This window comes from Ammodytes marinus (assembly GCF_949987685.1).
Source record: "Ammodytes marinus genome assembly, chromosome: 14".
NCBI classification, from domain to species: domain Eukaryota; kingdom Metazoa; phylum Chordata; class Actinopteri; order Uranoscopiformes; family Ammodytidae; genus Ammodytes; species Ammodytes marinus.
In genome coordinates this window covers 21683230-21790633 of record NC_137218.1, presented here as the reverse complement: position 1 = coordinate 21790633, position 107404 = coordinate 21683230, and the positions used below count along the sequence as shown (strand labels likewise).

The 107404-nt window shown below is 40.4% G+C and overlaps 7 protein-coding genes across 9 annotated transcripts; 2 read left to right on the top strand and 5 right to left on the bottom strand.

Moving 5' to 3' along the window:
* Positions 1-22689: 22689 nt before the first annotated feature.
* Positions 22690-26746, top strand: LOC307261046 (uncharacterized protein; the record flags this gene model as incomplete). Its single annotated transcript, XM_080041483.1, has 3 exons — positions 22690-24820; positions 25443-25745; positions 26481-26746. The coding sequence occupies 3 exons, from the start codon at positions 22690-22692 to the stop codon at positions 26744-26746; spliced, it is 2700 nt and encodes an 899-aa protein (XP_079897609.1).
* Positions 26747-38342: 11596 nt separating this feature from the next.
* On the top strand, positions 38343-40989 carry gng3 (guanine nucleotide binding protein (G protein), gamma 3; the record flags this gene model as incomplete). The annotated part of the gene is made up of 2 exons (XM_080040554.1): positions 38343-38441; positions 40861-40989. 2 exons carry the CDS (start codon positions 38343-38345, stop codon positions 40987-40989), a joined length of 228 nt encoding a protein of 75 aa, XP_079896680.1.
* A 1699-nt stretch (positions 40990-42688) lies between these two features.
* Positions 42689-46617, bottom strand: banf1 (barrier to autointegration nuclear assembly factor 1). Its single transcript, XM_080041680.1, has 3 exons — positions 46496-46617; positions 45321-45485; positions 42689-44241 (listed from the first exon to the last, which is right to left on the bottom strand). Exons 2-3 carry the CDS (start codon positions 45444-45446, stop codon positions 44095-44097), a joined length of 273 nt encoding a protein of 90 aa, XP_079897806.1. The 5' UTR covers positions 45447-45485; positions 46496-46617; the 3' UTR covers positions 42689-44094.
* Positions 46618-47778: 1161 nt separating this feature from the next.
* prdx5 (peroxiredoxin 5) lies at positions 47779-50892 on the bottom strand. Its single transcript, XM_080040644.1, has 6 exons — positions 50578-50892; positions 49473-49607; positions 49239-49370; positions 48726-48764; positions 48580-48644; positions 47779-48143 (listed from the first exon to the last, which is right to left on the bottom strand). The coding sequence occupies exons 1-6, from the start codon at positions 50671-50673 to the stop codon at positions 48038-48040; spliced, it is 573 nt and encodes a 190-aa protein (XP_079896770.1). The 5' UTR covers positions 50674-50892; the 3' UTR covers positions 47779-48037.
* Positions 50893-51708: 816 nt separating this feature from the next.
* On the bottom strand, positions 51709-67477 carry esrra (estrogen-related receptor alpha). 3 transcript variants are annotated; one of them, XM_080041391.1, is made up of 8 exons: positions 67272-67477; positions 65442-65553; positions 60350-60733; positions 59350-59466; positions 59108-59221; positions 57994-58161; positions 57276-57545; positions 51709-54826 (listed from the first exon to the last, which is right to left on the bottom strand). In XM_080041391.1, exons 3-8 carry the CDS (start codon positions 60726-60728, stop codon positions 54573-54575), a joined length of 1302 nt encoding a protein of 433 aa, XP_079897517.1. In that variant the 5' UTR covers positions 60729-60733; positions 65442-65553; positions 67272-67477; the 3' UTR covers positions 51709-54572. The 3 variants fall into 3 exon arrangements, with proteins under 3 accessions (XP_079897517.1, XP_079897518.1, XP_079897519.1); XM_080041392.1 differs by lacking the exons at positions 65442-65553; positions 67272-67477 and adding an exon at positions 64218-64344; XM_080041393.1 differs by lacking the exons at positions 65442-65553; positions 67272-67477 and adding an exon at positions 62246-62253.
* Positions 67478-72544: 5067 nt separating this feature from the next.
* kcnk4b (potassium channel, subfamily K, member 4b) lies at positions 72545-79488 on the bottom strand (the record flags this gene model as incomplete). The annotated part of the gene is made up of 6 exons (XM_080040701.1): positions 72545-73612; positions 74085-74227; positions 75406-75592; positions 75690-75850; positions 75994-76108; positions 79300-79488. 6 exons carry the CDS (start codon positions 79486-79488, stop codon positions 73007-73009), a joined length of 1401 nt encoding a protein of 466 aa, XP_079896827.1. The 3' UTR covers positions 72545-73006.
* Positions 79489-91817: 12329 nt separating this feature from the next.
* Positions 91818-102116, bottom strand: adssl (adenylosuccinate synthase, like). The gene is made up of 13 exons (XM_080040723.1): positions 101862-102116; positions 101180-101282; positions 100351-100419; positions 98314-98364; positions 98168-98234; positions 97951-98058; positions 97347-97428; positions 94846-94972; positions 94593-94747; positions 94248-94372; positions 93995-94092; positions 92856-93005; positions 91818-92725 (listed from the first exon to the last, which is right to left on the bottom strand). Exons 1-13 carry the CDS (start codon positions 102093-102095, stop codon positions 92673-92675), a joined length of 1422 nt encoding a protein of 473 aa, XP_079896849.1. The 5' UTR covers positions 102096-102116; the 3' UTR covers positions 91818-92672.
* Between the last annotated feature and the right edge of the window lie 5288 nt (positions 102117-107404).

Genomic DNA, 107404 nt, shown 5'->3' with positions numbered 1-107404 from the left:
CCTTGTATTTGGAAGAGTGTTTTGAAAGTGGAGAGTTAAAGATGCATGTGGCGACCTTATACTTAACAGTGACATAAAAGAGAAGGCATTGCTGACGCTACAGTGACCTGTCAGTAAACATATTTGTTTGTTGATATATATATCACTCAATCTTACCAATTATTCATTGTATATCATGTAAAATGAACATCGTGCGTGGGAGTTCTGTGAAGGAGTAGTTGTTTACTTTTGCACGTTTATTATTAAGAGTTTCTTGGTAACCTATTTTGAACTACTGTAGGTGATTTTTCAACATAGCTGTTGACGTGTTGATGTGTTCCTGTACATGTGAATCACAGCTGTATCATACTCTTTTCAATGCCTGGTGCCCGTTTCCCTCAAAGTTGAATTGATCAGTAGCATTTTAAACATGGCCAGGGTTTAAAATGCCTTTTTTAATTATATAAATTAACCTGGAGCAGAGTGACCGCTTTAAAATTCTATTGTGAAGTACAAATTGTATGAGCAAACGTGTGTGTGTGTGTGTGTGTGTGTGTGTGTGTGTGTGTGTGTGTGTGTGTGTGTGTGTGTGTGTGTGTGTGTGTGTGTGTGTGTGTGTGTGTGTGTGTGTGTGTGTGTGTGTGTGTGTTGCCTGTGTGACTGTGTGCGTGCGTGTGTGTGTGTGCGTTCTCCACTGCTCTCCGGCACAAATTGGCTAAAGGCATTCAAATAGTCATTGACTCCACAAATGTTAAGGGTGTCCGTCATGCTGACACTGTGAACAATTTGAAACAATGTCACTTTTACAAAAAAAAGCACATCATAGAGCAATGGGGCCACTTTTCGTGACTGTTAGAACAGTTATATAGTCCTAAACATAGCACAATCACCAAAAACAGGTCCATGGTTTTGGGATGAGAAATATGCTAAAAGTGAGGACATTTCCAACACTTCCGGAGAGTGTCTTCCTTGTGTCGCACAGCAGTTGATATTAAAGTTTGTTTTTATTTAATCAAAAAAATGTAGAGCCATATTTATTGTAACAGTATGTATAGGGTGTTTATATGATCAATTGTACTTTTATTGATATGCACGTTTAATGTATAAAAAATGGAAATAAATGGTTCCTGGATTTATGGTGATGGAATATGTCTTGTTATCTTATTTTGAAAAATTTCTGAGAAAAAATTGTTAAAATAACTTGAGCCAATTAGATGTGGGATTTATCAGAATATTACTTCTTATTAAAGTAAAGTATCACAAAACCAACTGGATGGTGAAAAACAGTGAGAACGTGAACAAACACCTTAATATTAATAACAGACAATATGATGCAAGCCAGTGCAGCAAAAAAGTAGAACCTTAAAAATACCAGTCAAAGCAGCACTCTGGTAGTGCTGGAAGAAGTACTACTACACCAATGTAAAAATGCTCCCTTAAAAGTAAATATGCTGCGTCCATAATCATACATTAATAATAGCACAGAAGCACTAGCAGGAAAATGTGGGCTGAGGGGGTTTCGGACGATATTTCATCATCTTGTCAGCAGGTGTACTGGCTAGCTGTTTCATTTTGCAGAAAATGTATTCCTGCATGATCAGACTGTAAATGCTGACGCTTCAAGTTATTAAGATGAATTTCACTAGTGAGGCTAGTCAAGGTGGAGCTAACTTAAACTACTTTGTATGCAATCATTTATTCAGTGGTTCTCAACCTTGGGGTCAGGCTCCCTTCAAAGTTTCCACAAGATACATTCGGGGGGCTTAGCAGGCTTAACAGCATAAGAAAAAGTGAATTGGAAATACTTGATATAATCTTTAACATTGCATTATATTTGATATGCTTATACAGTATCATGTTGATAATTGATACGTCTGATGATCAACAGCAGCAACAAATTACTAACAATTATTTGGAAGAGAGAGAGAAAATGGATTTTTTTTAATGTAATGTATGACAATGATTACCTCCCCTGCTGGAGCTTACACTAAGTTTTTATTGCAAGCATTAAGATTCATAATTCCAAACACATTAACTGGGAAATGAGCCTCTACTGAGGCAAAAGATAAATGTTTTTTTATTGAAGGCGTCATCTTTGGAAATTTGTGGACTGTGAGATTACTACTGTATATGCTTTAAATTATGATTTTGCAAACAATAATCTTTGTCAAGCCTTTCATTTGATCAAGGCTAACAAATACTGGATAATTTGTCATCCGTGTTATCCAGCTCTACCATTTTGTTGTACTGAGAGGGAAATGAGCCATGGACTTAATATGCATACACATGCTGAGTATGAATGCCTTTTGTTCAGGCTGCCAAAAGCATGCTGGGATATGCTCCAGCCCCCTGAGAAGGAACAAGCAGGTCAAGACGATAGCTGACAAAGAACTGCCTAATAACAATTATGTAACAGCAACATGTGTGACCAATACAAAAGAAGGTGCAACTGACACATTTTTGAGTTTGTTTAAGCAGTGGCGTTTCCAGGACATTTTGACTGGGGTGGCTAAGGTGGGACATAGACCTACAGTGGGGTGGCCATCGCGCAGCAAACCTGAACGAATGGCATGTGAAATGCATTATAACCAATGCAAATATGGTTAATAATTGTATTAGCCTTGAGACTTAAATAAAATAGGGAGATTTTGGAAAACCAAAGTGGGGGGTCTTTAAGATAAAGATATTGTTTCCTGCATTCTGGTGACTATAAAATAATGAAAATAACAAAACTAAAAAATAAGTAAATGTTATGTCTTATACTTTAATTATTCATTTAATTATGCTTATTGTAGTTGAAAGTGCAATGCCTTGCAGCCTGTAGCACCGTCCTATAGGTGTGTACTGTGAAATTCAATTTGCAGGAAAGGATTGAGCAAAGAGCTGTCCATCCTCATTTTAAACTCTGTCATTATCTTTCTGACCATACTGAAGGTGCATTGTATGGCTGGGTCTAATAGCCTACTGTCCAAGTCCCACACTGAAAACATGCTGTTGTCTAAAATAGTCTGTATATAAAAAGAGGCTGCTAGCAGTAAGCCAGCAGACACCCCACTGAACCCAATCATCTCTGAGCAACCCATCAGAAGATATAAAAAAAAAATATGGGGAAAAAAAATGATAATAATCTGATCTGATCTCAGGTGGCCAAAGGGGTGCCCTCGCTAAAATCTGACCAGAGATCAATTCTAGTGGCCACAGTCCGGCCATAACTGTAGTAGTTATGGTAGTTGAGAAATTGAAAACTAACTAACCTACCTATACCTAAAATTGCCACTGTGTTTAAGCTCAAATAAATATGTGTTATGTGAAAGATGCATCACCCAGTGAACCCACAGATGGCTCACTGTCACAGTTCTCATCATAGGTTTTTCTTGCAGTAGTCGGCACAGCCCAGCATCAACAGATAAAGTTTGCAAACAGCAGGAGAACAAAACGAAGCATTTAGCAGCTAACGAGCCAGACATTTCTCTCAGGAGTTAGTGGAGGCTATACAGAATTAGTGCTAAAAAGAGGCCCATATTTACAAGGAGGCGAAAAAACACGATGATGGTAATTATGCCAATGTTTGCTTGATGTAACAGCAGCTGGAGGCAACTGTTGGTGGAATATAGCCTACCAGTGTTATAGCTTGTTAAACTGCCCCCAAGTGGACAACTTGTGTCCACATAGGTAGCTTCGTCTCAAAGGCTGTCCCTTATTGAGCCACAGTCATCTTGACGCTCTGTTTGCTGCTTCGATGTCACTGCAGATAGCTCTCCTCCTCATCTTTCCTTTAATGTCCAAACAGCAAAAAGCTCTGGTTTGTGAGGGGGCTGCAACTCCCCTGTACCCCACCTCTACTGGGAGAAACCTTGCTGCCCAACCAGCCTGCAGCTGGCAGTCTCTAACAAGAGAGCTTCCTCTCAAAGGTCTTCCTCAGGGACTGTCTTCTCCAGCAGCACAATGTTCATGGTGGTCTTGGATAAGAGTCAGCAAGGTCAAAATCAATTTGTCAAAATCAGTGAATATCTCCTCACAGGCCTGGTACTGTGTGTGTGCTGTTGGAAAATATACAGTGTTAATACACAGCCTAGTGTATGTAAACGGGCATGATGCTTTAACTACGGCGGGCCCTTTGTTTACATACCAGATTGGTGTCACTGATTTTCACAACAAGCGTTCTTTCACAAACAATGATTTAAATAATCCCATGAAAAGGCCAGGGGACCTGCAGGTTTCTTTGTGGCAGGTTAAGTTGATGCCCAGTACTGACAAAGTCGAGTTTTCTTCTTGGAGGAACAGGTAGGAGCCCACTTGACGTGCTCCTTGGATCATCTCCTTGACAAAAATAGACATTATCTTAAATCAGCCTTTATATGCCCTGAGACCCCAGTGTTCTGGGCTGCTCATTATTTCACCTTCAGAGGTAGTGAGAGATTCTCGCTGTTGTTTCTCAAGTTATCTGTGTATCAACAAACACCAACTCAGTACTTTGTGTGAATTTGATATCTACTGCCTTTCATTTTGGGTTTTCTGGGTCTCCTGTATAATTTGGTTAATCCTTTTAGTGCTTTTCTCCCCTTTTCCATCTATCGCTTGCTATTTAGTGGTTATCCCTCTGAGATAACGTTGAGATACCCCTGGAACCGCACCTGCGTCCCAAACCCCCCTTCCCTGACACACTCCCACCTAACTCTGTATCGTAATTATAATGCTGCAGTTGTACAATTAACTGCCAGTTAGCATAAAGTTTAGGTTAGAATAGCATAAGAATGGAAACAGGCACTTGTTCAAAGATAACATTCGTAAAAACAGCACATTATGGTTTTAAGGCCACTTTACAGTAACAACAAATCTGCAGGGGGTAACTGGGGAAAATGCTAACTAAATCCCCAGAAAAAAAGACTAAATATGTTATTTGTACACTTTGTTTTCTTTTATTTTCTTTTTAAAGATTAGACAAATTAGTGAGCTTTAGAGGTGCTGCTGATAGAAAGATTTAGCTTTAGAAATCTTTAGAAAGAGCCAAGCAAGCTGTTTCCGGTCTTGTGCCAAACTAAGCTAAGCTAAGCAGCCTCTAATAGTAGCTAATTATGCCACCAATGTTCTCATCTAACTCATCAAGAAAGCGAATGAGCATATTACCCAAAATGTCAAACTATTCTCCCATGGTTAAGGTAAAGGTCGTTGTAGTTTCAGTATCACAAAGTCATGAAGACACATTGCATGGTCAGTCATCCACATCCTAATAGGCACAAACACAAAAAAGGAGGGTGATCAAGAAAAGGTCAGCCTGGTTGTATTAAGCAGGCCAACAAATGACTAATGCTGTTGTTTTCCTGCTGAGGATACTTTCCCCTACTGACCTACTGCAGCACAAATTTCATGGATCATTTGGCTTTTTCCTTCATAGGCCTGCACTTAGTAAATATATAGCACAGACACGATTTTTTAAAATCCTCTATGCAGTGTGTGTTATGCTCCTTCAACAGGCTCCACAGCCAGGAGGTGTCGCTTACATCTCCTGGGTCCAGATGAATCAATAGAACCCTTGGCCTCAGATCGTGAGGTAACCTCCTAAACAGATAGGGTATTAGGAGGTTAGAGAAGCATACTGAAATTCAACACTGTCCCTCCGTGCCTGCCGCATTGAAGTGAAGGAGCCCTATATGACGCAATATGAACCGCCGACAGATATGTAACCTCTGCTGTACAACACACAACAGGACAAGACCAAATTCTTGGGGAACCATTTCAGCAAGAGAGAATGGATCAATAAAACAGATTGCATATATTGACAATGCAAGCTCTTTGTGTAACCATACGTCATCTCAACTGGCTTAAGTCATTAATGCAGTGTTTAATTGTGACCCATTAAAGGTGGAGTCTGCGATTTCTCGAGAATCACTTGTTTCCAAAATCAGGGAATCTCTCCTCACAATCTGCTACCTGTCTCTGTATATAAGTAAATAAATCTGTTGGTAATACAAAGCCTAGGCTCTGTAAAATAGCATGTTGCTAGCAACGGTGCCCCCCCCCCCCTTTGTTAAAATACTCTTTGTTTGCATACCAGTTTACAGAGCCTAGGCTGTGTATTAACACCCCCAAAACAATTCAGCGCGCACACACAGTACGGACAGGTAGCAGATTGTGAGGATATATTCACTGAAATTGACAAAAGATGAGTTTGACAACATGTGTTCGCCAGATTTGCTAACTCTAACATACACTCACATTGTCTAATTAACAGTGCAAGGGTAAATATTCACATTCACACATTTACACATCATTAAATTAACACAAGAGCAGCAAGTAAGCATATTACTAAATTATCCACTTGGGTAATGGGAACTGTTATCTGGCACATGCTGTTAATTTGACATTTCTCTTACACATTACAGCTGTAAAGTGGATAAATGTTCTTATCTGTGTGGAGGCTGTGAAACATATTTCACAGTAGAAATACACAGCTCAGATGTTGCTACAACACATTCCAAGTAATTCCTTTACCAATGCTCAGTCACTTTTCTAATTATAAGCAAGCTTGGGTGATCAGAGGTGTTGATACCTAGGTTTGCATGGGGGAGGGCCAGCTTGAGAGACCCTCGGCCAGGGCATTTTGCCAAGGCGGCAAGTGGGCACGGGCCATCAAAGAGCCGGATGGTAAGCATACTGTTTGTGCCAAATTGCTGTTTGGCCACAATGTGTGATGTCTTTGTCGAACTGAAACTGCATCTATGGGAATCTTTTACAAAGCTTTTAAATAAGGACTCAAAAAATGATTCTGTAAAATGGGATTTCACTGGCACAGAGAGCAGATTGCAGGCCAATAGGCTTTGTAGACGTGGCTCCAAAGACAGCAGATAAAAACACACAAAACAAGAGACACACCATAGATATAGCGTGACCAAAGTTCTGAAAACGAGACTAACTGTTTCTGCACGCTGCCTTTCTCAGCAGCCATGACAGCTAAAATGTCTTATAATTAGTCATCTACTTTCACACAATGACAAGACCATTTCCTTGGTCAGCATGACATCCATGTCAATCATTTTTCCATTCAAGCTCAGACAGCTTAGCCAGAAATAAAGTACTGATGTGCGTGCGTGCACATTTCTGAATACTTAATATCATTGAAAAGACAGAGCCAACATGACAAAACTGATCCAACATGCATGTTTGGATAAATCATGTAGCTGCAACATTATAACCAGGAAAACAATACAATTGTAACTGTATCATATCATCATCAAAAACAATGTGTAACATTAAAATTCTTCTTACATATCCAAGTAATAATAAGAACTCATAAAGGGGCCACTCCTCTGCATCATACATGATTTTACTTCCAATACTTGAGGTACATTTTGATGATAGAATCTTTATATACATTTTACTTTTGAAAGCAGAACTTTTGGGAGCAATGAAATATTTACTAGGGGGTTTCTGTTTTAAAATCTTGAAATGAAATACTTTCCTCTACTAGTTAGCTGAAAACCTAAAGAGCAGATTCTCAGAAAGTAGTTTTGACTGCAGCCGGGCTGTATTCATAATGAGGACTGACAGTGTTCAGGTGCATTTCACTCCCATTTGATCAGTTGACACAACAGTATGTTCAAATTCAACATATTAAGCTACTTTGTCAAACATTTGAGATCTTTATTAAAGGCATATTAATTGAGTTTATGTTTCTGCAACAAGTAGCGCCCACTTCAATCTATTTAATTGAGTAAAAGCAGCAATAAGAATATAACATTACAAGTTAAAGTCCTGCATTAAACAAGTCACCTTATTAATAAGTATCACAAGCAACATTTACTCAAAGTAGTAAAAACTACTCACAGTGTAGAAAAAATAGGCATGTGAGTACTTTACTACACGCTTATACAGTATATTACATGTTATTGTGGAAATAGTATGTTGCTGTTGTAACTGTTTGACATGGAGCAAAACTGTAACTACTGATACACTGTTTGGTTGCCTGGTCCAACCAGACCATCGTACTTCATTTCACTACTGAAGGGAAAATGAAATTTGGCCGGAAGTAGGTAGCCGGGCGGAGCCAGGCTAACTGTTAGGTAGTTGAATCTATATTATCCAATGGGTCGCAAACACGTACTTACTATAACTGTTCAATAAATGTTGGCTGGTTGAATAAAATGTACAATATTTCTATTATAAAAAAGAGTGCAGTAGAAATATAAAGTAGGCTATAGTAGCAAATGGAAAGTACATCTAGGCCTATACTTGAGTAGCCTGCAGCACATAGGTAAATGTACCTAGTTAGTTGCATTTATAGCAAGCTGACCTTACAGCCACTTAAAAATATTTTTAAATTATTATTATTATTTAACAACATCTCGTGCAAACTAGTTTGTCTTTTTTCTGATGTTGCTCCTTCAGCATCTTCTCCCCCTCCTTCTCCTCCTCTTCCTCCTCCAGCAGCCTGCACGTGCTGCGTGCTCGCCCATCATCGCGTGTGCTACGCCATTGGTCTGGGATGATGTCATCCACAGAGGAGACAATAGAGCCCACCTCCCCCGTCAGTGTCTCCTCTCGCACACGCACCGCGGCTCACAGTGACACACGCTCAGGACGTGACGCCAGCTGAGTTAGCCAAGCACTCCTCCTCTCTCATCATCACCACATTTATTTATTTATCTATCTGTTCCATCTCCGGCAGAGCTGTGAGAGTCATCCTCTTTTCAGAATCTTCAGTCTTCCTCTTTTTTCCCCTTTCTCTCTCTTTTTTTTCCATCCTTTTGTTATTTAATGTTACATGAAGAAAGGAGCAGTGCAGGGAAGGTGTTACACATCTGGATCATACCAACGCGTCGGGTCGAGCTATACTCGGGGGCCACCACACATGAGGACACCGCATAAATGATGAACACACCACGGGGCTGCCTCTGCTGATGTAAGTGTTGTTTCCTCTTAAGTAGCGTTACTTAGGCTACCGTTGCGGTGTCTTGGGGTCGGCCTGCCCGCCAGTGTGCCCCTATCAAATCAGCAGCGGTTAGTGCCGAGGCTACGTGTTGGTCAGGGCTTATAATTAGCCTCTTCCTCTGTGTGTTGATGCTCCTCTTGTATTTTTTAATTGCACAGTCAAATTGATGCCACATATTAAAAAAACAATGCATTGCCGCCCCCCCCCCCCCCTCGTTGTATTCAGCGCAGCATCCTGGAGGAGGTCAGCAGATCTTATTATGTGCCATAATAATAAGGGTTTATTAGCTATTTATAGAGATGCACAACTGCGGCCATGTGACAAACAAACAAATGAGTCCCAATCATAGGCTACACATCCACACATGATCAGAGGGAGGAAAAGGATGGAGGGGGGGGGGGGGCACACAGGCCTGCTCGCTCGGGCCTGGCTGTCGCACACATCAGCTTCACTTCTCGTCATGGCAAAGGTTCAAAGAATGTGCGACGACTCGACTCGAGGATACGGCTATGCGATCAGAAATAGGCTACAGAGAAATTAGGCATTGCGCCATTCTGTGTGACAGAAACTGATAGATGTTCCATCACTGGAAAAAACAACAATAGGCCAATAGAGTAAGAACTATGTTAATATTAATATCTGGTTTATTTCTGCTGCTGGTGCTGATGAGATGACAGGCAGAACAAGAGAGATGTAGAGCACAAGAACACATGTTTGAAATAGCAACAGCAAGTGATTTATTGATTTGTTTCATAGTGAAGGCCTCTTGTCTGTGTCATTGTTGTCAGTTGTGCAAAAATACAAGGTATAGGGTAAAATAAGTGGTACAGAAATGAAGGGAGCAATACGAATAACTGACAGCTGAGTTATAACTCGAAGACTCCATTTAGAAAATCAATCATACCTGGTACTGGTAGGCCTACCAATTTATTTTCTCAGGAAATAGAAAAACTGAGAAATTAGCGGTTGACTGAGTGAGACAGTGGAGTGGCAGTGAAGTATGTCTCCAGTGCATTTACACACAGGAAGACCCAGCAATGTAGGAGAATCAGTGGCCTACACAGAGCAGTATGTTTGATGTCAAAGGGTCGCTTGTAGTGACCACCCCATTGAGACCAAAACTCCAACTCTGCAGCTCACAGTTTCAAACTGCATTTTGTTCATAATGCTGTTATCCGAGTAGGTTAAACCACACAGACTGTGGAGTGACCCAGTGATGTCATCAACTCTCCATATGAAAACCATGGGCAGCCATTGCCAGGGTAGTGTAATGTTTCAGTGGTAAATTTAATTCGATTCACTTTCAATCTCTCAGGAAAGATGCAGTGTTTCAATCGGATATTACATTTTAAAGGTCAAATTAAATTTAAGAAACAACTAATATTATCATGAAGATCAATGCAACAGTCTATTTACAATGGCTCATGCTCAGGAAGAGGAAGTGGTTAACCCAATCATGGAATAATCCATAAGGACAAGATATTGATGAAACATATTTACCAACACAACTTTGAGAGTTCACGATCAAACACAGTTCCTGGAGATTTTTAGTTTAAGTGTTAGACAAGGAGAAGCAGACAAACTTCACATTTTAGAACAATTTATACGTTTGGCATTGTTTGCTTGAAAATTGACTTAATACAGACACGGATTCATTTTCTGGCAATCAACAAATTGTTTCAGCTCCAGTTTGCTCCCAAAGTCTGCAGACACGGGTGAGAAAGACTAGAAACCCTAATGTCTTGTCTATGTGTTAACCACGTGATGGACTGGCCACCAATCAGCGATATCCTCCAATGACTCTAAATAGGAAGAAGCAGGTCCACAAGATGGATGACAATTATTTGTGAGTAATTATGGATCAATGTAGTGCTATTTAGAGGTAGAAGGCTATCATCAGTCATCCATACGCTAGACTTTACTATTTGAGTTTACCATGATTTAATGCAGTCTAAATGTATGTGTCTGCATAAGTGAATTGATAAAAATGTATGAAAAGGAAGGCAGGAGACGCTTTACAGCTGGTTGAATATCAGTTTATCTCCTACTTTCACCAGATACTTTGTCAGAAAAATTAAGAAAAATACACTGCTTTTAGTGAGTAGTAAAATACAGGTATCGCATGATGAAAACGTGCCATTAACAGGCTCTCCAATTATAACATTTATAATTAGACATTCAAACTTGGGTGAGTGTTTCTTACATAGCAAGGCTTTTGCTTATGGTGGCTTCAGAAAACACTTAACACTTAAACATTATCATTAAAATCACTCCAGCCTTATAATGTTACATTTCATTTAGTGTCCCTTCTTCTAAAGCAGCAGGTCCCACGTTGTTGTTTTCATGCTGACTCAGAGTTTCTTAAAGGTTTTCTTTGATGGTATGAGGATGGTCTGGCATGAATTCCAAAGGGGGAATGGAAGCAGGTCGTTGTTGTGGCACTGCAACTACAGTATGTTGCTATTGATTCATAATTTTCTTGTTCGAGTTAGGCAATCCCCTTTTTAATAGAGTAGTGTCAGATGTTTTTTGGTGGGAAAGGTCTGCAGGAGACAAAATGGACTGAGGACCCACTGGACCTGTAGCATTAGCAAAGCCAGGACCTGTGCATGCCTCAGTCAACAAGTTCCTGTATCTGAGGTCCTATCAAGGTTACCCGGTTCAGATCCAAATACACTCAAACATTGGATCAAATACTGCCATACGACACACTGTGGCTCCCAGTGTGTAATATCAGACCACGTTTGTGCAGCTCTTGCCTCCATCAATTAATCTCAATGGTTATGTCTTTATGTATGTTCTTTTTGACTGCGCCAGTGTGTCAGAAAGTAAGCCTTCGGAGTGAAGTTTGTAGGATAGAACTGTCTCGGCAAAAGCATCAGACTACATTTGGTTTGGCTGTTTTTAATGTCATTGCAATCACTAACCATGACAGAGTGCTATTTAAAGAGATAATCCTTCAAAGACTTGAAAAATATATTCAAAGTATAATACTCTCCTTCTTATCAGTGTGTGACAGAGGGCTCAAATCCCAACCAAGCACAAAAGCTTTCTTCTGAGTTGCTTTTGTCAGTTTCTATTCTCGGTATTCTATTTCAGGAAATTCCTTATATTGCATTTCCTTTTTTAAATCGCACACATCATTCCTGTCTAATGTTTGACATTAGAGTGTGACATGTGTTTAAATAGGATCATAAAAGGGAATAATTCTGAGTCTTGCTGAAAGAATTTGCCACAAATGCCATTTTCTATCCTAGAAAATATTGAAATAACAATTGCTCAGCCTTGGGTGTGGAGATCATACTATACTATGGGTCAGATCCACACGGAATGGATTAAGCGCGCTATTAGCTCCATGATTTGCAAAGAATTAGCAACTGCAATCTGCCCCTTTTTTAGCCCGATATCCACAAAATAATTTGCACTATTTATATGCCTGCGCCAACACACCCGCACAGTTTGGCCAAGCTTAAGGGGCCGCAAAAGCAGCACTATCCTTTGGTGGATTTGGCCGTTTATGTCCTGAAGTAAGGCCTTTGTGTCAGTATTAGATCAGTTGGGATGAATAGAGAAGGGAAAGAAGAGACGGCTCTATCACACCGCTCTCTGATTGGCCCATTTGTGCAGTCGCTTCCATCACTTTCTGTCCGCTGACAGTGAACATTGGGTGATGTAATTATTCTGACTTCCCCTCAGTAGCCTGTAGTGGCGTGAGCTCTGATGAGACAGTGAAACGAAGCAGATTACAGTGAAAAGCAAAGTTAGCAATGTGCTAACACGGATTAGCAGTAAACAGAAAGATGTGTTACTCTTTTTCAAGTCATTGAGGATGAATGCAGTGATGTGACGTTTCAGTGTTTTACACATGTAGCAAAGTCAGAATCAGAATGCTTACTAATCAACAAAAGGCTCATCCTTGGGTGGCTTCCAGTTGCAAGCCATTTTTCCAAATTGATATTACATCATTGTATGTGAGACTTAATCCTAATTAAAATGTGAGTTATTCTCTCTTGCAACTCGGACGTATCCTTTGCTCACCACCTTAACTGGATCATTTGTTTATGTTGTCAAACTCTCCTTGGTAGTCCAACTTCACATTCGTTTCACTTTATGTGGACGAACCACTACATTCAAATGATTTCAATTGTGTTCCTTAACACACCTACATTTCTTTTTACATGGAAACATAAAATTCAATTTGATACGATTCTGTTTATACAGCACCAGTCATACTATTTTAAAGCTTTAAATCACATATGTTAAACTAAAGGCCCGCTGGCCATATCTGGCCCCTTTCAATCTTTGATCTGGCTTGCATATCAATTTGGGTAATTCAAAAAGAAAAAGAAATATCCCTTTTTTTTCTGCATGCGGAGCCTGTGCCGTATCTGCAAATGGCACATGCTCCCAACGGTTAGTACACCGCGTAGCTTACCGATCCAAATGTCTGCTGAAAGTTCCAAACATCAGGATTTTAAGCCATGAATTAAAGAACTTTTGTTGAAGAAAAGATGTCAGTTTTCTAAGATCTGTAAATAGGCCAATCTATGTGGCTAGATAGCATGCCAATATTGATGATTGATTGTGTCAAGTGTCAAAGGATAAATGCTAACAAGCAAGCAAATTACAATTTAGCTAGAGCCTTACTGCATTGTATTCCAATATAGTTGTTTCACCAGGAACCAGAAAGTTGTCTTTACAGCCATTTACACCATAAATTGATGCAGAAAAGACACAGATTGGTGTATAAAAATCCACCAGAATGCAGGAAATTACGTTTTTGACGCTCAAACAATACTGGGGGAGCACCCCCATACCACCCACCTACTGTATAATGTGTCACCTGTTGAAACGAAACCAAGCCTATGCCCCTGTAGTCTTTGTACACAGTTTACATACAGTATATATATATATATATTTAGTTTTTACTTTTTGTGGCCCTTTGTGAATTTGACACCCCTGCTTTAAATGGTCTTTCAAAGCTTTGTGACCGCATTCGTTTTAGAGCTGCATTGTGAATTTAACTGATTCATTATCTAATCGGTGTATAGACAAAGTAGATCGTTCTCGAAACACTTGGCATTCTCAAAATGACACACAACAACATGTGCGCTGCTTATCAACATCTTGTAATTGTTAACTGATGTTTGGGGTTGGAGTTCTCATTAAAAAGTGATTCTGGCCCTGTTTGAAGAGAAGCCATCTGCACAGGGTGCTTTGATAGTCATTATCATTCACATCATATTTGCGCTAGGTAGGAGACGCTTCACTGTGTCTGCCCCCTGTTCCCATCTACAACCCATTCTGCCGCAGTTACAATTAACATTTACACCCAAGGGTTGTTATAAGAGACTCTACATGCTGCTGTGACACCAGAGTCAAGTTGCACTGCAATGCTTTGCACAGTGTGTATGTGTCTTAGTGGTAGAGTTTAACTTAATTTGTGAATTTGTTACTAAATGTGATGCTACCCACAAAGCTAACGTGGTTTGGCAGATGTATTTAGTTGGTTTAACAGTAGATCAGAGTCTGTTGTCTGGTGATTGGGTGGTTAAAACTGGATGCCAAATCATGCTCGAGTGGTTCAACCCTGATAAGCTTGATATTGTTCTGATGCTGTGCTGATTTGGCTTGTTTTTCTCAAATCAACATTAGGGCAGGCCAAGAAAGTGTTTTCCCTTTCATTCATGGGACCAACATTTGCCTATAGCTGAAGGCCCTTCTTTCTCCCATCACAACAAGTGCAATTATTACTGGAATTCTGGAAGTCTGTTGGCTGACTTTACAATCCGTGCACGATTGTGACAATTAACAAAACCACCACCATGTGGAAACACAAAGGGGGGAACCTTCCATTTTCCACTAAGTGGTCTTGCTGAATAACTGAGTTGAACTTCAGTATGCTAATACAGGCTATTTTCTATGTGACCAGCTGTTTCGCAGACAGGCAGCACACAAAATATACAGAAACAGAGGAAACCATCTAGACTAGAGATATATTTTATCATTAAAGTGAAATGACTCAATCAGTAAGGCTGCATATAGCTTGCGTACAATGATACATTTATTGCAGAGCTGATGTAGTTAATTACCGTTGTTCTTTTTGTACTAAACAAGACAAGGGAGTGTGGTCAACATTCACATTTTAAGGGTGAAACCTGAACAGGAAAGTTGCAGATTAGTAGGGATGCTCCGATCCAAATATTCAAAGTCATGTAGATCATTTTCAATAAGTAATGTAGAGATGAAGATTGAAGAAAAATCCAGACTGGTCTCTTAATATTTTCCGCAGCTGTAGGTTTATCTTCACAGCTTTGAACTGTTTGAATGCAGAACATCAGATCTCAGCTTTTGAATTGCTAATTCTAATATTAATGTGTGATATATCACATGTCTATGGTCTTACAATTTACAGATTACATCTTAATTATTTCCTTTCCATTATAGCAGTGACTTTCTGCGATGCAGCAATGTGTTTTTTTGGGGGGGACAAGCTGTTGAGGGGGGCAGGTGTTTTTGGGAACAGATGGCTGTCTAGCTGTGTAAGATCGATGGCAATCTCTGCTCAGCTATTTTAATAAAAAATAAAAAATAAAGTACCTGACAGCCAGACACCCATGCAGCAGAGTGGACAACACCAGAGCAATTTAAAAAAAATACAACTGGCAAGGTAATGTGAGGATGGGCTGCTCAATTAGTGGCAGTGACTTTCTAGAGTCACACTGGCTCACAAATAGCCCAGCACTTAAAAGCAATCGATCTCCTCATGTTACTCTCGACAGCAAAGCAATTGTGCGTATTTCACAAAATGTTAAACTGTTCCTTTGATCTCACAACAAGTTCTTTTGTAGCTTCATGTGTTAACATCAGGAGAACTGCGTTGTTGTTGTGGCCCTGTTTGGCTGCAGTGGTGTTTAGTGAGAACCTGGCCATTGATTTTCTGTCACACAAGCAGCTCCACAGCAGTGTGTGTGGATGTAGAACCTCCTGTATAGGATCTGTGACACCAACTGTAGGCGCTGTAAGGTATGTTATACTGGGAACATCCTTCTGCCTTTCTCCTTTTTGTGCTTAGCGCCCACAGCCCTCGCTGTCCATCTGTCAGTTTAGTTATCCATGAGGACGACCACATAAAGAGAGAAGTCATTTTGGGCCAAGTCAGAGATAACACGAGCAGAAAACTGTAGGGATGGATGCATGGGGGATTGTCCTCTTTTAGGAACTGCCTTCTCACCACCAGCCTCCCGAGACACGTGACTCCGATGACTAATTTTCCTGCCATCCACTATCTCCAGAAGCCCTTTTTAGTAGTAGTAGAGTTGTTCCTTTTTTTCCTTGCAGCAAAGCAAGCTATTCACTGACTCGAGCAGTTTTACAAGCCGCTAATTGAGCAGCCCATCCTCACATTATTGCCATTATTATTATTATTTAATTTGGATGGTGGTGTCAACTCTGCTGAGTGGGTGTTTGTCTGTCAGGTGCTTTTTTTTTAAATGTTGATATAGAAGCTGTATAAAAAGCCGCTGCGGGGGAGATCGCCGTCAATATTGCAATGCTAGACAGCCGTCTGTTCCTAAAAACACCTGCCCAACCTCAACAGCTTGCACCAACAAAAAAAAAAAAAACACATGGCTACATCAACTTTGCAGCTGGAGACGCCTGTACTGTTTGTAACATTATTTGGGAGTTTTGCTCTGATGCTTGGGAAAGAGTTGAATCATCTGGAAAACATTAGTATCTTTACCTCTCTCTCTCTGCAAAGCTGGTATCTCTTTTTGCTGCTTGTGGGGTGGCAGTGAGCCGAGGGAGGGCGTCATGATCCCCCCTGTAGGCTCATGCTGCTCTCACTAACAGGAAGTGAGTGGCCCTGTTCCTTGTTGCTGTCGACTTCTTCCTTAAATATTTATTTTCCTCCGTGTGACTTCTTATTTCAACTTCTTACATGCACGCCGAGGCTGTTATCGTGATCGCAAAAGCTTAGCATACGTTAGCTACTTCGTTTAAATATTAATACGTGCCTAATCATGCGAAATGCATTTGCGTCTGCCTCTCTCTGTTCCTTGATCCATCCCGCGACATGTGTTTTTTTCTGCCTAAGATAAGGAGCTTGCTGTGTCAAATACATTCCATATAGGATCCTGAGTGTCTGTTCACCCTCAGTTCTCCTGAAAGGGGCTCATAACTTATTCACACTTTACTGTCAGCTTCTGGAGAAATACAGTATATGCCTGGTACATACGCCGTGCAATCTCATACACTGATATGAAGCGTCTGCATATAATATTTTTGCAGTTATGCAATTGGTACTTAGCTCACGAGTGTGGGCTCAATTGTAGCAAGGCCATAGTCTGCAATATAACACATGTATTATTCATTACAGATGTTCTATATGTGGTGGCCCTGGACCCCACAAAACATTGCTTTTGGACATCTAATTGAGCAGTTCTTCTTTATGACAAATTCCTAGTCAGCATTGAGCTAGTTAATTTTGTCCCTGGTGTGTTTTTTTCCAGAGCTGTCACATTGGCTGCCACCTCAGATGTGGTATCTGCAAATTGAAGCTATTAACAAGGAGGCAATAATAAAAACTGTCAAATCACAAACTGAAAAGAACAAGTCTGTTTCTTCCCTTCGACAAGGAACAGTTTTCTCATTTAATAGGCATCAAACAAATCTTTGTGCCATTGGCTGCTACAACGTTTTAGTGAAGCGGATGGCGGAGGGAGGCGGCTCGTTTTTCTAAAGACAATCCTTACGAATACACACACAGCAGCACTCAGTATGTACTGTGTGTTGACAATGCAGGTAGCTTCAAGCCTTTCATCAGACTCTGCTGGTGTGTTTAGACATATGATTAAGGGCCAACCAACTGGAGGGATTTCACATAAACACAGTTAATTACACACAATCAGCGCACACCATTTTACAGTTTAATTCCCCTGTGTTAATGTCTGCCCATGGGGTCCATGGATGAAGCAAATGCACAGAAATGACAGTATATTTGAATATTTGCCTTGTTCTGTCAAACCAGTACCCAAACAATACAACAAAGTAAAACTCAAAAGTAAAAATGCATTAATATCAGCAAATGTTCCAAATTATCTAAAGTATAAGTCCTGTTTTTCCTCCGCTTTTTAAGACTCTTCTCTAATAAAGCCTTTTTTTGTGAAATATTGAATTAATTTAAATGTTATCTTAAAGACATTCCCTGTGAAAATAAGGAGTACAGCATTTTGAATTGCAATAGTACATACAATTCAAACAGTAGAACTTTTTATTTGATTACATTACAATACCTTTGTAAATGTAATGAGCTAACTTTCCACCTATACATTATAAGGAAGTGACCACATAGCGTCAGCAGGCATTTACATTTACCAATAACTCTCCCTTTTTATAATAAATGTGCTGCGATATCGCAGGCTACCGTTATAGATTAGCATTCAAAGCACAGGCACACAATTTATTTCCCTAACAATTGTGTGTGCACAACGTTTCTAAAATAACTTTTTCATACGCCTTTTTTAAATTGCTTTTGAATCAGCATTATTAAATGTACCACTACACATGAGATTAATTGAGAAGATGATTTGAATATTTGACTGTATGCAGTAAAGTGAATTTGTTGCCACTGAAAGTTTTTTGTCACTGCAGTTGATGCGATGCCGATGTTTCCCATTGTCTGTCTTCCATTGATGTATATTTAAGTCTTTTTTGTGAAGTATCACATCCACGTGGAGAAATATCAAGGGGCCATCAAATGCTGGTCTTTGTTTGAGTATTTTCCATCTCTGGCTGTGGCCCTTGCTGTCTGCTGAAGCTACATGAGTGTGAGTGAGTGAAAAGGCCACTAGCCAGCCTGCAGTTTACAGTGTGTGAGAGAAGTGATCAGAGCAATAGTGACTTCCACCATGATAAATCTGGGTCAATGTAACCCCCACCCCCTCCACCACAGGCAAGGCTGAATACGGAGGAAAAAAAATGATGAGGATACCATCAGCGGACTATAAGCATGGGGACACTGGAGCGTGCTTTGCTTTCTCTATGGGTCGGTATCTGTGTTGTGTTCTGGACCGAAGGCGTCCCCCAGATTATGGTGACATGTTCCTTCCTCCCCTGTAGTCTGTGCTTTGCAGTGTCACGTTATAATCTGTCCCCATGTGTTTCTGTCAGACATTGTTGTCCTCAGTATCTGTTCTTCGCTGTCTTCCTTTTAAATTATTTTGGTGTTCCCCATCCCGAGAGATTCTTGATAAATATGGATGGAAAGGGTTTAGGGTTCAAATAAAAGTCCACCTCAACAAACACTGTTCAAAAACAGCCACATGTGATGTGCAATGTGTTTACTGGCTTTGTTGTTTGGTGGCCCAAACTGAACAGTGTTATGTGAGGTTGGCGCATCTCCACCTCACCCACTGTGGAGTTGAAATGTTTGCTTTATCCAAATTCTTTCTAAATGTGTCTAAAACACATTGTTTCACCTACCCTAGTGGTATCTAGCCATGCAGATAGATTGTGTTTTACTTATTCAGGTTTTGAAATATCTTCATATCTCTGAATTTTCTGCATCTTTCCCAATTCAATAGAGATTGAGATATTGGAGAAAATGATGTCCACCACTTCCACTGGGACCATTTAGTCTGTAAAAGTAATTCCAATTGAAATTCTTTACTGTCAAGATCTGGAGATGTTCCTGTTGAATGGGTTAAAGGGTCAAGATTATAAATTGCTGAGCACAGTAAACTTTATTTTGGGTTGCAGCAGAAATTATCCTCTCTCAAATGTTGGGCAAATGAAAATTGTGTTTTTGTATTGTGAAATGACCATTTCATTTTAAAACAGTTAAGACTAGGGCTTTGCAGTCATGCTAGTGGATCACAATGCTGAAGTTAAGCAGTAATGATGTTTATCATGATCTAGTTTTGCGTGTTGACATGCTAACATTTGCACTTAACACAAGGTAGGGCCTACAGCTCAGGCTGAGGGTACCTTGAATGTCTGGCAATCCATCCAATCATTGTCAAGACAAAAATCAAAAATGGTGGCATTAGTCAGAGGATCACTCAGTCATTAGGAGTCATGCTCTAGGGCAGGGGTTTTCAAAGTGTGAGAGAGTGAGCCCCCCCCTCAGAGAACAAATTTCAGCGGAGCCCCTCCCCCAAATTTACAAATTTAAACATATTTTTGAAACATTCTAAAAAAATGTGTGCGTTTTTAAACACATTTTTTAATACATTTTAGCATCTCAATCCAGTGTTTTAATCCTGCTTCCTTTAAGCATGGATAGTAGTGACTGAGTGTGCAGCGGAGTGAGAAAGATAGGCAGACAAACTTGCCCAAATTATTGACTAGTGAAATGTCATTCACACACCCAGTGTTTTTTCGCTATAGCCTCCAATGTCCTGATGGAGGAAAAGGGGGGTCCGGGGGTATGCCCCCCCCGGGAGATTTTTTTTCACCTTTTTAAAGTGAAATGCATGAATCTGGTGCACTTTGAGAAGAAAATTAAGAGGCTAAATATGAGGAATTTTGTGTGAACAAATAATTTGGAGACACTGGGTCTGATGAATTAGAAGCTATTGAAGAAAGACATATGGATTTTCCATAAAAATATTAATTTAACATAAAAAAAATGTATGCAGGGTCCTCTGGGTTGGGCTTGGTGCTCTTTTTCTTTAACAAGACCTATTTCTCTGTAATATAATGAATGCATTTAAATGCAGTGAGAGGAACGAAGCAGAAGTGTGGGGCGCGCCCCACAGTTTGAAAACCACTGCTCTAGGGAACATGAAAGTATAAACAAAATTGCATGGCAATCCTTCAAATAGTTGTTTATGTACTCGGCATACTTACATACTGATAGACAACAATGGTCATCCCTAGAGCTAGCCAGCATGGCTAAAAAAAATTAAAAAAAATAGAAGACTTGTTTGCTATGTGAATAGCCCTTTAAATTTAGAAACATTTTAAGCGATCTAAAACATCAAAGGAAAACTTCAGCTAACACAAAACTTCCCACAGTCATAAGAAGATAAATCCCTCAAATCAAAATAGATACAAACAGCTTCAACTGAATATAATGCCAAAATAAAATGTGTACTTGTCATGTCTGCAGTTAAATACATCGCTTTTCTTTTCTCGACTTTCCTTTACACATAAATTTGTATTTCAGCCTCAGCCGTGCTTTAATGCTAACATTAGCATGCTCACATCTTCCCAGCTGACCCGTATAGCTGACCCCTATATAGCCATGCCACTAGTGTGTCACATCTCAGATTGATTGTAATTAACAGTGTGAATCAGAGGGCTGATTTCAACAACAACCTTTTTTTGCCAGTGAGTCGTAAAATGAATATACCCAATTATGTAAGATTATAGATTTTTAAGTGCTGTAGTAACTGAACCACACTGTTATTGATAACATTAATTATAAAGGCAATTTAATGATATGTATGTATATTATAAAAAAAATACATATCTATAAATCTGCAGCGAGTTAATCTCTTTTTGCTGTGTCATAGTGAGAAAGCTTTCTCTCCAGCTGAGTTATATTGTTGTGTACGTGTTGACCTGTTTATACCATGGCCCGGACACATGCTCATATCTAATTGGCCCGAAGGATTTGTTTTGTTGAGTTTTAGTTTTTGTTTTCCAGAGGCAGAATGAGCGGGCTAGGTGGCTGGGAGCAGGAACAGTTCATTTCAGATTATCACATGACTTTCAGCATTAAACCGTCTGTAAAGCAAAATATCCCCCGAGCTTAAAGCTAATTTTGACAGTGGTTTTCAAAGCAAAGATGCAATTTTTTTTATGTCATTTTGAAGTTGCACATAAAAAAAACTCCACATCACAGACACAGACACATAGGCTTCAAGGTCCTGTAGTCAAAGAAAAAATAGGCAATCACGGCTTAGCATCCATTGTTTGCACCATCAGCCAGGACTTATTTAATGTTCACTGAATTAGGACTCATCACATGGATGAAGGTAGTTGCAGTGCATTTAATGCAGCTTTTGTGAATGAGCTTTTAATAAGCCATCAGGATTACGTAGAGGGGATTATTTGCTGCAAACAGCTACACACTGTGGTACCTTTGCGTTTTGAATTCTATCACCTTATGTTAGCATTATTTACTGGGAAACAGTATAAATTTGAATGTCAAACTCACATTAGTATACAGGAGCATTAAATGCCCGGCAAGTGGCCCTGGCATAAGCAGGTAACAGACTGTGATGTGCATGTTTAAATGGATTTGGCAAAGGTTTTCCATTTAAATCAAAAATGCACCTCAGCGGGTATTCCCTTTGTGTAATTTTCTCCTTTCATTTGCAGCAAATGTGAAAGGAAATATGTTTGTTTTCATGTGTTCCTGGTCAAAATTGAGATGCCACTTTGTAGGACGTTGGTTTTGTATTTGTTTTTTTGGTATGTTTTTGTATGCAAAAGACACCTAGAGTTGACTTTCAAAAGTATGCAAAACATCTATATCTGTTGTTGGTGTCATTCTTGTGGTGTATTTAGGGTTTCACTTAACATTTCACAAACATCCTTTTTCAATTTAACTACACAATATTGTAACATACTACTTCAATAGAAAAGTTCAAACTGTGCTCATTATCATCTGTATCCACTGAATCATATAAATAATTCATAGCTGCCTGCTGTTTGTGATGAAATGTAAAGTGTGCCCCACATTTAGTGTTTGTGAAATTACAGTAATTATCCTGACTCCTCTTTTTGTCTCTCTCTCTCCCTCGTTGGATAGCTTCGCATATACCCAGATGCCTCCCCTGCCTCTTGATGAGCGCATAGTGGTCATTCAGCGCCCAAAAAAGTTAACCCTGTGCGAGGGGTCCCCACAGACCAACCCGCAGCACTCCTCTCATATATCAGCCACTTCCAATGGACAAATCGCCCACCCCCATCACCTTCACCCCTCTCAGGTCCATTTCTATCCACCCTCCTGTAAATCCCTGACACCGGAATGCAAGCGCAGATCCTCTCGTGTGCAGAAATTCAAGGGCGACCCGCCTGTCATTGCAGCGGCTGTCAGACCCATCCCTAGCCACTGCCATAGCAATGGCACAGTAACTCTGGGCCCACGGCTGCCCTCCCACACACACACTATTGATATCAGACTGTCGCTGGACAAAGCAGGGCGGGTAGGAGGCATCAGCAGCTCGTTAGGCCGCAGTGCGAGTCCAAAAGGTGGCGGCCGAGGGAAATGTGCCTCTTTGCAGGCGGATCAAGGACAATGTGAGAGAAAAACCGGAGCTGCAGGGAGGCCAGTTGTAGCCGAAAGCAAACCCCAGCGAAGTCGCCATAGTCAGCTATCCACTCACCCTGGAGGCATCCTAAAATTTGTCCCCGCTCAAGCGGCGCAGCAGCAGCAGCAGCAGCATAGATTCAGAAGTGAGAAGGAAAAGGAAAAGGAAAAGACGAGTTTTCTTAACAGGAGTGACCAGGAATTTCCCTCCCTGGGTCACAAGAAGAATTCCAAACTGGGAACTGTCCATCAAAGCCATAACAATCACAGTCAGCCCTACCACCACAACTCTGTCCCCGTGCCCCATGCCTCCATCCTAAACTCCAACTATCCTTTGGCCTCTCCCCCCCAACCCACCCATGTGCCCGTTTCCTTTCAGCAACACGGCCAGCCGCACCCGCCGTCCCGCAGCAGGGATCACCGCCCTCACATCCTCCATGGTTTACCCCTCTCCCCCTGCTCCTCCCAGGCCGGAGGCTTCCCCAGCCCCGACCATACCTGCACCATCGACTGTGCCCACCCGTTCAGTTGTAGCTGCTGGAGGTTGGTGAAATGCACAGGGTATAAGGGCCACTCTGCCAGCTGCCAAGGCGGCGGAGGAGGAAGCTCTTCCGCTTCTTTTTCCCGCGCTCACAATGTCGGGGCAGTGAAGAGAGGAGACAAAGACATGGTCCTAAAGAATCTGGGAGGGTGCCTCTCCACCGCCACCGCCTCCATCTCCAACACGTCCTCCTCCAACAGCACTGTATCCGACGGACGAGCGAGCCACTTCAAACCCCTCCGCTGTGCCTCCTGCTCCAATGATGCCGGGAACTTCGAGAGTCCCGCGATCCTTCGCAAAAGACTGGTTGGGGGCTGCCTGCCCTGCACCCCGCTGTCCTCCTCTGCGCCTCTCCGGGCCATACAGAGCTGCGTCACAGGCTGCAACCCCAAAGCCTCTCAAACGGGCAGCTCCACCTGCAGCTACTGCAGCAGTGACCCCATTGTGGTGACCTTCAACCCTCGCCGGGGCAAACCTCCTGGAAGAGCGGCCGGAGCAGCTCATCCAATGGGGAGGTTCCAAGCCGACAATGACGATGACTATAGTGTGCGCACCATCTGGCCCGAAGAACTGGCCAAGAAGATGACCCATTGTAAAGACCAAAGGAATCACTGTGCGGGGATGGGACTAGGAATAGGGAAGATGAGCGGAAGCCAAGCCCAAAATGGCGGTCACGGAACAGGCCTTCTCCTGGACTGCCAAAACCTCCAGGAATACCATCAGCCTCAGCTAACAGACCACGCTGGCCGACGGCGGCTCCAGCAAGGGAAAATGGCCGCCCTTGATTTTATCGGCCGCAGGTCGGGATCCGGGTACGACGAAGGCCAGAACTCGCTGAAGAGGCTCTTGAATAAAGCCGAAGACGAACGCGTTCAAGAACAAGACCTCGGGGATGCATCATATCCACATCATTCCCCCTCTCCACGCTCAGCCTCCCCACCATCGCCCGTGTCCTTCTCGCCTCCGCCTTCCGCCCCCACCACACTCATCAAACCCAAACCCTGGCAGAGAGACAGAGAGGGAGGACATTCTCTGCCGACGGCTCAGTCACTTCACCTGGCCCTCAACTCCCTGAACAGAGACCAAGATGAGGAGAACAGCCGAAGTAAGAGCAGCAAGAGTTATTATTTACCACTGCAATCACTGACAGAAATCTGGGTCATGTCGGGATGATTGTCACTAGGCATTATTTCTCAACCCATTGTATAGCTACCACATATGTCAATTTGAAAAATAACTATTGGGTAGTTTAAACGTGGGACTAGTGTTCCTTTTTTTCTGAATGCAACCTGTCTGCTTTTGGCATATGCTGTCACGACTCTGAGCTGGTTGCCCTTGACTTGCTAAATAATTTTGCATTGGTTTGAACAGATGCACCCACATTTGAGAACATCTCGCTTTCTTCAGATCTCAGCCTGTTGTTTCATTTAAGTTATAAAACAATCAAAGGCCTCATGGACAGACCTCTTTTATAGAAAACAGATACTGTTTTCAGACTAATATGACCCACTTTTACAACAGAGATTTCATTGGAGATTTAGTTTCTTCAACAGTCAGTTTTTTTTATTATTATCTTGTCACCCTGTTCATGTTTTAAAGCAGTCATCCTTGTCATGTCTAGCTCCGTTGCTGCAGTTTAAACTCAAACGTTGCCGTATTTATTCACACACTGCACAGACGACGTTATACTTTCTTTACACACTTTCTCTCGTTCCCATCTTTTCCAGTGCACCTCTATCTGCCGCTCTCCTCTTCGTTGCCGGCTTCTCTGTCCGAAGAAGGCGCCATGACCCCTGACGCAGAGAACGCCGTGGTCAGTCCCATCCTGCCCTTCCTGTTCCTTGGCAATGAGCGAGACGCCCAGGACCTGGAGCTGCTGATGCACTTCAACATCGGCTTCGTGGTCAACGTGACGACACACCTGCCCCTCTACCACGTCAACTCTGGAATGCGCTACAAAAGGCTGCCGGCCACGGATAACAGCAAGCAAAACCTTCGACAATACTTCGAGGAGGTTTTTGAGTTCATTGGTGAGAGTCCCATACCGCTGATATCTTTTTTTTTTGTATATATGAATGTATGTGCTATGTGGTAGAGAGTCAGACAGCTTTAAAAAACACTGTTGTTGAAAGCTAACTTTGAAAGAGTAATGTAACTTACTCTATTATGACTATTTCCAAGTATGAAGTAAGGTATTTGTATTCATTTTTTCAACCAGTAGCCTAATACCTAATGAGAAATTCACAACATTTTTAAAGTACCATGCCCAACTTGATTTGTGGAAAAGTAATAATTATGATTATGTGATTATTCTGGCCAATCGGACAAACTAACTGTTGGCTGCTAATTAGTTCATTTTAATTTAATTATTTTTTTTACCTGTAATGATTTTCACTCAAAATTTGGAAAGATTTATTAGCTTTTAATATTTAAACATTGTTATGTTTACTTGTAGCTTCTGTAGTAACTGGCAGAAATGTTGGTTTGTGTTTAAAAAAACTGGAATATTGATTGAAATGTTCAGAATAATTTGTTGAGAGGACTGTAACATCCTACATTTTGGTTGTAAAGCAGTTGCATTCTTTGTTGAGGATGTAATGATATCTGTCGTATACCTTGCTTAAGATACATCAGTTTTACAGTTGACAGTTTTAATACTTGTTTTATATTCACAGATGCTCTCAGCTGGCTAGCATGCTGCGTTAAGCCCTTTTTAAATTTTTAATCCAGCATATGCTGCTCATCTGTTTGGTTCTCATCCGCAGAGGAGGCATATCAGAGTGGACAGGGAGTGTTGGTACACTGCCAGGCTGGCGTGTCCCGATCTGCAACCATCGTCATTGCGTACCTCATGAAGCACACCATGATGACAATGACAGATGCATACAAATACGTGCGCAGCCGTCGTCCAGTGGTGTCCCCCAATCTAAACTTCATGGGCCAGCTTTTGGAGTTCGAAAGGGACCTCAACTCTGGGGTGACTCCTCGAATCCTGATGCCTAAACTTGACGGTGTGGAGACGCAGGTGTGACAAAGGTCAGCTGTCAGGACTAGAGTTGTCTCTAGAGATTAGAGTGGCATTAATGAGCATCTAAGAAAGAGGGACTTGATGAGAAATATAACAATTGGGAAAATGTTGGGCAATTAGTGCACTTTTAATACTGTGAAACATGAGACAAGAGACTGGATGCTTCATTTGTTGAAGTGGTAACTCTTAAACAACATGATCATCATTCGGTATACTGTTTATAAGATAATGTGCCATTTGTTTTTTTTATGCCCCCAACCTCTTTGTTCCCATCGTTTACAGTCGAAGCCACACACAGAAATACAGTGACTTTGTACCCATTCATCTTAAAGGCATGCAGAATGGGAACAAGAACGTGGAAGGGTTTCACTCACTGGGTTTTGTCCTACTTCATGTACAACACCACCATGATGTTTCAACCATATGTAGCAGCACACTGGTTGTTACGACGCACTTTACTTCCCATGCATTTCTTTCATTAGCACCAACTGAATTGTCAAAGGGATGAGCAGAATTCGTCACACCTCGATTTTGGTGTCTATTATCATGTCTAGAGTGGCATGGACCTAGCAGGTAGCATTGAGTAGCATTAACCAGGCACATGTATCACAAAAGGGACAAAGAGCTCATGGAAATGTGTAAGAATGGATTCCTTTCAGTGTATTGGCCTGTATAGTTTATTTTCTAAAATAAAATAAGTATTTCAAGGCTGAAATATTGCTGAAATAAAAGCTACACTAAATGCAGTGATACACTGAAAAGCTCATTTTAAACACATTTAATGCAGAGCGCCACAATACTTTCTATTTTCTTTTAGGCAAACTATGATTTACAGCGTATTTGACCAGAGGTGTGGGTCCCAGGTATCGTCCTGCTGTAATAATGTGCTTTAAAACAGACCTTCTCAAACAACAGTTCACTATTTATTTTGTGGTTTATTAGTAAGATAAGATGTATTATTTGTATTCCTTTTTTATGATGTAAAATGTGTTTGGTGTGTAGCATGAAATGGTGGGATATGTTCTTCAAATCAAAAGAGCACATGGTTTACTGGAGAGGACACTCAAAGTACAATCAAACAGGCAACATTTAACATGCATACCCAGCCTGTATGGTCGGAAACATATATCCACATCTATTCTCTGTGAAACACTGTGTGAAACAATGAGTTTGTATGCTGTTACCTCTTGATTTCTGCTTCCAATTACAAGTGTTATTTCACTTTACAGTAAAACCTAGTACCAATTTGAAAAATGGATAGTCTTACTAAACAGTGTCACTATCCTGTCTGAGTCTTGAACACTCTTGAAGCCAAATCAAATTTATATTTAAGAGTTAAAAAAAAACTACACTGATTTTTAAGAAATTATGATGTTTTAGCTGATGTGTACATTGTTACTTCCTAACTGTTCTTTTGCCTTATTGCCCTTACTGAACATCCTAACTGTGCCCCTCATAACTATGCATTATTTCTTATTATGAAGGCCTCGGTTTGACTGATTCACGTTGAATTCTTCCATTGTATCTTTAAGGTCAAGGCCTGAGACCAATTCAGTACACATGATATCACAGTAATAGGTCATCGCTGAACAAAGGAAGATATGGAAAAAAAAGTGTCTTCTTGTTAAGGAACACTTGGACAACGTCTTTCCCCACAAATGACTCATAAATCTGAATAATGAACACAGTCAGTGCAGATTTCCTTCTTTGTTAAATTTAGGGCTATAAACGGCGGGAAACAACGTGTTCGATACTGCGGTTTCAAAACATCGTAGCTTCCTGTTAAACCGTATTATATCAATTCATTCACTCTATGGGAAGAATCAGTGATTAGTGGAAAACTGATGTTTTTCTAATCAGTTAGCTAACAAGTCTTATTTTGCACATTTTCTAAACTCAACATTTAAACTAAATGTAAACTGCATTTTTGTACCATGCTGTCAATACAGTCATTTATGACTTAAGCATTTGCGAAATATATAAAGATAGAATATTTTGCTAGCGTCAATTGTTAAACAGTGCCAGAGATGGCATACTTGTAAAGAAAGATTCCGTTCCTATATGCAAGGGTGAAGGAAGACACTCAAATGGGCCTGTTGTTTTATTTATTTGTGTTCTCTTCTCTTATGAATAAATGTTTGAGCAGCCTGACAGAGAAAAAATACTATATGCCAACACGTTAGGTTAAAGAGGGAAGGTAGTTTGTGCGTCCATAAAAAACCTAACCAATTCAAAATCCGAGTGTTTGTGACTGAATATACAAGTTTACACCAGAGATGGGAGCTTTGTTAGAATTGTGTCTTTAATTCTTGTGATATTTCAGATGGCCCCTTTTTCCAGATATTAACCCGGCCTAACAAAATTCCCTGTTAAAGGTTTCTACAACCCCAATGCCTTCAGTTTAGTTCGGTATAACTTGACCCTACGGTCTTGTCATTATAAATATGACATTGTAAAATGATCCTGAATTCTGCTTCTTGGACTTATTTTCTGGCTAAGTGACTTTGATATAGGCTTTATATTTTTCTACAGTCTAGCGTTTTCATTGCGTAAGGGATGCACATATACTGTAACTGTGCATTTACAGTTTTTTACATGGACCTTTGTTTTGTATGAAAGGCCTTTCTGGGCAGAATGACATCTTCCAACTTCTGCAGTGACAATAAGGATCATTACAGTTCCACTGTTATCAGACCTCAGTACGCTTGTCAACATAAACCGTATTCCTGTTTTTACCTCTCGCCTTTATTTCAGCTGGAGAGACTTCAACCAAACACGCTTTTCACTCTGCCCTAGTCTCTCCGGCTCACCTCCCAGTAGGTGTAGTATTAACCTTTGAAGAAGAGGGCCCTGTTGCTGATCCTCCTTGATTTTTATACAGACTTTATATGCAAAATGGCTGTTGACGCAGTTTTCTTTAATTCCACACTGTGTGGACCTGTGTGCTGTGCAGTGGAGTCAACACTGACCTCCGTTGTTTGTACTCGAGAGACACTTCCAAGGAAGCAGAAACATTTTACTCTTTGTGTGTGTGTGTGTGTGTGTGTGTGTGTGTGTGTGTGTGTGTGTGTGTGTGTGTGTGTGTGTGTGTGTGTAGAATAAAAAAAGAAAAAAGAAACCTTCTCTTTATGTACGTATTGCCCTTATTGAAGAGTAAAAGTTGTCACTTTACGTGGGTCAACTTTTCTAGGGAAATTGTTTCTCCGTGCATTGCTTCTTTGTGGGAACTGAACTAATTCCTGTTTGTATTTGATTGCCCATTTAAAAAAAAAACATTGTATTATTTCCTGTACCAACATTTGAACTTAAGGATATTGATTCATAGAATAATGATGATGATGATGATGATGAGGAGGAGGATGAGGATGATGATGATGATGAAAGAAAAAGAAAAGGCAGATCCCCTCCTTCCCCCCTCTTCAGGTTTTGACTCTCCTAGTAGTGCTGTGCTGATCCACCCCCGCCTTTCCCCAGAGACCCAGAAAACTCATGTTATCTAAACCTGTGATGCTCTTCTGTCACCCTCTTCCCCTTTTCATAACGGATTGTTTCAAATGTGATATTTTCATATTGTAGTAACTGGTCCTTGTATGTAGACACTGTTTTTACCTTCATGCACTGTGACTGAATACAATGCTGCTATAATATCACAAAAGACTCTTATTTTGTACGTCACATTTGGCCGATGCATAGTGGTGAATATATCGCTGAAAGGTACAAAGTGGCTCTTGAAATACGGAGACTCATTTACGTACATTGTTCTAATTCAATGCGGGGCTTCATTGTACTGCCTTGGTGCAGTGTATTAATCTCAGTGTGTACACAACCATAGGATCTGTAGCTGTTTCCTGTTGGTCTTCTTCCTTTACGAGCACGATAGAGAGAAACAAAACGGTAAAATGTGGCAGTGTTTTTTTTCTTGAGCTCCTCTCATTGCTCACTGTGGTCCAATAAAACTGTGATGTTGCTTTTTCCGCGACGGTGTTTATTTTTTGGCAGAAATATCGCCAGCAGTTTTATGATTGACCTTAGTTACAGTATTATAAAAAAAAATAATAAATCGTATAAATCCCAAACACAGGAATATGTCACACCAATCCAAACAACCATACCCTGTCCTTCAATGATTGAAAAACCTCCGAGCTTCAATAAAACATTGAACCTGACGGATGCATATTTGTATATCACATGCTGATGTGTGAAATCCAAGTGCAGTGTGTGGATGCTGCGACGCTGACATGTGCAGCATAGTTCAGATATGCTTTTAGTAATCATTCACAATTTGAGTCAAATCAAACACATCTGTGAGAGGATTAAAAAGAGGTTTTTAAAATAATTCTGATTATTTTTGTAGCCTATTCATGCTGCGAAGCTCATCCCTCACTTTGGTCCTGAATAAAATATTTAAATTACAATCGGATGGTAATGAACTTTTGTAGACATCCACGTTCCCCCAGACAAAACGTATCCTACTGGCTTCAAGAGGTTGACATTTATTTTTCCTTTGAAAAGATCAACAACAATTAGATTTTTGGGTTGCCATGGAATTTAGCACAGACATTCATGGTCCCCAAAAAACGATTTGTGAAAACTTTAATCCCCTGACTTTTCATATAGCGTCATCTGCAGCATTTGTATTTATTGTTGAAAACTATTGAAATACTTCCGCAACGATACAGTACAATTTTCCTTCGGGGAGTAATAAAGTAAAGAATTATTATATCTATCAATTTCTATGAGGCTCGGCTGTACTTTGTGTTTCTTGCTGATGAGCAAATGTTAGCAATGCTTAAATGGCAAACAAAGATGTTAAACAGCAACTTGATCGCAGAAATTACTGGGACCATGTATGTTGGTATGCTGACATTTAGTCCTAACTAAAGTACCTCTGTGCTTATGCCTCCAACAGTTTGAGAATCAAGTGCATATTAACATTATTGTGATACAGATCAACAAATAATTTCACGCATTCTCATATGTTTCAGTTACCAGATTTCAGTTGATTTAACCTCAGTTCTAGAAAAAAAATGGGAGAGACAGATGTGTTAAGGGCCTTTTGGATTTTATATTGTTTGCTTTTGAGGCAAAGTTAAAGCAAATGAAACACATTTGGACCTGGTTTAATTTGCGTCCTTACACAAGGACTTGTGTAAGGTTGCGAGATTTGAGTAGATCTCAGACGTAAAAGTAGATCAATCATCTTGTGGCACAAAATAATTGGCAAAAAAGTGATGTAGAGTAACACTGAAATACGCTCCAGACAATAGCTAGAAAATTAGCCAGTGTCAAGATTATAATCTGAAATAGACACAGGCCTCCCATGCACCAATGACCTCTCAGATAGGCCTACAACATATCCCTACAACAGCAGTGATAGAGTTACAAGTCTAGTACAGTAGATGACATAACATCAAACTCCTGTTCAGGCAGACCAGTTGTGCAATAAGCACACTAGCTGAATAGAGAGGTTACTTTTCTTTGTAGTAGACAGTGCAGGCTGTACTTTTGCTTCCATTTCTTAGGGGTGACATGCTGGATTAGCAGTGGCTGGGATACATCGCCGTATTGTCTTCTCTTTTGTTTTTTAGTTATAGCGTAATATGATCAAATGTTACCTTTAATAGCATCCTAAAGTGTGTGCAGTACAAAACCTGATGGCTGGATTGTGACGGTGTTCTCCATGTTCATTTCTAGTAAACACACTGGAACTGGCTCTTTTCATAATAAAAAAAATTGAAGAATAAATAATCATCATTAGGAGTATTTGTTGTCTTAAATTCTTAATTCATTTGTCTGCACTGTGATAGGCTGAGGCTCACTATGCCGACTGTTAACCAGCACTGTCTGAATGAAGTCGGGAGAGTGTCTATTAGGAAAATATCGAGCCGTTACATTGCCGTCGATACAAACGGCCAATTGCAATAGAGGATTCAGATGATCACCCCACCCAGATCTGCTGTGCTCATCCTTACATAAGAGCCGGTTTGGGATTCACAGCTGTGTGATCGAGCACCCGGGGGCGGATCAATCAGAGAGAGAATTTAAAACAAACTGACTGTCTGCCTGGCAATAAGTACTGCAGTGTGGGCCAGCACTCTACTGTACTCTATTCAACTGTGAGAGGCCTTGTGTTTCATAATGCCTCCTCAATCTCTCACTTGTAATCTCAAACTTTCCTGTTAAAAACCAAAAACCCATTTTCATTTTTAGCCATGCTAGGGGCGATGCTCCTAAGGGTTGGCCTTTGACGCTCTTCCCATTGGTCTACCACTGTATTCCAGACTGCAATGTATCAACAATGAATGCTGTAAACACATAGAGGATGGATCCTAAGGACTTTTGGGGATCCCCTGACTTTTCCTCTAACGCCAACAAGAGCTTAAAATGTAGGCTTTTGGAGTTACTGTTACGGGCGAGGCAGACAGGCAGGCAAGCAGGACCCAAATGCAGGACGTTTCAAGTAAAGGTAATTTATTTTTTCCAGAAATGCAACTCCAAAAGGCAAAAAAAAGGTAAAAAGGCAAGGCACAGGGAACACAGGAACATACAGGGACAGACTCACCAACAGGTACAATGCAAAGACACGGAACAATGACACACAGGGAGTTAAATACACACACACAAGACAGGGTAGACAACAAGGGACAGGTGTAACACATTAGGGGAGGTAGCAGTAATCCAGGTAAAGGGTTTTGCTGGGAGTTTTTTCTCAGCCGAGCTAAGGGTGTAAGGGCAAGGTGTCATATTGTATCATATTGTATGGAATGTAAAGACCACTGAGGCAAATGTCAATTTGTGATATTGGGCTATACAAATAAAACTGATTTGATTTGAGCAGTAATAAAACAGGAGGGAAACTTGACAGGACATGGGGAGGAACAAGACAGACATACCAAAATAAAACAGGAAACACGGGGAACCACCAAAACAAAACAAGACAAGACAAAGACAGAACATGACAGTTACTGTCAATGTCTCAGCAACTATGGAATGGATTGTCATGGAATTAGGTTCAGACATGCATGTTCCCCATTGTAATATCTGGTGATTAACTAATGACATTCCCATCAGCCTCAGCAGTAAATCTAATTGCTAGTACTGCTTGTTAAAAAGATGAGCATGCTAACACGCTTAATCAAGATGGTAAATATTATTGAATGTGAGCATGCTGGCTTGAGCATTAATGAAAATAAGCTTGCTCAAATATCAAGTGATAACAGACACCACACTGTGACCATCTTTTATGTCAGATAGCAATATTATAAAGTGTACATATATATAAATATTTAAAAAAAAATATATATATATATACTGTATATATTGTATATACTGTATATAGTAAGTTCACTGGGGGAATCAATGTGCATTTTAAACAATAGCTCATCTGCCATTGCTGCATGATTGCATGTAGAAAACCACCCAATAGTTATTATAGTGGACGCTTTACTGTGGCCATGGCTGCAGCGGCCGTGTTCGATTCTGGGGAAGATTTAAATGCAGCAGCTGTGTTTAAAAGCCCCTAGTCATCGTACATTAACACTCACAGATAATGCATGGTGCATGTATTTCTTCAATATCAACCACATGCTGTTGAGCTTGAAACACTTTTCAGGGTCTGCTCACAATGGGGTCCAATCATGGAATCAATGGCCCAAATGGGTTGAAATGAAAATCATTTACAGACATTATTTCAATATCTATTGACATCATGCTCGAGGCAGAGCACTGCACTCTCTGCTGCATAGATTCAAATCAAAATGCCAACCGGGCATTCACAGAGGCACGCAAGTGTTATATGAAACAGCAAATAGTTTGAGAGGCCCATGACAATCTTACACAAATAAGTAAAATGGACGCCTGGCTGACGTCAAACTTTCTAGACACTAACATTTTATTTACATTGTTGTATTAATCTGTATCCGCAACACAGACCAAAACTCATGTTCTGAATCAAGTGAGAAATCTCAAGCCATTTCTCAGCTTTGAGGTCACCAGCCTGTAAGGCTCCAATGAGCCATGACAGTAATTAAGTTGAGCTTAATTAAGGATTTTTAATTAAGTAAAATGCTAGTATGCCAAGTTATTCATTTGTCATATTTATAGTAGAAAAGATAATTAAACATACAGGGTCAGGTAATACGTAAAATTCAAACTACAATCTTTGCTAGAAACATTACTCGATATACAGTATGTATTAAGCATTTTGTATTCTTATTTTGGAAAGACATTCAGAGTTCAAAGTTTACTTTTCTTGCATTAAATAATGAACAAGTTTTCCATTGCTTTACTGTGATATTATGGCAGCATATAATTTAATGACTTTTCTGCTGGATGCCATGCGCTCACAGTGATTACAACAGAGCCTCACCTGCAGAGATGAAAGAGGAGCTCTCGTGGACCATCTGCTGATCATTTTAGACACAGGCCCTTGCTGTCATGCACTGGCTTGCACCTGCTGTCACTGTTTGTCACAAGTTTGTGCCAGGACCCCAACAAATGGTTCATGATGAGGATGTAAACTGGTCGTCCAATTACAAGCAATGCTGCCAAGTCCCTGCTGAATTAAATGGTGGGTGTATTTGGGTAGGCTGAAGACCAGTTTAGAAATTGTACATTTACAAAATGGTGAACATTCACTTTTAATAATAATAATAATAATAATTGATAGGTTTTATATAGCGCTTTGTTGTAGGTCACTCAAAGACGCTTTACATTTCATAGAATATACATAAAAGAAAAGAAAAAGAAAAACACGAAAACAAATTCAAAAATAGAGTCAGGTGTGGTATGGGTGGAGTCAGGGGTCGTATGTTTTTCTTTTCTACTAGGAAGGTGTGTAACCATTTACACGTGGTTCATAACATATTTAAATGTACTTGTAAGCAGAATTAAAGACACTTCATTGGCTAATAATGTACATAGAGACGCTGAGGTTCGCTTGATTCACATTGTTTTTATAGGCTACCTGATCATTCTACTGTCATTTTTCATGGTCTACTGTTTCTGTAAAGCATCTTATTATAGAAGTCGGGTAATTTGGTTTTATATTTACCTCAAGTTGATGGTTCACACATCTGGCGACTGGTTCCCTAGCAGCAGGCTTGTTGTTTAATGTGGAATAGTGAGGCAGTCCAACCTGCATGCATCATCCAGCAGATGGAGTCCTTTAACTGCAGCTTTTCATCCCAATAAACTGCTGTGCACTCTTCAATCCCTGACAGGACAGGGTTAGAAATCAGTCATTGCGACACAATAAGCCAAAAGAGGACAGTTCATGCTCTCTTGTATTCATTTTAAATGCATAAAAGAAAGTCCTGAACAAATGAGATTTAAAAAAAAGTATTTATTTTTCTTGTTGGGCTATTTCTAACATATTTTAGTAGAATTCAGGAGGATCAATCAAATATAAATAAACACTAAAGGAATTTGCTTAGTTGACTCACCAAACATCTCGCCATGACTTTAGTAGGCATTGTGTTAAATTAAGCAAAAGAAAAAGAAAAGAAGAAATGTTGATTTGAGTGTAGGCCTAGTCTAAATATCCATTGTGTACACTCACGCATGTTCTTCCCACATACTGTAGGTTATTCAATCATATGTAGCCTGGTATTAGCCTACTAATATTATAGACATAGGCCTATTATATTAGGATAATTGTGTAGGCCTATGGCGTGCACCATAGGACAAAATAAGCAAGAACGCGAAACTGCCACTTCGCTACCAGAAATGGTAAAGGGAAAAGGTTGGTCACCGCCGGCAGAGAGAAGTGAGGGACGTCGTCATTAGCAAACACTAGCTTAGCAAAGATGGCGTCGGGTCGTTGTCGAGACTTCAGTTGATTTGTGCCTGTTTTCGATGGAGTCCAGTGAATCTCCACGATGTAGGAGACGTGTCGGGTTTAACTCCAGTACAAACAATATTTATATAAATACAACCCATTGCTAGGCTATTACGACTTGGAAAGAGCTGTTTTGACTCTGTGGCTCTCTCTTCTCCACTGGGTGTTTGGTACTTTGCTTTTCCTTCCAATAGGCCTATATTTCATTGTCCTTGTTCTGTTATTTTTTATTTTAATGTGTCCTTAACTAAGCACACACACACACACACACACACACAGCGACAGTCACATTTGAAAACCAGCTGACATTTCACAATTTAAACTGTGATGTGAACCACTCAACCATGACTGCAGCGGTTCTCATGGCAACAGAGGAGAGGGTGGGCATCATCACAGAAGGCACATAGACACGTAGCCGAATGATTCAAGCCTCTGGAGTTTACACCTTCTAAGCTGTTTATACGGTCCTCTTAGCCCTGACAACCCAAACCACATAACATGATACCATACCATGTCTGAGATTGAAAACTGAGATGCTTTTCAATTGCCCACAGTTTCCCCATGCACAGACATGGTACGATCCACCCTCATATGGAAACCTTCGCCAGCATCCTCCCTCCATCTGGCAGGTACCACTTACTGCCGAAGGGAGGGGGGTGATACCATCCATCCAACCACAAATCTAGTGCTCACTGTGGCAGAATAGCAGAGCACTGGACTACAGAGCAGGGTACCATCCAGGCTGTTGTCTGTGAGGGGTGGGGTCCGGCTGCACTGACTGACACCACCATAAGCTTATACAGAGGGACACAGGGAGGCAAAGAAAAACAGAGGAGAGGAAAAAACAAGAGAGAGAAGAGGGGGGAAGATTGCACCTGAAGAGGAATATAATACGGGTAAGGAGGAAATAGAGGGGATGTATGGAGGGAGGAAAAAGACAATGGGGAAAGGTCCAGAATGGTTCAGACACATTCGCTCCTTTGCTGCTCTGCTTTTTTTCCCCCCTATACCTCCCCCCTGTTGACAATCCATCCTTTTTTCCATATGCTACATATCTTTGTCAGGCATGTGTCCATATTTGTTTTAAATATGATTTCATAAAAATCTGTGTGTCTGCAGTTCTTATTTCCATGCTACATTTGATATTTCTGTGGGCATTCTTGCTCGTACAGTGGGGGGATCTGTGGGCCACGGTGAGTAGCATGACCATTTGGCCCAGTTTACACATCTGGTTTGCATTTGAATAAAATATATATGCTTTTTGTTGTCATTTAAGATGACATAATGAAGCAGCTTTTCCAGTTCTGTGCAAAGTATTGACTGATATCTAAACTTCAATATTGGAGACTGGCTGGTTTCATGCTTGCTTTGCTGCAAAAAAACAATTGATATGCAATATAAGACTAATGTTATAGCTTTAATCATAAATTACATAATAATGCTATGTCACATATACGTCTTAGAAATCTCAGTTGACACATGTAGTTCCATTGATAAACCAATTATGTGTATTTAAACCTAATTTCCCTATTCACACACCTGTATTGAATGTGCTGTGTGAACAGGACATTTCCTCAATAATGTATTGTAACTTATTAACATTATTTAAAAATAAAAAATATATATTGTGTAGAATCGACCATAGCAAAACTAATTCAAGCAAATATATAACAAAACAAATGCAAAAATGTACATAATATGTCAATTCTATTCCGATTCAAACCCATGAAGCCCTATTGTTGCTGTGTTTGTGTCTGAAGGATGAAAGCAGACACCCCAGTGAACAGCAGCATGAGTGTTGGTCAGGCCAGGAAGCTGGTGGAGCAGCTGAAGATAGAGGCCAGCTTTGGCAGGATAAAGGTAAAGAGCAGCTGGACGTCCTCAGAGTCACGAGTGAAGCATGATGGTGAAATGCACTGAAACGCATATGATGACGCAAAAGGGAAAAATTTGAAGTAAACCCAATACAAATGGATTAAAGGTGGAGTCAGTGATTCTAGAGAACGCTTATTGTCACTTTTTGTCAATATCAGTGAATATCTCCTCACGATCCCCTAAATGTCTAGCCTGGGTCCGCCCGCCTACCTACTTCCGCCCAAATTTCATTTTCCCTTCAGTAGTCAGTCTGGGGCATGGACATATAAAGGGGCTGGGGTGTATATGGGATCCTGCTCGAACAGATTTCTGAGTGTCCAATCAGCGAACAGAGCGAGTGGCTGAGAACGATGACGTCGAAGTCGCGCTCCAGTTTCAGTTGAATGCTGCGTTCCTTTATACTCGGAACTCGGAAATGTCCGACTTGGTAGTTCCGAGTTCCGACCTGTCTGTGCTCCAGTGCATCTGCTCGGGAAAGTATGGACGCCTACAACCTTTCTCATCCAAATAACTAAACGTTAGGCTCTAGCAAGTTACCGTTGCCGGGTACCGGTAGATCCATAGACTACAGTGAGATAAGTCGGACATTTCCGAGTTCCCAGTACAACTGGAACGCACCGTCAGAAGCCGGCTCATGACATACGTCACGACCAAACGTTATGCGATTGGTTGGCTGATCCAGAGTGGCACTGGGCAGGTCCAATAGTTTTAAACTTCAACAGACACCCGCCTCCAAGTGAGTGAACGTTTGCCAAATAGAGCAGTTCCAGACCTTCTGTACAAATTAAATGAAGTACGATGGTCTGGTAGCACCAGGCTACTAAATGTCCATACTGTGTCTGAAAAAGAATCTGGTGTTAAAAAACTGCCTAGGCTCTGTAAACAGGCATGTCGCTAGCTACGGTGGCCCCCTTTTGTTTACATACCCTTTTTAACATAGGCCTACCAGTTTACAGAGGCTGTGCATTAACACCAGATATTTCAGCACACAAACACAGTAAGGATAAGGTAACAGATCGTGAGGAGATATTACTGATTTTGAAAAAAAGTGATTTTGACAGCAAGCGATCTCCAGAATCGCTGACTCCACCTTTTCAATCAAAACTGTAATCTCATGTGATGTGTTCCAATGTTGCAGTAGGACAAGAACATCACCAAACAAATCATAAGGCTTCCACACTGGTATTAGATGATTAATAAAGATGCGCAAACTAAAAAAATATAAAGTTTGACCTTGCAGTGGGGTGATCTGTACAAAGAAAAGCTTAAATCAAGGTTGAAAACGCAGCAGTGATGGATTTTGACACAGGATGGTCATCCAAACTCTTTTGCAGATGAGTCAAGGCACCATGACCTTCACAAATGCACTTACATGTTTCCTATCAGAGTTTCCATATTCTGTCATGTTCCTCTACCTTGCCTCTTTAAAAGGAACGTGTCATCAGTGTTACAATTTAATTTGGGGACAAGCCCACGCTACAAGTGAAAGTAGTAATCTTTCAAAAATTAAATGAAAATATATGCAGCCAAAACATGTTTAGCTACCTAATGTGAACCTTTAAAAATCATGTAGATATAATTCTATTAAGAAAAATTAGGATTTTATTTAAAATCCAAATTTTTTGTTTTAACATTTATACATATTTACACATTTCTTAAATTTTTCATTTAATTGAGTAAATTAAAGATGTACCAATTAAAGTTAATATTATCTGTTTTCCAAGGCTATTGATTCTGTATTTCATATTTTTGTGCTCATGTTTTATTTCTCCTGTGTTATTTATAGTATACCCAATACAAAGCTATACCCATTTGTATTTTCTTCGACAAGACACTTTTTTTAAACGCCCAGCTTTACCTAAGGTTTGGATTTGATTGATATCGTTGAGTTTTTCAGAAAAACATGCTGAGAAAACGATATTCTGCAGAGCTGTCAGACAAGACACTGGAGGTCTTCATGTAACACTGTTGGTGTTTTCAGTCTGCAGCTAAATAAACAACTTTACCTTCAATGCATCCCACACCTAGGACAATAGAAATGAAAAAGTGGACAAAACTGAATGAAAAATACAAATCCAAACATTTTAAGTACATACTGAATTAAAAACAGCCTATCATATTCATAACCTAGTTATACTTCATGATACAAAAGCAGCCAAGTTGAGGGTTTCAAACATGCACATGTCTCCATAAAATGAGGAAAGAAACGGTTGACTTTATGAAATAGTACTTTAAGTAAATCTTTTTTAATGCATTTAAATTCAAACTTTAATTTCCTTTAGTCTCTAAATGCACCACAACCTCTGACTGATATGTTTGTGTAGTTTAAGGACAACCTTTAATTTTCACTTCAGTAGTGTAATTGACTGACTATAAGAGTATCATCTATTGTGTCCATCCCTAGGTATCAAAGGCAGCGGCTGACTTGATGGCATACTGCGACGCACACTCCTGTGACGACCCCCTGATCTCCCCCGTGCCCACCTCAGAGAACCCCTTCAGAGAGAAGAAGTTCTTCTGCGCTCTGCTTTGAGCACCGATCAGGGATGGTTGTGATTTAAAAGTACAACTGTACAGTATGTACAATCTATGTACAGTGTGTACATGTACTTCCAATCTTAATAAGACATCAATGTATTATAGTAACCTTGCATAAAAAGCTGCCGATGTACAGTACATAATTAACTACAAAAGAAATGCCTAGAACCTAATTCTTTAACTGCTAACGTCTGTCTCCGTGTTAGAGTAACAACTACATCTTGACATTCTATCAATAGTTATCAAAATCAAGACTAAAGAAGAGAAATACAACAGGTATCATGTGGTTGAAAAAAACATTTCATGCTCATATATAATATTACAGGTAACAGTAACTGCCATAAAAGAAACGGTGTGAGCATCATCACAAGGATTCTGCAGCATTTAAATACTATGAACTGGGAAATGCTATATTCCCACATAAGGTCTTTGTGTTGTGATGGTGCTACATGTCTCAGATGCTGCTCTGATAGGTCAGGGCTCCACATAGGAATGATCAATAACTTTTGAGATCTAGCAACTGAGAAAAAAAGACAAGCCTATGTTAGGTTATTCAGTGTGACATCTCCCATAACTGACAGCGTTTCCACTTGGTGACTGCTTGTGTGGATGGAGGGGAATAACAGCCTTTTTCAGATCCTCCAAGATTTAACGTTGTCCTTTTGGGCTGCATATCACCTAGTATCTTCTATTCCACGTTCACATGGGCGTTTCCTGTTTTGGCAGTTAATTGTATCAACAGAGGACATCGGCTGTTTATTAGTGGATTATAAATCACATTATAAAAATTATTTCAAAAGTTTTTATTAAGATTGTATCTTCTTGCTCATTTCTATAGTGCGTGTCTGCTGCTGTAGTGTGAATATGGACGTGTGTGTGTGTGCCTAGGTGCTACTGTGTAACTTAAGCAACAACTCTTGAGTATCTGATCAATAGCACTCTGAGTGAGAGAAGAGCACTATATAAATAAAAAATATTATTATTATTATTATTATTATTATTATTATTAATAGCAGACCCTCATATCCCTCCTCTCTTTAATTTTTTTAATCCAGGAGTTATGGACATTCAATATATAATCCAAGCCATGAAAGGAAATTAGCTACTTGATTAGGTGTGACACATTAACTTTTTTATATGGCAAAAACAAATACAGCCGTTCTATTGCGCTTTTAAAAAGACAGGTGTACATCGTCATTTTAACCAATCAGGTCCATGAGGTTACCCAGAGCAGAGGGGTCCTTCACAGGAAAAGGAACAGCTTTAGCACCTCCACTCATCCATGTGAGCAACCATGGGAATGACATGGGAATTCCAATTTCAGTAAAAGGCTTTCACTTTCACCATCTACATTTCAGGCAGCTGTTAAGCTCTGTTAACTAATAATATCCCTCAAGCTTGATCCCATCACATGAGCTCCTTCTTGGCCTATTTGACCTCCACCCCTCTCCCCTTGCTCTGGACCATTTCAACCGGTTTTGAATTAGTGTATTTTCAATATCTTGCAGACATCAAGTTTTGGGCTTTGGTGGAACAAGTTACCATGGAAATAAATAAGAAATAAAACCTCTTATGAAAAATTCTTTCACTTGTGATTTTATTTTATAAAGATTAAATGTTTAGTGAAAATGTAAAAAGAAAAACAGATATGTCCAAAAATTGTACTCGACTTTTATTTATCAATAATGACAGCAATAGAAAAGCTTAAGTTTTTAAGGTCAAATGCAAACATAGCCCCCCTAGTCAAACAGCCTGGACATGCACTACTGCAGAATGGTATAGCTCCTTTGAACTAGCATGCATTGAGGCATATCATGTTCAGAAAGACAGTCAAAGAAAAGGTCAAGCTCAGTTATGTAGATGTGACCTAAATCAGTCAGGTTGGTGTGGCCAAATACATAATAAAGGTGGTAATCCATCTTTATTTAAAGCTACTGTAAACTAAGATTAGTGTTAAACAAGTGCCGAGGCTATAACAAGACAAAGTCACGTACCCGGTTGTGACCTGTAGGCATGGTTTTGCCTATTGTTGGGTTTTTGATTCGTAGAATGAAGAAATAAGGTCATCTTCTATTGAGGCTTCCAATACATTCTACCATAGGAGTAAAGCATGTCAAATACTTAAGCCTCAACTATTGTTGAACAAACAAGGTATAAGTTAATTCATTAATGTAAAGGCTGAAGCCCACTCATGAGCAATAGACAGAGACATTTTAAACTGCGTTGAAGTTTTTTGCATCTGCATCTTTATTTACATACATATCCATCTTTGATTCAAACGAGCTTTGGGCAGAGCGAACATTGGGGGTCAGGCCCACGTTGCTTCCCCATTTGCACAATCAAAAGTTTAAAAGGTTTTGTTAAAAAAAGAAAATATAGAAAAAACTTCTCTGCTAAAACCAGTGTCACATTAGTTTTAAGGTTTAGTTTTTGTCTGTCACACAAAGTCATCTATATCATCTGCAAGACACTTCAAACAGACAAAGGACCTCTTTAAGAAATCGCTTACATATTGTTGGTAGACATACATAGCTACATGATGCTAAACTGTGACAGGATTAGCTTACATCAACTTTCCAATGTTTTTTTTTTAAATACGGCAAACGGGGCAAGATGTAAGTGAGTAAAAAATATTATTCTAGATTGTAAAGTGTAAATTGTCGCAAAGCACAATGAATTTTTTTTTGCTTAACTGCAGGCAAAAGGTTTGAACATAAAAACTACTTTGCCAAGTCAAAATGTCCACAATAAAAACAGCTGCTGACAGTGAGTAAACAACACAGGAAGTCAGAATTGTTGCATATTGTGATCATACACCCAATCTAGCCATTTAAAAGAATGACAAGTAGGTCTAGATGAATAGTCTCCAACTCTCTCCCAAGACCATGAGAAGGGCATGAGTGAATTCTATTTGGAACTTTAGGGGTTTCCGATATACACCAACAGCTTTAAGTATATAATTTAAAAACAAACCGACTACAATAAACTTCAGTGTGCTCAGTGACAGTTGATATATATGGTGTAGCTGAAATGTAGCCAGATCACCGAAGAGGTAATGTAAAGTTTGGACTTTAGAAGTAGAAAACGGTGAGCGAATGCTTTATAGGAAGGCGTCACACCATTCTTTAAGACAGCCGAAGCAGTCGCCTTGTTGCTTGACATTTGCCGAACAAGTGTCCTTCAGCCAGTCCCGGAAAAGCTCCTCGTCCTTCTTTAGCACTAAGAACTGCCCAAGGACAACGTATGCCTGTAGAGGTGGAGATGGACATACAACAGGACATCAGACAGGAATACAACCATCAAAAGGATTTCACACATCAACGACTCTGTTGTCAAATCAGCTGAAAAACAACACAGAAGGTTTGTCTGCCTTGATTTCCAACTGACAATTTTATATATATATATTTTTTTTGCTAGCATGCGCGATGTGTGCTTGTGTATGGTCATATCCGCGCGAAAGGCCACGATTTGCAGTAAATAAATGTCCACATGTGTCTTTGTAGGCTATTTAAAAAGAAATCAAGCAAGTAGACTAATAAAAACATTAATGAATTATTGGTTATCACATCACAGAAGGCCTTTTGGCATATAATAATAAAAAACACCACCTTAACTATGTTTACAGTTTAAAAAGGTTTTGAATGAAATGCAAACCTCAGTGAATCATTTGCTCTTGTTTCTCTGTCCTGAGATTCACACAGACTGAGCAGTCTTGTTTAAATGTTACAGATTGAGCTAATAAACTGCACTTTGAATTGTTTTGCTGCAGAAGTTATCTCAGCTCATTTTTGTTATCTAATTTGATAATAAGGTGATTGTATGCAGAATGCTCGTGCCAGAAACTTATACAGTGGTTTTGTACAGATAAATAAATAAATATTAGCAGGTTCTCAATAGTATTTCAATTTAGGGGAGGGGGCGCAAAAATTTCTGTCCCCTGGGGGGGGGGGGGGGGGGGGGGCGCGAACATTTCTGTCCCCTAGGGGGGGCATGACAGAAAATTATTGAGAACCACGGAACTAGGCCAACGTTAAAGTCACTGTAATTGCAGAAATGTCTGTCTTTCTGGTTTGTACTCAGAAACACAAACTTCTGTTTTTACACAATGTTTTGCAAGTGGAATTTTACAACATAAAACTAGATGTGACAGAGAGTAAGGTAACTATGATGAATGTGGCAATCCAAACACAAAACAATTACGTAACCACAATGACAATTTTATAAGCGGTTATCATCTAAAAGGAACTCTGAACTTTTTATATGTAGGGTGCATTCTGAACACGTAAATATTGCATTAAGGAGTTAAATAAATCTAATCTCTGGTACCTTGTCAAAACCCTTCTCCTCCAGTCTTTTGCCGAGGACCTCTCCAATGCCTGCCAGAGCATTCACAGGCTTCTCACCCATGGGCTCGGCCACAAAGTCCTTATGTTTTTGGGATGTCGACGACATAGCTGCTTTGTGGGTGGTAACAGATCACCAGCTACTGAACTGTAACGTAAAGACAAAAATGGACATTAAACTCGATTAAATACATGCAACAGAAGAGATCCAACAAACCTCTAAAATGTCCCTAATCTTACAACCATTTGTTTACCGCTTCCTTATTATTTTAGTACTTTTACTTGTTTCCTGAATATGGGGAAGATAGTACTAACAGTGCAGGGTTAAACTCCCCCAGTAGCTCTCAGTTGAAAGTATTTAAATACCACATCAGATTATTCATCATCAGACAGGCGATATAGTTCCTGCTAGTGGTCTGCCATATCCCTTCTGATGCCATCATGCCTTTAAAAAAAATAGTGGGTGTCCTGTGTTTATTCAGGAGCATTATACAAATACTGTACTAAGACTGCAAATTGATATAAGACCATATCAAAAGTAATGTGGTAACACAGATTGAAAAATACTTCAGTGTTGACTTAACATGCGTTGCTACCTACAAGTGGAAGTGTTATTTGCAGTGGTATCGAAGGCCTAGCTACTAGCGTGCTTTCCAAAGGTTCCACTAATAGGGCCATTATTTCGATAATGTTAGCTCAGTATTCAAACAGTCCGATATGTATGTTTACACTAACTGATATAATGTCCAACAACAATGCAGTGCAGTTCCTGTGTTGAATTGCGCGCGCAATACATCTCAGTGCTAACAGTTTTAGCACAACAAGCTAACTTTTACTAGGTTCAGACTCTGATAAGACTACATCCCATGGACCTAGCTCCATCCCACTCTACGACTCGCCAAAGCTTGTTGTTACCAGGGGGTGTTCTGTTTTTAAACATTACGTGATCCTCAAACTATCCTCGACGTACAACAGCAGACGATGAAGTTAGCGCGCGAGGCCAGGGGGTTGGTAGCTCAGAATTTACGCGCCTTCAAATCTGCTTCAAAGGGAGAAAGCTAATAACAAAAATGTATATTGTCCTATGCTACCTTTTTACTTACTGCTTATCTTAGCAACGGCGGGCACATACCATTATGGCTATGTATATTAACTTACATTTGAATGTCCTACCCAGGGGAATATCGCTGTAGTTTGATCGAGAGTCGTTTGGTTTCTGTTTCTATCTGCCCGGGCACCGGCGACCACAATGCAACGCGCTCGCCTCTTGCGCCTTTACGTCCATGGTGGAGTGTCGATTTATTTCCCCATGATCATTGACTTACAGGATAAAGACCAGCCCGTACAGTGCAATGTAACTTACTACTTTTCGACTTGACAGGCGCACATTATGACTTCTCCTGATAATGCATCCTAGTAATGATAGATAGCCTAGCTTTGATCCAGCCTTATGCTTATGTCATGAATGTGTTGCATGCAATACAAGTAACAAGTGAGTTCTTGACTAACAGTTAATGTGAGTCAATGTTTACTACTGTGATCATACACTGTATACTGTGATCATTGTCACATTTTTTATCATTCTGCCTACTCCTGCATAGTTGCTTTTCATCTTGAACAGATTGTTGCACATATTTTTTTAATCATATTTTTGTTGTTCATTTTATGTTACCAAGTTAAGAATATAAATAGAACTATTTATATTCTTAACTTGGTTTAACTTATCTGCTTATTGTGTGTACAAACAGGACAATGCAAATTGACTAACTTGGCAATAAACATAATTCTGATTCTGTGTTATATTGGGTAATTGAAAACAATGTTGATGAAATGTTATACAGTAGCAACCTATAACTATATTATACTAAGCAAAATAACAGCTTCCAACCCACATTGGCCATTTGAGTAAAGGTCAAATCTATAAAATGGTCCCATAACATACATATTTGCAGATATGTGTGAAAAGCAGCATCAGGAATTCTAAAAGGGGCCAAATCTTCATGTTCCTTTCTTAGCCACTGATCTTTCAAATGTCCGTGCAGATCTGTGACAAGATAAATAAAATGATCTTAACTATGTTGAAAAAGGCAACAAGACATAGATAGCCTTCTTTATACACTGCAGATTCACAAATAAGTGCATACTGATAGTTTGTATCAATCAAAACATTGACCCCTTCTGAAAGTTAAGGAGTTTGCATGCGTGTGTGTAAGATGGTTTTAAACTTGTCTGTCCGTTGTCACTTCATGTTCAAATGGATGCATACTCTGCATGCCTACCTTGAGTAGAAATGTTTTGTTAGTATTTTTAATCAGGAAATTATTATGAAATTGTGAATTTTGTCATCTAGCACCGTTTACTATACATAGCTGCAGGATTTTTTATTACACAAACAAAACAACTTGTATCATGAACAGACCAGGAAAACAGTGATTATTGCTCTGCGGGTGACTTTATTTATTCACAAGTGACAGTATACAGAGGATGATGCAGGTTCCTTTGGATTGCCAATGCCATTTCTATCATAGTTGTGCGCATTATTAACCTTCTGGCTTGGTTTTTGACATTGGCATCCATCTGACATAGGTATCAGTATTTGGGAAAAGGAACAAGTTTGAACAGGTTGGTACTGGGATTTGTTAGTGCAACTGTTACAGTAACTCAGTGTTTGCATTTTGGTTTCAGGAGCTCTACATAAGCCTACAGGTCAGACAGGACACTAGAGGCCAGGCTGCAGGTCAGACCGGTGCCATCTGGCTCCACGCTGATCTTCTTCACAACTCCATCATCTACCAACATAGCATATCTGAAACACAGGAGAAAATACAGGCAGATTTATAGCCAAGAACACACTGACTCGGCTGCACCTACTTTATATATTAGGTTAAGTAAGCACATTGAAAACATTTTTCAACAAACAAAAATACAGTGAATATGTTTGTACTGAAAAGAGTGAAATGTGTCATGAAAATGAAATCATGTCTAGTATTTGTGGTTTTCGGAGTATAATTCTATAAATTATGATGCAATCATCAAGCTCTGCTCCTTCAAGAAAGTTTAATGGCAGAGGTGTTTGCCTGTTAAATTGAAAGAAAAAACAAGACGTTCCATGTCTGCGACAATGTTTGAAATCCCTTGCTCTATAACTCATTAACTACTCTTTCAAGAAGTGTGATAACAAAAAAAAAAAGATCTTAACACATGATACCGATCTGGTATCATAAAACTGAAATGGGTCTTACCTCTTGGATCGCTTGTTCCCAAGTACCTGCACAATCTGATCACTGTCAAGTAACAGGTCAACTGCCTAAGAGGCGGACAGAAAAAAAAGACAGTTCAGAACACAGTCAAATTAAACTTAATTTAAATCCCGCAAATTTAGTTTTACCTTTGTAAACGCTCCAGTGGGATCAGCCAGCATTCGGACCTGCAGAAGATGATAACAGTAAGCTCAAGATTAAAAACATCACTGTGCATTTCGTTCATGTTTAAGTAAGTCTGCTGTGTCATCAACTGCTCTATTCTTAAGCAAGGCCACTCACTTTACAAGACACAAGAATATTATCAGTGACCAGACAACACATGAAGAGGGATCATCTTATCTTAACAGCTACTGGTTAGAGATGGACCAAAATGTTGCGAGTGCAGTTACTTAAGATTCCTAAAAGCCTATATTGTGCACCTTGCCCAGTGTAATATAGTCATGACAAGCATTTACTTTTACCAATAGAATCTATCTGACAGGATTGGCCACCACTTTTTAACATCTGAGATTAATAATATTGTAATCCTCTAAATGATGACATCATGATCTCAGCTTCTATCACAGTTTGTCTTGGTGCAGGTTGTCACAGAAATTGAAATTGCTCACAACACGCAGAAAAAAAAATTGAATTCAAACCTTGCCATCTGTTCCATGCTCCTTTCCCCATGCAGCCATGACAAACGCGTCATTGACTGAAATGCAAGCGACCTCCTGTATGCCTTTGCCCTTCAGGTCCGCTGCCTGCTGCACAAAACCTGGGAGATGGGTCTGAAAGCAACGAGAGAAATACAGTATGAGCTAATGCAAAGAGGATTGTGCACTAGATGCAGCAACAACAGCAAAAAAAAATATGAGATTGTTGACTCAAACCTTGGAACAACCGGGAGTAAAAGCTCCAGGTACAGCAAACAGGACTCCCTTCTTCCCCTTGAAGAGCTGATCCATAGACACCTTATTTCCTGGCTCTCCCTCCTGGACCTCCACTGCAGGGAGTTGTTGACCAACCTGGTGATTTGGGATTGAGAAGCCATTTTAACCAATGTTCATAGTTGTTAAATAAATAGGGACGATATGCACAACACATATATGTAATATAAAAAAGATGTAGGGGGTGTTCAAATAAACCAGTCTATAAGTAGGCCTCTGAGGAACCCCTGAATTGTAGCCTGGTGGTCTGGAGAATGATGAAGAGTAGATTATTTAAATAGTAATACACGCGCTCTTATGCTGGTGGCCACTGGGGGGCGACAAACCACCACATACAACTGTGGGACTCGTTAAAATGGCCGAATGCCTGAACTAAATATAACACTGACATTAATGACACACGTTATCTGAGTACTTCAGAATATTTTAGACAACCTCTCAAACATGATCATTAAACTATAACAATGCTATGCCGCCACATATATTTTAATATCGAAATATTTGTGCGCAGCTGTGAAATGCAGGCACAATGACATATCATTGGCTGTAACTTGACCTCATTCTGCAATGTACATAGTTATACGTTTATGCTTAGCTTACACATCTAGACTAAATTAACAGAACCTATGCAACAGAGAAACTAAGGCAGTTTAATTGTAACTACACAGGCTAGGCTACATATTATCAGTGTCCGAGTTGCCATAGTTAACGGGCACTGGGGCAGCCAGACCACAGTTGTGTAATCTTTGCCAAGTTTGCAGCATTGTGCTACATTCAAATGCAGCCCAGCAGGTGTCGAGGAAGCTGCAGGTACAGTATCCTACGGTACAGTAGTACCGAAAGGACAAACATCTCTACAAGCTGTCATGGCGACCCGACGCAGGGTTTACAGAGGGACAGTTAGCACGGTGAGCTCCAGAGAAAATGATGTTGCCTAGCCAGGGGTCAATAGGACTTAATTCACAGCAAAATACACGGCCAACCGTATTTTAGCATGAACCAGTGTAGCACAAACAGCTAAAGTCAGCTAAACGCACGCGAGTCTCACCTGAATCGGCATTTTAGCGACAGAAGAAGAGTGTATCAGCCTCACGCGCTGGACGACACGGCTGCTCCGGTTGACAGTGGCTGTGATAGAGTGCATTGTTGCCCCGCTGTTTAACTGGCTAGCTTTAAGTAACGGGTCACGGTAGCTCTGGGACACGGTGCGCTGTGTACTGCGTTCCTGCTCTCTCGGACACACCTCTACCTGACTTTAGCGGTACTGTCACTCTAACTTAACTACAATGCTAGTCCCACTTTGAGTTTGGCTGTGGGGACTTAACCTTACCTAGGTTCCAGATTTGGGCCTGCTAAATCTTTTTTTACTGCGCCATCTGCTAGCTAGAAGCCATATGTCTACTGCCTACTGTAGTACTTGCCAAGACTGATTGAAACACCGAAGCTAATACGTTTATTTTATTGTATTTGAAAGCAGCAGGTTGACGAGAGTTATGTTAAAGAAAATTAACTTTTCATGGCTCCTATATCTATTAAGCTAATATTTTATTTATTTATTAAGTATAAAGCAATGGTAAGCTACTCAAAGGTGGAGTAAATGAAAAATAGAAACCTATTGTTTATATTACTGTCTAGCTATTTTAAAGCTAGTGCTAGTTGCACGTCCTTTATTGGTTTATTTCGAGCATGTTTAATACCTAAGCCCAATCTCATTCATTAGTAATACTACACAGATTTGGCAGGATAATGTCACCAGAGGGGAAAGCTTCCAAATCTGTATTCACTAAACAGAGGTTAACACACAAACGCATGGAGGGAAGGAACATGTCTACATGGTGATGGAAACCCAGCTAGTATGGTCAACAACCATATTAAGTTGTATTCTTTTAATAAGTATTTATTTCCCATGCTCAGTTACTGAATGATGTCCGTCAAAGCATTTACGTATACTGAATTGCTCAACCTTTGAAGGACTGTCTCTCATCATCAGTTGCACTGCATGGTCATAAATATTAATCAAGAAGGTGTCTTTATCACACTGTCCCCATCTAACTAGCACACACACACACACACACACACACACACAAATGCACATACATACATATACACAGGGAGAGATGAGGCCAATGATATGTGGTGGTGGTGGTGTGTCCATTTTATTACACAACACAAAGCACCTACAATATTCCACTCCCTGTTGCGTCAGACAGTGGAAGATCTCACTTTTTTCACAGTGATTGTTTGGACATGTTTAGACAAGGACTTCAAACTCTTCAATCTAAATGAAACAAAAACAAACAAAAAAGTAGCCTACACACAAAAATTCACAGCCAATATCACACACAAAAAATAAAGCAGTGTCAACAAACAACAGTAAATTGAGTAAAAAATAGAATTTAATCATTTAAATAGTCTTTCAAAATACAAACATTGATTTGAACTTCTAAATAATATAACGTTTAGTAACTATTCTTCATTATAACTGGCAATGTTAAATGTACACTGTGGCTATACAAGGAAATGTGTGAGGTTTGGTAATTTATTGTATTGCTCATTTATATTAATGCGCACATATTTAATAAAACTACAAATGATGACTGTATAATTTTAACAGTGACATTGCAAATGACCCTGCCTTCACCGTGCCCCACCGTACCTAAAGCATGTTTGCAAATTAAAATCTACCTTTGTGTAAATGAACAAGTTAATATGGAGGAACTTGAACAATTTAGAGAACTATTTGAGTAATTAGATTGGTAAACAAATCCATAGTCCTAACTGTTAACAAAATAAAAGCTGTGTGTTACAATACCTCCACTGTTGTCTAGCTGCATCATTTTCCCTGTTAAACCACACAGACTGTGACACACTTTGTACCATGGGGAATCGTCTAAAGAATGATTGTTGAGCCATATAAACCTTAACATTATGAAAACAAAGGAAGAAATGATCTCAGGTGTTTGCAAAACATTCAGAAAAACCAATATTCAAACTGATAAATCAAAAGATCAACAATTACTTTTGTCTCCACAGGTATTTGGCCATCTGGCTTAATCTGCCTCCTGAGGTAGCCCTCTGTAGCCTTACCAAGCTGCTTAATCTATATAGCAATGTAAATTGATCCCCTAAAATGACAATCGGCTTAAGAAAACACACTACTGCTTACATTTAAATAAAAATAAAAATAGTATTCATAATATCCTGAATGGAAAGCTTAATTTCATTACCAAACCCACAACAATGTCACAATGTTAATAAAATACCCTTAAATCCTAGAAAGGAAAATGTATGAAAAAGCAAGATTCAAGTCTTTACAAATGTCAGAACACTGTAAGCTGCACAAATATCCTAATGGGGAAGTTGTATCACATTTGCTGGCTTTATTATCTTCCACTATAAATTGCATGTTTCCGTTAATTTAAATGGGACTGTACATGGCTAAAAGATTAATGGCCCTTTGGCCACACAATATTTTTTTGGATCTGATTTTGAAATCAGATACCGTAGCCTTACACTGCATGTGAAGCTCACTATGATGACCATTTCTATCGTAAGTATACAAACCTGCTGAACAATGAGTAGGACTTTCAGAAAATTCTCAGAGAGGTTTTCAACATCTAAAAGAAAGAAGTTGCATATGTTGCATTTCTTGTTGTCCTGAGCCCATTGCGCGCACTCACATGTTCAAGTTCAACACAAAGGAGGGATCTAACATTGAAACAAATGAGAGCTTTTATAGAACGTACTTCACTGCTGCAAAAAATGCAGCAAACTCACCATTCACCTATCAATCATATAGGTTAGTGTTAGACATTATAGTCCATAAATCAAACAGGTCTGACCTTTATATTTGATCAACACAGCTGCTGAAGTCAAACAGTGGTGAGATCTAGTGAAGGAGGATAGTACAAAAAAGCAGATGAGGCATATGCATTTTCTTTTCTAACCGCTGTAGTTGCCACACTGGCTTTAATGTCAAAGAGTTGCGAACTTCCCTGATCTCAGTGCAGCTCATTGGTTCGGACTGCATTACGAACACACACGCTTGCATGTATGGAAGCCAGTTTTTTTCCGTCCCAATAAGATTTACATACAACACTGAATATATCAATTTCCAAGTAGAGCATTTCACGAGCACACACTCTTCATATGTGCTCCTGCTGGACTACAGATCGATTGCACAGCCTTTTATAAAGAATCCTGCACCTGCTGTGTACACCAGTGGTTACCAACTCCAGGATTTAACCCCAGAAGTGCTGGTAGTCAGCTCTCTTCGCAGATTTTTCAATTTACTCACTGGGCATCCGTGACCCAATCCAGTCTCTATTAGAAACTAGAATTCATTTTTTTTAAATCAACACTTCTGGGTCCTGAGAGCGGAGAACCACTGACAGACACATACAACTAGATGTCTCACCATTGTATCCACATTTTAAATGTGATGGACAATAATCGAGTCGTTATATTGCTTTTAACATATTGCAAGTAATTCCTATGAATTTGCCTACAACGGCACACTAAACTATAGAATACAAGCACTCCATGTGCATGTCAATCTGACCCTATACTGACTCAAGTCTTTGACCAGATATGTTATTATGGCTTTTATGAGTTGATCTTACATGATTTGAAACAGTTCAAAAGCCATATGATTAAAGTCTTTTCTTGGGTACCTAAATCTTCAGCGGTTATGCAACTGCAGATCAATGCTGTGATGGAACACGTCATGGAAAAAGTTGAAACAGAAGTTTTCTGGCATTCATGATACATATTTGCACTCTTGGATCTTGTAGCCTTTTAGTGAAGTTGGCAGTTACGTACTCTAAATAATCAATTCCCACTTAGGGACATGAATACAAGGTTCCTTTTCTCATAGTCTTTTCCTTTCTTTGTGTAGCTCAGGAAAAAAAGGAAAGGTCCATTCCCTCAATTTTGAATTATCTAATAAAATCTTTCATTCTCACAAACCACTCGTCCACTCTTGAAGACTACATCTCTGTTGGGTCATTCCCTGCATACTCTTTACATGGGCTGCTCTACACTCTAAGGCGAGTCCATCATGGCTTCCAGCATCTCCAGGAATAGTTTGTGCATGGGAACACCACCCCGGGTCTTGATGCTGTAGAAAGTGGTAAGAGCGCGGCCGGCAGTTTGTCGGAGGAGGGGCAATGTTAGAAGGAGGCGTCCAGCCCGCTGGGGGTCGTCCGGGCGCCGCTGACACTCCAGCTCCAGCAGGGCCTGGTGGAGAAGGTCTCGCAGCTTCTGCACCGCATCCATGTCCTCGATGTAAACAGAGTCTGAAGCAAACAGCAGGGGGCGCATGGTCAGGCAATGTGTCAGGGGGTTAACATTTGCTCAGCTTTTGCTACAGAAAGAAAGCCCGTTGCTCAGTAACCAACCACAAATAATAACTAGGGCTGTCAAACGATTACAGTTTTTAATCAGATTAATCACAGGATTCTGTGGATTAATCACGATTCATTTTACCATTCGAAATATGCCCGAAAAATTCGAATTTTCTCTGTATATTGTTGTATGAACGGAAAGATAAATGACAGAAGGTGGATATGTACATTTAAAATGAGTAAGTTTATTCATTGAAAATCCAAATGATGGTTTTAATATTGAAAATAAATTTAAATCAAACTAAAATATATACCTACCACACCATAATTCAATTTGTCTGTCTCTTTACTATGTCTTTGGGCAAATATAGGCTATATAATGGCATTTATTTGGTGAATCTATAGGTTGTGCATTCTTGAATACAACTTGATTACAGTCCGCGGTGTGTGTTTGTATGCGCGACCACGTCCTAGGGGACTGTTCATACAGTATGTGCCAGGAAGCCGACGTTATGTTGATGTCTAATCACACACACCTCTGAAGAGAGTGGACTATGGTTGCGTTCCAAATCGCATACTCTTTCTTTTTTCTATTCTACATACTACATCCAACGATAAAAATAATCTAGTTAGGATGCAGTAGGCATACTATTGGGACATACTTTTCTCTCTTATTTCATCATAACATTGCGCCTTGATCTTGCCTCTTGCTTTTATATCCGTCGCATCCCCGTTTGTTTTCATATGGAGGCTTCGTCGATGTTACGTCACATCATGTGCGCACTGGATTGTGGGTCAGAATCGCCCAAATAGGATGCACTTTTCAACACTAACAATCTTGGCCGCATGAAGTAGGACATCCGGGTACTTCTAACCATCCTAAATCTGGCCACAAGAATCGGGACATCCTAAATCTTTTTTCTGCGTAGAAAGTATGCGATTCGGAACGCAACCAATGTTTCTCCTCCTGTTGCTTCGACATCAACTGCCACCTGCGGCAGTTGATTTTATATACTATCTATGCCCGCAACACAGACGTGGCCTTTAGCGGTTTAAAACACGGCACAGGTTAACGTGCTGCTGTTTGGCTGCGCGCAGCGACTGATCCTGGGTCAGCCACAACGTTAGAGTGACTGTAGTGCAGAGCCGGTGGGATGTACGGGGCGGATCATTCTGCACGTGTTAATTGCGTTAAAAAAATGAACGTGTTAATTCCAGAAATTAATCACCCTGCGTTAACGCGTTAATTTTGACAGCCCTAATAATAACTAACGGCAGCCTTTGTTTACAAAACAATCAGTTCAAGCAGGACATGCTAGATGATCAGCTGTGGGCCGTTATCTTCAATATATCTTTGTGGGATGTCTTCTAAAAGTTATGACTGGCAAACCTGCCACAATTAATAAACTCATTTCTACTCTACATTGTGTGTCTGTAATGGTAGATCTGCTTGCAGAAGACTAGAAGCCATTTAGAAATCCAATTGTCTTGTATTTTGCAGGGGCAGTCACTGCACCTTACACTGGCAATACAAGATCTTTCTCCATGGGCTCTGTGTTGCAGACATACACCTAATCCCATCAAGCTATAAGGAAGGACAGGAGACACTTGTCTGCCCCCTTTCCGCTAATCTGCGGTTTTTGTTGTACCAATGCCACACTAAGCAGTAAGACCAGGACTGATTATAACCAGCTATCTAATGCTGCGACAATACGACTCGGAAGTAGAGGATTTCCTAGGTGTAATTTCCAATATCCGACCTAAAAGCATTCCAGACTACTGGGAAGTCGTATTTCTTTCAACCTACTACTAGGAAAATACGTCTGGAACACCGTTTAAAGTCGGAGTTCCTACTCGTGATCTGGGAGCATATCCATCTACCCCGACATTGAGGTCTGATGTTTAATTACAACGGACAATTTTCCACTTCCGAGACGTATAGACCGCAGCATATGTATGGGGAGACATAAAAACACAACTGTAGATTATACTAATACAATACATTGTATTGCACCAATCAAATAGTGGTTAAAAGTCTAAAATAATTGTGTTATTGTATTATTAAGATTTCCCCCAAAATTGTTAGTGGAGGTGGTAAGTCCTGCCCATTAAAACGTATTATGGTTAGGGTTTTCTCTGATGTCGGTGGAGACAATCTTAATTTCTTACAAGATGGGGTGACTACACTATAAAACGTTGAAGTAAACTGATGTGATCAGTACCACTTGAGAACACTTTTGGGCAATTTCATTATGGTCTAAAACAAAGCACACTACTGTTAATAGTGCTTTACTATTAGTTTGAAACTAGTTCTATGATATGCAAGTAAATGTTGGTTTGTCAAAATGCAGAGTACAATCTATATGTTTGCATAACGGTTTAAATACACCAGTGTAAGTACCTGAGTTAGTGAGTGCGATGGCTTTTAGCATGACAAATTCTTCCCGGTCCACGTTGAGTGATCGGAAACGGCGAGCGAGTTGACTGATTGCTGCGTTTAGCTCTGTCAGTCCAGCAACACGTGACATCTCCTCATCCAGGACGAAATCCTCTGCGAACACCACCTCGTCCTCACAGCTGAGCGAGCGGTAGGCTACACCCAGCACCAGCACCTCCAGCCACACCGACTGCAGCACGGACATCTGGTCTGCCAGGGACAGTGACAGGAAGCCTGCAGGGGAGTAGACAGACACACACAGAGGAATTTAAATGCAGATGAGGCAAATAGGTTGACATTTTGTGGTTTCAACTGACACAGCAAGCCCTGGTCCCATTTCTTTAGAGTAGCAAAATAATGGGCGACTTACTGTAAGCAGCTGGTGACCCAGCTCTGGATGTTATAATAATAATAAATCTGATTTATTTATATAGCGCCTTTCATTAAAACCAAGGATGCATATCAATTATAACAGCAAAGCACTGCAAAAGTTCAACATCTTTTTAATTTTGTTGTACCTATAAAATACGCAGTTCTGCCATCAGAGGTTGACGCAGGCCATTTATAATGATCAGTATTCTACTCCAGTAAAAATAAATCAAGTCTGTTGCTTGAAAGAAACAGTGGACCACAACATCTCTTCCACTGCTGCCAAGGCATCCCTGCATTCCCCATCTCTTACCAGGAATGTGTTTGGCCCAGCCGATGATGACGACCAGTTCTCGGTCGGCGAGGTCACAGAGGGTGGTGAGCGTGCGCTGGGCTGTGTCGGGCTGCAGAGGGTCAGGCATGGCAAATAACTTCTCTGGCTCGGCCACTAAGAGGTGGGACACGATGATGTTGGAGGAACCTGTAGACAGAAATCAAACCATGGATTAATATGATGCACAAATCGAACTTGCAGTGTACAGTACAGTGCACCTTAGACTGACTGATACCTAAATGATCAACTCTGTAATCACTCTTTTTACTGCACTGTATTCATGCTTTAAGTTCCCTTATCTCTATTTCAAATATAGGCTTTAAATCTGTCTCCTTATTAACAGACATTATTATAAAATTAAATAACCATTTTGGCTTCAAATAACTCCTCAGATAGATTAATGTGAGTCAAGAGCTCCGAGTAAGACTCCGACTAAATATTTGCACTTTAGCACAGTTCCAGTATTTCATTCGAGTATTGCTGACTCAATAAGTCAGACAAAATCAGACAACCACTTTTAGGCAGTAGAGGGTGCCGTTTTCTAATCAATTACAATAGATTGAAACATTCTATGTGTTTCTTGTGTCTTATGCTCTGGGCATCTCATTTTGCCCACCAAGCATATGTCTTATATTGTGAGGAACACTCAGCGTCTCAGGTTAAAAAGAGAGAAAGTGTTCAACTCCAAGCTGATAGACCTCCTTATCTCTACCTTTGATTCAGAAGTGCCCCGTGGTGGGCTCGCTAAGATTTGTTTGTCTGTGATGTTAATTGGCTGAACACAGCTGCTGTTCAGTTTTATGTAGATTGTCAGAACATAATCAATTGACGACTGATAATGTGTTGCCGGGCAACTTTCACTGCAGAAAAATCAAATAAATAAAAACCCATTTCCAGCTATGATAGGTCATTTTCATATACTGTATAGTTAATGTGTGGGTTGATTGCACCTTTCCAGATTGAAACAGTCTTTCAGCTCTGAGTGATAAGTTAAAATGTGTTATTGAGCCACTTTTCATCACATTAGCACACATTGGTTATGGAATGGTATTATACCAAGTGATGGATGATTAGACAGTAATGTAAATCCCACCTTTTTCACTCTCCTTTGTCAGTGGTAGAGGGGCACTCTGGTATGTTGCATTCTCCACTTCTGGGCGCCTTTTGTATTTCTGCCTTCCCCCTCTGACCCTGTCGAGACGAACTCCTGTATTGGGGGGAAAAATGCATCATTAAGATCAATGCCAGAAAAACAAATCTACCATATTGCAAAGAGTAGAATAAAGACTTTTCAGATATCACATCAAAGGGCTTCTGCACAGCATGAACACTCACCCTCTTTCAGCATGCCTACTTTGAGGCACTTGGTGAAGCGGCATGCCTGACAAGCCTTTCTGCGCCTCTTGGTGATCTCACACTCATTCGATGCTGGACAGCTATATTCAATGTTGCCTTTAAAGAGGAACAGAAAATATCGTTATAACCGTTCGGATTTTTCAGGTACAGTTACACCAATCTACTGATTGAAAACAACACAAGCTAACCTATCCACTAAGTTTCCCCACATACATACAGTATAATAACTGCAGAGTGGTCATGGTTTTAGTTTAACAGACCAGTATAAACCAGACAGGGTGGTTGTCGGGACAGTGTACCGAAGCGTGTTAAACAATAACACTGTTAGAATGTGATGTGGGCCCCTAGTCACTCAGTCATAATTTTCCCCTAATGAGAAGACTTGGGATGTTGGGACTCTTAACTGGTTCTGATTGGTAACAAATGGATATTTTATTTGGTTGGTACCAGTTACAATTAAATAAATAAACAATTAATAAAAAAAAAAACATTATTTGAGTGCCCTACATTACAACTATACCAGCCCTCACATAGGTGTAATACACTTCCTGTTTGTCAGCACTAAAATACATAAATGTTCATAATGAGTTCACAGAGGTCAGCAAGGCAAGAACACTACAATATAATTTAAAGGTATAAGGAGCATTTTAGACTTAATAAAAAATGTCTATGATAAAATCAAATTATATTCAACTTCTGTATACATTACTATATCTAATTGGTAATTTATAACTACCTTTACGTAGCTGTTAGGTCGGTCTGAGTTAAATAAAAGCCCTTAATGGAATACATAGTGTGCAGCTGTGTGTGAAAAAAAGAATTGCAGATAATCTGAAATATTATTTGATAATTTGTTGCTCAGACGTTGGTGGTCAATACTGGTCAGTGTCATACAAAAGGCTCCACATTTGACATGACAGTACTCCAACAAAATGTAATTTCAGAAGGCGTGAGAGGAAAACACTCAAACATCACACACCTTGGATGGTTCTCTTGAAGAATGCTTTGCAGGCCTCACATGACGCCACACCGTAGTGGTAACCCGAGGCCACGTCCCCACATACTAAGCACAGCCTCTTGGGGAGAGTGCTGAGAGCGTACTTGCATCGGCCTGCTCCATTTCCAGTGGAGCCCTCCTCCGCCCCATCACCGGCCTCGTCTTTGAAGTGGCAGCGCAGGGCCGGCGTGTAGAGTGGCGGGGAGTAACGTTTAACACCGTCCCCTCTGATTCCACCACCTCCACTCTGAGAGGAGTCAGAGGACGCTCCACCAGGGCTGGTCCGGCCTCCACCACCCCCCTCTGGACTGCTCGGTTCTGCCTTTATGTAGACGTCTGGCCGACGCTCCCTGGAAGACATGATGTCTGCAGGGGAAGGAATAAACAACAAAGAAAGGGGGAAAATAAATAAATAAAATCACACAACCTTTTACCTTACATCTTGAAGTAAACTAAGCCTTTAAACTATCTTCATGCTATCTGATAAAGAAAAAAAGGGCTTTTACTAACAGACATGGCACAGGTCAGATTACGTTCATGTATTAGAAAAAAAAAATGCAATGTGATATTTTCAGATTGTTGTATCTCTGCCTACTTGAAAAGAATCATAACTTTCATCTACGCAGATTGGCATTTCCATAATGACAATCACTGCAGTTCTCTGATGCTGTCAGAATGGACTGGATTTTGCATAATCAGCAGGCTAACATCACTAAAGGAATTGCATGTTCCCTCTCTAGTTTTGTCCCTGTGCTGTGTGTACAATTTTCCCCTCAGTTAGGCGTTTTGAGCCATCAGTAACAACTTAGATTCACCAAACCAGAAACTGTCACGTCTAAAATAAAACCATACCAGCCCCCACAGTGCAAAGTCTTTGTGTGCGACATTACTAAACATTAAAATAGTCAAGGTGACAGGATGAAGGTCGCTGTGCTCATGATGTACAGTGACCAGACACATAACTTGTAAGAGTACTGCAGCAACCTGCGTGTGTCTGCCAAAGGCTGTCTAGTCTGTAATTCTTTAATTTAATTACAGTGTGGTAAATACCTTGCAATGATGTGTGAAGTATGCATCGAAATACAAGGACACAAAAGGCTCATGAGTCCAAAATCATAGTTAATGTGTATTGCACCCATACAGAATCTGTGTGATAGCATGCAGCTCTGCAGAGGACAGAAGAAGTTTCAAAACGGCCACTTTTCAACCAATGTTTGTCTTTAAGTCCATAGGAAAATGTCTCCTCCATCACAATAAGAGTGACACAACATACAAATATTCCTCAGTTTCAGCATCATTCAGTCAGTATATAAGTGCAAGATTGCCACAAATGTGAAAATCAAACTGCAACAAGCTTCCGACAGTAAAATAAAAACACAATTTGTTTTCCTCCAGGGAGTTTTAATGCCAACTGTTATGGTTATTAATGTCAATAATACAGTGCAGCCGGTATAAGTAAGATAATTATCCAAAAGCAGTCTAATCTCTCTATATATCGAAAAAGGTATGAGTCAGGAGGTTTCTTGCATTCAAGTAACTTTCACTAACATACGTGGGTGAAAATGTACAACCACTTCTCTGCCTGCACAGTCCAAATGATGGTAATTATTAATTCAGAACGTAGGTGTATCACTCCTGTAATTACACCCCTATACAGACACCCAGTCAGTGTACTGTGTAGCCAAACAAAGGCAAATTATTCATGTTTGGTTACACTGTCAGTCTTAGCTAACGATGATAGACAAATAGGTTCTGCTGCTGTTAAGTTGACTTTATCATCAGCACTCCAAGGGACCAGACAAAAGGGTGAAAAGGGAACAACAGGGCAGAGTAATGGAGTGTTGTGTGTGACACGTCTGTGTGTCTGCAGAGCCTTACTTGCACAATTGTGCTCTTGTTCCAACCCAATAGTTGACTGAGAGAGGACGATGGGATGAGATCTCTGCAGCCTAAATAGCCTCAATCCAGTTAAGACCTGAAAGTGACTTGTCATTTCCTCGCGCACACACACACACTGGAAATCCTTTGCAATACCATCCCCTTTTTTCCCTCTCATTCACAGCTGGGTTAATATTCCAGTTTCAGTTATTTTCAGAGATGCATTGCTTAGGGCTGGTTCAAAATGCTGCAATCTCTCGCCCTGCCCACAATGACAACAATACAAAGTCATATGTTCTGTACACATTACTACGGGTCACTAACCTGATTAAATACATGTATGGGTGTTTAGTCTTATTAAAAGGTGGAGTCAGCGATTCTGGTGAAGGATTGTTGTCAAAATCGCTTTTTTGTCAAAAGCAGTAAATATCTCCTTACAATCATCTACCTGAATCTGTAAAAACAATACCGTGTTAATACACAGACTAAGCTCTGTAAATGGGCATGTTGCTAGCTACGGTGGGCCACTTTGTTTACATACCAGTTTAAAGAGCCTTGGCTGTGTATTAACATCAGATTTATTCAGCGCACAAACAGTACGGACAAGTGGAGGATTGTGATGAGTTATTCACTGATTTTGACAAAAGTGATTTTGACAACACCTGTTCTCCATAATCGCCGACTTTATTTGCCTTTTTGTATGTAATGTTAGAGTTAACATTAAATTACATTGAATTCGGTGCAATTGAGTAATATGGATAGATAATTATTTTTCCTGTTTTACCTTCATTTTCATTTTCACTCCAGGAAATAAAACACTGACATGCAAGTCTTTAAATACGAGCTCAGTCCTGTCCTTTGGTGTATGTCAATCTGCAGGACTGTGAATATATGTTATTACTTGTTTATCGCAACAAAGAAATGAGCAAGCCTCTACAGACAACTTAACACCCAGGTCCACTCTGTCCTTTTGAATGGATCCTCCTAAATGTGCATAGAAATCTGATTTGAAGGTACGTCATCAACGCTCTTCAATTCCGGGCTCAAGACCCAACAAGTCAAAATGAACAGGGAGGAGGATCTCATTGTGTTGACGTCAGTTCCTGGATGTGGCAATCTCACAGTGCATGTGCTGTAACATATACACAATACAATATGTATTATAGGGAAATAATATGGTTTATGGTATGTATAGTTTAGATTGAGACTTGTAGCTGTCAGCCTGAGTTCATCACACTAAGTGAAGAACTTCAAACGTGTGCCACGTATCACTTATTGCAAACCAATTATGCCATTATCATATTTATTGCTACTACAGATAATCAACATACAGTATATCAGGCCTAGCTGGCAGTTAACACGTTCCTTGGAGTTTGCCCCCCCTGGATTTGATGGTAGCTCTGTTTGGCATGCATCAAGGAGGAGGGGGGTACAAACCTAGCCTGTTTAAAGTTTAGTTTACTTGGACTGAGATTACAAGCTCTGGAAGTGGTTCAGCCAATAACATCAGTACTAGTAGCCTACATGAGATAATCAAAATTAATCCGTTTTTGCACAGATTTGTAGCAGACAATCAAGTATCCCTAATCCCTGTGCACCTCCACTGGTCAACTCCACATCTGCTTCAGGCAAATGAGGAACAAAAAAGGAGGCGATAATAGCTGTGTTGGTACTACTGGTTTAATTAAAACTGGTTGAACAGTTTATAAAAACAACTGAGGTTGTCCACAATGCTTTGTTATGTTATTCATTTGCCACATAAACGTGTCGTGTGTACAGTAAACTCATGTAGCCTATCAGCATGTTATGAGTAGTGTTAGCATTAGCCTCAACCGATTACGATAACTGTTGGTTAGCTGCCCCCGGCTAAGTGAGCTAGCAGTGGCTAGCGTTAATCCTGCCTGACCAGCTCTCTCCTCCTGGGCCCCATGTTTATTTTTGTCCCTCTAACCCGGGCGAGGCTGCATCTTACCTGAGAACGGAGACTAGTACGCACTTAAGCTTCTCCACGGGGCGATATCATGGCACAGGTTTTGGCCGAAACACTCGGGTTTCCACAGTGCCAGCGCCTGCTAGCTCGTGTCGTATGTGTGTTGTGTTGAGATGGGCCGGGCTACACTCGCCTTTACCTAACACTGTTATGCTAAGAGCTTCTAGGTGAGTATGGACGGCTATGCTGTGGCTTAAACACATTAGGTCACGGAGGACTGTGGCTCTGCAACACAGATAACAGAAACTGTTACCCAACCAAAGCAGCTTTCATCATTGCTTGACTGCCAAACTAACTGAATATTAGTAGCCTACACGTTAAATTATTTAATAAGCGTGTATGTCATACACTATCCTGCACTAATTTTAGAGTTTATAAGATAAAAAACCGTATCTGACATTTGGGAAATATGTCCAATCCTAATTGTACACTTGATATAGGCTAGGCCTATAATAAGCCGACTGGTAGGGTCATAAATGGACCTTCTATCAGTGTTATTAGCCACAAATCAAAAGTGTTCAATCATTATACATGACAGACTACAAAAGAGAGTTTGTGTTAGGCCTACCTATGGTGAGTGGTATTAATATAATTGGTGTTCCATGCATCCGGCATCCTGTTGTGTTGTGTGAGGCACAAGTTCAAATCTGTGCAGAAAGCTGCACACAGTCAGCCTCCCAAAAAACTAAGAACTTCACAGGTGGGGCATCATCATGGCCCCTCTGACTGAGACATGGACCACTCCTCTGTCATCACACTTGAGTTTGGACACTCTCACAATGGATGGTACTATTTAATGTGTGAGTAATCCTCTGACCCCTCTGTACAGTAGGTCTACTTATTCATCATTTATCCTTTTGGGACATGCAGGGCAATCACCTCCCACTATTTCAAAAGGTCTGTGATCTGCTCGATTGCAACAGAATGAAGCACACTGCGCTATCGCAAGCCACTTGTGACACTTTTTGGATAGTGAATTGATAAGCCTTTAGTTTTTTGCCGTTTCTCTCTTTGGCCCTCAGAATTTCCTTAGAGATAAATAAAGTATCACTCTATCTACGGGTATTTTCTGAAGACGTTAACGCTGCCAGATAAAACTGAATTGTGAGGTGGGTGGGCTTATGACACAAGTAACAGACACAATCCTAGAGGGAGAGCATAGCATAATATTTCATCAACATAAAAAGTGATGTGAAGACAGATTACCTGTTTTTGCTGGACAGGAGTTTGAAGCCTCTATATACAGTATTTGTGTGTGTGACTCCCGGTGGTGGCTCAGTGTATTGCTTTGGGATGAAGTCTGCAGTTCTCAGGACACCTGCAAAGTAAGCAAAAGGTGAGTGCCGCCGCCACATAACTTACAGCCAAAGTCCCTTTTCATGTTCCCACCGGCAGTTTGTCATTTTAATGGTTACATACTCTCCAGTCTCGTAATAACCACAGTGTCAGAGAGCTAGTATTAGTTCATATTACATTATTAAAAGCCTCCTAGCAGAAACAGCAGTGCCAATCTTCACGTGTACCGGAGAAAACCTTCCCCTATGGTACGTCTTATGTATAAACGGAACACTGACGTTTTTTCCTTTACAAAAGACATATTCCACTGTATCTATCCAGATTTCTCTGTGCTGCTCGAGTACCCTCCCCCCTTACGCTGCGTGACACACTCCAAAGGTCACAGTCACAGGAATGCTTGAAGGACAGACAGAGTAAAGCCAACACCTTGTCTCTCACTCATACAAAGTCATAAGCTGAAGTTTGGCGATAGATAGCTCCCTGTAAATAATTAAAGCGGCTGTGTATTAATAAACATTAATGAATTAAGCAGTCCAAAGGACACTTGAGTGTTAATAATATGACTGTAGATTTGTAGTTACTTTAAACTGTAATATGCAGAAACCAGCTGTCATGTTATTTGGAAGTGATCACAACTGACAACTTTATTTATTCATTTTGAGTAATATTTCAAAGAATATGCTTCTTTTAAATGAAAGAGGCATGGATATAGATTATTTTATTAGAGCAAACAATTAAACAAATTGGCATAAATCCCGAAATTCCCTGGAGCTGACAATTGTTATTCCTCAAAACACATACTGCCCATAAATGAAAAATCATAAGTCACAGCACATGAAGCATTCCTTCCTTTATCTTTAGAGGCTTTAAAGCTGTCTTATCATACTTTTGTTAGTGCGGTCTTTGACACTGATAGTGCATCACACTGACACACTGTACATAAAAACTCAGTTTGAGCCTTTTAAATGCGGCGCACTGTGGAGACGGCGAGAACGGCACCCAGGGGTGACCTTGCCTGCTGATTCTTGGACCGGTGAAAGGTTAATTGCCATAGTGGATTATGCCTTCAAATCAGTGACCTCAATCCTGGTCCAGCAGCAGGCTCGGTGACTTGCAGAGTTCAGTGTGTTAAAACCGGACAGAAGAATGACTCGGGGGCGCGGGGGTTGAAAATAAAGATAGCCTGCATATAGAAATGTAAAGTGTGTAGGGATGTTATATTTGCCCTAATAGGACTCGCCTTTTTTGAGTTTAGACGACATGCAGCGAGCCATAATGAGGACATTTATCAGCTGCATTGTATTCCACCACGGCTCAGCATTCTTGATGCACTCAAGAAGTGAACGTGCATCCCGTTTATGAAGACGTAGTGGGGGGTTTATCGACGTTTGAAGCATTAGCCCATTGCATGTAACGAGTTTAATAGCATTTATTTACGTGTGAATCAGACCTTAGTTGACGACCGGGGTGTTACCCGGGACACGAAGCTTGTGCTGCAAATTATTACACAATGTATTAAATATTTATTCAGCGGCTCGTGCCCCTTCCCCCGATAACGTGGCCACGCGAACTTAGCTCTGCCAGGCGAATCGTGCATGCACGTCAGGCTACCGTTAAGACAGCTGACATCTCCGCAGACAGAATAATAATAACACGATTTTTTAAAACGCTCGACAATAGCCCAAACCCCACTGAATGCTGCTCTGCATCTGCGTTGTACGGCAAAGAAAATGTACTTACTGAGAAATGTAAAAACATCGCAGGGTTGTTGTGTGTGTTTTTTAAATCTGAAGTCAGTCAAGTCTTTGCGACTGGCAAGTCCACCGTCGGTTTATCCGGCTCAACGGCGCTGTCCAAGCTGAGCAGGGGTCCTCACATCGCATCACTATCGTTACCGGATAATAAGGTGATAACAACAGTGTCTTATCCGCCAGCTCGGGCTCCGTACACTGGTGTTATAATTTGTCGTCTTCGGCTGCCACCACCGAGGTTGTAGTTGCACAGTAGCGTCAAGATTTACAAAAATGACACCGCACCATCCGGTCTGCTACAGGATTTCACAATAAAACTTCGTGTCGACTCAGATAATTTTAACTCTCCCCGAGGAAGGCATATTCTGATACAATCTGAGTGATTTAATTTCTTACTACCTGAATATGCAATATACTCCCCGTAATAACACAACTGCTAAATGTACCAAAGTGAACACGAATCGCTCAAACTAAATAACTTCCGGTGGTTGCCCCGCTAGCTTAACAGAGCTCGGTGACGTAGGCCCCTGTCCCGTGCCTTATCTCCTCCCTTTGCCCAGTTTGCGTCCGCTGTGTCTCCGTTACGTCCACACGCACCTTCCACCAGCGTCATCAGCATTATATTCAGGGCCCGCAACTCGTGAGGAAAAAAATACTCGTCATGACAGTGTATGTTAATCCCAGTGTAATATGTCTACAAATCATACCCAATATGGACATTTTCTTAAAAAAGCAACAAACAAAAAACACAAAAAAATTAAAAAATCACGAAATTCCCATAGAAACAAATACTATGGCTATTTCATGCGTTTAAACGTAAGATCCCTTTTTTACCTTGTCTTGTCTGAATTTTGTTTTTAGCATTAAAAACAAAAAAAATACAATAGGCAACATTGGGCTACAGTGATTGTTATGAAGATACTTTTTTATTACTGCTGCAGGAAGAATCAAAAGAGTATAGGCTGCATGGCTTCTGCAGCAGCACACCTCTATGGAAAATGTAGTCATGCTGTCGATCTTGTGACGCTGACCCGGCTCACTCCACCGGCTACACAGTTTGGACAGGAGCCAAGGAAGAGGAGATCAGGGGATCACTCCAATGGGATAATCAAGGGATAGTGGTTTAAGCGGGGGGGGGGGGTGGGGGGGGGGCATCCTACAATTGTGCCAGATGCGCTATCAAAAATAATATTCAGAGTAACTTTGTCATTAAACATCTCATGAGTAGCCTATAAATATAAATAGGCTATCACCAGAGATTTGTTTCATATGATAGCTAGGCCTACTGACTTCTTAACCTGCTTTTCCTCGAAATAGGCTGCCCAGCATGCCTGGCAACAGCTGGCACGGAGAGAAGAGAAGTTGTCACAGAAGAGTTGACAATCGCGTGCACTATGATTTAAAAAGGAAACAGAAAGAGCACATTGGATCTGGAATGAAAAAGAAACCTAGCCTAGTTGGCAACCGTTCGATGAAGCTAGACAGGAGCATAATCTGGCAGTAATTAGAGTCTGTTTAAACCTATAAGCGCTACACTAACACTTGCGTTCCCGCAGCCGTGTCAGGAGTGCAGGACAGCCGAGTGTGTCTGTGTCTTTGTGTGTGTGTTTGTCTTGATGTTGTCACATGTATGCTGCCGGCTGGGCTCGGGACAGGGTTTTTTTTTCGTGGTGCGCGCATGAGAGGAAAAACTGACGGCAGTGTCCTTGCGACCTTGAAGCAAGGTCATTCCGTCTCTGCTGCAGACACTGCAATTCTGCGGAGCTGCATCACACTGCTGCAGACTCTGCATTCACATCCTTTTTAGAGGCGAGACCCGGCCGTGCCACGTTCATTAGATTTGGGCAGAATCCGACAAATTGTAATTTTGATAGAAAGATTATGTTTGGGGGGGGGATTGACTGTATTATTAGAGCATCGTGAGCACAGCTGTCCTGCACATGACAGCTTGTAGTCGCTTATGGTTATGTGTACGAGCCATGTAGAGAGCTAAGGAGTGGAGTGGAGGAACACTCTGAATGCCAGTCGGGGTCCCTAGGGTGCTCCTTACAGCAGGTCGTGACCTCAGACAGGTGTAACCCCGCTTCCCCTCCCCCCACCACACACACACACACACACACACACACACACACACACACACACACACTTCAGCCCTGTGAATACCAAGTAAACCATTGTGCCTGTGGTACACAAATAGCACTGGGCACTGCATCGGTGGGTCATAAAACACATTGGATCACTATGGGATCATTATTAGTTGCATAAAGTGGACTCCATTCTTATTTGGATTGGACTAAACAGCACATTGGTCTCTCCTGGTCCACAGGTGAACAACCAGATGACTTGATCAAATGGATGAACATGGGACTTGAGTAAATCATGAAAGGTAATAAAGCTGAACAACAGAAAAATGTAATATATGTGTTACATGTATGCATGCTGTTACTTATTACGCTTGTACTTACTTACTCATTACGGACTGTGAAGCCCACTGAGGCAAGTGTTTTTTTTGTGATATTAGGCTATATAAATAAAAGAAGATTTTATTTTATTTGATTAGGCCTACTTATTACTTACTGCATTTATACTATATTTATAATTTATAGTGCACTCTAAAACAGCTTGCTACATTTACACTTTTGGGAGTGTCGGTCCACTGAAATGACTAACTCCATAAGTGTGTAGAGGTTTGATGGACTAAGTGCTCATTTGTTAATTAGATAATGTCCCCATCATGGAGCAGCTGCAGGATTTGTCTCTAAACGACACTGTCACTGCAATCTGTCTCTCTGTCACTCAGCTGAAGGAAATACGCGCGCAAACCCAGAACGTGTGAAATTGTAGAAATAATATATTTTGTGGAGCATCTATATGTTGGCTTTTCCCTTTAACATCCAGGTCAGCAGTGTGTAGCCTACATCAGCACTACAACCACCAGCCATTATTTGTCCTCTGGTGGCAGTGCAGGGAAACTGCAGCGAACTGTGTACTGATGACGTTATAGCAGCTGAGTGTGTGTCCTCCACTGAAAGGTCACCCACTGCCACAGCACATCATCCCTGCCTGCTGACTTCCTGATCGCAAAGCCAGAACTGCTGCCTTTTTCTTTTTTACATATCCTGCAGCAAAGTGTCACATTTCCTAAGGGTAGATATATAGATGAACACTCACCTGCATTTCTTTTTTTTTCCTTTTTTTTTGTTGCTCCTTTTAAAAACATTTGGCTAGAGAGACAGAAGGCATACTACAATCTGTCCCATTTTAAATCATTAAAGGGGTCACTAACAAACAAAAGGCAAGTCTATTTAAGTCAAAGACCTTGGACATATGGAAGTATACATAAATCAGTCTGGGACCCCTTGGTCTTGGTCAATAAATGTGTCAGTGTGTGCCATCTGCTGGTTATGTCAGGGATATATAACAGCTGCATTCATTTACTTAGAGATAGAGAGGGTGATCTGAATTAGTAACTTTAATTCATTTATATGGTTTATTCTTATTTTTTTATGAGTTTTTCATTTTTTCTTAAAATAAGGCAAAAAATGAACTTCAGCATTTCCCCCCCCCCCCCCCCCCTCCCACTGCTGCATCATGTTTGTTCTTGGTGCCATATTCGGATTGAAACATCAAGGTAGAGTTACCAGCCAGTATCACTTACCTGGATCAATTGAGTGGCAACAGAACATGCTAAAAGGGCTATGTTGATGACTTCAAGGGCATTTATACAGTACCTCCATGATACATACTGTACATTTCAAACCTGCCGCATATGCCCAACTTGTCTCCACCAATGTCAACTATGTTTTTAATTCTCAACATAAAATTACAAGACACTTTCCTGATGCTCACGAAATAAGGCCTGTTTTTCAATGTCCTGCCGAAACTCTTAGAAACATCTAACGACCTTTAGAAAAAACTAGCAATGCATGGATCAAATCAAATTAAAAGCATAGGATTTCTTTCTTTCTCTTAGTTAGTCATTTTTCATGCAACTACGTAGTCCACCACTTTGGCCCAGACTGAAATAATGGCTATTTAGCAAATGTTAGCATCCTAACACGCTAAACTTAGGAAAATTAAAATGGTAAACATACTGTAATACCTTTTAAACATCAGCATGTCATTGTGAGCCTTGTATGACGTTAGCATGATGACATAAGCATTTCCATCAAATCAGAGCTGTGACGAGGTAAAGCCTCACAAAACCACCAGCATGGCTAGAATCACTTCATCTTGTCACTCTAAAACATGTGATTACTTTTTGTCTGAATATAGAAACTAAATAATACTAAAAGTCCTTTCTAAACAGCTTCCAAAATAAGCATGATTACCCAAAATTACACTAGATATCTTTTAGCTGATGCTTTTATCCAAAGCGACTACCATTACGTGCATTCAACCATGGGGGTACAAACTCAGAACAGCAAGACTCTTGTTAGTACATTAGCTTCATCATCATCTTCTTAGCCAAGGTGGAGCCAGAATAGATGTGATTCTAGCCTAAGTAAGATGTCTACACACCTACACCCTTCAAATATCAAGGTCGTTATTGGATGGAAATCGTGTTGGTGTTTAAACCTAAGATTAATAGACATGGACATATAGTCCCCAGTTGCATCCTAAAAGAGGGCTAATGGTGCCACCAAGAGGTGTGGGGCATGTTTTAAGCTTAGCAATGTGAGCAGCACATTTTCAAACAGGGCAGGCCCATATACTGTATGACAGGCGCTAACTTTTCTCCAGAAAAAATAAAACAAAGATATCTGTCCAGAGAAACTGAATTTGGAAAGAAACATGTTAAGATATTCTAGTCCTCAGATGATCCATATGAAGTGACATCTTGAGTTTTGACGCACATATTGTATCCAGATCATGTTTTCAATGGCATTTAAATAAACACATAAACATTTTAGACATTATAGAAAAGTTACCTACTCTTTCATGTATAATATTGAGGGTTTGCCATTCTTGCTTTACCAGGACTTTAACATGTGATGATAAACCTTATGTTTGTTCAGCTACTGTTTTATTTTCTTCCCCAGGGAAGCTTATGGGCTGGAAAATAATCTTTACGAATCAAGTACTTATAGTCTATTTATGCTTAAGACACAGTGCTGCTTTTATTTTTTTTAAAAACACAACAAAAAAAATACACATATTTGCAGTACAGTATACGATCAATGCATTTGATCATCAAAATGCAATATTAGGATCATCGGGAATACGGAAAAAGTATTTTTACATACCAAAAATGATCAAGAGCTTGTTTAGTACCCGTTTTTTAATTGTTGGCAGGATTCAACAGTAACTGTCTCCGACCAAAACAACCCATCTCCAACATGAGCACCACATTTCTGTGGCAAGTTTCTGACTACATGGTTTTTGTTTAGCTCAGGATTTCTAAAAGGCGTAGAGAGAGTGGTAGTGCATTTCTGTCTTGGCCCAGTAGAGAGCAGTAACTCTTCATAAAGTAATCAGAAATTTGGCATAGAAAATAACTTCATTATCTGTGATTGAGGCATTCACACTCGCATGCTGAGCAATAAATGCAAACCACAAGTGGCTAAGGCTTCCGCAACGTGTTAAATGTCTCTAAGTAAGCAGTGCATATACACAAAGAAATGGTTACACTGAGAACTCCTCTGTCGGACTCTGAACACATCTCATACTGTACAGGTATGTCTCAAGTAGATACTTGTGCAAGCAGGAGGTCCTGTAGTCAGCCTAACTCTTAGGCGTCAGTGGTAGACCTGGAACTGGTTTGGAGTTTCCATTGGGCTCCTTCTTTTCAGAGATGCAGATGTTGCTTTTGGAGCTTCTCTGTGGAACAGGTCTCCTGTGGCGTCTCCTCTTGGGCTGACGAGAGCGTCCAGACAAGGAGTCTGTTGTATCTAGCAGAGGATCCAAATGCAGTTTGACGCTCTGAGTATCCGAAGACTCATCAATGAACGCAAGGTTCATCCCGAAGAAGTCCAGGGGCTGACTTGGGTCGGGATCTGGAAGGGGCTCCACCTTTTCAGGCACTGGAGGTTTTTCTTCAGGCACCTGCTCAGTCTGAGTGACCTGAGACTGAGGGTCCACTTCTGACCCAGACCCTGATTCGTTAGAGGAGGAGGAAGAGGTGTAGGATCCCGACTCTGATTGACTCTGATGCGGCCCCTCTTTCCCATCAGGGGCCCCGTTAGCCGACACGCTGTGACCGTGGCTGCGAGGGCCGTGGCGCCGCTTCCGTCGACGCCGTTTGAAAGGGTCATCGGGAATACGGAAATCCACTGACATATTCTGGATGTTTTGAGTCCAGTCGGTTGCGTGGGCTCTAAGTTCCTCCATCTAAGAAGAAGGGGTTGAAACCATAGTTGATGGAAAGGAAGTGGTTGAGACTATGGGTGACACCGAAAAGTCGATTTTTCGAAACAAGGATCATTTTACTCTATATGGTGGTGCTGAATGTTTGATTGTAGGCTATAGGGAATTGCTTGGTTTCTACCAATAAATCATGATCATTTTGCATACAGCTATATACATATTAGCCTATTATACAGTCAATTCACAATAAAATGAAATCCTATGCCAAGCCAAGAAGACAAACTGTTATTGGTATTTCATCCCCTTTGTCTGGTGCGAAAACAATGGAAGCCAATGTCACAAATAAGAATATGGATGGAAAGAAATTGCATGATTTGACTATTGGTCGACTATAGGCAAGATTCAACCAATCAGATTTGATTATGGCAATTCTTAGTCGAGGACACCCCTAGTAGAGACAAGACGTGAAATAAAGAAAAGAGAGGAGAGGAAGTACCTCAGCTCTGGTCTTCTTAGATAGAACCCGAAGCCAGTTACCGATCATTGTCAGGATAGATGCAAAGTAGGCAAGACCCAGCAAGATCCAGAACCACACCAAAGGCTTATACCAGTGTTCACTCCCCTCATTTCCTGAGTCCCCTTTGAGAAAAAAACAAGACACAGTATACAGTAGCAGTAGGTTAAGGCAACACATTTATCGATCCAGACATTCTTTTCAATGGAGTAAATCAACATTAAAGATAGGAGATACTCTATGGCAGATCATCCATAATTCATCTCTTACAAGGAAAGAACCCTGAATAATTTATGAGGTAAATGAAAATTGTCTGTGCTAAGTGAACTTAATGCATTACAACTGTCTGTTATATTAATGGATGGACTAATTAAGTCATACCAGCAACTCATTTACAGTTCAATTAATTCAAGGAAAAAAGAAAAAAAAAATCCAAAGCAAGTCAGACAGTTACAAATGAGACTAAAGCTATGTTTTCACTTCAGACGCGTTGCACAAACAGGAAAATGTCTTGATTAAATCTTTATTTATCTGAAAATTAAAGCAATCATGTCCAGTGATGACAAGCCATCAGCAGAGTACACAGGGTGCTCTGAGTGTTGCTCACATATGCCCTCTTTTAAAAGGCTTTTTAATGTGGTTGTATTGATGCACGTTGGCCTCTTATATGCATCCTTGCTTAGCTCCAGGTCAGCTCTCAATTGACCTCCAATAAAAAATAAACTGTATGCTCCTCTCTGTATGCAGACAGGGCAACGGAATTAGTTATTTGGGGAACAAGACTTCCCTCATGTCTCATACCCACCCTTTCCATGAGATATGTTTGATATTAAGGAGGTTACTGGTTTTCCCCAGTTCCCTGACGTTAACCCCTCACTGTAACAGCCATTACCAGTACCTTTACGAAATTACTTTGCCAATAATGCTTTACATTCCCTAGTATGTTATCTGTTCAAATGCCCTTTGGGATGATTCTATTTCAGTGTTTGATGTGGTTTCGCCTCAAGGCTCTAATAGTGGAGTTTCAGTATCATTTGCACTAAGTATGTTAAGGTGGAAAAGGCATAGTGTACTGTATACAGAACATATACAGTATGTTATGATGGTAACATTATTTGAATGTTTTGTATCCAAACATCATGATTTAACTCCAGCCATTAGGGGCCTTCTTATTTCAGGGCCCCAGGCAGTTGCCTATACCTTGCCTCTTTGTTATTTTCTCCCTTTCCCTCAGAGAGTCTGTAAACACCACCATCAGGGTGTGACAAGAAACATGTTGGCGGCCATTTTACTTTTTTTATACCTGCAACATAGTCTCCAAACCCCACGGTTGTCAGGGTGATAACTACAAAGTAGGCAGACTCCAAGAGAGTCCAGTGCTCCACCTCCTGGAAAACCAGGATAGGCACGGCAACAAAGAGCACGCAACCGAGCAGGATGGACAGGACGGCTGAGATCACTCGCACTATGGTTGGACTAACTCCCCATTTCTGTCAGGAGGGCAAAACAAGATTGTGGGTGAAGACAAATTAAAACATGTACATGTACCGTGCAAGCAAAGAAGTCATTAAAAGTTTAGGGTCTTACTCGGAAAAGAGTCTCTATTTTGAGAACGGCTTTCCTCAGCCAAGTACCCAGATGGTCTCCTACCCCAGCAAGCAGGAAACCAAACAACGGGATTCCCACCAGGGCGTAGAAAATGCAGAACAGCTGCCCTCCTTCTGTCTTGGGGGAGATGTTTCCGAAACCTGGACATGTGGGTTGAGAGTTGGGTGAAGCCGTTGATTTGGAGACAACAAATGTCAAGGTCAAAAAGAAAAACAGATTCCAGTAGGAGATATTTCATCAAAATCTATTTTGGGTAGTTGTAATGGTTCCAATAGACACCCACCGATGGTTGTGATGATTGTCCCTGAGAAGAAAAAGGCACTGGCCAGATCCCATTGGCTGATAAAAGTGATGTTGCTGTTGGGATCCACACCTGCACCGACAGCGTCCACCACTTCCTGGGACGGGACCGTGGAAAAGAGAAGAGTTTAGTTTTTTCGGACCGTTCAATGACTGATACTTCATTGGACAGTAAAAGTAGGCGTTAGAAAACCATGAATAAAGTAAATGACCCATGATTCATTTCTGACACATCACGCACAAGCATACGTTTCTATCTTTTGTCTAATAGAAAAATCTATTCCATTCAATCTCTTCATTACTTAACACCCGGTATTATGTCCTCCAGTGATGTTGGAATTGCAGTACAAAAGGCGTTGTCAGTGCATCAGCAGCAGGCAGTCAGCACCAAAGTGGCTGCTCATTACAACTGTGACGTCTCCAATCCATCCCGAGTGGATCTAACCGTTGCCAACACAGATAATCTATTTCCCTGATCTAATTATCTGTTTTGTGTCTGTTGGTGCTTAAAGACATTTGTTCATTCTAAATTTAAATCTGGATATGAAGAAGTTGTGATTGAGTAGGGTATCTGCAGACAACAGTACTTCTAATAACTGGTTGATCCTGTCCTTTGGGCTGACTCCACTGCATATGTCGGTCTCATTGGTGGAAATTGATCGATTCAGTGTTTTCCGGTTCCTGTATTGCATTTATTTGAATCCCTGTGTTACCGCAGGCAAATTTGCCAAACTTCAATTTTCCAGAACACTTATAATAATTTCAACTGTTTGATGTAGCACATTTTGAAGTCAGTTGTATTTTACCATCATTTGACCTGTTTATAAGACCATTTGTTAGTTTTGAATTCATTCATTTGACAAAGTTCACATTTGAGAACATTGCAATTGTTGTCACCTCCTAAGTTGAGAAGTTGGGTAAGAAGGATCTTTGAATCTATTGACCTCAGTTAACACTGGTTCAGTGAAACCTGACCAACAATGCTGCTTGATAAACAGAAAGACATCTGAAAAACGATTTTGTAACAGCTGCCTGGTTCACTAACAAATACCATTTTATTTCTTAATGTCACTTTTCATGGCAATGGTTCTCTCACCGGCCTCTCATCTTTCAGCCAATCACTTGCCCCCTGTCTCTTGAGCAAGCCAATTCACAAAATGCTTTCACATTTAGCCAGCCAGCACCTGTTAGCTCGAGCGATAACAATGTTGAAGTCATTGTGAATCAAATATCTATCTGCTGATGTAAATAAACACTGTTTACTACATGTAATCCTCAGTTGTTGAACTTGCTAGGTGGAGTGTGTGATATACAGTATATAGTTATAAAAAGTGAAACTTTTCTGACATTTTATGTCAACTGTCATTGGGAAAAACATCAAACAATTGAATAAAAATTACCTCCTATAAAACCTATTAGCCTATAAAAAAGAAATTATGAATATATTCATATGATTTATTTTATTATGTATTTTTTTATTCAATGTTGAACTCTCTGGGATCCCAAATTAATCCTTCATTCACTGCTAATATGAACCATAATACTGTATGTCCTCTTGGGATCTTGTTTTCAAATAATCTGTAAACATGCAAAGAAGGAAGTAATGTGCCAGATCTCTTGTCACCTAAATAATCAAAAACAAAATGTGTCCTGTGGGCCTAAGGGACCACAAAGTTCACTCCAGTCCATCTAACCCCTTTGTAAATGCCCACCGCATCCATAGATCACTTTGAAGTCTAAAACAGTCATTTACAACTTTCATTCTGGAGCAGGGACAAACATCTCAGGATGGACAACACTGATGCCAGCCCGGCTCGTAACACTCAAGCCTATGCATGGATCAGCTTTCTTGCACTTCCGCACACACACACACACACACACACACACACACACACACACACACACACACACACACACACGCACACACACACACGCACACACACACACACACACACACACGCGCGCGCGCTCTGATCGCACCTGTTCTCAAAAACTATACAAATCTAAAGGGTCACCCTGAGGAGTCACAACACGATATATGATGCAAGATGTATTGTCAGTCAACCAAGTTCACAGTGAATATAAAATATGGAGCAGAGGCAGTTTTACAGTATGTCAGACACCAGGCCAAATATATATTTAGCTACAAGAGGTGGTCAGTCTCTAAGGTTCAGATCCTCCTTGGAGTTTGTTTATAAGAACAACCTGTGACTTCCTAGAGACACTTGCACAATACATGCACAAATGTAGCTTAAGTTTCTGACACGTACTTGTTGAGATAAAAAAAAAATAGGGCAACCTAGTAGCTCAACTGGTAGCGTGCATATATGGTCAAGTCTTAGTCGCAGCAGGGGGTTCTAATAGGACTCCTTGCTGCATGTATTTCTCCCCTCTTCCCTGTTGCCAACCTGTATCTCTGTACTATCTAATAAACCATGTTAATGCCAAAAAGTAAACTATAAATCAAACTGCTGTCATTTGCATGACAATGAAATAAAGGAAATACTTCAGCAGTTGCCCCAGTTGTTTTTGCATTACTTTTCACTTGTTCCCAACATAAATCAATGGGATTATAAGATGATTTAATAATACAGGGGGAAGGAAATACTTCTCGGTCACTTTATTTGGAAAAACTGAATACATTTAACCCACCATGACTCCAGAAATCCTTTACATGACACGACCTGAGAAGGTAAATCACTGTTTGGTGTAACTGCTCACAACTCCTATAAGTGCAATAAACTCTGAGGGGGTAACGCCCAACAGTCTCTCTTCAGAATGATACCTTGTGTCTCAATGAGAGATACATCTAAAATAATGATTAAATTAAAAACCTAGAGAGACTAAACTGTTTAAAGGTGCATGTTTATCCGTTAAAGCTATAGTGCGTAACTTCTGTTGACCCCATGAGTAATTCTGAGTAATGACAACACACGGTCTGCTTGTCTACATGAGGTAAGCCTTCGGTGATCGGCCATGGATTTTATAACTTCTGCTGTACCTCCAGGTTTGTTCTTTGCAGTAGAAGCAACAACTGATGCATTTCTTGGGCGCTTCTTGGGATTTTTCTGGTGACACCAGTTTGTAAACGCTGCCATACTGAGAAACACAGAGTCTTGTGAAGCTGATAGGCTTTATCAACTTTGTGTCCCCTCGTTATGGTGATGGTTTAATTGTAACTGAAATTAATTTATATGAAAATATTACGACCTATAGCTTTAAACGCTTGTTCCAAATATTCTGAAATAAAAGCTGGATAAAGAATGTCACGAGATAATCCGTGGTATACCTCTATGAGTTCCTGTAGGTCGTCTGGGCCGACGCAGGTGAAGTTCACCAAGAAGTCATTGCGCTTGCCCTGCATATGCTTGTGCTTGCCCTCCTCTCTCGGCTCCTCCAGGGCGCGGAACACCACGGCTCCCAGCACCAGGTAGAGAAGCACCCCCGTGAGGATGCCCAGCAAGGTGGAGCAGCGCATGGCTACACCTCCGCCCAGGTCAAACGCAGGCGGCTGCTGTTTCCCTTTGCCAGCCTCAGCGCCGGTGTGGCCCGGATCCCAGCTACTGCTGCTGCACACATAACACAAACACAAGGGGTTTCAAGACTGACCACAGTGCCCAGTGACAGCAATACCCAGCTTTAATTCACACATGCAAAAGGCCCAGCCTGTTCGCTGCAGATAAGCATTCAAAAAAATGGCCCCCGGGCCTTAGTGAATGCAGCATGCCAGATAACGCCCCATCATCTGGCATGCCTGACACTTCCAACAGATGTGGACTGCATGAGTGGCTATAAAAGACAAAAGGCTCCAACTCATCCGTGAATACACTAACAGATGCATCATAATGCTTGTGTTTACCTGCTGATCCGCTTCAGTTGCCCACGCCTTCGTCTTTTCCAGTCCCTGTTCCCAGTCCCAGGCCTGAGAATGGAGTCCCTGGATCCGTAACCACTGGGGAGCCCGTCCACCTCACACTCTGACGGAGGGGACACTGGGTAGAACGGGAAACACATATGTATGGGATTCTGTATCCACACAGTATTTAGTAATAGGTAATAGGAGAAGAACAACGATAGGTTCACTTTTCTCAAAAACACAAAAACTGACAGTGGTGGGGATAATCCTTGATGACCTTAAAGTTATAGTGCATAACTTTTGTTGCCCCCATGAGGAATTCTGAGCAATCACAACAAAACCGTCTACAAATCTACATTGGAGGTATAGGCCTTCGGTGACCGAGCGTGTATTAACACCATCTTTTTTTTCACATGGATTTTATACCTTCTGCTGTTTACGTAAATACGTAAATACATAGTTGTGTGGAGTTAATGGGCTTAATCAACCTTGAGTCAACTCGTTGAGCAATGGCTTGAATGTAACCAATATTAATTTATATGAAAAAGTTTTGCACTAAAGCATTAAACAATCAGAAACAAGGTGAAGGTATCAGGCGTGGCCGTGTAACGCACAATGCTGCTCATGTTGTGGTACCAAAGTTCTTCTGGGAACATTATTTGTATCCATCTTCACATAATATGTTCCATGTTCACAACACCTATTGTAACTTTGGATTGATAAAAGCATGATTGGCGACTCAGGCTGATACCATGTGTCATGTAGAAGATGATGTATTTACTTTAGCTGATCAGCAGTTGGAGAAGAAACATGGAAAAGTGCAGGTGCCTCCAAATACAGCCGATACGAAGATCTTTGTAAACTAATGTACATTGTTGGCTCAAACCAAGAAGGATTTCTTGTTTAAACCTGACACTGGAGACAGTGCAATTCTCTCTGATGCATCTTTACCTTGTTAAAGCAATGGAGTTGTGAAACTGATAGGTGTTTCAGATGCTCCGTTTGTCCGAGGAATTTGGCATATGTTTTAAGAGGGGAGGACTTTTGGAACAGTTAGGCCTTCCACTTGCCATTTACATTGCATCCCTAGACTACTAGTACAAGAAACAATCTCCTGTGTTGTAAAGTTTGTAAACTGCAGTTCTTTCGTCAGCAGATCCGCTGGTCTTGATCCAAAATTGGAGCAATAAACTGTCACACGGTGACAGCAAAATATACACTTGCTCCTCAAACAGTTTTACAGCTTCTGGGAAAACACAAAGAGTCTGCCCACTTCGTAAATTGAACACATTGCAGCCAGAAGTTAGCAGTATAATGTAAAACTCATCACTACATCAGCACAAGATTGCTTGAAATACTTGGCCCTTACGTAAATTCCATGCATTTATTAAACAACCATGGAGACAAACACAATACATTTTAGTAGCAATGTACTTCATGAATTACTCATAGAGCACAAGGTTACAAATGCATTATTGTAATAAAGGTGGAGTCAGCGAATCTGGAAAACGCTTGTTGTCAAAAATTACGAATATCCCCTCACTATCTGCTACTTGTACATACAGTGTGTGCACTGGAAAAAATTGCATTAAAACACTGCCTAGTCTCTGTGAACAGGCATGTTGCTTTAGCTACGTGGCTCCTTTGTTTACATACCCAATGTTTATGTACCAGTTTACAGAGCTTTAGTACATATGTGTATTAACACCAGCTTTTTTTTTCAGCATACACACAGTACAGACATGTAGCGGACCGTGAGGAGATATTCACTGATTTTGACAGAAAGTGATTTTGGCAACAAGCTTTCTACAGAATCACTGACTCCACCTTTAATTCTGACACGCCAAACAATTCAAAGAACATCTGTGCTAACGTGCAAACTGCTCATGCATAATTTACCAACGTATACCGAACAAGATTCTTAACATCAAAGCACCTTAATACACAGATTATCTTCTGTATAATTTCATCAGACCTGAATGCTTGACAGATTATAGGTAATATGGTTTTCATTAAGTGCTAACAGGGTTGCTGATGCAACTGAGCCACAGTATTAGTGAAACCCATTTCATTACCACTCCCTCGGGGTGTGTAAAATGGAAATGACCGATGTCCCAGACAGTCCAGCCTTACCTCAAGATGAAGGATCATAAGAATCCAGAGTACCATCCGCCTCATGCAGAGTGTCCCATGGATTCAGGCAGCCGCATACAGGGCAACAGAATGTGTGTGTGTGTGTGTGTGTGTGTGTGTGTGTGTGTGTGTGTGTGTGTGTGTGTGTGTGTGTGTGTGTGTGTGTGTGTGTGTGTGTGTGTGTGTGTGTGTGTGTGTGTGTGTGTGTGTGTGTGTTTGTGTGTGTGTGTGTGTGTGTGTGGGCATGGGTGTGGGTGTGTCCGAGTGTGGGTGAGGAGGGAGGCTGTTGCTTAGCACACAAAAGAGAAAAAGACACTCGAGCAAACTGACTTTATAGTGAGCGAGTGAATAAAAGAGAGAGAGAGAGAGAGAGAGAGAGAGAGAGAGAGAGAGAGAGAGAGAGAGCAGCACAGATGAAGTGGAGATGATGAAGAGGCTAGAGCCAGATCTAGGGTTTATTCAGTTTCTTTAGACTCCAGTTAGATCAATATTTATTTTTGGACAAACATTATAATGCAGCTTAATTTGCATCAGTCTGTTATTCAAGGTTTTCATATTTCATAGTTTTCTTCTGTGAATTATATATTTTACTGAATGTGCAACATACTGCAGTCATATCTGAGCAGCAGTGCACGCTGTCAATGTTACTATGCGATCAATGTTTGAGATTCACCGGATGCTGATTGGTGTCTGCAGGGGAGAAGCCAGCTCAGCCGCCTTTCACTCAATTTACCGTTTTCCTCACACGCTGTTCAATAGAACTGCTGCTGCTATCTTTCTGTGTGTGTGTGTGTGTGTGTGTGTGTGTGTGTGTGTGTATGTGTGTGTTTGTGTGTGTGTGTAAACAGGGGCGGGGAATAAGATTTCTGAGGCAGTTCCAGGACACTGAACACAGCTCTCAGATGTTTTTTTTTCCCACACATCTTAAGAAACAGCCAAGTCAGGACATTTCTGGTTACTGGTTTCAAAGTTTTATAGTGTTATTAGATCAATCGCTACAGCATCGCTCTAAATCTGTAAAATTAGTATCCTCGGGTTACTATGAAATGTAATAGTCTAATCATTCAGTAGTTACGTTTGAATTACAGCTGGAAGTATTGTGTCCCCCTCCCCCCCCCCCTTTTTAACACTGTTTCACTACATCCTATGAGCTGCAGTCTGTTCAATCCACTAGTCAAATGCTCAAAATGAATGTTTGAGAATGACTCTACAGCCATGCTAGTTGTCATTCTTTGGGCATGGCTGCCAGCAAAGCTAATCAAAATGTTTCTTGCTTACTTTCTTTATATCATTGGCACTGCACTACCGGACCAAACAGCTGACCACAAAACAGGAATATACGTTCTCCAGTGACACGGAAAGACTCTCTTCATATAAACTTTAATTATGCGCAGTAACTATATGACTTCATTTAGCTGTGATGATGTTGTGATGATGTTGCACGACTGCCACTGTGAGAATATTTTCAGTTTTTTTGACAGTTTTTTCTTTATTTCTTATTATGCAAACAATCTAAATATTGGCTAATTGGCATAAAGAGACACTCCTACAAAGAGCAATTTCATATTTAATACATATAAAGTAGCAAAAAAATCAATGTGCTTTTTCTTGTTTTTTTGGAAATAGATACACACAGGCAGCACAAACAGAAAACTAGGGTTGTGGGCAATTTCCCAAGATGCCTCACAAAGTTGCCCAGTCAGAGCTAACAATCACTTTAATGTGCAGATCCAATATTTTAGTATTTTACTCGGCTTAACAAGCATTTTAAAGGGAAACACAAACAAGGACTTGATGCTGAGCTGCTTGCCGCATCTTGTGAATGCATGTATTCGCCTGATGCACTGATCGCTGTACTCATTCGTAAAAATAACCGCATCAACATTGTGATTTGTAATGGATGGCCTTGTGGATACGGCTATAAGAAATAAACATGTTGCCTGCTGACAGAATTGTGTTACTTCTGACCACATAGACGATGTTGATACTCACACTGTCGCTGCTGTGTGGGTGGGGAGAGGGGATGATGGTAATCAATCATACAATCTCCATTCAATAAAGTCCATTCTAGTCAGGGGTTAAAACTAAGTATTTATTACTCAAGGACTAAGTGACTGTCTGTTGTGCTGGGTCATATGTATAAATGGTTACTGTCCGGATGCCATGTTTTAATCCTCTTACAGTGACCTATCCTGTTATTTGTACCACCTCCAATTTCAAGCCCAAGTTCCTGTCGAAACAATAACTTGGATCACCCCCCCCCCCCCCCCCCCCCCCCCCCCCCCCCCCCATAGCCTGATATATTGGCCTGGCACACAAAACCCTGGCAGCCACGGGTAGAGAGTAACAGAGTAGGAACATATTCTAAAACTGCGAGGAGAGAGAAACCTGGATTTGTGCATGTCATTTTGCAAGCAGGAAAATCTATAGGATAGCTGAGAGAGATAAGCTGGAGATCAGCAAAGTCACGCCCAACTTAAGATACATGTGCAGCATTAATTATGTGCTAGTGAGAAAGTGGTGTTAATCAGTTGGTGCTGTTTGTCTTCATTGATCCCATTAGCTCACTGGTGTGCTGGTCGACGGTAAGACTGAACATTCCTGAGGGATGGGGATGAAGCTGTATTATTCTGCTGTATCACTGTAATATATCAGTGAATATCGCCTAATGATCCATTTACAGAGCCTAGGCTGTGTAATAACACTGGATGTTAATAAGCGCACGCACAGTATGGACAGTTAGTGGATCAGTAATAGATATTCACTGATTTGGACAAAAAGCGTTTTGACCACTGCTATTCACTAGAATTGAAATTGTCAAGGAAACATCTGTAAGAGCTGGTGGATACTTGAATATAGAAAAAGGCTCATTCAGACTTTTATACCCATGAGCAAATACTGTAAGTCTGTTAATGACAGCGTTTACTTCACGGTTTAATCTAATATTTAGTCATTTCGTTAAGTCAATCATAATATTAACATTTTATTGTTATTACAAATAAAATTAAAATATATATTAATAATAATGTGGTCCTTTTCCCTTTCAGCCTCTGGAGGGGTGTGTCAGTCTCTCTGTGTATTATTGACAATGGATTGCAGTCCCAGCAGGGGAGCATTAAAGAGTAATGAAGTGACATTTGCAGGTATGTTTACATGCTGTTCAATGTGTTGTAGCTGACTAGCCTGCAAACCGACATTGGACGTGCAGTTTTCCTCAGTAAATATTTGTTTGGCGGCTCATTGAACCAACTAAGGTGCAGGACATCACTTGTGATCATGTTTGTAAGTTGTATAATGAGAGGTCTTTAGCAGGAAAGCTAATGTAGATCTTGTGTTGCGTAGCTGTCAAAGGCACAGTGTCACCATCTGCCCTGCCTATGTAGAGCAGCGACCTGACTGCTTTTTCCGAATGTGGTTTAAAATCAAGTGTTTTGATTGGCTGTAAGGAAAAAAGTTATCTATTTAACTGCATGTAGACAGATACGTATCTAAACCTATTCTGTCAATGTTAGTTTGCATCTTTGTATGCATGTGTTATATGGTTATTCATATTGAGCATGATTCAGTGAGCAAATTCCTTTGATTGGACATACAAGTTTTTACGTATGCATTATTCACACCCAGTCCTTTGGGAGGTGAAAAAGGCCACTTTTCTTTTAGAGACTGACATCCAGATGCTGTACACAACATGTTGCTCTACTGATTTGTAGAGCTGACTATCCCATCTGATTGGATGAAATGTCTGACACTCCCTCCTGGGCAAGAGGAGTTCGCGACTTCACAATTTTTTTATTCCTCTTTACAGGAACTGAAAGGGGTGGGATTTCAACATACTTATAATATGGTTATGCCATTTATACATACATAAATGTGGCAAGTAACAATTGATAGTTAAACTTTATGTCAGGTATACCTTTAAGGACACTAATATACGGCACAATGTACCATTTGTTTTCCTGCTGTATTACATTCTGCATACATTAGTGCATGCTTATATGTTTTTACTCGTTTATTGAGAGGTGCATGTGTAAGCGTGTTAACATTTGCATTAGTAAACAAACAGTTATAAACAATTGATCTCTTACTACAGATTACTAATTGAGCAAGCACATGATTGTTGTTGGGTTATGACTTTAAGCAGACTCAAGCATACAGTATATTAAAGTATTATGACATTGCATTGTACATTATCTTGTAATGCACTTGTCAAATGACCATAGAAGTAATCCATCCACCTTTTTCTGCCAGTACTTTGTGCTTGATCTCTTCTTGCCGAGCTGCAGAATTGAATTTATTGTATATATGCACTCACCAAATAAACCGTTAAATACATTCAGCTACTTTTAATTCAATCTGTGTAAGAGCTGCTGTCTGTGTTTTTACGAAGACTGAACACAGTCCAACTGCAATGAAACAGGTGTCTCACTGCCCTGGATGAATAAATCATGATGCAGGGCATTGTGTGTGTGTGTGTGTGTGTGTGTGTGTGTGTGTGTGTGTGTGTGTGTGTGTGTGTGTGTGTGTGTGTGTGTGTGTGTGTGTGTGTGTGTGTGTGTGTGTGTGTGTGTGTGTGTGTGTGTGTGTGTGTGTGTGTGTGTGTGTGTGTGTGTGTGTGTGTGGAAGGTTTGGGATGAAGTAGTGATTTTTTAGAAATTTTTTATATATTCAGGGGGAAAAATATCCTGTGGTCAATGCTAATCAGAACGCTCTATGCGGGATACATGGGGAGAGAATACTGCAGGAAAAGCAAAACCTTGGTCGTTTTTTCGCTTCGCTCACAGAAAAAGTTTCTCTTTGCATAAAGAAGTCAGGAAAACTCATCAACATCATGAATCATTCAAATATAGAACTATTTCTCCTTGCTTTCCATATTTCTCTTACTTGCACTGTGGATGATTTAGTCTGCATCAATGTTTTCTGATCATATCACACCATTTAAACCAGAAACAGCCTCGAAATCCATAAAAAAAACCACATGCAAATAAACAAAAGAAAAATCTTACTTCTTGTAGGTCGACGTCTTCAATATCAGCTGTGTGCTTTAGTTGGTGATGAAGAGGAGTTAATAAGGATCCAGCCAGTGATGGAAAAACCTGACAGATTGTGTTTAAGAGATCTGGTGAGGGATCATCATCTGAGAAGAAGGTACACTTGAATGACTTAAAAATTGATTGTGCCCATAATTACACAGTAAAGGAAGGTGGTAGTAAACAGAAGTGAGGGAGGTGAAGGGGGGTTAAGCAGAGGGGAGGAGGATTTTTACGGCTATTATGAGCACTTTATTTTCAATTAAGCCCTACTTGCGTATAACTGTAAGCTCACTTTCGTTCATTTTTGATGATGCAGGGACTTTCTTGGACTAGAAATTGATTGGACAGCAAACGTCTGCAACTTTAAATGAGGATGCACTTTAAACGTACAGCAGAAGAAGGAAAAAACATCAGAAAAATACATTTTCGTTTTACCAGGAAGCAGCTTGAAAAAAAGGGAAAAAAGATCAGTCTTGGTTTAAAATGAATTAGATTTATAAAAAAAATTAAACAGGTTCCAAAGTCTAAGGGGAGTAAAAATTTCAGTGGTTTATTAATTATAATTTGTAATATATTTTACTCAACATATCTGATCAAACTTCTCAGGATATGGTTGATTGATTTTTCCCTGATTGTCCCATTATGTTTGGTACACTAACAACTTTTTTTTGTATTTGTACGCCAACTAGAATAATTCCATAGCATATCTCTGCCCAACATCACCCTGAGCTGATGTCTAATCATCAGCCCAAACAGACTTTAACACACTATCTGAGAAGGTCCAGTAGAAAGTTACACCTCTAATCGATTGGCCAAGGAATCCACTTTACACTTTAATCTAATCCTTCCTGCTCCTGGAAAGCTTTTAAAGTGTGAGAGGAAGTCAGGGTGTAAAGTAAGAAAGAGTGAGAGAAACCTGCTCGAGACAGGCTGGCTGAGAGGTGTCATGACATCACCTTGGAACGGTGAGCTATATTGTGCTGCTGGCATAGTTTTATCATTAACATATTCAGCTTTGGAGCAGTATTAGCATTCATTTCTCTGACCAAGTCCATTATTCAGGGGGATATCTGGAACAAAAGCTAGTAGCTAACTTTGCCTGGTTGGGGTTTGGTGGTGGACAGGTTCAGCAGTGGTGGACTCAGACTGTTTGAAGGGCAGGGGCGAAAAAATAAAAAGGGCACATTCTGGACAACATGGGGCCCCACCAGCGCACACAGTGGCTTTTCTAACTCGATGGTGTTTTGTTCCCCCAATAGAGCCTTAAAGGCAGCGCTGCCTGGAAGGCTCTATCCCCTAACCTTAGCAAGCGCTGCCGTGAAGGCCCCGTTCGGGACACTTGTTACATCTCCATGTAGCACTTACTTGTGGCACTTTGTAGTTTGATCTATTTGCAGCTATAGTACTTACGTGATTGTTGTTGTTCTGAGTTTGGACCTTCATTGTTGAATGCACTTAATGGAAGTCGCTTTGGATAAAAGCGTCAGCTAAATAGAATGTAATGCAACGAAACACCAAACACTGTGTTGGTAGATGTTAAAAACAATGGTTGTGCTCATACAACTAAAACGAGGGTCTGGGGGTCCCCCCTCCAGAAAAAAATGAGTTTCAAAGACAATGTTTCCCCTTATTCTAGCGACTTTATAAACACCACAATTAGTTGTTCACATCATTGTGCACTTTCACATTTTAGCCAGAGAAGGGAAGATGCCTTGCTGCTTTCATCTTTACTAACATTCCAGTAAAAATTAGACTGGAGAAAATTCAATGTGCTACCATACAGTCTTTGACCGCCGCTGACAGCCAGCTACGGAAAAATTAAAGGAAGTTTTGTTGAGGTGATAGCTGACTATTATCGTGTCTCTTGCATGACATAACCTACACTTGAATGAGGACCGGATCTTGAACGCTCCAAAAATAACTTGGCATCTAATTGCGCTTTTCCACTATGGGTACGAAGATACTCTTAATCCGCTTTTTGCTTTGTTATCCAGTGGAGATTTAAGAACCACTTGATGTTTATCATAGCGACGCCATATTAAAGCAACGCCTCATTCGCATTTCCCGTTTGTCGGCTATCAAAGAGAGGAACGTCTGCACCTCATTAGCTAACCACAACATGTTTTAATCGGTTTGCCATATTCTTGCTCCAGAGGGCACATCATCATCATTTAGGCCTATTGTATGGAGGGGCAACGTAGGGCACTCAATAATTTTTGTTCACGTGTAAAGAGCAGCTAATAAGGCACTTTCTCTCATTTTCACCAATATAGAGGGCACTTGAGCAACACTTTTTCAACCATGGAGACACTAGACGGGCAGAAGGGCACTAGAAGGGTACCAGACGGGCAGAAGGGCACTCATTAAGGCACGTCATTGAATTTTCTTGTTCTAGAGGGCACATCATCATAATGAATTGTATGAAGGGGCACCCTAGAGGGCACCTAATCATGTTTTGCACGTGAAAAGGGCAGTCAATCAGGCATTTCCTCTCGTCTCACCACTCTTGAGGGCACCTTAGCACCTTAACACTCTACAAGTGGAATGTTACATTTGACTGAAGTTAAGAGATGTATGATCACTTCATCACAAATGTTCCAAGGTGCAGATTTCATATGGTCAAAACTACATTGCATGCAAAAACGCATAATACAAAAAGGTGGAGTCAGTGATTCTTGAGAAACTGTGTCAAAATCAGTTACAGTGGAAATAGAAAGTTTACACACCCCTACTAAAATGCCTGCGTTTTTGATGTAAAAAAATAAGAACCCGTTTAATAATTTCACAAAAAAATCCACCAGTAATATGACATTTAACCTGTTCAAATCAATTGAAAAGTTGCAGAAATATCTTAAGGGGGAGGAGTAAAAAATAAGAAACTGAAATAGGGTGACTGCACAAGTGTACACACCCTCTTATTACTGGGGGTGTGAATGGGATTTGAATGAACCAATCACATTCAAACCCATATAAAATAGGAGTCCATACACACCTGCAATGATTAAAAGTTCAACTGATTAACCCCAAATAAAATTTGGCTGTTCTAGTAAGCTTTTCCAGACATTTTCTCAGTCACATCACACAGCAGAAGACATGGTCCACAGAGAGCTTCCAAAACATCAGAGGGATCTGATTGTTAAACGTAATGAGTCAGTAGAAGGTTACAAAAGAATTTCCAAGGCATTGGATATACCATGGAACACAGTGAAGACAGTCATCATCAAATGGAGAAAATATGGCACAACAGTGACACTACCAAGAACCGGACGTCCCTCCAAAATTGATGAAAAGACCAGAAGAAAACTGGTGAGGGAGGCTAGCAAGAGGCCTACAGCAACATTAAAGGAGCTGCAAGAATTTCTGGCAGATACTGGCTGTGTGGTACATGTGACTACAATCTCCCTTATTCTTCATGCAACTGGGCTATGGGGTAGGGTTGCAAGACGGAAGCCTTATCTGTCAAAGAAAAACATCCAAGCGCGCCTCCATTACGCTAAAACACACATGAAGTCTCCCACAAACATGTGGAAAAACGTGTTATGGTCTGATGAAACAAAGGTCGAACTTTTTGGACATCCTTCCAAAAGGTATGTTTGGCGCAAAAACAACACTGCTCATCACCCAAAGAACACCATAACAACAGTGAAGCATGGTGGTGGCAGCATCATGCTTTGGGGCTGTTTTTCTTCAGCAGGAACTGGGGCTTTAGTCAAGGTTGAGGGAATTATGAACAGTTGCAAATACCAGTCAATATTGGCATCAAACCTTCAGGCTTCTGCCAGAAAGCTGAAGATGAGGAGGAACTTCATCTTTATGCACGACAACGACCCAAAGCATACATCCAAATCAACCAAAGAATGGCTTCACCAGAATAAGATTAATGTTTTGCAATGGCCCAGCCAGAGCCCAGATCTGAATCCGATCGAAAATCTGTGGGGTGATCTGAAGAGGGCTGTGCACAAAAGATGCCCTCGCAATCTGACAGATTTGGAGCATTTTTGCAAAGAAGAGTGGGACAAAATTGCCATATCAAGATGTGCTACACTGATAGACTCCTACCCAAAAAGACTGAGTGCTGTAATTAAAGCAAAAGGTGCTTCAACTAAGTATTAGTTTAAGGGTGTGCATATTTATGCAAGTAGGTTATTGTGTATTTTTAGTTTTTCTAATTTTCCCTGAAAAGATTTCAGTTTGTCTTTCTTTGACTTGTCCAGGTTATAGGACACATTAAAAGATGGAAAAAGTTCTGAAATGATTATCTTGTTTCCTTTTTATTACATCACACAAACCATGCATTTTAGAAGGGGTGTGTAGACTTTTTATATCCACTGTACTATCTCATGACCCACTACCTGTCCATACTGTGTTGAAAAATGGTGGTAACACACAGCCTAGGCTCTGCAAACTGGTATGTAAATAAGGGGCCTACCATAGCCAGCAACATGCCTGTTTACACAGTCTGTACTGTTAACACTGGATTTGTTTCTCCAGTGCAAACAGTCCAGACAGGTAGCGGATTGTGAGGAAATATTTGACGATTTTTGACAAGCATTCTCCAGAATTGCAGACTCCACCTTAAAGGAGTGCAATTCATCATCAACATGACAGCAACGGCCAGAGATGAGGGAAAGTACTGTAACATGAATGTTAAATGTCTACATATTTACATCTCACATCAACACCTGAAAACAATTGACTTGCCTTCAGAAACGCATGTTTTCCAGAATTATATAGGCCAAACAATTAACTTAAATCTGAATAATAATAAAAATTGACAACATCTAATGTTACAGTTTCCTTTTATTCATAACAGCAAGCAGAGTTAAGAGTCTTTTACATTATGGACAAAACGAATTAAATGGCACAGGAAACATTGAGATGTTCTCTTGGTACATTACTGCCGATCGGCCATTTTTCTTTACATCTACACAAACTTCTCAATTTCCACATCCAAACACACACAGACACATTGGTTTTCATTGAAGTTCCTCAACTATAACGAGGCAAACGTAATTTCAAAATCATGTTCTTTGTGGTGATTTAGGATCATTTTAAAAAGCACTATGTTCATGATGACCAACCGTCACTATGAAAATATTGTTACAGGCTTAACATTTGAGATGCTTTCACGTTTTTAAAGTGTTTTAAAATGCTACAATAGAAAAGTTATGTTCAAGTTTCAATCATTCCTCCACTTCATTACAAAGCCTGAAAATAGTCTCTTGCTCTATTGTGACACCCTGCAATACAAAGGCTTTTAACATCTGTTCATCAATGGCTCGTCACATGTGTGTAAAAACAATGACTAAAATGGTGATATCAATCAAGGTTAATTAATTAGCCTCAAATGCTAAAAAGATAAACTGTGGAATGGAATAAAGAATGATCGACCCATTTTTTTTAACCAGGTTCTTTTTAAAAATTAACACCCTAATAAATATAGAAAAAAAATCGTGGAATGCATAAATGACACCCAAGAAGAATTACTACAAATGTGATGCACAAGCAGCAACTAATCGTGTAACAAATAGCGATGCTGGTGAAGTCTTTCCTTTTTTTGGATAGGGGTTTGCATTTTCAAATTCCTCTGGTTATCCCACAAAACCTGAAATCTCTTTTCGGAGCGGAGGACCTGCAGCCTGATCAAAACAATTTGATCATGCTCTCCCTGGACTTGCCGACTCCGACCCACTTCACTGAAATGAGAAGAGAAGAGAGAAAGAGAGAGGAGAGAGAGACAAGATGTGAGTGGCAGCTTTGGCAGAGCGAATAAGACGAGTTTAGCTGCATTCTGTCCTTTTAATATAAAGTGCCTCTTTTACGAACCTGGCACCTGCAGGAAGTCCTCGATGAAGCGAATGTACTTCTGTGCCTGTGGCGGCAGATCCTCAAAGCTGCGGGCTGCCTCCGTGTTGCAGCACCAGCCGGGCAGCGTCTCGTAGTCCACGCACACCCGCGTCAAGACGTCCATGTTGGCTGCAACAGAAGCACATCAACAACACTCAGTCAAAGATTACAATATTCAGTTTTGTGAATATTTTTTGATTCCTCGCCAGGGTAACCACTTAACACAACCATACTGGCAAAAGTAGGAAGGATACAATGGAAAATCTGTACACATTTAAGAAAGTGCTTTTTTTGTCACACAACCACCATGGCCTAACCTGGAAAAATTAGTTCAACACTTCAAAAGGCCTTATTTTGAAAATATTCAATCTTATGCTTTTTTTAATACTTTTAAGACCCTGCGGATACCCTGCTCACAAGACATGATTGGAAACTGTGATCTGTATGCAAGAGTCGCATGTTTTTATAATCAGATACGGTGTGGTGTTCCTAAGTGTATCTCTTAAATGATTAATGTATGAGGGAGATCAGGGTTAGCATGTAGGCTGGGAGCAGCTGCAGTGCCATATGAGGCAGACAGAGAGGAGTTGTTTTACCATCCTCTGGTTCATTAGCCTAACAATTTAATTTGCTCTAGTCGGCGGGACAAACAGAGAGATAAATGTGCCTTCAAATCTGCTGAAAAATTGATTTCCAAATGGCCAGGCTGTAGCAGTTCCAGCTAGTAAAAGCTGACCTATGTGAAATAAGACATTAGGGAGCGTTGAAGCCATTTTAATTCACTTGTAAACAAATCCTATATGTTTCTGGTTTTAATACTTGATGTGTGGGTTGATGGATAGTCTGACACATGACTATTTTTAATCACGGCCAAAAGTGACAAACATCTACACCTAGCATTGCAGTCATCTACTGCAGGCAGGATGAACAAATGTCTAATTCAATCAATAAACGTCAAACAGTCACTGGTTCCAGCCTCTTAAATTTCTGCTTTACCATCACAGATTTAAAACCTTATTTGATGCTTGTTGTTGACCATTACATCCAGTAAGATTGTCCTGCAATGGGCAGTCAAAGAGAACATCTATATAACATCTAGATAGGTAGGAATGACCTACCAGGGAAACTTGGCAGAGGTTTTCCATCAACCTTATAGGCCACGCCCACTTTAATCTCAGACAGAGTGTCCAAAATGTCCAGCTTCGTCAGGGCAATCCTGGTAAATAAAGACAAAACAACAACACGCCACTCTGTTAAAAAAAGTGATGACCGCAGAAAAACCTGTATGATGGAGCTGAAGTCTAAACTGTGTCCCCAGTATTAATATCAGCAGGTGACACAGTATGGTGAAATGGCGTGATGGTTCCTTACGCAGAGAAGCCATTGACCATGTGGGCGTATCGGACTAGAATCAGGTCCAGCCAACCGCAGCGCCGCCTCCTGCCCGTCGTCACACCAAACTCTCTCCCTCTGGACTGCAACAGTTCCCCAGTCTCCTGCAATATGAGCGACCACACAAGTGCACACTGTCAACAGTGGAGGGGAAAAACTACTGCTTTGAAGGACTGTTTCCTTTAACAATCAGCCGTATAATAATATAATAATAATAATGAATACTGTGTTCACTCCGTGGCTCTTTTAACACATTCATGTATCTAGAGACAGTCGGCTGAATCCCTATTATGCTGCTTCAGATTCTTCAGTGTCTTCACTCACATTATCCTGCTCTGTGGGGAAAGCCCCGACTCCAACGCGGGTGGTGTAGGCTTTGACCACGCCGTAGACTCGGCCGACGTATGACGGAGGCACGCCCAGGCCGGTGCACACTCCACCCACAGTGCAGTTAGAAGACGTGACGAAAGGATACGTCCCTGTACAGAAGAAATGTGTGTTAAACCCAGGGGGGGACAAAGCCAGCCGTCCATCTCCATAATTCAATTCCACAAACCCCCTGCCTGTGTTCACTCACCAAAGTCAATATCCAGGAGAGCAGCATTGGCTCCCTCCACCAGGATCTTCTTACTGGGTCCAGTGAGAGCTTTGTGCATGAAGTACACGCCATCAGTCACCAGAGGGCGCATTCTCTCTGCAAAGGCCTGAAACACAGCAACCACAAAATAATCTTTAGACCGACTCTAGATGAATCTATAACGAAATATTTATGAAAAGACTGTTTACTTGAGTAATGAAAACACTGAACTTGTTTAGCAATAAACACGCGCACAGATGTTTTTGACAGATGTATTTTCCCTGCGTTTAGATCACTGAAAACTGAGCTTTTGAAAAATGCTTACCGGGAAACCGATCTTTCTAAACTCTGTTTTGCCTATATTAAAACAGGCGAAAAAGAGCTTTTTGGAAACGCTGACATTATGACCTTAATTTGTACGTTGATATCGTTCTTCATGTGACATGAACCATTCACCAAAGAGGAGGGGCTACAGCTTTGTTTATTTGATACTGTTACGATTAATTGCATGTTTAACAAGGCAATCTAGCTTTACTTCATCATTATACCATTTTTAATCCACCTTTCTGTACACAGGATAAAGTCCACGCAAAAGGCAATTCTGGACAAAGTAGATGCTCTATACCAGGGGTGTCCAAACTTTTTTCACCGAGGGCCACATACAGAAAAATCTACGAAGGGCCGGGCCACTTTGCAAAAATAACACATTTATCAGGACATGTAGCTGCTCTGATGTTTAGTTTCATAGTGTCTTCGTAAATTGTAATCCTTCTTCACGGCAACACTTTACTTGCACATTAAATGCCATTAACCCATTGATGACGGCTGCTGCGCGATGCCACATTGGCTCTCCTGCCTGATGCTGCATCGTGCAGCATTATTACTTTATCTAATTTTCATGGCATTCCCAGCATTGAATGCACTGTCGTTGGTTCAAATACACATGAGGTGGGTTTTGTTGATTTTTTTAAGACCACGTGACCACCCAAAAGTTGTGTGGTTTGCTGAAAATCATGTCAATCAAAAAAATAAAAAATAAAAATAATAATAAAAAAAATACGCCAGCTATGTCGGCGACAGAACAGTTAGTGGCGTTTGGTGCGCAGAATCAAGGTCTACTATAGACTACTGACGAAAATCACACAACACATTGCATCTATTTATTAACAATATTTAATAATTTTTTAATTCATCTAATTTTGACGATTTTTAGAAATATTTGTTGGTTTGTAAGCGCTAAGGGAGCATGTTCAAATAAAACATGTGAACCTTAACTTTTAAATGTATTTTATTTCATGTTTCTATGTGCTACACAGGCTTAGATATTAAGGTTTTGGTAGACTTGACAATTCGTACTATTTTTTCAGAAAACCCTCAGGCATTAAGGACATGCATCCTAGATTGCCATAGTCATCAATGGGTTAATACACCCAGTGTTTTCTGCTTTTACGTCTAATGTCCAGCTTGGTGAAAATAGTAGCCAGCCGAGATCCCACCTGTTAACGAAATCTATTTCTCTATGATTGTATAACATATTAATGCTCATTCTATTCACCTATTCACCTCACATTGAACTCTGTGGCACAAACACTGTGGTAAACATGTTTTTCTTAAAACTGCCTTGTCACATCAAGATGTGAAACACACAGCACATTCTGTCCAAGGACTTATTGCACTTATCAGTGCAATTGTATCATCTCCCTTGCAAGACCTGGACACACAAACAAGTGTGTATACGCCTATTTTTTGGACCATATAAACCTCTGCTATTTCTGTTCAATCTTTGTATTCAATCATGTAAGCTACACTTGTGATACATGTTGTTTGACCCTTGCATTTGCTGTTTGCAAGTAAACTTCACCTGCTTTTCAGAAGGCCTGACTCAGTTTCAATTATTCAAACACTTGGGTAAATGATTCTAGTAACACCACCCCTCCAAAGGGGGTCCGGGGGTATGCCCCCCCGGGAGATTTTTTTAAGTTTTTAAAGTGAAATGCATGAATCTGGTGCACTTTGAGAGGGAAATTAAGAGGCTAAAGCTGAAGAATTTTGTATGAAAAAAAATTTAAACACTGTGTCAGATGAATTAGAAGCTATTGGAGAAGGACAAATGGATTTTCCATAATAATATTAATTTAAATTAAAATATTATGCAGGGTCCTCGGGGATGGCCTTGGTGCTCTTTTTCTTTTATGGGACATATTTCTCTGTAATATAATGAGTGCATTTAGATTATTTAAAAATTAAAAGGGCCATATTGCATTATATTTTTAAAATCGGCCGCGGGCCAATAAAAATCGGGCCGCGGGCCGCAGTTGGCCCGCGGGCCGTAGTTTGGACACCCCTGCTCTATACGGATGGTGAAACATCCAAAATCCATGTAACTGAAGCAACTAAATGGAATTCAGGCATTATTTATATAGACCTGTGCTTTTCAAAACGTGACATGTCACATGTCCCATGACAGTTTTCCCTGGCTCTAAATGAGAGTCTTTCCTCACCTTCAGCTGTGCCAGTTCACTGTCTATGTCCACGTTAAGGTTGGGATACATGGTCAGGAAATGTTCTGCCAACATACGAAACCTGGAGACGACAGAGTATGTTCATTAAGGTCTATGTGCGTCCCTCTGTATGTACACATACCTCCACAAATCAATTTTACAACATGATATGATGCCTGAAAGCATGACGCCAGCTGTTTTCATGTGTGTACCACTGCCTGCCAGTTGTTGCCACCTGGTGGCAGGACAACATAAAGACACTACAATTACAGAAGCATTCATTTATGATATTTAGACAGACATCTGCAGATTGTGATAAATTATGGTAACCCTCATACCTTCAAAATATTTTCACAAATAAAAGGTTATTCTTTGGTCATAATAGCAAAACCAAAAATTAATAAACGGACATTGAATGCTCTGCCCACTACGAATTCACCATCCCGATCCTTATTTGTTTCAAAATCTTATCAAAGTTTAAAATATTAAACTTGGCATAGGGACTTCAGACACTGATTTGAGGTTCCCATCTCATTTGAAGTCACTGATGATAAAGCAACAGAACGAGGAAATGGAATGGAATGGGAAAAGAATAAAAACTCACTTGTCCTCAAAAACCTTAAAATCTGCGACGAGATCACAGACGCGCAGGCCATTCCGAGCAGCTTTGGAGGAGTAGGCTGGACCGATGCCCTTTTTGGTGGTTCCCAAACTGGAAAAAAAAAATATATAAACTAGATTAATAATCAGAATGAACAATTATTAAAATAGTAAATAGTCACTCTATTAATACAATATATATAACTATTGAGTAGATTTACTTTTTCCCTTCTTGTTGCTGTCTCTGCTGCTCCTGGATGCCGTCCACAGCTTGATGGAAGTTGAACACTAGAGGCAGCAAGACGGACTGTCAATAAGAGGATTCCTTCTTATTCAAAATTTAAAAAATGAGAACATGCTTACTCACCAATGTGGGCACGATCAGATATCTTTAATCTCTCTTCCCATCCCTGTAAACCTGCACACAATACAATAAATGACATGAGCACCACAGCAAAATGTATGCAGCGGTCATTATTACATCATACATGCCATTACAGGTCTCTTGTGTATGAGGGACAACTCCAAATAGGTGACATTACTCATACCGAATGTTTCCCCTTTGATATTATCGTGTGTATTTTCAACTCTTATACAAATGCAAAGAAATCACACCACATACTTGTTATACCTGCCTCATGAGGGAACTTAATTATATTTCTACTCCGAACATTGAAGTGACATACAAACAACGCCACAGTAGACCTTTTTCGCAGTAGACATTTTAACTTCTCATAGACATAAAGCACAGGTGTTACTGACAACATGAGCAATGGCTCTGTTATAACTAAGTATGACATGCTAGCATGGACAGTGGACAACAGGACCCTGAAGCAGCTAAATGGAATGTTTCCAATGACACAAGCAGTGTCATAACCGACACCGATTTATTTTTAACATGTCCATTTATGCATGTGTACTAGGGCCCGACCGATATGGATTTTTGGGTGCCGATGCCGATTATTTTCTGAGAAATTACGATAACGATTAAATCGGCCGATTATTTAAAAAAAAAAATCCCATAAATATATATTGAAAAAATTTACTTTTTTGAACCCTTGAATATATATAAATACTTGTTACTGTCAATAGGTGTACAGGAACTTTTTATTTATTGGAATATGCATTATCTAAAAAAAAATAAAGTGTTACAAATATGTCTCAAGTGACATGACGCATTTTTAAACTCAGACATTAAGCATTTTATGTAACTGCACCCAACCCTCTGGAACTCCCTCCCTCCAAACATCAGCATCTCAGACTAAATAAACTCATTCAAAAGTCAACTCAAAACTCACCTCTTTCAGAAAGCATAATTACACCGGACTCCACTCCAAACCTTATCTTTAATTTGTCTGTATTTTGTTTTCTTTTTCTATAAGTATGATTTTATATGTTTGATGTAAAGTGTCTTTGAATGACCTCCAATAAAGCACAATAAATTCTATATAATAACTATAGTAATATCAACTACTATTAACAGTAAAGAGATGACCAATGACTCTGCTATTGGTGTTGGGAACTGTCAAGTGTGAATCAATCCACACCTGCTGCTGCTGTTAATATGCTATATGGCTACCTCCGGGGCAGCAATGCATCTCACTTAACATGATTACTGAACAAAAATTAAAATAAAAAATAAAAATCGGCAAAAAATCGGCGGCCATTTTGCCGATGCCGCTTTTTCGGAGATGTGCTATAATCGGCCGATATATCGGTCGGGCCCTAATGTGTACATCACTTTTCTTAACCCTGTTAAAAAGTAACACCAGAACCGCTAGAATATAAGATAAGAATGAAAATGGGGATAGAAACTGAATAAAGAATACCACAACTCAAACTCTTTCACAAGTAGAAACAGTTGTAAGAAGCGACTTCGGACTTATGGACAGAAAATGCTTGATCGCACTTTTCGATCAGCCTGTCCCTTGGCATTACCAGCAGGGCTCACATCTGCTGATCTTAATTGTGGAGTTGGTGTGTGCCAGGACACCAAAGCAGAAATGTAAGTGGCCATACAGGGCTTTAAAAGAGTAATACAAATTTAAATCAATTTGAAAAGTAACTGTGAGACAGTGTACGGAGGCGGACGCAGGGGCTATGTGTTAATGCCTCTTTGTGCTGGTAGTAAGTCCAGCAGCTGCATGTTGGAGCAGCTGGAGGGGAATGGGCTGATACTCAAAAGAAAAATGCATAACAGTACTCAAGAGGAGAATGAAATCATGTACAACTTTATGTAGGTCAGCAGTTGATAAACATGACCTGATTTGAAAGATAGATTATATTGAGCTGGTAAAAACAAGAACAGTACAACATGTTTGACTTGGTTGTCAAAGTTTATCAAAATTATATTTTCTAAAAGACGACAATAAGGCAATATCACTGGTATTTCCAAAAACGTTACCTTTGCCTTTTTGCAGGTTCTTTTCGGCCTCCTCGAACAGACCGGGCAGGTGGATCACCACACCGTTTCCTGTTATGCAAGAGAGAACCATCAGTCATCATGAAAGAATACCGTCATGCACTATCACATGACATATTTCTAGTGAGTGACAAACTAACTACTGAGGTTTTATTTATACAACACAAACTATCTGCTTACACTAACAACTGTTCCTTTAATGCTTTCTCTTTAAGCATTTCAGGTTTTATTGGGGGGAGTAGCTACCAAAATCAGGAAGTGTGAGATCAGGAAACCACTTAACATTGAAATGGTGATTATGATAACAGAGCCTTGTAGCAAAACTGCGTACATTTACACTGGCTGTTAATTATTCCACATTTGGTTTGTTGTCAACTTTAGTAACCCTTTGTGTAACTTTGTGCAGTCCTTGTTACGTCTTCTGTGCAATAAACACAGTCTAATGCAACAGCAGCACTGCAATAAATGATCTTAATAAAAAGTTGAAATGTTCAGTTCTTAAGGTGTAAGTTTTATGGTAATTTCGAAAGGTGCAGTTTGTGGTTTCTATTATTTTGTCCACCTGTGTTGATGCAGTGCAGGTAATAGCTCTCGGCTAAGTTTACCTGTAGACTGTAAATAAAATAGGGTGTACCTGATAAACAGTGTATTGTATATATACACAGGCCAATTCCCTACCTACATACCAACTGATAAGTCTGTGTGGCGGTTGCTTCTGATGTTTGGATTTTATTAGCCTCCTTATCTTCCCTCCAACTTCAAGTCTTTTCAAAATAAAACAGTGTTATTATAATAATCAATGGTCTCGTACCGATGAAAGAGAGAGCTTTCTTGTTGAGCACTCCGCTGGGCAGCAAATGGAAGTCGTACTCCACCTTGTCCACGACCACCGTGTGACCCGCGTTGTTTCCTCCCTGCGAACAACACAAACATTGAGCTGGCTAGTGCGCACTAGTTTGTCTGATAAGAGAAAGGTAAACAACAGATACGAAGCCACATGGTCGCCTATGTCCAGCACTTCGCCTGTTGTTTCATGAGAACGGGGTCACGCCGTTCAGCACGTGCAGTAACGATTTTTCCTAGTTGTTTTCGGTTACACGACAACAAGAAATACACAAGTCTACTAAATGTCAGTGAGATGACCATGAAGAGGAACAGCTGGGTAACACCATATACTGTATGTAAGGGTAACACCGCTCGGTCAGTGCCATTAAAAACACCGTATACTTTTATCAGTCAGCGGAGGTCATTTGCTGGATTCAGTACACATCTGCTACCACCACAAAAAAAACCTAACGGGTTAGCAGCAGTCCCCACTAGCATTAATTTAGCACTTCCACATCCGGGAGGTCAGACACAAGGTTGTCGAATATCTAACGGTCACGATTCACAACAAACTCCCGTTGAGGTTTTAACAACGACGCCATTGTGTGAAGCGGTCATTTTGAGTGTTAGTGGTGAGTTTAAATCGGCGGCGTAGTTAGGTAGCCTACCTGGCACCTGCACACAATGTCCGCATCCATTGCGAGTAGGTCCACAACTTTCCCCTTGCCCTCGTCGCCCCATTGCGCCCCGAGCACGACGGTCACTTTGTTCTGAGGCTCCTTATGGGCGCGGAGGAGAGCCTCCCGAGAGGCGCTCTCTCGGGGCCGCTTCACCACCGGCTCCCCGTTCAGGGACACGGTCTCCCGGCCGTTAACGTTAGCCATGGTGCTCTCAGATGCCATGCTGCTGTGCTCCTGCTACAAACCGGAACATCGTTTTACCGCGTTTCTCTGCGTCACGGGAAGTGTCCTTCCGCAGCTTCGCCGCTAGATGGCAATGCTGCTTAGTATCAAAACCTCTGTTATGTTATAGTCCTTGATAAAAAATCTACCGTCTACCCTGCACAGTTATCAATTTAATCAATTTAATCTTTGTTTTAATCTATTAAGACTGTTTTTCTTTGAGGTTTACTAAGTTGAATACTACACTTTAGTCCTCCAGAGTCTGGACAGACTACACAGCTTGTTCAGTATTTGTTGACCTTTCATTTTAACCAGCTCAAATCCAATGCATTATGCACACTCACCACACAAATTGATGTGTTAACATTGGGTCAACTAACTGGCTTGTTGTAATTTGATTTGATTGTTAATGTGCTCTATTGTAGCAAAGCATCTTTTAACAATGCGGTCAGAATCAGCCATGCATTATTATTTATATCCTCAATACTATGTCCTGTTAAAGGGTTTCATTGTCCACATTAAGTCATAAGCCACACCCCTATACTTCCACACTTTAGGTCTGTTGTCTTTTTGAAAACCGATTATTACAGAATAAAAATATGGGATCCATTATTACAGTTGCCAATGTAATAAAAGTATAAAATATTGAACATATGGAAAGGTGAGCATTAATAACCTCGTCGTCTTGCCATACAACACTGATTGACACTACAATGGGTGTATCAAAGTTATCATTGTCAAAAGCAAAGTCAGCGTTTTCAACTTGTGAGCATTCTTGTAAGGCCATCTCCATTCCAGGTGATACTTTTTTTCCCCTGGTGCATGCTCCATTTTTAATTTGCATTTTATCAAACCCACAGCAAACAAACTGAGTGTATGTGCGGCGGCCACATAATGTCATGTCTGCTGGAACCCAACTACTCAAATCTGTCTCGCCAAGCAGTAGTTATTTTATTACTGAGTAAAATAAGTTAATGTGCAGATGAAGTATAGGCCTACTTTTTGACTATGAAGTATTTTTGTTGTCATATGTTTAGCTAACTTATATGACAGGCGCAAACTGTATGGAATCTCCATGGCTGATTGTCTTCCCCACTTCCACCCCATAATCCACTGATGAAGGTATTAAGATCAGGTTACTGGATGAGTCCTATACCTTCTATCTTTCATATGTTTGTTTTAATCATTAATCCTCAATCATATCTAAGGGTCAAATGGGACATCTTTCAAAGTGGTGAATTTCTAATATAACAGAACACAAAAGTGAAAGTTTGATGGCCGTCATCAATAATCGCGGTTTAATGATGATTTCGTAAACCCTAGTTTTGTTTGCGGTCTGGATTTCAATTAAGGCACCCAATGTAGCATTTTGACAAATCATATTATGAAAACAGAAATTATTAAGTTAATATATGGTTGTTTATTCAGTCATCATAAAATAATAATTATGGCCATATCACAGTGTATACTCAACCAACAGTAAAAAGTGACTGAATAAAGGCTTAGGCTGAAACAAAAGCTTATAGATGCATATCCTAGGTTAAATCTATCCACCTTAAAGGACAAATAAAGAAGTAAACCAAGATCTAAGTAACATTATTCACATGTGTGACCCTAAAAAATGGCATTACAAACCATTATCTTGAAAACAAAAAAGAGTAGCACATTTTTAAATTGACTTTGGCATTCCATTATTTTCCTAACAATAGAAATACATATCATTTTAATCTCTTTGTTTGCTTTTTAAAAAGTAAACTTGAAAAATACCTGTCAGATCATATTATATCTTATTTATTAATACAACATTTGGACACAGTCTGAAAGTGACTTTGATTTTGCCCTGAACATAATCTGCATTATTATAAACCCAAATCCTTAACTTCATAACTTTTATAACTGTAATAAATAAACAGCGGTTTAGTGTGATCATAGTAGCCTGCTTTATTGATAAGACCTTTAGCTCCGTTTTGTAGTAAAACTATTAAAGTTACAGTTGTTTATGTTTATACATGTTGACCAATTGTAATATGTCGGTATGAATCAAGTTATATATCATCATTATGTGAATACGAACCTGTATTGTCAGAGCGTCAAGTGGACTGCAGTAAATACATTTTCGTATTGCTTGCTATTTTATTAACAATCCTGTTGTCATTAGCACATAATAACAATTGCATAATTTGCTGGCATCAGCGTCACCATTACTGTCTCTGTATATTCCAATGTAAATTATTTATGAAAACACATTTTTTCCCCAATCGCTTTAAAGCAAATTCACCATATCGGCTTGTATAAATATAAAGGAACTCGACTTTCCTTGGCATATGAATCTACCACAGACCAACATGGGACAAAAGAATCATCCACGCACAAAGCAACTTGCTCAAACTTTATTCATTGTAAAAAATGCTATAAAAAAACAGAGTAATCAGAGTAACCAGTAGCATAAACCTTTTTCACGTTTTCTTTCTGAGCACGTTCAGAGGGGCGAACACAGCAGTGGCCTACAGAACTGACAGGCAGACGTTACAACCACTGGCTGTCAATTCATAGGTCATCACCTTGTGCCCCAATTATCACTTCTCCAGCTATACTTCTAAACCTCAATGGCTTAAAAGTGGCTACGAGGAACTTTCCATTTCAGTTAATCGTAGCGGCCCCTTTGGACAGAAGCGGCAGTGTTTTTAATGACGCCAGCTGTGGTTCCTGGGTGAGCGTACCCATGACAAAGGCATCAAGAAAAAACTATACAAAAATAGCATGAGACTCTATTTTAAGAAATATTTAAAAGTTCCTCATAGCTACTTTACATAGTATGAAACAGAGAGCTCTGGGGATCATTCAGCAGCAGTACTCTCAAAAGAGATGAAGTTAAATATCCCAGAAATGTTTGTTGGGAAGTCCAGGCTTCACACGTTGTCTTTCGGTGGCTCTCTGCAGGTAACAGCACCTCCACTGGAACACACACACAGCTTCCACATGGAGTTGCTGTTACATCCAGTGAGCACCAGAAGACCTCAAATGGACGGCAGCTGCTCCAGGTTCTTCTCCAAGCCAGTCATGGAAGAACCAGACATCTTCTGAGTCCCTTTGCTTCTTCAGTTGGTTGGATAGCTACTGTGGAAACACCTGAGATAAAAGAAAAAGCCAACAGAGAGAGAGAGAGAGAGAGAGAGAGAGAGAGAGAGAGAGAGATGGTGTGAGAGAAAGCACCTGCAGGTTAACTCAGGATTTGGACTTGGTGTTGGTTGCTTTAGTAAGCGAGGAGCCTTCCGACTTGCAGGCAACTTTGTACCGGGAGCAATTTCCTCCTCCCAGTTTTTTTTTTATTGCTCCCCGAAGTAGACGCCGGCATCATTTGCTCACACACTCTTCCAACAGAGCGGCCAAAGGGCCAAGGCCTGGGCTAGATAACACAGATTTTATGGTTGCTGTCAACACGAGGGCGCCTTAACGATATGTGAATATATGGGTGTGTCTGACCTATGTACCTGCAGAGCCCTTGCGTTTCCTGCTTACACTGACATTTGTCCTCATAATTACTAAAAGATTAGCCTCCATAGTGTGTCAATATCCTATCAGTTGGAGCCCTAATAGAGTTATTTCTGCAAAATTCTGTATTACATTTGGTTCTCCCTTTCTCTCTCTCTCTTTCTGCCTGGCTCAGTGTGCAGAGGAATATATCTCTGTAGACTTTGCCTTGTAGTAAAACTCTGTGCACGGAGAACAACAGAACAATAAAGTAATTAAATGATTAGCAGCTTTGAGGCCATTTTCTTTTACTGTGTTGAATAGACCAATCAGACTGCATCCATCTCTTTCCGCCTCTTTTGAAGACAGGAACATCAACATTGATTAGGAAGTATACGTAGAATTGCATGTAGTAAAACATTAGTTAAGATCTTCAGCATGTTAACGTAAGTACGAAACATAAGGTGTCTTAAGACATATAGAGGGATTTTAATGCAGTCAAAAATAATTATGGCGGTAATATTTTTTTCTGCTTTTATATTCTAGGGAAAAAATATAATGGTTGTCCTTGCATTGTTTTAACCATATAAAATTCACATAGATAGCAATTTTCAGTTTTCAGTTCAAGAACTTACACTCACCCAACATGGCTTTCAGAGGACAAGGCCAAAGGTCTGAAAAGCAGCGAGGTGTCTTGACACAGCCGTCCGGGGGGCTAAAGGGGGAAATACAGAGAAGAAAAAAGAAGACCAAGACAGGATGAAGACACAGAGGATGAAAAACCCCCAAATAGAGCTGCATTTTGCTCGTGACTGTCAACCAGCGACGGTCCAAGCAATGGCAGCGAGGCAGTGCAGCCAGTTTAAGGGATCAGGAGTTGGCGGAAGGTTAATTATTACACTTGCAGTCAATATTTAACAGGCCTCAGCGCCCTGCCCCTCAGTCCAACATCCTGATTCCACACGGAGCGACACAGAGGGTAGGGCCGGAGTAAAGCACATCTCTTTTGTCCACCTGCATAGAAAATATGTATTCAACGCCCCGCATGACCTCAGTACAACCACTGCGAGAAGTATACTATAAGCTACCTTTTCTGAGCCTTACCTGGGAATCGAAAGGTTTGAACTCAAGCATGTCACAAAAGGATCTTGCATATTAATTTAAACATTCAAAAAGATTCATTTGTTTGTGAGTGAGACTTTCTTGCTTTATCACTGCGTTTAGTTTTTTTCTTACTTTATTGGTGTGAATGCTGAAAGCACACATGTTCTTCTATGTATTTACTGTTATTCGGCATTTATTGGTCACCTAACTAGTTCAGCATGCTATCATTTCAGAGATATTCAACGTTTTATGAAAAATTCCTCCCATTCAAATGAATGGGACACATGTGGAAACGCTGAGCATAGACAAACTTTTCTAGTCATTCATATTTTACCCTATATACTTCATTCATATTCAAAATGTTCAAAATCTTTCATTCATTCATTGATCCATTCAATTCTCAAATCACATTCATAGTTTTCAAAATATTCAACCATGTAAAACTCATGGGACGGAATGTTCAGTCCTAGAGTGGGTGGCATCATAGAGTGATGTATCAGAAAAATGATAAACAACTCGATCTCTTGGGCACAACAAAACTCCACTTTTATACATCATTTATGTTTAAACAGAATTCCTTTCCTGGTTGTAGATACTGTATGTGTCCATTGAATCAAACAGACCAATACTTATGGGAGCTGCCAGCCTCCAAGTGAAGGAAAGTCCAACCTATTCTCCCATAGGGCACCATATTTAAGAAATTTGGAAATCTCTTGGCGAGTCAAGTTGGTACC

What these genes read in the sequence shown, in the direction of transcription:
- banf1 (XM_080041680.1), bottom strand. Translation starts at nt 45,446, where the DNA reads ATGTCGTCGACATCCCAAAAACATAAGGACTTTGTGGCCGAGCCCATG. An exon ending in AGGAGAAGGGTTTTGACAAG is followed by an intron (nt 44,242 to 45,320) that starts GTACCAGAGATT and finishes CCACCTCTACAG; the next exon opens with GCATACGTTGTCCTTGGGCA.
- prdx5 (XM_080040644.1), bottom strand. Translation starts at nt 50,673, where the DNA reads ATGCACTCTATCACAGCCACTGTCAACCGGAGCAGCCGTGTCGTCCAG. An exon ending in TCGCTAAAATGCCGATTCAG is followed by an intron (nt 49,608 to 50,577) that starts GTGAGACTCGCG and finishes CCAAATCACCAG; the next exon opens with GTTGGTCAACAACTCCCTGC. An exon ending in GGGAACAAGCGATCCAAGAG is followed by an intron (nt 48,144 to 48,579) that starts GTAAGACCCATT and finishes CCTGTGTTTCAG; the next exon opens with ATATGCTATGTTGGTAGATG.
- adssl (XM_080040723.1), bottom strand. Translation starts at nt 102,095, where the DNA reads ATGGCATCTGAGAGCACCATGGCTAACGTTAACGGCCGGGAGACCGTG. An exon ending in GTGAACTGGCACAGCTGAAG is followed by an intron (nt 94,973 to 97,346) that starts GTGAGGAAAGAC and finishes GCTGTGTTTCAG; the next exon opens with GCCTTTGCAGAGAGAATGCG. An exon ending in ATGGTCAATGGCTTCTCTGC is followed by an intron (nt 94,093 to 94,247) that starts GTAAGGAACCAT and finishes TTTATTTACCAG; the next exon opens with GATTGCCCTGACGAAGCTGG.
- esrra (XM_080041391.1), bottom strand. Translation starts at nt 60,728, where the DNA reads ATGTCTTCCAGGGAGCGTCGGCCAGACGTCTACATAAAGGCAGAACCG. An exon ending in CTGGGCCAAACACATTCCTG is followed by an intron (nt 57,546 to 57,993) that starts GTAAGAGATGGG and finishes ACTCCCCTGCAG; the next exon opens with GCTTCCTGTCACTGTCCCTG. An exon ending in CATCGCACTCACTAACTCAG is followed by an intron (nt 54,827 to 57,275) that starts GTACTTACACTG and finishes TGTTTGCTTCAG; the next exon opens with ACTCTGTTTACATCGAGGAC.